Below are 138060 nucleotides of genomic sequence, written 5' to 3' on the forward strand. Positions count from 1 at the left end.
AAATATTGTCGTCTAAATTTTCATTGTGGCTTGTAATCCGCTTGTCTGGTATTCTCTGTCCTGTGGCTAATAACCTTAGAAACAGAACAAGCAAACCAATGCACTAGTCTCAAATGCATAAAAAGCTCTTTAAAGATGGAAAATGTGCTTGCTCCGCCCTGTGTCCCCTGTGAGGCGGTGACCCCTTTCCAGAGCTGTCCTTCCCCGCCTGTGACTCTACCCTCGGTCCCCCGGGTCCAGAAGCTTTGTGGTCATCACAAAACTCTTGTCTATATTGCAAAGAGTGTTAGAGAGCTTCTTAACCCTTTTTTCACACCGTAGAAGGACTGAGCTTGAGATACGGGGGGGGGGTCATGGGGGGCATATGGAAATCAGAAGGAGTCCTCAGAGGAGAGGTGAGGGGCTAGACAGCATCCTAAAATGGCCCCGTGATTCTCACCCCAGGATAGTCTCCTCTCCTTGTGTGAGTGTGGGTGCAAACTCCGACTCGCTTTTCACCAAAAATGAAAGAAGTTAGCCGATTTAATTAAGGTCCCTAATCAGATGACTTGACTTGATCGAAAGGGAGATTGATTATCCTGGGTGGGCCTGACCTAAGCAGGTGAGCCCTTTAAAGGAGAGTTGGGTCTTCCCCGAAAGAAGGGATTCAGAGCACCGGGATGCTCTCCTGTCTGCCGGCCTTATCACCCAATAGCCCTGCGGCAGACTGCCTGTGGAGGGGCGGCCCCCAGCAGCAGAGGGCGTCGGTCTTAAAACTGACTGCACAGAACAGGCTCTGCCCAATTTGAATGAGCTTGACAGGACACTGAGCTCCAGGTGCAGCCTCAGCCCAAAGGCCTCTTTGACTGCAGCTTGGTGAGACCCTGAACAGAGGACCCAGTCAGGCTGGGCCCTGACTCCTGACCTATAGAAACTGTAAGATCACAAGTGGGTGTTGTTTTAAGCTGTTACATTTGTGGCAACTTGTTACACATCATAGGAAAGACTACAGGTGGAGAAGGAGCTTGGCTGTCCACCTTGAGCTTGGCCTTCCTCTGCCCATGGCGTACCCGACAACCCCAGACCCACTACAGAGGAGACACAAAGCCTTTGCTCAAATTATTTTTCAAGCCACAGGGAGATCCTCCTGTCTTACCTCCTTTCAGGCATTCTGCACAAACTGGCAGATTTCTTGCCCTAAAACCCAGCCTTGATCTTGCCTCCCGCCGCCACCATCTAAAGCCTCCTGTGGCTCCCGAGGGCTCTCTCTCGGCAACATTCCATCATCCAGGCCAGGTGTTTGAGGCTCCACCATCTGGCCCGGCTCTCCCTGTCTAGCCTCAATCCCCCCTTACCCCCTGCCCCAGACTCTCCAGATAATCCCGCTAGACAGTCCCTTTTCCCTGCCACGCTCCTTCCTCAGGCTCTTCCCCTGTGGCCTTGAACATGCATTCCAAAAAGGGTCAAGTTTTTAAAAAAACGAAGCCAAATTCTAGATAGTCAGCAGATAGCTCTGCATGTCTGGGGGAGTTGTGTGTAGCTTGAAAGAGAATAATTCAATGTTATAATTTTATATTTGGAAATGGGAAGAAAACTCTCTTGTTTTCATAATTCACATTCTAAAAAGTGAAGTTCCTCAGAATCTTCTTGGCAGGCACAGATACCAAGAAGGGCGACCTTTCTCCCTGGGATGGCCATGTGGCAGGCATTCCAAGGAGCAGAGATGAAACACATGACCACAATCTCTTTTGGAGATAAATACATGCACACACACTGATACATAGTGTATATTTTATCTATGCATATTAAATACATATAAGTGTTATGTGCATTTAAATGCATATTATGTATCTAATATGCATAGATTCCTGAATACATTATGCCAATTACCTATCATATGCAAATGCATAATACGCATTGTTAAAAAATCTGGAAAGTAATCAACCATAACGTGAACAGTGATTTTGTCAGGGACGTGGGATTGTGGGTGCTCTCTGGTCCTTGTATATATACTTGTAAATTTCCCAACATGGGTCCTAAAACTTGACAAAACTCTTTTTAAAGTCCCATCCAAACTGGAACCATTTTTTTGGAGGACAACATATACCACAAACCTTAAACATATGCCCTTCACTCAGTAATTCTCCTCCCAGAAACGGACCTTCGAGAAATGGACGTGCACAGAGATTTCTGCTCAAAGATACCTGTGAAGGCATTGCTCATGCTGATGCAGCCTGGAAAATTAATTTCTCCAACAGTAAGGGCAGATTAAATAAATGATGAGGTTATCCAGGATGATGGAATACCAGCGAGCTGTTAAAATTCGCGTTATTGACCATCAAGAGCCCCAGGAGGAAGGGCAGAGGTGCCATTAAGGAAAATCTCGAGCGATGACAAAGGAGCCAGTCTGACCTGTTGGTGGCAAGCCCGTGAGCCACAGATGCCACTGTGAGCCATTGATGCCACCCACACCCATGATACACCGTGTCCCCAGTGCCGAGAAACCCTTCCCAAACACTTTTTGTCGTGAAATTCCACACTGGGTAAGAGCCGTCCTGAGTCTCCATCTCTGTTACATGTACACACACACACACAGACACACATTCATTTTACACACCATTCGTTCACTTCGTAGAGACCTCCTAGGAGCCAGGTGCTTTTCCCAGACCTGGGGACACGGGCAGAGCAGGAAACAGCAGGGACCCGAACCCCCGATTCCCAGAGGTGCACAGTCCGGAGGAAGAAACCAACAGTGAAGACCCGGGGCCTGGGTGTACAGCCGCGGGGACAGCTGCCAGGAGACAGCTCCCAGCCCGCGCTGCATCCTGGACTGTGTCCACCCAGGGAGCAGGACCAGAAGCAGAACAGGCTTCTGGGTGTCCTTTTCCCCTGCAAACCCCTGCAGCTCCTGCCAGCTGCCCCTTCACAGCACCCGGGCGGGCCCCTCCCTGCTCTCCACTCACACCTGCCTCGGCCCTGGGCCCTCCCGCTCCGGGTGGCGGGCAGGGTGCTGTCCATGGCACTTGGGGAGCAAGGGCCACTGCCCGTCAACTCCACTCTGCTGGCTTTCTCGGAGATCCTCTTAGGACACAGACCCACCTACACTGATCCCCCTCTAATGTCCCCAACATGGCCCCAAAGCCTCAGGTGAGCCCCACCCACAAGACCCCAAGAGACTGAGCTCTGCTCAGCTTTGCCGCCCAGTTTCTTCAGCTTGGATAACCCCCCCAAAAACAAATCCATCTAATCTCCATTCTCAGGTCAGTGGCTGCCTCCCCCTGGGAGCCCCCCGCTCATGCTCCCACTGCCCAATCTCCCCCATTAGGGTGCTGGCACTGGGGTTGTCACTGCTGTCCCTGTGTCCCCCCACACTGTTTCCGCCCCCGCGGCCACACCACAGCCAAGAGGATCCCACAGAGGTGGGTGAATGTTGGGACACGGCACGGGGGCTCCGCGGGACCACCCGCTTCACGCAGGTCCCCAGTTTACAAGGTTCCCGTGGGTGTCGGATGCCCTCCCCACCCAGCCCAGCGCTGAGCACGGTGTCCCCCCATCCCCTCCTTCTCAGGGAGGGAAAACACTACAGTATAAAAACACATACTGGGTCTCTGGCCTTAACCGTATCCCGGCTCAGGAACGCTGGGTAAGCGACTCCTCCTCCCTGTGCTGTACGTCCCTCTTCAAAAACCAGTAAAGCCTCCCTGCTTGGATCTGTTTAAGGATCAAGTGAAAAAAGACGCTCGGTACCGCCCCCGACCAAGGCTTAGCAAGCGAGCCGAGCCTCTCCATCCCGCTCCAAGCGCGCGCGGCCGCCTGAGACTAGACGCTCATCTCGCCACCAGGGGGCAGTGTTATCCACCCCAGCTCTGCGCGCGGAGCGCGGGGGGCAGGGAGAGCTGGGGATCGCTAGTGAGGCCCGGGGTCCCCTTGGGCCCCATGAGGCCCCCACCCAACAGGCCCATCAGTCCCGTAGGGCAGAAGTTCAGGGGCTGCTGGCGGCTGAGAGGGAGACGTGCCCAGGGGCTTCCCCAGATCCTGGGGAGAAGGGGCGGCAGTTGGGAAAAGGAGGCCGCCGGGGACGGTGGTCAGAGTGAGGGTTTCAGAAACTGACCCACTCTAATAAAACGATCCAGCGAAAATGGCCAACCTGGGGCGGCGGGGTGGACCCCAGGAACAGGCAGCCAAGATGTCACAAGGTGGTGGCCGAGCCGGACAGACACTGCATTTAATGACTGAAAACCACACCGATCTCAGAACGGGAGTCTAGGAGACACACACGCGGATGCCCATTTGTGGTTTTCAAACCTTGCAGATACTGAGGGAGCCAGAAGGTTCCTTTTAGCGGTTGGTCCTTTAAGCCCCATTGTTCTTGCTTGACAGCCGTTAGGAAAAGCGAATTGTCCTGGGGCGCCTCCTATGGGCACCTGCACTTAGGAGAGCCCAATTCACTAAAGCAATGGGGACGCAGCGCAGGCCGTGTGGACCGGACACAAAGGAACATAAGCCCTCCCCCACCTCACTAAACTCCCACCCTAAAAGCCATTGCAAAACCACACCCTACCCTGGGCCCTGCTTCTAGAGGGAACAGGCAGGGCCTCCCAGGCCTGGCCATCACTGGGACACAGGGGAGCTTTTTAAAGACCCAGATGTCCAGTACCCCCTCCCCCCTGGAACAAGCAGAACCGGGGTCTTTGGGGTGAATCTAAGAAATCTGCCTTTATTATAGGCCTGGATCTGGCGGGTCCTTTAGTTTAGAAACCTGGGCTGAGTCTCTGGTCACTCTTAGCGACAAAGATGAAACGTGGTTTTTAATGCTCTGGTATTAGAGTATGATGGAGTTTCTATCCATCTTGACATCTCCACATGGTCCAATCAGCTACTCCCCCCCCCCCACGAAATCCAAGAGGCACACGTGCACACACACGTACGTGCACACACTTCTGCAAACACACCCAGGCCCACGGTGCCCAGCATCCCAGGTTCAGCGGGTCGCCAAGAAGCCAGGTCCCCGGGGCCTAGCGCAATCTCGAAGAGACACCCAGTCCCCCAGGTACAGTCACTGCGGCTCGGGGCCAGCTTTCTGGTGGCCGAGGAGGCATCGGCTGCAGGTCACAGGTGGCGGGCTGCTTCCCAGATGATCTGCAGGGCCATGGAGGCGCAGGGCAGCTGGGCCACGGTGTAGGCCAGGGAGCGGGTGGGCGCCCGCAGCTTCCCCAGGTAGGCCACAGTGTGCACCACGCGGCCCAGAAAGAAGACGAGGAAGTGCATGTGGGCGATGAAGGGGTCAGGCCCCAGGACGGAGTAGACGAAGCCCAGGAACAGGAAGGGGTAGATGGTCTCCATGTCATTCCGGTGGGCTCTGGGAAGGCAAGGAGAGGCAGTCAGCCAGGGGTCTGCCGGGGCTCCCTGCCCTGGAAGGCCCCCTCCCCCACCAGTGGGGGATCGTCTCAGGATGCAAGACTCAAGTCCGTTCACGGCCAGGACGAAGAGACACCACAGAGGCAGGAGAGACAGCGGCTGAGGAGAGGGGACCCCACTCGGGGCCAGTAGCCACCACAGGCTGCAGGCTGGGGTTTTCGTGACAAGCCCTAGGGCTCCCCAGGACAGGGCCCTGGCCACGTGCCCCACCCTCTCCCCCTCTGGCCTTGGACACCAGGTGGGAAAAGTGGGGCTCCCAGGGGTTGAGAGCTGGGGCGGTCAGAGCTTAGGTCAGACTCGAACCCATGCCCTTTACCACCAGGGCAGGCTTCTCTGAGGGAACCCCCCTTCTGTGTGCAGGTGCCTGGGCCCTCCTGAGTGGCATGGGTTTGAGCCTAAGAGCATGTGTCTGGAACCCTTGCCTGCCTGTCTTAGTCTCCCCTAAACCCCAGCAAACCCTCCTTCCTCTCTCAAGGATCATGATAACAGAGCTGTAGGCGCTCTCTGGAGCCGACCAATCGCTGGGCACCGGTGAAGCTCTTCCTTTCATCCATGCTCTCCTGCTTCCTCCTCGCTGTGTTTTGTTTAAAACGATCAAGTGTGTGAGTCTGTGCGGCAGTGCGGGGTCGGGGGTAGTGGAAGGGCTGTGTATAACCCCGGCCATAAATAAATGACCAAGAAAGAAAACTCAGCTTCTGCTTCTGCTAAGAGTTGGTTCACATTTTCCATGACTCCTGCTAATGGGCAGCTTCCTTGGGGCGAGGTGGGAAGGTCAAGTCCAGTAAATTAGAGACTGAGCCAGAGACGGATGGCCTGTTCGAAGGATAAACAAGATCCCGGCACCAGGGCTGTGACCTCCCCCAAGGCCAGGCCACACATGTGGAGGCATGAGGACTCTGTTGGGACCAAAGCCCCTTCTTCAGGCTCTTCCAGCTGGAAGGCTGCTCACCGAGGCTGTGCCAGGAGGCCAGGCCCGGGCCCAGCAGCTCCTGCGTGCAGAGCCCAGCCACACTGTCCTCCGCTTCCCTCCCACTTGCAAGGGCTGACCTGGGGCGTAGGGAATGGGGTGGGCTACGCAGGGCAGCGAAGGAGGCCTTCACTGGCAGCCCCGTGCCAGAGGGGTCTCAGCCTTGTGACTGGGGCAGAGACCAGGGAGGAGACATTTGCACCAAAGCCTGAAGGATAAGGGGTCATCCACAGGCTGCCCCTGCAGCGGAAGAAATTTCCAGGGAGGGAAACTGGCAAGTGCAAAGGTGGGGATGAGCGTAGGGTGTCTGAGACACAGTTAAGTGACCCAAGTGTCCAGAGCGTGGTGGCATAAGAGGGAGCAAGGCAGGATGGGAGCAGGAGAGGGGTCTGGTGGGCTGGGCTCTGGAGCTGGGGGTTCAGTCAGAGTGGACACAAGCTTCCGTGAACCCGGGGGAGCCTGGATCTTCCTTAGGCCAAACTCAGGACACGGCAGTTAGCGTCTGTCCCCACATTTTGGAGCCAACACGAGCCCTTCTTTTCTGAATCTCCACCATGGGGGCCTGGAAAGCAAGTCTGCACCAGGCAGGTCTCCCCGGGCTGGGGGGAAGGCCGCTGCTCCCCCGTGCTCAAGAGCGGGAGGCCTGGGAAGGGACAAGAGGAGGAGACTGGGCTTGGGGGGGTCCCACTCCCTGAACAAGCAAATAACTCAGCTTACTTGTGAGGTACAAATGAGGGAGGATACTGCGGGGTTTCCTCTAAAACCACTCTACCCTATGGGAATGGGGCTTGGTATCCCAACATTCCCCCAAACATGGTTGGAGGGACACCCTTGGAAAACCTACTTTAAATGGAGTTTGTGGGGTGCTTGGGTGGCTCAGTGGGTTAAAGCCTCTGCTTTCGGCTCAGGTCATGGTCTCAGGGTCCTGGGATGGAGCCCCGCATCGGGCTCTCTGCTCAGCAGGGAGCCTGCTTCCCCCTCTCTCTGCCTGCCTCTCTGCCTGCTTGTGATCTCTGCCTGTCAAATAAATAAATGAATAAAACCTTAAAAAAAAAAATGGAGTTTGTGTGTCCCAGAATGTGGTCTGCTTACCACTGGGGACCCACCTGGATGAATATTTTTGTCACACAAAGTTTCAGGGAAAGTCTCACTACCAGATGAATCCCATTCATTTAGATGCTTTTCTTTAAAATAAAAAAACTGACCAGTGAGTCAGTTTTTGGAAGGCTGTTCACAGAGTCATCACCAAACCCCATGGAGCAGATGGAGAGGAGGGTAGGATGAGCAAGGTTCATGGCAGGTGGGGGACCCTGCTCTGTGCGGGGAGGCGCAGTCCCCCCAGAAAACCAAACAGTGGGGCTGAGCCCACCTCCTAGCTCCAGCTTGGGGGGTACGGGACAGAGGGTTCCACGGTCACCAGCGAGTGGGGAAAGGTGGCTGGACTAGGGAAGCTGTGAGGCTCTGACTCCCAGTGCCCAGCGCTGGCCCAGCTGTCGTCCCTCCTCCCTTGGGTAGGTCCCAAACCACAGTGGGGGGCCCCCACCCCCCGCGAAGCCACCAGTGGGGCCAAAGGCAGGGAGCTGTGGGGAAATCGAAGGTGAGGCAAGAGAACTCCTTCCCCTCCCTCGGGCCCGGATATGTTCTGACAGACATGGAAGGAGTCACGTACCAGAGAGATGCTTGGGCAAAACGTGTCATTCCAATAATAACTGCTTTTTCAAATAAAAGTCACCCAAAGCCAATCCCCACTGCGAGACTGGGCTTGCCGGGACTTCTGGCGGCTCCAGGCTGCCCCACCCCCTCCCCGGACATTGCAGCCACCAGCGGCACGGGTGCAGGTGGCCGGTGGGGAGAGGGAGACCCCGGCTGGCAGGGACAGCTGCAGTCCGTCCTCTTCCCTGGCTCTCCCTGCCACCCACAAGGGCCGTGTCCGTGAATTCAGGTCCACGGTTGCTCCATCTCAAAGGCAGGTAATAAAGTGAAGTAAACTCTCGTCCCTGCAGAGCCCGGGCTCAGAGGGCCTGGGAAACCAGCTCAGCCACCAGACTCAACAGCACCCTCCTGGGGAGGCGGCTTGGGGCCCTGGGGGTTGGCATCTACAAAGTGCTTGGAATACTGCTGTCCCCAAGGGGCTGTGTCTCTGATTCACCTGCCATCTTCCTTGACACCCTCACTGCCATCACCAGCCTCGTCTTGGACACGACTGGTAATGCTCATCTTACCGTCTCGGTTTTGCCAGCCATCCCGCCACCCCCCGGGGCTGGAGCCTGTGGTTCTGTCTGCCATTGACCTGCTCCTGGGCCTTGGGGCACTGTCCACAAGGTGTGAAATGAGGGACACCTGGGTGGCTCAATGGGGTAAGCCGCTGCCTTCAGCTCAGGTCGTGATCCCAGGGTCCTGGGATCAAGTCCCACATCAGGCTCCTTGCTTGGCAGGGAGCCTGCTTCTCTCTCTGCCTCTGCCTGCCACTCTGCCTGCTTGTGCACGCTCTCGCTCTCTGACAAATAAATATTTTTTTTAAAAAAAGATGCAAAATGAATGTGTTGGATGACATCTACGGGACTTCCAGACTGCAACTTGGGGACCCGTCTCCCGACAAACTGCTTCAGTGGGATCTGGGCTGCACCCCACCAGTAGTCAGAAACATAGCAAAGCGTGGGTCAAGTGTGTGTCTTCCTTCTTTGGGGCCACTCAGATACTTCCTTGCTGCAGTTTTGAGCGCAGACTCGGGATGTGGCCTGAATACGCATCACTAGGAGACTCGGATAGGTATCGCGGAAGAAGGTTTGGTTTGCCCGGAAACCTGGTTCCTGACTTCTCCCAGAGCTGAGCTCAAGAATCCACTCTGGCCGGCTACTAACCTGAGAGGAAGATTTATCCTCCAAGAACCAAGACCTGAGGGCTTTCTTATTTGTGCGGAAGGGTGATCCTCACCGTGAACTCTGGTCTAATATTTAACCAAGTCCCACTTCCAGGGCTTGTGGCCTCAGGTTCCAGCCAGTTCTCCGGTATTGGGTAATGAGATGCGTGACCGTTCGGAGCTGTGCACCCCTGAGGCGCTGCGATGTTATGTGACGTCAGGGGGGAAGGGGAGGAGGAGCCCCAGGGGACCAGGAACCCCCAGGTCTGGCATGCTTAGTGCCCAATAAATACCGTCACGTGGCAGTTTCCCCTCCCGATAAACTCTTGCCAAGTGGATATAAAACATTATTTGGTAAGACCTTCTCAAAAAGTGAATTGAATTCCAGCCCTTTGAGCATCAAGACTGTAGACAGTGGGACACTTTGATCAGAAGAAAAAATTGTATCACGTAGATGGAAACATCTCAACCCCCCCCCCCCGCCCCCGTGGGTCTGTGGTCTCTCCCTGGCTTGGTTACAGCCACTGAAAGAAACCAAGTGTTTGGAAGCTCATGTAACCACTCCAATGTCACAAGTAAGCTCTGCTACATAGAATCCCGGAATCCTGTGAGAAGCTGGGCACACCCCCTCCGTGGCAGCCAAGAACCGGCTGGGGCTACCCACTGTCGCAGCAGCCTGCTGCCTCAAGGACACTCGGGTCCTTCTCCTCTGCCCCGGAGAGTCAAGCCCACCAGGGGGAGGCTGGGGTACGGGTCACCAGGATAGATTTGTGCATGGGTAAGGCTTTAGTCCGCTAATGTACAAGCAGCGCCTTGCACACAGTAAGTGCTCATTACCTGTCAGATGGACGGACGGATGGACCTCACAGGAAGTACTAGACACTGTAGTTACATTGGAAAGGGTGGAACAGGGGCGCCTGGATGGCTCAGTCGATTGCACATCTGCCTTTGGCTCAGGTCATGATCTCAGGATCCTGGGATCAAACCCCGTATGGGGTTCCCTGCTCAGTAGGAAGTCAGCTTCTCCTTCTCCCTCTGCCCTACCCCTGCCTGCCCTCTGTCCCTCTCTAAAAAAAAAAATCTTAAAAAAAAAAGGGTGGAACGATAAAGAATTTTACTTCCTCCATTTACTTTACACATTTCTGTAATTTTTTAAAACCACAAGTATGTAATTATTTTCAATGGCTAAGACAACTAAAAGAGAAAAAAAAAAACCACTCTCCTTCAATAGAAGAATCTCTATTATTCATACCACAGAGTCCCACCCATCTCTGCCCATGATGCAGGGGAATGCACTGAGAAGTGTGTGATGTTTGTCTCCTGTCTCCCTCTTGTGCAGCTGTGCATCCTCCCACGACTCCCCCCAGCTCCACAGACAGTCCCTCTCCCCTGGAAATGCTGCCTCCTCACTCTTCAGCCCGCCGGTGTGAACTAGAGTCAACTGCCAAAAATAGACCATTCGGATGGGCGACATGAAATTAACATCGAGCCTCCTCCGATGGGATTTTTGTGCATCTGTTTCTAAAGAACCATTTCTTTTTTTTTTTTTTTTAAGATTTTATTTATTTATTTGAGAGAGAGACAGTGAGAGAGAGCATGAGCAAGGAGAAGGTCAGAGAGAGAAGCAGACTCCCCGTGGAGCTGGAAGCCCGATGCGGGACTCGATCCCGGGACGCCAGGATCATGACCTGAGCCGAAGGCAGTTGTCCAACCAACTGAGCCACCCAGGCGTCCCCTAAAGAACCATTTCTTGAGTAACATTTACTGACCTAGAAAATGCTCACCAAATAATATTAACTGAAAAAAAATCACAACCCCAAATTGGGTAAACGATGCATACCTAATTTTATGAAAAACATTGACAAAGAGAATCTGGGTGAAAATAGTGTTAGATGTCAGCAGGGATTAGAATTGGGACCGGTCTCCCTTTTTCCCTCTGGGGGTTTGCAACAGGACTCAAATTGTCTGTAATGGTCAGCAGTTCTGACTTTTATAAGGAGGAACATTGTTTTTGATCGACTGGGGTATGCTAGGCATACCAAGTGATATGTTCAACTTCATTCAAATAAAAGAAATGCAAAGGAAAAACAAAACGTGACGTGGGGACATTTTCGCCCATCGCCCTGGCAGTGTCCCCCTCCCAAGGGGAAGCTTGGAGGCAGCAGGGGGAGGGGAGACCTTTCCCACACCAGCGGTGGAAGAGGATTTGTGAACCACTCGGCAGTATTTCTTACCGCTCTAATGCATCCTGCGGTTTGGCTCACACACACACGCGAAGGCAAAGGGACAGGTTTGGACGCCCTCTGTTCATAACCAAGAAAGACGGGAGACCAGACTAAATGCCCATCGGAGGGGAACGGGTCAGACAGCTAAGGGCGATCTGCCTGAATCCTACAGCGCTGAGCCCGTGGGCTAGACCCCGCTGGAAGCAGATGGGGAACAACCCCGTGAATGGACCAGTGGGTGAAGGCTGACCCTTTGGGGGCGCTGGGAAGGTGCAGAGACTGGCGTTGGCTATCAGAGAGTAGAGCTGGGTAGGGCTGGGTAGGGCCCGGAGGTCAGAGGCAAGGGGCGGAGAGATGGAGTCCTCACTGAGCAGCCCTCTCCAGCTCTGGAATCCTGAGTCATGGACGTGTGTCACTTTTCCACAACTGATTAGAAATTTGATCCAGAACTGTCTGAGGGGCTCAGGAAGGCGGAAGACCTGGGTCCTCTGGGTATCCCCCAGGTCCTGTGGTTCAGAGCTGGGCCTGCAGGGGGCACACCATGGCCAGGCTGAGGTCTAGCAGTACTTGCCTGAGGCAGCGATCCACGTCCTGGTCACTCCGGCAGTACTGGAGACCTCCGTGTCTCAGGGCATCCTCAGGGTTGGCAAAAGCCTGGAATATATCAGCCGAGAATGACTGCTGGTGCTCCCGCTATGTGCCAAGAGCTGGCACCCGCCGCGAATAGGGTTTCTGTGGCCTGAATGTTTGTGTGCTCCGCAAACTCGTATATTGAAAGATACACTCCAAGGAGACAGCATTAGGAGGTTGGGGGGGGGGGTCTCTGTGGGGTGATGAGGTCATTGGGATGGAGCCCTCATGAATGGGATTAGTGCCCATTACTGGGATGGAGCCCTCATGAATGGGATTAGTGCCCATTAAAAGAGACGCCCCCATAAAGCTCCCTTGCCCCTTCCGACATGCGAGGACAGAGTGAGAAGATGGCTATCTGTGAACCCAGAAGTGGGCCCTCACCAGACTCAGAATCTGCTGGCACCTTGGTCTTGGGACTTCCCAGACTCCAGGACTGTGAGAAATAAATCTGTTATTTACAAGCCCCCCCCCAGTCCAAATTATGTTGTTACAGCAGCCAGAATAGACTAAGGCAAAGGCCCTCCTGCCCCTGCTCTTGGGAAATCACAGTCTGGTCAGGGAATTGCCTATGAACAAGGGAAGAAAAAAGAGAAGACAAAGTTGGCCTTGAGAATGTTCACAGGAGACCTGACCAAGTCTGGGGGTCAGAAGGCTTCTCTGAGGCAGGGACATTAAAAATGAGCTTTGAAGGATGCAACAATATTAAGCAGATGAAGGCAGGGTTGGAGAAATAGCACTGAAGGTATGCAGAACAGCATGTGCAAAGTCCCTGGGGTCAGAAAAAGACAGGCATGTTTGAAGAAAAGAGAACCAGTGTGGCTGGAGTATAGAGAACAAGGCACAGAGGCCCAAGATGAACTTGCTGGGGTCCTAGAGGCACGCTAAGAATTTGGACTTTGAACTAAGGGAAATGAAAGGGTTTGATAGTCGAGGGCAGAGAACCCCAGGTCTGTACTGACTAGCTGCACATTTCGTTTAAAGAATTATTTGAGAGAGAGCAAGCACGTGTGCATGTGTGTGTGTGTGTGTGTGGCAGGTGTGAGGGGATGGGCAGAAGGGGAGAGAGAGAATCCCAAGCAGACTCCACCAAGCATGGAACCCAAGGTGGGGCTCAATGTCACGACCCCAAGATCATGTCCTGAGCCAAAAATCAAGAGTCAGATGCTCAACCAACTGAGCCACGCAGGCGCCCCTAGCTGCTCATTTCTGAACTTCCCTGAGCCTCAGCTACTCCTCTGGGAACTCTGAATCAAAGGGAGCTTGTCTCGACCTGCGCGACAAATCGACCACGAACGTGAGGGTAAGAGGATGGTGAAAAGAACTTAAGAGACAAAGAGATGGGGGCAGGAGGAGCACTGAGGAGGATGTCCAACAGCGCTAAGTTTATTCAAAGCACTAAGGCCATATATATAGTGATAATAGAAGCAATACACCTGTGTCTAGTTAAACAACCACGAGTTCCCATAATAAGTTTCACGTTTAACTATAAGCAGACCTCGTGACGCCAAATGGCTGATGCCAGTACAATTGTTCTGTATTGATACAGCAAACCTGAAGGTCATTTATGGGCTGTACTAGGGCAGCAAGGACCAGCAACGAACTTTTGACCCCAACCGAATTGGTCTCATCTGTTTAGCAGGCGTGTGGGAAGTCACGTAGGCGAGCACACAACGCACAGCACAGACCCTTTCTCAGTGCTACTCAACTTTTCCGTCCTAAACCTTCTGTTAGGTTATTTGGACTTTAAAGGAGGCACAAGTCAGGGCCTGGTTTGGTCCTCATCTCAAGCCTTATTGCGGCCTCCCACAGGAGCTCATTTCCTATGTAGAGAGTGAAGGAGAGAACTGGAGAGGCCTTTGCACGATGCTTTTGCACGATGCCCGGCACCAGGAGGGCACCTAAATGGTCTGTGGACGGCAGAGACTTAAGTTCACACTTCAGTCACCAGAGGCAGGCCCACGCCCCGCTCTCATGCGCCTCTGACCACAAGCCTGGATCTCAGCAGCAGGCTTTCTGCCGTGCTAGTCTGATGGCCACTCCTGCCGTCTCTGACTCATGAGACCTGGGGCCCTCGGCCCCTGAGTGCTGCTTTGTCCCTCCCCACCCCCCACTGGGGCTGCCCCTGCCCCAACCCAGAAGTGAATGAGAATCAGAGCCCCGTGCCCAGAATTCCTCTCCAAGGGCCCTTCAGTCCTGGAATCACCGATCTGGATGGCTCAGCACTGGTTCCCTTCGATGGGGGTCCTAGCATTCCGCAGGGAGCTTTCTTGGAGTTCAGGGTCCATGGTGGGGGGGGTGGGGCAGGGCTCTGGACGCTCTCCCACGAAGGAGCATGCGGCTTCTACCCCCAACTATTAATAAGTAATGAGAACTAACATTGCTGATCTGTCCTACAGCCAGGCCCCGCCTTCCCCCGGCACTACCCTGACGTCCCTGGTGACAGATGAGGAAACTGAGCTCCCAGACTTCCCAAGGCCCAAAGCCGGTGGGCGGAGGAGCCCGGGGGCCCCCACCCAAGCCCTTCCAAGGTGTGACTCCCTGGCTCTCTCCTGGTTGACAATACAAAAGCAGAAACCAGAGGGAAACTGGCTTCCTCCGCTCCTCCCCAGCCACCAGGGAGAAAGGGCTCCTGTGGTCTCTCTCTCTCTCTGAAGTTACATTAAAAAGGAAGCTCTGGGCGCCTATTCCCAGCTGTGGAGAACTCTATCCACTTCCCCACCCCGGGGCAGGTTGTGGAGCAGGTCCCCCCCCCCCACCCCCCCCGCTTCAAACCCTGCTTTGTAGCCTTCACAGGGAAGGTCTCTCAACCCAGAGTCCTGGCCTGGAAAACAAGGTGAATGTCATTCCTGCCTCCTCCCCCAGAGTCACGGTGGGGATTGAGCTCTCAGCTCTAAGGAGGGACTTGGGGACTCAATGGGTGAACGCAGCTGTCCCCGTGGGGTGCCTGAACTCCAACATCCAGGATGGACCTAGGCAGGGGGAAGGCAGGGGCCATCTGTGGGCCTGTGCCTCCGGACGTCATCTCCCCCCATAGCTGCTTGGCTGCAGCCCGCCTGCACCTGTGGCAGGGGCTGGGTCTGAGTCCCCAGCAGGATCCCGGCGCCTGGGTGTCCAACCCACCCCCCACGCAATGCCAGAGCCAGCCTTGCCTTGCCTTGGAACTGAACAAAGGGGGACAAAGGGACACAGTTTCTGGAAACGAGTCTTCTACTGAGTAACAGGACAGAGGCCAGCTTGGCCTGAAACTTCTCGGGCTCTGGCTGTCCAATGTGAGAGCGGAGTTGATCTCTGAATGGGCCATCCCGCCCAGCGGCCCCCCAGGGCTCAAACCTCAGCCTCTGTATTGTTGTTCTGGCTCTGGGATTTGGATCCCTGCGGGGGAAACTCCTCCTTGAAAATTCCAATGGAGGAGCCTCTGGGTGGCTCAGTTGGTTGAGCATGGGACTGGCTCGGGTTGTGATCTCAGGGTCCTGGGACCCAAGAACCCTGGGCTGGCTCAGCGGGGGATGGGCCTCGCCTACTCCCTCTGCCCCTTCCCCACTCATTCTCATTGTCATTCTCTCTCTCTCTCTCTCTCCCCCTCCCTCTCTCTCAGATAAATAGATAAAATCTTTTAAAAAAGAAAATTCCAGTGGAGTCTGGCCGAAACCCGGCCCCTGGAGGCTGTAGAGGATTTGGAAGCGCCCTTGCCCCTGGAGGCTGTAAGAGGATTTGGAAGCGCCCTTGCCAGTGAATTGGGAATTTCCACTTGAGGGTTTCTCGGACTCCTTTGTCGCTAGTTCCCACTCCACCCAAATACCCAAATATCAGATCTCCTGTGCTGGGAAACTGCCAGCTCGGAGAGAGGCTTTACGCTGTCAGGCTCCGCCCTCCCGGACCGGCTTCTCTCTAAGACCCGGTAGACATGGCGCACTCACAGCCAGAACCCACCTGGAGGCCCAGAAAGTGAGTAAATGCTCGTAAAAAAGGACAGGAAGGTGCAGGACCTGCCATCCCAAAGGACTGGGAGAGGTCCCTAGGTAGCTCCCCCCGCCCCCGCACCCCTCCCCCGTCCCTCACACTCCGGCTGGGGAAACACCCCGGCCAAGCTCCCCAGCCGCACACCTCTCCAGCAGGGCAGTGAGAAGCGCACGTGGGGATGTGGGGATCACGTGGGGATGTGGGGATCGGGGGTCCCAGGCAGCATACCTTTTTCCGAAGTCTCACTTGGCCCGTGATGACAGCCACCACGTACATCTTGATGACCAGCAGCGTGCCGCAGAGCAGGAAAGCTGGGAGCGCCTGGCCACTCACCAGCGCCAGGACAGGGGGAGGCATCCTGGAGGGCCGGCGGGATCGCTGGGGAAGACGGCAGAGCAGGCGTGCGGCTGTGGGTCCCGCAGCGGAGGAGGGGGAGAGAGCGGCCGGGAGGCCTGTCTGCGCTCACAGCACCCGCCCACTCCCGGCAAGCCCGCGGCTTCCCCCACCCCGACGCTGGAGAAGCGAAGCGAAAAGGGCGCTGCGAGGTGTCCCTGGTCCAGCCTCGCGCTCCAGATGCTCGTCTCCGGCAAACTTTTAAATGCGTTCTAATCTGTTTCCTCATCTCTGAAGTGGGGGGTTATGGCTGTGCCCGCCTTCTGGGGGTGTGACAAAGCTCGGCGCCTGGCCGCAGGCGGTCGATGTTGCTGATTTATGCCCATTTCCTAGGTCAGGGCGGGTGGTCGGCATGAGCACTGTGCCATCTGTCCCCACTCAGCCTGGACATAGGAACCGCAGCCATACCTCCCTTGACGTGACTTTGCTTTTTTGTAGTAGGTTGAATACTGGCCCCCCAAAGATGTCCACTCCCCGATCCTCAGGACCTGGGATGATGTTACCATACCCGACAAAAGGGACTTGCAGACGGAATTAAGATCTTGAGGGGCATCTGGGTGGCTCAGTGGGTGAAGCGTCTGCCTTTGGCTCCAGTTGTGATCCGGGAGTCCTAGGTTCGAGTCCCGCATTGGCTCCCTGCTCAGCAGGGAGTCTGCCTCTCCCTCTGTCCCTCACTCCGCCTTCGTGCTCTCTCTCTCTCAAATAAATAAATAGAATCTTAAAAAAATAAGAATCTTGAGATGGGGAGATCATCCTAGATTATCTGGGTGAATCCAGTTCAATCACAAGGGTCCTCCTAAGACAGAGGCAGTAGGGAGAAAAGAAAGACAGGAATAGAGGTCAGAAAGGAGAGGAGATGTTATACTGCTGGCTTCGAAGGGGAGGAGGGCCAGGACCCAAAGGATGCAGGGGACCTCTAGAAGCTGGAAAAGAAATTCTCCCCTAAAACTTCCAGAAGGAAGAAGCCTTGGGGTACCTTGACTTTTCATCCACTGACATTGATTTTGGACTGCTGGCCCGCAGAACTCCCAGATAATAAATTGGTCTTGTTTTAAGCCTTGGAAGGTGAGGTGAATGGTTACAGCCAGCACGGGAAGCTAGAGAGCACCCTTCTGTTGTGTTCTGCAGCCTCTCTGGGCAGGCATGCCTTGGAGATGTTGCGGGTTCGGTTCCCAACCACGGCAAGAAAGTGAGCGTCGCAACGAAGTGGCTCCAGTGGATTTTTTTCACTTCCCAGGCCAGGTGGAAGTTAGGTTTACACTGTACCGCCGTCTGGTAAGTGCGCAAGAGTGCTGTGTCTAAAGAAGAGGATATGTACCTTAATTTAAAAAATATTTTTAAATATTGAATTTAATTAATTTATTTGATAGAGAATGAGAGAGAGCACGAGAGCGGGGCGAGGGACAGAGGGAGAACCAGACTCCCTGCTGAGCAGGGAGCCAGATTTGGGATTCCATCCCAGGACTCCAGGACGATGACCTGAGCCGAAGGCGGACACTTAACCGACTGAGCCAGACAGGCGCCCTTAAAAAATGCTTTATTTTTTTTAAGATTTATTTATGTATTCATTCATTCATCTGAGAGAGATACAGAGAGAGCACAAGGAGGGGGAGAGGCAGAGGGAGAGGGAGAAGCAGACTCCCCTCTGAGCAGGAAGTCTGACATGGGGCTCGATCCCAGGGCTTGGGGATCACGATCCCAGCCGAAGGCAGAAGCCTGACCATCTGAGCCACCCAGGCACCCCTAAAAACATTTTATTGCTACGAAATGCGAACCATCATCCTAGCTCTCCCTGAGTCATCCTCACTGACCTGAGATCACCATACCAGACATGAGAATAATGAAAAGTTTTGAAATATCATGAGAATGACCAAAATGTGACACAGAGACGCCAAAGCAAGCAAACGCTGTTGGTAAAGTGGGGCCGACAGACTTGCTCAACAAAAGGTTGCCACAAACCTTCAATTTGTTAAAAAATAAAATAAAACAAAAAACCGTAAAACCCCATAGTATCTGCAAAGTGCAGTAAGGCAGAGCACAATGAAACGGAGAATGCCTGTCCTTTTCTGGGAGACTCCCAGGCACATGGTTTTATTATGTACAGAACTTCCCAAAAGGTCCATCAACTTTTCAACAAAAAACATAACCAGTTTGTGCTCTCAGATTCTTTGACTCTCTTGCTTCCGGATCCTCACCTGGCTGTGCCTCCTCCCCACCCCCTTTCCTGGGTTTGGGGCAGGACCTCTACAAAGGCATGAAATCTTGTCCCTTTTGTTTTGCCAGCACTTCTTGCTTTGCAAGGAGGTGCCCTGGGGTGGCGGACGGGTGGGAGGGAGAAATCAGTCTTCCGTGTCTTCTCCACCCTTGGGCCTGCCCGGAGGGACAGGAGTATCAGTCTGGGTGAGTCCTAAAGCAGCAGAGACCCAGGACTGGCGGGGGGGTTGGTTAGAGACACTGGCCAGGGGCTCTGGAACCAGACTCAGCTGACGCTGATTCCTAGAGCCAGCCCTTGGTGACGCCCGCTGTGTGATCTCGGGCAAGCAGGTTCCTTCTCTGAACGCTTTTGGTCACACCGCTGATAAGTCACTCAGAACAGCAATTGAAAGAACTGGAGGGAGTCGGGTCTAATTATTAAGCACCAGGCATAGAGTAAGCCCTCTTCTGTATGAGCCTCGGAGCCTCAGTTTCCTCCTCAAAATGGGGATAATGTTTGTGTTGCCAAGAGGGAGGCTTTTGGAAACTCCTGTCCTTGCAGCTGGGGCAGTGGGTTGGGGGTGTGGAGTGGGGTGGGGAAGGATTGCTTATCCATTGGCTATGTGCTAAGCCTTCCATTATCTGGACAAAAAAATGTGCTTGTAAACCTACCCTCATGTTTCTGAAACTTGGGGCCTCCGGCCCGGGTTGTCCCAGCCCAATAAGATAAATGAGAGGTCAGGATCAGGGACGGGTCATCGAAAGTATGAGATGTCCTAAATTATGTTTTATCTCTGCCTGTGTGTTTGAATATGGGCTACACCACTCCCAAAATTGTGGACCACGGCAGCCTAAGAGGGGACCGTGGGGACCCACCCTTCCTTGGACAGGCAGCGTGCTCTGTCCTGCTTGTTCTCCTGAAACCGGCCAGACACCTCACAGGCAGAGGCTGGGAAAACCAGTGTGGGCAAAGAGTGGATTACTATCCTCCCTTACCTGGAGCCAAAAATAAGAGGGACTTTGTGGGGAAACCCTTCCGAGTGACGTGCATGACTTCATGGTAGGAATCTTTTCCTCATCGTCTGCTGAAATGAACCAGCTATGCCAGGACCTGGCAGGGAGGACAGGCCCTTCTCTGATCTCTGGCCAAGAATTTCCCTAAAGCCTCCCACAGCCAGTGGAAGCTGCCGCTGTTGTTTTGGTGCTGCTGCTGCTGGGGGTGATCCTTCTCTCAGAGCTTTGCCTGTAAGAGAAGTGCCCCTACCCTTGCAGGGGGTGGGCCCTACTGGAGATGGTGTGTGCAACACACTGGGTGGGGATGGGGGGTGCTTGTCTGGGCCTGGCCAGGAAGCTCTAGGGAAATATGACAGGGAAGGCGAGAGAAACCCAGAGGCCGCCCTGGAGGAGGCCTCCCGGGGGGTCAGAAATGTGTTTATATCACCCCTGGGTGACGGTCATGCAGGTGAATATAGACGTAAAAATTCGGCATGATGGACCTTCAGAATTTGTGACTTTACTGTGTTACAACAAGAACAATAATCCAAAACCCACCCCAAAACCCCACAGGAGTTCTCTGGTCACAGTGTACAATTCCAGAGCCAAGAGGAGCGGCTTCGTGAGAGCCGCCAAGTGGCTCCTTCCAGCTCACCCTCCTCGGCATTTCCTGAGGATCAGAGACCAGCTCTGGGGGCTGTTTAATTGTCTGTGACTTCAGAGGAGCTTAAGAGAGAGGAGGAAGCGGCCCCACCTCGGCCACTGGCTCCTGACCTCGGTGGCTGCTGCTGGGGCTTTCTCCAGCTGGGCGTCCCCGGGCAAGGGCTGTGATAAAGTTACTGTGGCTCCAGCGACCTCTGAAGTCAGATCCCTATGGCAGGCGTCAGGGCGGCCTCGGACACGTCTCTTCACCCTGGACAAGCGGTGCTTGTGCAACGCGGCCTGCGGCCTGCGTCTGCGTCTGCGTCTGCGGAAGGGGTGCGGTGCAAACAGAGACTACTGCGGGCTTCCCGTGGGGCATACATCCCCCCCGACCCCCCAGGCCGGACCCCCTGAGGAATCCAGGAAGAGCAACTCAACGACGGACCGTTGTTCTCCTCCACCAGCCTCTTCTCCTTCCCACCTTCTACCGGGAAATCCGCAACTTTCTTTTCGGGAACTGGACCCCAGCTCGAGTGGCCAGTCCCAGAGCTCCTCTTCTCGGGATGGGGTGGCCACGTGGTCCAGGGAAGCCAATCACAATGTCCCTGGCATCGGGCCACTGGGATTGGTCCAAGCAGAGCCAATCAGAGACCTTCCCTGGGAGTTTCTATTACGCCCTGGCTGGAAAGACCCCGCTGGCTGTAGGGCCCAGTGCCGGGACTGCAGTGGCCTGAAACCACGTGCCACTGTTTCCGTTCCCTGCGCGGTGCGGGGAGCCTGCAGCAAGGCCCCAAGGCCCCAACCTCTGAGTCACCCCGGGGCCTGGGAGTTTAGGAGTTTACTACTTTGCTTAAACAAAACATCAGTCAAATCATGCTTGTCCTTGCCTCCACACTGCAGTGGCTCCCATCTCGCTCAGAGTAAAAGCCAGAGTTTGGACAATGGCCCGTGGCCCCATCCCATCTGGTCTCCATCTGGTTCTCTCCGGATTCCTTCTCCGCTCACTCAGTCAGCCTAGCCACACTGTCCTTGCTGGCCCTCATGCACACCACGCACTGTCCTTTCTCTGGGCCTTCCTGCTGGCTGGTGCCTCTGCCTGGAATTCCTGCCCCCTCCCCATCGACGCTCACCTTCAAGTCTTGGTTCTGATATGAGCTCCTCTAAGCCCCTCGACTACCTTCATCCATTCCACAGCCTGTCCCCACTCGTGGCCCTTCTGATGCCACTTCCCTGCCTCTGCTTTGTCTTTTCTTTCCATCGCTTATTTCACTCGATGACACACCATACAATTTATTTATTATCCTTACTGTCTAACATCTGGATTCCTAGCGCCAGGGTCTTGGTTTTGCTTGCTGATAAGCCACAAGCCGTTGGTCCCGTGCCTGACCTATAGATCCAACTGTCATGTATTGACTTGAATGAAGCTCCTTTGGTAGGAATTCCTTTCTCTATAACCACAAGAATCTAGACCAAGAGAAGTAAAAAGCTCCCGAGTTGGGTTCTGCGTCCCGACTCCTGCATGCCTGCTCCCTGGAATGCCCCGGGGGAGCCTGGCTGCCTCTCCTGACAGACACAGAGCGAGGGAAGAGGCCTATGTGTGTCTGAGTGCCACAGGCTGCCGGGCAGGCTGTGACCAGAACACTATAACCTGCCTCTGGTGCCCAGTCGGTTAGGTCTAGAAAGATGATGTGATTCTAAATTTAGTTACGTTACACATTGGCAGCGCAAAAACGTTCATCCGGCAGGGCAGAAACACAGCCGCTAACATTTATTGACAAGGATAAATGGTGAACACGAGAAGCTGCCCATCAGCGAGCCGGGCTGATTTGGGGTTTCATGCCAGGCTGCTTCCCAGGGCTCTCAAGCCCACTCTGGCCCCTAAGCCCATTCCTGTGTTGGCCAAGATGGCCTTCAGGGATGGTGACATCCCGCCTAAGAACACAGTCGGACAGGGTGATTTGGCCGCAGAATTGCTGGTCAGTGTTCGCATACCCAACGCTTGCCTAATCACATGCTAGTGGGTTTAAACCTCCCGAAGGAGATAAGACTCTTAGACCCATTTTAGAGGTATGAGGCCCGAGGCCCAGGTGGGTGATTGCACTGGCCCCGGGTCCCGCAACTGTGCGTGGACCCAGAGGCTGTGCTGTTCTAGCTGGGGGGCTGTATGGGGTAAGCACGCGGCAGCAAACTTTAATGGGTAACGTAGGGTTCTTCTGTTCTCAGTCTGCCTCCCGGAGGCAGGAAACTCCCAGGGAGCTCTTCCCTTCCCAGGAGTGAGGAATCGCAAGGTTGCTCAGCTGGAAAGCCCAGGGGTGAAGAAAGACGGGGAGTCACCCAGGAGAACATTGTTCTGCTGCCTCAGAAGGACGGGTGTACGAAGCATGCCAGGACACGGATGATGCTAAGAAGCCAAGCCACAAAAGGCCACACAGCATTTGATTCTATTTATAAGAAATGTCCAGAATGGGCAAATCCATGCGAATCGGTGCTTGCCAGGCTGTAGGCGGAGGGTGGAACGTGAGGGACCGTTTAAGGCCCATGGGGCTGGGGCTTTCTTTCAGGAAGAAGAGAAAGTTCTGGACATGATGCTGATGGTCACACGGCAGTGTAAATGGACGCAGTGCCACGGAACTCAGACACTTTAAAATGCTTACTTTTATGTGGAAAAGAAAAAGAGAAAAGAGAAACTGGGCGGCTAGCTTCCTCACCCCTGTGTGCCCAGCGAGCACCCGGTGGGGTGTCCGCACAGAGACGTGCTTCCTAAATATTTGTTAAAAGATGGGCCGCCTGAATGTGGGCCCGAAATGCTGTGAATTCCTGGGCCATCCTCTTCTCCAGGCTCAGTGGAGAGAAACACCTTCGGGGCTCTTCCACACTCTGGCCCCGCGCTGGCCCTTGACGGAGCCCAGCTGCTGCTCCCCGACCCCCAGGCGCGCAGAGCTGCGGTCAGGCAGGAGCATTTCCTGGATGCTTTTTGGGAACAGCACGCAGCTGACAGAAGAGGTGCACGGGGGACGAGGAAAAGGACAAATGTGTCTAAGCACAAACCCTGCCAAGACATTTCCAGAGAAGCTGCGGGCCTCCCAGGGGGGCTCTCCACAGAGGCTCGGGGCCGGGGAGCGCCAAGAGCCGCCCAGGCCCAGGCTGTGGGAGCATCCAGCCCCACCCCCACACACGTGCCCTTGCCGACCCCAGATGCTGATGCTGCCTTTCCCCTGGGCATTCCTGGTGTCCGGCTGTCAGACACAGCAGGATCCCATTTCCTAGGAGGCCTGGAGGGAAGCTCTGCATTCCCGGGACCAGGGTTCAGCCAGCGGTGGCTCAGGGGACAGCTGACCAGGGGCTTTCCCATGCAGGAAAGATGGGAACCCTCCCCACTCTTCAGCGGCTTCCCAGACCCCAAAGTTCCTCAGTTTCACAAGAAGCGCCACCCTCTATCCATGGGGCCTTCATCCCAAAGACAGTGCTTTATGACTATGGGTTTTTCAACAAATCATCCAAATGTGCCAGAGGCCGAAACGGTTAAGGAGGCAAAGTGTGCCCTTCCTCCATTAGTTCTGATGCCGGGGACATCTCTGCAACTCCGTGATGGCCCGTCTCAACTTGAGCCCTGCCAATCGGGGGACTCACTACTTTCCGATACTACTACTACTACTACTACTACTATGAATAATAATAAAACAGTAACAACAAGGACAACAGCAGGCACCTATCACAGAGGTAGGCACATTTAGGTGCTTTCTGTATAAACCTGCCTTGTTTTATCTCTAGTGTCCTCACCTGCATCCTGGAGAAATGGGCTCGGGGCTACGAATGACTTCACCCAAGGACACAGATCTGGGCAGAGGTGAAACTCTCTGCAGCCAGAGCCTGGGCTCCTCACCCGCCAGGCAGAGCCAAGTTTTGAAGTCAAGCCAGCTGTTTCCTTCTTGCACAACTCTTGTGCAGAACTCCTTCCTGGTGCTGAGCTGGATCTGTCCTTTGGGGTCACAGGGGACACGCATGTTCCTTTCTCCTCCCCACGGCCCTTAGAAATTGGAAAACACCCCCAGCCGACCCTAAATCTCCTCTTCCAGGGAAAATCCCAATCAGCTTATTCTCGGATCCCATGTTTTCCCAGCCCCTCATGACCGCGTTTGTAAAGGTCCCTCTAGGAGGGACCCCGTGTGTGCCATGGACCGAGCGCAGATCCGAGGGGGACACCCCTCCTTACTGGAGAGCCCTCATTGCCACAAGCACAGGATGGGCTGTGACACCAAGCAGGTCTGGCTACATAATTTGTGGGGCCCCGTGTGACATGAAAATGCAAAGCCCCTTGTTCAAAAGTTATTGAGAGTTTCAAGCTGCTGACCGTGGGTGCCTTAAATGGAGCACATGGGACCCGGTGTGACTCCACGGGCTGGCCCTGATTCTGAGCTCAGGGTGGCTCAACATGAGCTGAGTAAGAAAGGCATGTCTGATTCAAAGCCAGAGGAAGGATAACATCAGAGCTTGATAGGACTTTTCGTCACCTCTATCTGATATAATAGATGACAGTATTTATCATATAACAACAGGGACAACAGCAGCTTCCCCTGACCCAGACATCATGCAGTACTGTTGGTTTTTTTGTTTTTGTTTTTAAGATTCATTTATTTAGGGGCGCCTGGGTGGCTCAGTGGGTTAAAGCCTCTGCCTTCGGCTCGGGTCATGATTCCAGGGTCCTGGGATCAAGCCCCGCATCAGGCTTTCTGCTCAGCAGGGACCCTGCTTCCTCCTCTCTCTCTGCCTGCCTCTCTGCCTACTTGTGATCTTTATCTGTCAAATAAATAAAATCTTAAAAAAAAAAGATTCATTTATTTATTTGACAGAAAGAGTGAGAGAGGAAACACCAGTGGGGGAGTGGGAGAGGGAGAAGCAAGCTTCCCGCTGAGCAGGGAGCCCGATGCAGGGCTCGATCCCAGGACCCTGGGATCCTGACCTGAGCCGAAGGCAGACGCCCAATGACTGAACCACCCAGGCACCCTGTTTGTTCGTTTTTTTTTAAAGCAACACTAGTACAGGGGTGCCTGGCTGGCTCGTTGGTGGAGCATATAACTCTCTGTCTCAGGGTTATGGGTTCAAGCCGCACACTGGGTAGAGATGACTTACAAAAGAAAGAGGGGCGCCTGGGTGGCTCACTCAGCCAAGCATCTGCTTTCAGCTCAGGTCAGGATCCCAGGGTCCTGGGCTTCTCCCTTTGCTTCTGCCCCTACCCCCTGCTTGTGTTTTCCTCTCTTTCAAATAAATAAATAAAATCTTTTAAAAAGAGAGAGAGAAATACTTAAAGAAAAGAAAGAAGGAAGGAAAACACTTGTGTAATTTTCTCTAAGTTCCTGGGAAATGATAACAATCTTCAACATCTGGTTGAGAAAGGTAATATGATTCTTCCCACCTCCCAGATGAGAAAACTGAGATACGGAGTAGTTGCGTAACCACCCAGTCACATAGCTGGTGAGTGGTCTCATGCCAACACTTCAGGCTAAGTCCCTTACCTCCGGTTTTCAGAGCGGATTCCTGAGTTTCGTGGGAGAGGAAGCAACCATAGTAAAGATGTCACGGCGGGTGGGTGGGGATTGAACCCAGGACCACATGGTTGTGAGACAGAGACCCTCTGCAGTCCAGTCTCAACCAAAGACCCAGGTGTACCAGATAGTGCCCCCCAGAGAGATATGTCCAAGTCGTCACCCACGGTGTCTGTGAATGTGGCCTTACTTGGAAATAGGGCCCATATTAGTCAGGGTTCTTTAGAAAAACAAAACACATATCACGGCAATACGTATAATTGTGTGATTATAGAGGCTGAGAAGGCCCCCGCACGCTCTGCCATCAGCAAACTGAAGAGGCAGGAAAGCCAGTGGTGTCATTCAGTCTGAGTCCAAGTCCCAAGAACCTGGGGATGCTGATGCCGTGAACCCCAGTCCAAGGGCGGGAGAAAATGGGAAGAGACGTTCCAGCAGCACAGAGAGGCGGTCTGCTCTGGGTTCTGTTTTCTCTGGGCAACTGATCGGCTGATGCCCACCCACCCTGAAGGGCAGTCTCCTTCAAACTGGGTCTGCTGATTCAAATGCTAAACTCTTCTGGAAACACCCACCCGGACACACCCAGAAATAATGTTTCATCCGGGCACCCCACGGCCTGTCAGGCTGACAGCTGAAATGAAGCACCTTTTCCGAGCTACTCAAGTTGAGGGCCTTGAGATGAGACCATCGCTGAAAGTGAACTCTGAATCCAGCGACCCGCGTCTCTAGAAGAGGAAGGGGAGGGAGACTCAGACACACCGAGGAAAACGCCATGTGGCCACACGCCCGCAGCCACCAGAAGGGAGCCACGAAGACCATTGGCCACCAAGAGGATCTCGCCCTGGGAGCTTCCAGAAGGAACCAACCCAGCCGGCACCTTACTTGCAGATCTCTGGCCTCCCGGACTGCCAGAGGATACAATTTCGTTGTTCGCAGTCACCCAGTCTGTGGTCATTTGTGACAGCAGCCCGAGGACACACACATGTGCCTTCTTGTGTTTCTAGGCGGATTTCTGTCTCCACAGAACACGTAGCTCCTGGTGGGATCTCCAGAGAGGGCTTCCAGATCTTCACAGAATTCAGCCAAACACTGAAGATTGATTCAGCTGATACTGCCAATTTGGAAGTAAATCTGCGGGGGCGCCTGGGTGGCTCAGTCGGTAAAGCATCTGCCTTCAGCTCGGGGTCACGATCTCAGGCTCCTGGAATGAGCCCCGCCTTGGGCTCCCTGCTCAGCAGGGAATCTGCTTCTCTCTCTCTCTCCCCGACCCTCCTCCCCACATATGTTCGCTCTCTCTCTCTCTCTCAAATAAGTAAAAAAATAGAATCTTTTCTTTAAAAAGTTATAAGAAACTCAGTGACTTAAAAGAACAGAAATGCAGTCTTTCACAATTCGGGAGGTCGCAAGTCCAAAACCAAGGAGCTGGCAGAGAGGCACTCCACGTCACAGAGCTCAGGGAGAGACTGTTCCTTGTCCCCTCGGCTCCTGGTGAGGCCAGCATTCTTTGGCTTGCGGCCACACGGCTCCCACCTCTGCCTTGTCCCTGCTTCCTCCTCTTCTCCAGGTGCCTGTAAATCTCCGTCGGCCTCTTATAAAGATACATGTCATCTCATTTAGGGTTTACCTGGATAATCCCAGATAATCTCCCCACCTCAGGATCAGCAACCACATCACAGTGGCAAAGAAGGGCCCCTTTTCCCTATAAGCTAATGCTCAGAACTCCCAGGTATTGGGAGTTGGTATCTGTGGGATATTACTCAGCTTACGCTAATAATCTGTTTTATTTAACCCAAGTATGATTTTAACATGTAGCTAATATTTTAAAATTATGAATAAGAGGTTTTATTTTTTTTTCATATTTAGTCTTCTTTTTTCTTTTTTTAAAGATCTTATTTATTTATTTGACACAGAGAGACACAGTGAGAGAGGGGACATAAGCAGGAGGAGTGGGAGAGGCAGAAGCAGTCTTCCCACCAAGCAGGGAGCCTGATGTGGGGCTCGATCCCAGAACCCTGGGATCATGACCTGAGCCAAAGGCAGATGCCCAAGGACTGAGCTACCCAGGCAGTCCTCATATTAAGTCTTTAAAAATCAGTGTCAGTGGGGTGCCTGGGTGGCTCAGTGGGTTAGGCCTCTGCCTTCGGCTCAGGTCATGATCTCAGGGTCCTGAGGTCGAGCCCCGTGTTGGGCTCTCTGCTCAGCGGGGAGCCTGCTTCCCCCTCTCTCTCTCCACCTGCCTCTCTGCCTACTTGTGATCTCTCTCTGTCCAATAAATAAATCTTAAAAAATATATATATTAAAAAAAAATCAGTGTGAGTTTTGCAGGCCTGGAGCTTCTCAGTTTGGACTGAGCACGTTGGGGGAGCTCAAGGCCCACATCTGGCGATGGCTGCCACCGTGGCCTGTGCCGCTTCCCATAAAGAGATGGACTAATGTCATTTACCTCTTGCTGTGCGATAGTCTTCTGGAAACTTATGGGTTTTTTATCTCTTTAAGACACATGACGCAAAGGTCACAGATGCGATTAGAACCTCAGATGAAAGGCATACACCTTTCAGTTCCGATCCCATGGCCTGTGAATCAAGATGTCGGAGCTGTCCTTCAGGTATGTGCCCAAATCGTGGACTGATTTTGAGCAAGCTGGACTTAAAGGTCAAGTCGGCAAAGTCCAATTTATTGCTGAAAGAACAGGAAAACTCCTCTTCCAATCTGTGATAGTAATGCCGACCTCGGGGTTGAGTTTTACAGTTTGAAAAGCACTGATTTTTTTTCTATGACCGGCTCATAGGATTAATCTCCTCATCCCACTTTTGCAGAAGGGGGAACAGTAACCAAGGCCTGGAGAGACCAAGTAACCTGCCCCCCACCCCCCATGGCTGGGCAGCTGGGCAGCAGGGAGGAGCACAAGCCCCAAACCAGTGCCTGCTCACTGTCGGGTACCACTGCCTCCTAACTGAGCACCACACTTGGCCTCTCTGAGCCTCGCTTATCTCCATCTCTAAAATGGGCGTGATGACCTTCCTTCGAGGATTCCTGAGATAAACCAGGTGACGGGTGGATTTGAGCTGGGCGTTCAGTGTAAGTTATGACTGCCGCTGTTGTTTGTTTTTTTTTTTTTAATTATTTATTTATTTATTTGAAAGAGAGAGAGAGAGAGATCACAAGTAGGCAGAGAGGCAGGCAGAGGTGGGGGGGGGGGAGCAGGCTCCCTGCTGAGCAGAGAGCCCGATGCGGGGCTCGATCCCAGGACCCTAGGATCATGACCTGAGCTGAAGGTAGAGGCTTTAACCCACTGAGCCACCCAGGCGCCCCTGCCGCTGTTGTTTTAACAACTGAAGTCAGCCACGCCTGTTTTGAGCCCAGCGGCTGGAGATGCATATGCGAAGGTCCATCCCCACCCCTGCTCCGTGGACTCTCAGTCCAGGACGGGTGGAGACAGGTAAAAATCTAATTACCCCACAGCAGGATAAGGATCATAATGATGTATGTGTATCAGGTGAGAAAGTACTGAGGACAAAGTGGGGGGGGGGGGGGGGGTTGTTGGATTCCCCCGGGAACCCGATGAGCTGGTTGGAAGCCAGAGGAGTGTTGTAGGGGGACAAGGCCTGGAATGGGAGCCCTGCCTGAGCCCCCGTAAGGGGTGCCCCTGTACCCCCGCCCAAACACCCCGCCCCACAGCAGACACACCTCCTCCAAGGAAGCAGGCCCCCGGCAATTCCTGGGTCTGACCACTGCGGGCTCAGCCGATTGGACCATGGCGAGCACCCGACTACAGGCAGCCAATGGGAGGCGAGGCAGCTGCCAATGAATGCAACAGCAGGAGAGCTACGCCCGAGCAGGTGCTCCTCAGGTGTGAACAGAAGATACCCAGAGGGCGCTGGAAAGGTGGGCAGGCCGGAGGCTGAGCTCAGCGCCCGAGGGCGGGGGCTGCGGGCGGGGCTTTGAGTCGCAGGAGCACTGCAGAGAACCTTGACAAATAAACCCATCCGCGAATCCGCTTCCGGTCCTGGCCAGTGCTGGGGTCCTCACCTGTGTTCCCGCAACCCGCTCAAGAGGTTCCCCTTGTACCACGAGCATCCTCGCCGTAAGCTCCTCCATGCCAGAGTCCTCAGAGCGGCTCTGCCCTGCTGACAGCGAAAGGAGCCAGCTACCCTTAGCTGGAGCTGGTTGGCGCAGGTCCATCTCCTGCTCTTTGGGCGCTGGGGTCCGCCCAAAGCCAGGCCCTGCCGAAGGTCATTTGGGATCCCGCTTGTTTTTTGGGTACAGGAGGGTAGGAAGACATTTTCTGTGCAAGCCTCTGCTTCCCTGTCCAGTGCCTCCAGCCCTAACTCCACCCCCATGATGGCCTCCCTGCCTTGTCCTAAGAGCAAGGTCCTCCCTGGCACGGAGGACCCACACAATATTGACCCAGATGAGCCCCCTTGCAGCCAGCAAGCCCCTCCGCACTGCGCGTTTCCTGTCAGACTCTTCTTTGGGCACAACTCCGACTACAAGGACCCATCAGAGGCCTCTGGGGTGGGGGTCGGGTGGGGGTCGGGTGGGGGTTGTCCCTTCAGAGTATGTCCGAGGCAGGAGCTCAGGGAAGCCGGGAGGGGGCCGGTCGGCCAGGGTTGAGCAGACACAAACTTGTCTAAGACCAATATAGGACCTGGCGAAAGAGAACAGGTTTTTCCCTCCTGGACTGGACAGCTGCAAGATAGAGCTTCAACTGGGCAGTGGTAAAATAACATCACGTGGGGCGCCTGGGTGGCTCAGTGGGTTAAAGCCTCTGCCTTCGGCTCAGGCCATGATCCCAGGGTCCGGAGATCAAGCCCCACATCGGGCTCTCTGCTCTGCAGGGAGCCTGCTTCCTCCTCTCTCTTTCTGCCTGCCTCTCTGCCTACTTGGGATCTCTCTGTCAAATAAATAAATCTTTTTTTTTTTTTTTTTAAAGATTTTTTTATTTATTTATTTGACAGAGAGATCCCAAGCAGGCAGAGAGGCAGGCAGAGAGAGAGAGGAGGAAGCAGGATCCCTGCTGAGCAGAGAGCCCGATGCGGGGCTCGATCCCAGGACTCCGAGATCATGACCTGAGCCGAAGGCAGCGGCTTAACCCACTGAGCCACCCAGGCGCCCCTAAATAAATCTTAAAAAAATAAAATAAAATAACAATTATCACGTAACCAAATTAACGACACTACGGGAATTGATCCCTGCCAGACCCTGTGCCTCGTGCTTTGTACGTGTTAGCTCAGCGTCTTCTTGTAGCCCGCCTAGCGGGGGTGGGTCTGTTATTATCCCCATCTTCAAGATGAGGACACTGAGGTTCAGAGGGATGAATCCACTTCTGTGTTCAACCGAAGAACCAGAGACACATACATGGTGGGTGCATGTGAGGAAGACCCCTTGGGGAGTCCAGACGAGGAGGACTTGCCTGGGAGGGGGCTGCTGCCCAGAGCAGGCGTGGAGAGCCCTTGGGCTGATCTCCCCTGGGCCAGGCTGGATGCTCCGACCTCCCCCAGGTCCGCCCGGTTTCAGTCTGGACTGTCCATCTTGAGCCCTGTAATCGAGGGCTGTGCCCAGAGCACTGGGCTGGAGTGGAGGGGGGTGCCCCTGAATTGTCCTGAAATTGGAGCCTGGAAAGGACCCAATAGGTCCCTTGCTGTCTCCACTGCCTCCAGCACAAGCTGCAGCCAGGAACCGGGGTGACCAAGTTTGGCGATCCTGGGAGGCCCTGACTCTCCTATCCCATCCTGGGCACAGTGGATTTGGGCCTCCGAATTGCACTTGCACAACATTATCCTGGAGGGGACAAAAAAAAAAAAAAAAAAAAAGCTTCTTCCTCCTGGCTGGACGCCAAATTTGCACCTAGCTTTCAGTCACTCTCCAGCTCTGCATGGACTGAACCACACACCTGAGCCCGTGAAAAGGGCAGGCTTGGGACCACTATGCCAAGGGTGAGTCCTCGTGGGAACAAGAGACGTGTGAGGTCCCAGCACGTCCATTTCTGAAGGTTCTAGAATGAAAGTGGGAGACTGGAGTGCCCAGCAGAGGTGCTTTCCTGGCTCCTTCATCCCTTCAACCCCTGAACCCCAAGCACGCTAGTGTGCCAGGCCCAGGGCTGGGTGCCAGGGACACGAGACTCAGGTCGGAGACACCCTGACCTTGGCAGTGTTCTGGAGCTGTCTTCTCTGTGACCACTCTCCAACCCCGTCTCCACCCCATGCCCTCTCTCCAACCCAGGCCTGGGGTTCTGCTGGGCCAGCCTCAGCCCTCCTCCCTCCTGCCTCTTACCCTGTTCCCGGGCGCTGCCGCCTGAGCTCATCGGTGATGACTTCAGAGACGTCACACCCTAGGCCTTGGCCAGCTTGAGATCCGAGGGACTTCAGGCTCTTGCCTTCCCCTCCCTCTCTCTCTAGCATGACTCAGGCAGGGACAGGGCCCAGGCTGTGTGGTCAGACTTTCTTTTTTGATGCAACCGCTTTCTTCACTCAGACCACAGTCCCCCACCCCGGGCGGTCCCCCTCACCTCCCTCTCAGCCCTCTGACGTCTGTCTTCCCACATGCCGGGCAGACAGAGATCCTCACCTCTGCTGAGGTCAAGGCCAGTCTTCTGTCCTGGCTCCGGCTGCTCAAGGGGAGAGGATCAGTGAAGAGGCCGGTGCCATTGTCCAGAGGAGAGGGGCCGGGGACCGAGAACTGGAACAGAGCTGGCAGGCCTCGGGGGCAGCCTGGCTGTCGGTTTGGAGACGGAGGAAGTGTGAAAACAAGAATGCCAGGGGCAGTTGGACTAGTGGTTTCCTCTGGGCAGAGGGCGGTACTGACTGGGACGGACACGAGGGAACTTCTTGGATGCTGAGAAATTTCTGTCTCCATCTGGGTGGATTTCGTTAAAAAGAGAAAGAAGGAATGAAGGAGAAAAAAGGAAGGAAGGGAGGGAGGGAGGAAAGAAAGAAAGGAAGGAAGGAAGGGAGGAAGGAAGGAAATCCCAATGGCCTAGATCTGCCTCAAGTAACTGAGTAGGTTGGGACTCTGTTTACTGTGGTGGGAAGCCTGAAAGAAATGCTGACTTGGAAGAAAAAATCAAGTGCCTGTTCTGTGTTTAACCAATGCCTGGACATCTAAATTGTTCCCAGTGCATTCCCCAAGATACACAATGCCAAGACGAGCATCTGTGTGCATTCAGATGAATTCCTACAAGTAGTTTTTCTGGATCGGAGTGTGTCCCAAAGACTTTGACTTCCCATTGCCAAAAAGATTGTCTCCATTGGCATTCCTACCAGTGTTCATTCACGGGTTCATCGGTTCCTTCTGTGAGTGCCAACTCTGCGCCAGACCCTGTCCTGGGTCCTGGAGACATGGTGGCAAAGGAAACAGGGAGATTGCCACCACCCCCTCCCTGGAACACTCAGTGTGGGATGGGGATCCATTCAACCTTGAAGGGGTTCACACACTGAAAATGCTTGCCCACGACCTTGGCCTGAAACCAGTGACCAGCTGTTTATAGTGGCTTTTCTTCTATAGCTGGAAAAAGATATATTAGAGGGCCAGAACTGGAGGAGCTGGGCAGAGCAGGTTGGCGGGGGAAGGGTGCACTGAAGGAAAGAGCGCAGAATGTGCAAAGGTCCTGCACTGAGGGGTATGGGGGCAGGGAAACACGGCCAGGCAAGACATTGAGCTTTATCCCCAGAGTAATGGGAACCAGGAAGGGATTATCAGCAGCCAAGGGACTTGGATTTTTATAAAAGATCATCTGACTGCATTAGAGGGAGGGCTGGAAGGGATGGGGGTGGGGAGGAGTTGAAAGTCTGTTGAGTAAGTTAGTTGCTATCTGGTCCACAGAATTTGCATTTAGGTCCCCACACTAATGAATGGCAGCTCATGCACAAAAGATACATGGCTTTTAGGCAGCAAAATTAATGTGATCCTAGGTTATACTGACAGAGGTTCACTTTCAAGACATGGAGATATGGGGGCGCCTGTGTGGCTCAGTGAGTCAAAGCCTCTGCCTTTGGCTCAGGTCATGATCTCAGGGTCCTGGGATTGAGCCCCGCATCGGGCTCTCTGCTCAGCAGGGAGCCTGCTTCTCCCTCTCTCTCTGCCTGCCTCTCTGCCTACTTGTGATCTCTGTCAAATAAATAAATAAAATCTTAAAAAAAAAAAAAAGACATGGAGATATGGCCAAAACAGGGAGAAATGGTCACATTTTTTTAAAAGTTCTAGAACAATAGCTATAGTATCAATCCCCCTGCTTTTTTGTACAAACAACAGCAAATATCCACACATAGAAACAGCCATCCATTTGTAGAAGCAGAGAAAAAGTTCTAGAAGTAGGAACAGCCGGCCAGTCACCGGGCAACTCTGGAGAGAAGGACCAGAAGTCAGGGGGCTGACCATCTCTCTTTAGTTACACACTTCTGTATTGTGGGAGATTTTATTTATGTATATAGTTTTCAAAGATTTATTTATCTATTTGAGAGAGAGAGAGAGAGCGAGAGCTCGTGAGCATGGTGGGGCACGGGCAGAGGGAGAGGGAGTCTCTAGCAGACTCCTCGCTGAGCGCAGAGCCTGACCTGGGGCTCCATACCAGGGCCTGGAGATTAAAACCCAAGCAGAAACCAGCTCAACCAACTAAGCCCAGCCCCTTCCGCCCCCCAACCCTCGACACTCCCGGACTTTGGGAGATTTTAATCATAGGCTCATATTCCACACCTTCCAACCTTGCTTTAACTTCAGTTTAGAGGAAATAGGGGGGATGGAGGAATGTTTTCCATCACACGGAGAGACACACCTGGGGGTGGGTCTTTCCCTGGAGCCCCCAGCCCCATCTCTCCAACAGGTCACTGTCACAAAAGGTACACTAGCTTAGAACCCTGAAGACATACAATCAGAGGACTTGAACAAAACAGGGTGGGCTTAACTGGGAAATCTTCAATAAAATCTTGCTTTGGGTAAGGCGAGAATTGTCTGAAACGGAAACATGGAAGTCACTGGCGGATTAAAGCAGGTCTTCAAACAGTCTGTTTGGTTTGGTCCCCCAAATGAAATCCCACCAAGATCATTAAATCAGCCCCTCCGGACACAACGGACATTCTCCTAGAAAAGCCACAGGACGTTCTCATCCGGTGATCCTGCCGCGTGGGGTCTTCGTTGTCGAGGAAAACAAAGCCCTAGGCTGGGTAAGCTCCTGCCCGGTGAAGGATCTGGAAGGCTGGTATTTGAACAGCTCTGATGTCTGGGTGGAGGGGATGTGACACTCCTGTTTATTTTTGCTTGTTCATATTTTCTCATTTTCTTCACGCACGTGTCCTGTTTCTGTGATTTAAAACACATATTTTAAAGTATACGCATACATGATGGGGCTTCTGATTTTATTTTGTAAAGCTCTCAAGTCCAAGGAAGCGAGGAGTGGCAGCCTGTTTCCTCGCCTCCGCGGGTAGACCCTTCGCTCCGTTGTTCCGCGTCTTTCAAAACACCTATGTGCGGTCTCAGGTGGAGGAGCGATGCCTTCCCCAACCCCCAGGAAACCGCGCGGGGAGGCGGGGACCCAAGCCCTGCGCTCTGGAACCTCGCCCCTTGGAACCGCGCGCCCGGAACCGTGCGCCCTGGGGCCCTGAGTCTTGGCTTCGCCCCAACGGTGCCACCGGATTGTGCATTTGGTTTGATCAGAGACGACCAGAGAGGGTTCGAATCCCGGCTCCCCCACTCTCAAGCAGGAGGACTTGGCGCAAGGCTTTGCGGCCTTTTTTTCATCTACCACACCAAGGGGATGGCAGTTCAGCCTTCTGATAAGGACATTACCTCCCACCTCTCCTCTATAAACGTAGGCGGCAGCCCCCACCAGGCTGTTCTCAAGAGTTCCCCGAGAAGCCCTGTGCGCCGACCTTCCCTCAGGCGCCTGACCGCCTCGAGTTCTCACACAGGCTAGCAATTTTCATTAATTTTGGTTCAATTCCAAATCTGGCTTCCATGACAACCAAATGCAAGGCTTAGTCCTTCATTAGATCTTTAAAAAAAAAAAAAAAAAAAAAAAAAAACCCCAAAGCCTCTCTCAAGGACAGTATTGGGGGTAATTGGGGGAATTTGAATGTGGGCTGTATAATTAATAATACTGTTATATTGAAATTAAATTGTGTAGGGTAGCGGTTTGTGGTTTACAGGCATTGCCCTTACCCGTAGGAAATACGCCATGAAGGGTTTACGGTTCAAGTTTACTGATGTCCGCAAAGGGCTTTCAAATGGATCAGCAAAAGGGAAAGAGAGGTGGCCCAGTGAGAGTGCACTCACGTCGCGTGGATCCGTGGGAGAGACATGTAAGCGTTTGTCCTAGTAATCTTTCCATTTTTCTGTAGGTTCAGTTTTTGTTTGTTTTTAGAGAGAGACAAAGAGACAGAGAGAGAGAGAGCATGCACACGAAAGGGGAGAAGGTCAGATGGACAACCAGACGCCCCGCAGAGCAGAGAGCCCTATGTGGGACTCGATCCTAGGACTCTGGGATCATGACCTGAGCCCAAAGGCAATTGCTTAACCAACTGAGCCACCAGGCATCCGGTTCAGATCCGCCCCCCCCCCAAATAAAATGCTACCAATTTTCTAAGCAGGAGGCTCGTGTTTTCTTGTTGCATTAGGGACAGGGCTGGGAACTGTTCTCCCCCTTCCCTCTCTTTCCCCTATATCGCCCCCCACCTGGGCCACACAGTTGGGTGTTAACACATGTGGTGGGCTAGCCTGGGAACCTTGGCATTCTTCTTAATGCTGTCTCCAGGGAGAACTGCCAGGAGCACACTTCTAGAACCACCTAACCCCACCAACCTTGCCGAGCCAGGGCAGCCTGGACGTTGGTTCAAGATCACGTCTATTTGGTCATTGCTGGCCACTGCCCTCCAGCCTTTACCAGGAGACATTCTGAGCAACGTTACCATGCAAAGGCCCTCATTCTTTGACCAGAATGATAAAAAACTCCACCTAATTTAGATGGATCTCACTGAACCAACCTCAGTTAGTCCTGAGTCATGTTTCCATATATGAAAGGATGGTCACAGTACCCTTGGAGAGTCCGTGAAAATGACAGAGCTTCTCCCATAAAAACCACACACACTCATTGCGCACGTCATGTCAAGACGCTGACAGGACGTGTAAAGTCCACTCCCCAGCCCTAGGTTAAAATGTGACGGGCAAGACAGAAATGGGACACAAACTAAATCTTCTTATAATGGAATACAAGTCAGCAATAAAGGGGAGTAGTCATGACCGTGAAAATACAGTGCTCAGGAAAAGAAGCCGGATGCAAGAGACCATATGTTACTGACCTATTTACGCGAAATACCCAGAAAAGGCAAAGCTGCAGAGAAAGAAAGTGTATTTGTGGTTGCCTGGGGTGGGGACAGGAAATAATGGTAAATATGCGGGAGGGAGCATACGGAGAGGACGAGTTGGTTTAAAGCTGATGAGTGGTGATGGTTGCATAACTTGGTATACGTATCAAAAAATCACTGAGTTGCACATCTGAAAGGAGTGAGCTACATGGTTTGCGAATATGGTCGATTACGTTATTTGAAAATGTCTCTGGGCCAGAACAGATTGACTAATAGTGTTCTGTTTTGTTTCAGAGACTTATTTTGGACAGGCCTGCCCACCTCTGGTGGACTCACGGGGCCTCCTGATTCGGACTCATGATCTTATCCCTGACCTCACACCCTTTGTCCCCAAACCCTCACATATTTGTTCTGCCCCGACTGGGCTGTGCATCCCTGCGGGGGCAGAACATCCCTGTGGGGGTGTCTGTCTTACCACCGTGTCCTGGGGCCTACACAGGAAGCTGGCCTCTTAACACTTGTCTAAGGAGGGAAAGAAGCAAATAATAGTGTCCCCCCCCCACCTTGGGGTTTCCAGCTGCTCCTTTTACACAGTCATCACAAATCCAACGACTCTCCTTCCCCATGGCTGGGTGCTTGGGACTATCTTCCTCCCTCGGGAGAGCATTAAACTTTGTTCTCTGTGTTGCTGGCTTGATTTCTCATCTTCCCTCCCTGGAATTACTCACTTTATTATTATTTTTAAAGATTTTATTTATTTATTTGACAGAGAGAGATCACAAGTAGGCAGAGAGAGAGAGGGGGAAACAGGTTTTCCGCTGAGCAGAGAGCCTGATGCGGGGCTCGATCCCAGGACCCTAGGATCATGACCCAAGCCGAAGGCAGTGGCTCAACCCACTGAGCCACCCAGGCGCCCCTGGAATTACTCACTTTAGATGGTTTGGGTTTTAGCACCTAATGTTTCTTCCATTTGGCAAAGGTCTGTGTGCCAGGGGCTCCGTGTGCGTAATCGCATTTAACCTTTGTAACAGTCCAGAGTAGGTACTATTACTATCCCAGTTGGCAGATCAGAAAAGTGAGGCCCAGAGAGGTTGAGATAATCCCCCGTGATCACACAGCTGGTCAGAAGCAGGGTCTTTATGCCCAAGTCCAGACGCTTGAGACGAAAAACAGATTATTCCACCTTCCAGAGGGTAATACACCTCTGGGTCATTCAATGGACAGGAGTGAAATGCGATCAGTCAGACGTGGGGGTAGGACCTGGACCCCTGTTAATGCCCAAGAAATGCGTCTTAGATAATTTCGAGGATTAAGAAATAGAGGATTCATCAACACCAGTGAATGGGATTGCTCCGTCAGCGAGGGGTCCTTTTGTTTTCCCTGGCCTTGCTTTCTACCTCTACCCGCCTCTCTGGCTCTCAGATACATTCTCCGCCTCTGCTTCTGACATGCAAAAACAAACAAACAAACAAACAAACAAACAAACAAACCATGCTTCTCCCTTGGGTCAAGTTACTGGCTCCATCTAGTGGTCAAACTTGGGAACTACATCAGCCTCCTTCTGAAGAGCCTCCCGGTGAGGCAAGGTTTGGGGAAACCAATGCCTTGGAGCCCCTCCCTCGTGGACGAAAATACAACATTCTTCAGGCTACCAGATTCTCCAGCTGTGTTCAAGCTACCTCCTGGAGGCCACTCTAACTCTCATATTTAATTGTAAACTATTTCATCGAAGGAAATAACATTTTACTATAGTAGTCCCTTTAGCTCTCTGTGTCTTTAATAAAACCAAAGCTCCAAGCCCCATCCCTTTGGCCTTCCGACCCGAAAGTCATCTCCATGCTGAAACCGGAATGCATCAATTCCTTGCCATGTTTTGTTTTTAACTTTAAACGTGTATGTATCCATAAACAACGTGTAGCACATACTTTTTTTTTTTAAGATTTTTATTTATTTGACAGATCACAAGTAGGCAGAGAGGCAAGCAGAGAGAGAGAGGAGGAGGAGGCAGGCTCCCTGCTGAGCAGAGAGCCCGATGTGAGGCTCGATCCCAGAACCCTGGGATCATGACCTGAGCCGAAGGCAGAGGCTTTAACCACTGAGCCACCCAGGCGCCCCAGCACATACGTATTTTTAATTACAATTTTTATTTTAATTTCACTTAGTTAACACACAGCATTATGTTAGTTTCAGGTGTCTAACACAGTAACTCAACAATTCTATATGTTACTCTGTGCTCATCATGATAAATATACTCTTTGATCCCCACCAGCTGTTTCACCCACCCCCACCCACCCCTCCTCTGGTGACCAGCAGTTTTCTCTATAGTTAAGAGTCTCTTTCTCGGTTTGTCCCTCTCTTTTTTTCCTTTGCTTGTTCCATTTTGTTTTGTTTCTTAAATCCCACATATGAGTGAAATCATATGGTATTTGTCTTTCTCTGACTTATTTCGCTTAACATAATACTCTCTAGATCCATCCACGTTGTTGTAAATGGCAAGATTTCATTCTTTTTTATGGCTGCATAACACTCCACCGTGTGTGTGTGTGTGTGTGTGTGTGTGTGTGAGACATCTTCCTATCTGTTCATCTATTGGGCTGCTTCCATAATTTCACTATTTAAAATAATGCCGCAACAAACATGGGGTGCCTGTATCCCTCTGAATTAGTGTTTTTATATTTCTGGGGTAAATACCCAGTAGTGTGATTATACGATTGTAGGGATAGTTCTTTTTTTTAACTCTTTGAGGACCCTTCATACTGTCTTCTGCAGTGGCTGCCCTGGTTTACGTTCCCACCAGCACTGCACGAGGTTTCCTTTTTCTCCATTATCTTTGCCAACACTTGTCATTTCTTGTGTTGTTGATTTTAGCCATTCTGACAGGTGTGAGGTCATCGCTCACTGTTTTTTTGATTTGCATTCCCCTGGTGATGAGTGATGTTGAGCATCTTTTCATGTGTCTGTTGGCCACCTGGATGTCTTCTTTGGAGAAATGTCTGTTCATGTCTTCCGCCTATTTCTAAATTTGGGGTTTGGGTGTTGAGTTGTATCAGTTCTTTATATATTTTGGACACTGACCTTTATCAGATATGCCATTTGCAAATATCTTCTACCATTCTGTAGGTTGCCTTTTAGTTGTATTGATTGTTTCCTTCACTGTGCAGACGCTTTTTATTTTGATGTAGTCCCAGAAGTTTATTTATTTATTTTTTAAACAGATTTTATTTATTTATTTGACAGAGAGATCACAAGTAGGCAGAGAGGCAGGCAGAGAGAGAGAGAGAGGAAGCAGGCTCCCCGCTGAGCAGAGAGCCCGATGTGGGGCTCGATCCCAGGACCCTGAGATCATGACCTGAGCCGAAGGCAGAGGCTTAACCCACTGAGCCACCCAGGCACCCCCAGAAGTTTATTTTTGTTCTTATTTCCCTTCCTCAGGAGACATATCTAGAAAAATGTTGCTATAGCCGATGTTAGAGAAATTGTTGCCTGTGCTCTCTTCTAAGATTTATGGTTCAGGGCTCACAGGTAGGTGCACAACCCATTTTGGATTTATTTTTGTGTACGGTGTAAGAAACTGGGCCAGGCTCATTCTTTTGCATGTAGCTGTCGAGTTTTCCCAACACCATCTGTCGAACAGACTTTTTCCCGTTGCATCTTCTTTCCTCCTTTGTTGAAGATTAATTGACCACATAATTGTGGTTTTCTACTCTGCTTTATTGATCTATGTGTCTATTTTTGTGCCAGTACCACACTGTCTTGATTACAGCTTTGTACTATAACTTGAAGTTGGAGCACATGTACGTTTTAATAGATAAATAAATGGTGTTCTGTGCCATATCCTGTTGCCACTTTCCATTCAACTCTGGTTGCTGAAACATGTAGACATTCATACACATAGTATAAGGTCATCCATTTTTACCTGCCACATAATATTCCACTATAGGACTCTACAGTGGTTTGCTTACCCATTCCCCTAGTGGTGGGAAATTAGGCTTGATTCCAACGTTTAATATTACAAACAGAGCCTCAACAAACATCCTCAAATGTGTCTCCTGTGCACAAGTGTGAGTCCTTCTAGGGCTGGGCTTTGTACCATGTATGCTATGAATGGGCTGTAGGCGGGCAGTGGGGAAGAGCCCAGGGAAGCCAGAGCCCTGAACGCAGTCACCTCACCCAGCAGCCCCTCCACTGAACCCAGTAGGATGGACTCATACGTTCATTTCCTTCATGCGCCATAATGTGAGAAAGGCTTGAAGAGTAGAATTTTGGGGTCATAGGGCACACACATCTTCAACTTTGCCAGCTATAGCCAAATTGGTCGTGTTTTCGACCTTATCTCTTGAACTGACTTTGGGGGGGCTTTTGCTCCCCCAAAGGATCTAGGTGACTGCCGTTTCCTGGGTATGTAGCTTAGGATTGCAGACCATCCAACCATCCATTCATTTCACAAAAACTTATTGACATCTGTGCCGGAAGTAACAAAGTCCCTATCTTTGACCTGGGAAGCTCATGTCCTTGACAGCCTCTATGAACCTGGAAAGCCAGCATGTGAATTTGCAAGCAGAGTGAAATTTGAGCCCCTCTGCCATTCTTGACAAGACACCCCCCTCTTCCCCACCAGGGGTAAAGCACTGTCACCAGCCTGAAGGTGCAAAGAAAACGGTCACCCTTGGTCTCTTTTGAAGAGTGTGATGGTTAATTTTATGTGTTAGCTGGATTAGGTCATGAGGTGCCCCTATAGTTGGTTAAACGTTATTTCTGGGTGTGTTTTTGAGGGAGTTCCTGGATGAGATTAACATTTGAATCAGTAAAGGGAGGAAAGCAGATGGCGCTCCCCCAGGTATGTGAACCTTATCCAACCTATTGAAGGTCTGAGAGGAACAAAAGGCTGAGTAAGAAAGAATTCTCAGGTTGAGTAAATGAATGAAAGGACCTAGGTTTGGAATGGGGCTGAGCAGGGCTGCTGGGCAGAGGGAGAATGGCGGGCAGACATGGGGGCCATGCTAGGGGAGACTGGGAGATCCATACTAGAGGTGGATCTCTTTTGGGGAGTGGTCTTTTCCTCATTGTTCCATACCAGGGGATGCTGTCCTGGTCTCACCCCAGGTCACCCCAGGTTGCAGCTGGCTGGGTCAGGGGCCCCCTGAGCCAGGCCGGGGCAATCGAATCCCTTCCCTGGGAATCTGGAATTGGAGTTGAGAGTGGGGAGAGGAGAAGAAGCCGTGAGTGTGTGGTCTGTGGGTGTCTGGAGCAGCGCACACAAAGCGGGGTGCTGGGCAGAGAATGGGACAGATCCCACAAAGGAAAGGTGATGGAAGAGAAGGAGGGGGAGAAGCGGGCACTCCAGGCCTGACTCATGTCCCTCCCTTGATGCCCAGCTCCTATGCACGTTCTGTGAGGTACTGTGTGTCTCCCACCGCCTGAGGATCCACTTCCTTTTGCTGCTTAATCCAGTGCCAGTGTTTTCTTTAGCTTGAAACCCACAGTCTCTGTGGATGCCATCCATTAGCCATCTTCTCCAGCACTGGGTTTGGACCTCAGCAATGTGATCCCTCTGGGCAGTGGATTTCCTTTGCCCACAGCGTTCTGCTATCAAGGGGGTTGGCGGCCCTTGGGCACATACCCTTTCGGGAGGTCAAAGAGGGTGGCTGGGTCCCAGGGGGAGAAGAAGCCAGCTTTTAGTTAAACACTCTGAATTCTCTCTAGAGAATTCATGAGTGAACATCTGAGACTCAAGTGGAAATAAGCGATTGCTAAGGACCCATGGCCTGCAGTGGTGTGGCTGGGTTTGCAAGCCAGGCCAGTCATTCCAGAGCCCGCCCTTGGTCCATCCTTCTGTGGTTGACTGGGGGACTGGCGGCGGTCAGGGAACAATAGTGAGGGACTAGAGCAGTACGTATAAGCACGAGGAGGAGAAAGCTTCTTCAGAAATCTTTCAGAAGCGTTTCAACAGTAGCAGTAGCAACACCTTGGGACGCTTTTCAATAATATTGTATTTATAAAGAACTGTCCATGCAGCAGCTGGTCAGTCTTAGGTGACGCTGGTAGAACTTGGATGAAAAACTTTCACGGGAGGGGCCTCCGGGTGCTCAGTCAGGTAAGTGTCCGCCTTCAGCTCAGGTCATGATCTCAGGGTCCTGGGATCGAGCCCTGTATTGGGCTCCCTGCTCAGCGAAGAGTCTGCTTCCCGCTCTCCCTCTGCCCCTCCCCTGATTGTTCTTTCTCACTCGCTCTCTCTCTCTTAAATAAATAAATAAAGTCTAAAAAGAGTTTCAAGGGATTATAAGTGCGCAATGGCAATTGTTTACCCTGCCATGGCACTGAGGACACTGAACTCTAATTGCGGGGATGTGCCCCACTCCCACAACCAGAGGGGAGTCCTGCTGGGCGGCATCGACTCTTTCTTGCTTACTGGAATCCCTAGGGGGACAGGCACAGTCGCCAACACACAGGAAGACTTTGGGTCCTAGAAGATGGATGAGAACTTTCCAATGTGAACAGAACAGACAGTAGTGGTCCGGGAGTTCAAGGTATCAAGGAGGTACATTTCCAGAAGCCTTGATTCCCACACCAACACTCCCTTTACTGGCTCCCCGGTTCCCATCGTGCACTGCACATCTGTCCGGTTGCATTTACATCCCCCACCATGACCACATGTTTAGTCGTCCCGCCAGAGCTCCCTGCTCAGTTAGTTGCACTGACACTCATCATCTCAAGTGACCCTCAGGGCAACCCCGTAAGAAAGAGACTATTGTTACAAACATTCTACAAATGAGGAACCTGGGTCTAGAGAGGTTCAGTAACCTGTCCAGGGTCATACACACGGTCATAGCAGAAGCAGGATTTGAACCTGGGCAGCTTGTCTCCTGTAGTAGGCATATCAGGCACATTAGCTAACCCCTCTGGATCTCAACTCTTTCATCTGTAAAATGGAGATTTTCACTGCTGCTTCACAGGGTGCTTTAGAATTAACTGAGATAATGACTTCATGCACCCAGAACTTGGCATTTAGTAGAAAGCACTTAACACACACACACACAAATACATAATGTTATTTCTAAAACGTGCAACATTATATGTGATTAAAAATCTACAGTGATTGGGCGCCTGGGTGACTCAGTGGGTTAGGCCTCTGCCTTCGGCTCAGGTCATGATCTCAGGGTCCTGGGATCGAGTCCCACATCGGGCTATCTGCTCAGCGGTGAGCCTGCTTCCCTCTCTCTCTCTCTCTCTGCCTGCTTCTCTGCCTACTTGTGATCTCTCTCTGTCATAAAATAAATAAAATCTTTAAAAAAAAAATCTACAGTGGTTAAAAGCCAATCTATGGCTGGCAGAAGAGGGGGCATGAGGGAAAATGAGAGAGAAGGATGACAAAATGAGAGAGGAATCTTCTGGGGGTGATGGTCCCCATGGTGATGGTTTCACAGGTATACACTGATGTTAAAATTTACCTAACTGTACACATTAAATATGCACAGTTTGTTGCATGTCAACTCTAGCTCAGCAAAGCTGTTTAAACACATATGTAATATTCTATAGCTGTAAGATTTCCTAGAAACAAACTGGGTATCATTGTGTGCGAAGTTACAAATGAGAGAAGGAAAACACCAACCATCGTGCACCCCCAGGAGAACCCCTCTGGGTAATATAGACACTGATAGGACTTGGATGAGAACAGGGCTTAATGTAAACAATCGGCATTTTAAGTAATCTAGCTTTTGAACTTTTTTTTGTTGTCAATATTTTTTGTGACCTTGTGAAGGTCGCAGAAGTAGTAAGTGATAGAGTCAGGATTCGAATGGACCTCTCTGAGTGCTGAGACCAGCAGCTCACGAGCACCCTCTAGTGCTTCCCTCCCCAGGTCTCCCCAGTTTCGGGTAGGTTCACAAGCTAACAGGTAGGCTCACCTCCTCTGACAGATTCAAAGCTCCCCAGGAAACAGGTGCAGGGCAGGGCGGGGGGGGGGGGGGGGGGGGCTGTCTCTGGTCCTGAAAATCTCAGCCTGCAGGGAAACCAGAGAGCCGAGCCCTGTCTCCAGCAGGATCACACCCTTCCAAGACTTTTCTGGTCGCTCTTTCATCTTATGACAGCCTTGAGGAGTCAAGCTGGTGGTTTTGAATATTTTCAATCAACAATTTAAACACTGAAAGCAATGCTGCAACAGAGCGATGACAGAAAGAGTAAAGGGAGTGGTAGAACACGAGGGCCAGGGGTTGAGTGGAGGGTGAAGAAGTCGCCAGGCTTCCAGTGACCGTGACACAGGACGGCAGCCAGCACAGGCTTGGACAATTTACGAAAACCGAACAGACAGCCTTAAGACAGAATGTGGATCTAAATGCCCAGAATCACTCCCCTTTGTAAGATTTGTAACAAAAATTAATATGAATGGAGTAGTAGTTCTAATGAGGTGGTCACCCAAGAGCCTCATCAGTGCCAGGAAAATGGCAGAGTCACATAGCATCAAAGTTGTCCTACGAGACTTTTGGTGCCTAACAATGTCTAAAGAAAATATGAAACTCCCTCAGCCACTGAAGGACGGTATTATAGCAATTAATAAAAAAGAGCCATTGGCTGTCACTACCTTCTCCCTCATCTGACTTACACAGTCTTCATTTTTCTAAAGAAACCAGGTTTCTAGATCTATCTTGCAGACCTCAGAGTACTGGAGGTTCCCATTCTAAGGCAATGTATCCTAAGATACAGTAAATGGTAGTAATTTTTTTGTCCATTTGAAATACATATTCTTTTTAAAATTTTTAAAATTTTTTTAAAAGAGCAGGAATGGAGCACAAAGCAGTGTCAGAATGATTATGTAGTTGGAGAGCAACTGTTGGGCTCAGCTATGTCCACCACTGGGGCTCCAATGTGTCTTTGTCCCCCAGAGAGCTCTTTATGAGGGGGCCTGGAGGTCCTCTACTCTTGTGGCTGTGTTCCAACCCTCTATGGATTCCAGTGGCCAGCTTCATAATAAATGATCAAATGGCAAGTCAGGAAATACATTTTAGGGGAACAAAATGCCATAGAAATGTGTAGAACAGTCCAAACTGGGGGCTACTTTGGCACAACACCCCTGCCCATGGTTAGTTGATCCAAGGTCAAGATATCTGATCTAGGTTGGGCCAATCAGATTCTCTCTCTACAAGGACAGTGCCAGAGCATGAAGGGTCCAGAGCTCCTGCTACTGTGTCCTACACAGCCCACCCCTCATTCCTTTTCACAGATATAAGATAGACAATTTACCCGTTTCACATATGCTTCATTCTGTCTTTCGAGCATTTCTGTCCATCAAGTGCAATTTACACACTTGCACAAACCAACTTCAGTTTAGAAGAATTAAAGCTCATGTGATTATGATTTTTACAGTATCACTGATTGTCAGAGAGTAGCACAGACAAAATTGCTTTTTTTTTAAACAAAAGAAACCTTTTATTTTAGATTTACAGAAAATCTGCAGATAGTACAGTGAATTTCCATATAGCCTTCACCCAGTTTCCCCAATTATCAACATCTTAATGTTAAGGGCTCCATTCTCATGACCCAGCTACTTCCCAAAGGCCCCTCCTCCTAAAACCGTCAGAGTCAGAATATGAATTTTGGGGGATGGGAACATTTAGTCTATCGTGGCATATCTGGCCCTCAAATCAGTTTGTATGCTATTCTTGGATGTTAAACATGTTTACTGAGCACCTACTGTATATGTTGCACAGTTCTGAGAGTTAGAGAAACAGAACACAACAGATAAAGTCCCTCTTGAAGACCTCAGTCCAGTGCAAGAGATGGACAATAGGTCCAATAGGAAAGGACACAAACAGGGTGATAGGGACAGTGGGCCACGAGGGGTGGAAGTGAGGTTACTTTAGGTAGAGCAGGTGGGCCTCAAGTTGAGGCCTGAAAGATCTTAGCCAGGTGACACTCCGAAGCAAGAGTCCAGGCAGAAAGAACGGCATGCTCAGGAGAGAGACAAGGCTGTGGGTTTGAGAACAAGGAAGTATGTGGGATGTGAAGGTCTGAGAGGAAGTCAGGGGCACATCAGGTAGAGCTTTGAGGTCAGAATAAAAAGGGTGTATTTTTTCTTAAGGGATTTTGGAAGCCATGGACAGGTTGAGCGCAGGAGTTACATGATCCCATTTGTCGTGAAAATGTTGGGTCCCCAATGTTGGGTCCCCCAATAATGGGTCCATGGTCAAAGGAGCAAGACTGATACAAAGTGAAGGTCAAGCAAAGCTTTGTTTCGCGCCAAGCATCAAGAATCAAACCGACCGGGGCACCTGGGTGGCTCAGTGGGTTAAACCGCTGCCTTTGGCTCAGGTCATGATCTCAGGGTCCTGGGATCGAGTCCCACATCGAGCTCTCTGCTCAGCCGGGAGCCTGTATCTCTCTCTCTCTGTCTGCCTCTCCATCTGCTTGTGATTTCTCTCTGTCAAATAAATAAATAAAATCTTTAAAAAAAAAAAAAAAAAAAGAATCAAACCGACCGTCAAACACACCGGTCGGGGCCGCCCTTACAGAGAGGATGACCCCTCCCTGCCTCACAGACTAACTTTTATAGAACAAAGGCCATGTGGTTGGGCCTGGCCACACACAGGTGGCCAATGAGATTGCAATACACAGAGAAAGCTGCACAGCCATGCTAGGTCACACACGGGTGGTCAACTGACAATTCACCCCATAGTAGACATTTGCACTAGCCTATCACCTTGGTGAGAATTGCCCCCCGCAAAAGGCGGGCCCACACTCCTTGGTAGCTACGGAGACAGTATGCGCGCTTTACTGATTGGATGTCTCCACCTTACCCGACTCATCCCTGCGTTCCGCCTGTTATTTCCACCTGACCTGACCCACCCTTGTATTTGGGCTTTGTTACCTGGGACTGGTTTCCCGGACTTGATTTTAAATAAGTTCCCCTGGGGGAGGGCAGGGTCAATTTAAGTTTTACTGCATAAACAACAAAATGGCTGTTCAACCAAGGTGGGGCCACTCTGGCTAAAGAGGCCCTTACAAAAACACCACCTGTCTCTGTCCTGGACAGTACAGATCAGGGAGAATGCAGAGGCAGGGGACCCCCTACAGGGCTACCGTGGCCATCCATGATGGAGGCTTGGACTGGGGGTGGCCAAGGAGATTGAGATGATGCCTGAAGAGCTTTGGAGAGGTTTTGAACATGGGGTCAGCAACCTGCCGATGGATTAGTAGTGGAGGACTCGGGGAGAAAAGAATCCGGGACAACCACTAGCTTTGGGTCTATGCAGCTGGTGGAAGACGGGTCCACTTCCTGAGATAAGGACCACGGGGGGAGGGACATTTGCAGAAAACAGTCAAGTTTTCTGTTTGACTGTCTGGGTACTGAGCTGTCTGGAGAATAGCCAAATGGAGATGTCCAGTGTGCAGCCAGATGTAGGGTCTTGAGGGAGAAAGTTGGGTCCTCTCACCCAGGGAGAGAGCAGGGAGACAGAAGGGGTCTAGAAGAGAGCCTCAGGGCAGGTCAGGACTGTAGGGTGGGAGACAGGGAAGGTGTGGCAACAAAGAGGCTGACCGTGGAGAGGAAGGAGGCCATCTTGCCAGAGAACAAAGCTCTGGGTCCCTATGTGTGTCCTTTCCTAGGAGCTACTAATCCAGAAGGGAGGCACCAACTATTTAAAGTAAATGCAGAGTTAACATGGGGGTGAAGAGTCCATGCCTTTGGGGCACCTGGGTAGCTCAACTGGTTAGGCGTCTGCCTTCAGCTCGGGTCATAATCCCAGGGTTCTGGGATCAAACCCCACATCAGGCTCCCTGCTCAGTGGAGAGCCTGCTTCTCTGCCTGCCACTCTGCCTACTTGTGCTCTCACACTGCCAAATAAATAAATGAAAAAAAAAAAAAAAGAGTCAATGCCTTCTAAGCAGGGTATGATTTCCAGGGAGGGGTCCTCACATGGTGTTTGCTCATACATACATGCATAGATCGACATTGAACATTTTCATCATAAGTTTATATGGTTACAAAAGACCCAGTTTCCTGTCTAGTGCATCAACATTTTAAGATGATACTTTGCTCTTCTTGCACACCCAATGGAATCTAAGCCCACAGCAATTTTACTCATTGTTCGGGTCTCAACTGAGATAGGGAGGACAGCCTTCCCCAGCCCGCAGACTGAGTAAGGTGCCTCCTCTGGGCGTCCCACGTCACACCACGGACCGCACTGGCGGTAACCCACCTGCCGCCCGTCTGTCTCCCTCGCCCCAGACCGAGAGCTCTGCGAGGCCTGGGCCTCTGCCCTGCTCCCGCTGTATCCCCAGCATGTGGCACCGAATCTGACACTGAGCCAGTGTTCATCAAACATCTGTCCAGCGGCTGGCTGATGGGTAACTCAACCCGTTTCAGGAAAGCCTGGGCCAAGATCCCCTGGACCAGTCTCCTCACTGAACCCAACAGCCAGGGTGGTCTCTGTTCTGCCCCCGCCGCTCCCCGTGTGCAATCTTCCGTGGCTCCCCATGGCCTCCCGCACAGAGCGCGGACTCCCTCCGGCGCCTGCAGGGTTTCCCTTTCCAGCCTCGTCCTCGTTCTCGCCGGCCTCCAGCGTGGGAAATACTCCCCCACACCGCACTGTCTGTTCTCTGGGCAAGCGTTCCACTCCTCCCTTCTTGCTCGAGAAGCTCCTCGAGTTCTCAGCTTAGACGGAGGCCGTCCCTGCTCCCCGGGCCCCGGGCTGCTCCCACCGCTCAGCGCGGGGCCCTTGCCCACCGTCTGCCTGGGGGCCGCGCACCGCCAGGACCGACTCCCGCTGCTTCCCTGCGGTCCTCCCAGCACCCGCCGCAGGGCCGGCCTCGCAGCCTGCGCAAGGCCACGACGGGCTGCGGCTCTGACCGTGCGCCGGAGCCCAGCACTCCTCGTGCCTTCCCCGGGTGGGCCCGCAGAGCGCAGACCGGCCGTCTCAGGAAGGCAGGCAGGTGGGCAGACATGGGAAGGCTCCCCGCAGCTCCAGGGGGAGGGATGACAAAGCCACGTGTGGGGGCTCGGAAAACGTCTAGGACACAGAACCGTGAGAAGCAGGCACCGGGTTCGTGACAGCCGAAGCCCCGGACAGCTCTGGCGCCCCGCACAAAGATGGCGGCACAAAAGCCCCGCCTCCGCCAGTATGGTCATCCCGGGGTAGGAGGAGGGGCGGGGCGGAAGTGACGCAGCCGGAAGTCCGGTCTGGCTGCGGGCTGGCGGGCAGTACGGCGCGGAGGCTGGCGGGCCACGAGTGGGGCGATGTGGCGGGCTGCTAGCCTGGGACGTGGGGTGACCCTGGGGCTGCTGCTGACGGTCCACGCGGTGGCGGCGTTCGAGCCCATCACCGTGGGCATCGCCATCGGGGCCGCGTCGGCGCTCACCGGCTACCTGTCCTACAAGGACCTTTACTGCCGCTTCGCCGAGTGCTGCCGCGAGGAGCAGCGGCTCAACGCGTCGGGTAGGGCGGGTCTGCCCGCGAGGGGCGAGGCGCTCACCCTGAGCTGGGGCGGGGGCGGGGGCGGGGGGCACCGACGGGGTCTCGGTCCGAAATCCAGCCCTGGAAGCCCTGCTCTCTGAGGCCCACGCTCCAGATCGTGGAGATCTGCGTAAGCTCCTTCTTAAACGCCCCGGACTCCCTGCGAGTACAGTAAGAAGAAGCGAAAGGCCCGCGCCCAGCGCTTTGCACCGTCAGTCCTATTAAGTAGTTTTCATACGTGCGGCGGCTACCCTGAAAGCCCACACTCGGCTCTTGGTTTTCTTACAAGCCAGCAGGGGCGGCTGGGGCATACCCTGTAGCTCAGTCAAGAGAAGGCTAATCCTTGGATGAACGAACACGTTAGCTTCCTTATCAGACACCGGAGTATTGAGGACATCTGTCTAATGCATAGCCTTGGAAGTGGCATCGTGTGACTTTCAACCCGAGGTTCTGCCTCCGGGCCAGCCCTGGGGTTTGGCAGACGCCCTGCTGGACCGCTTGCTAATACGTGCTTCTCGCTTTGGCCTGCTGGGGAAAGTGCTGCTTTTCTGGTGTCTGTCTAATGTGTATTTTTCTCTCTGTTCTCCGGCTGGCTCCTGCAGCCCTCAAGCTGGAATTAGAGGAGAAGCTGTTTGGGCAGCATCTGGCCACAGAGGTGATTCTCAAGGCGCTGACGGGCTTCAAGAACAACAAGAATCCCAAGAAACCGCTGACTCTTTCCTTACATGGCTGGGCCGGCACAGGCAAGAATTTTGTCAGCCAAATTGTGGCAGAAAATCTTCACTCAAAAGGCCTGAAGAGTAACTTTGTCCACCTGTTTGTCTCCACCCTGCACTTTCCTCACGAGCAGCAGATAAAACTGTACCAGGCAAGAGAATCCCTTTATCTCGCCCACTGGCCACTCATACTGGTCTGGGCGACCTGCTAACTCTGGCCTCTGCTGCTTTCCTTTGCACTGCAGTAGCCCTGGGCCCCCACTGAGTTAAGGCACCTTGTCCCCAGTAGCGCTTTGCTGTTGCAGAGCTCTCCTACAACGTTTTTCTCATTTGATTCCAAAATGATAAAGTGGGGCAGGAAACGTTACTTCCATTAAAAGACAGCCATGAGGGGATTGGCGCCTTACAATCTCTGTGTCCTTGTGGCAAGTCAGAAACTTGGGCCCAAATCTCCAGATTCGAGGTTTCTGGGGCAGCCACGTTCTGCATTGAATGAGCATTCGGTGTTTCCGTCCCAGCCCCTGGTGCAGCGGAACGCTCTTAAATGATTGGTTCTGATGTGGTTTCATCGAGGTCTCCCACCAATGGCGCAGCATCTGCAGTTAGCACGTGGCAGTTAGGGCTGTAGACCAGAGGATCCCACCCCCACCCAGTCGCTTTTATTTTCTTTCTTTACATTCAAATCCTTGGCATTGCTTTCATTCTTCAAATGCAAGCCTCAAAGAACTGATTCTTAAGCCCGTTCCTCCTTTGGAGATACTGTCTACATTTAATTTATATTAAGTTGTCTAGGGTCGTCCTTGTAAAGGTTAATAGTCCTGCTGTTGGGGGAGGACCTGAATGAGAAACAGAAACTGAACTGAAAGGGAAGTGAAAGTGGCTCTTTGCCGCACAGACTGAGCCCAAAGATTGCTGAAATGAAGGAATTGTTCTTGTTTTTCCAAATCCTTTCGTGAACCTCTAGAAATACAGTAATTAGATGAGGGGGCCTCTAGAGCCTTTCACATTTTGGGGTAGAGGACTTGTTGCTTGGGTGTCTTTGTCTTGGGAAAGCATAGGGCAAAATGCTTTCCATGAAGTACCAGCTCTTTTGTTCACTGCATCAGTCCAGGCGCTGGTTTGGGGCACTGTGCAAGGCTCTTTCAGTTTCCAGTTGCTTATCCGTCTGTCTGCTAAAATTAACGTGAGCTTTCAGGCCAGGGTAAGCTGACATGATGGGCTGCTTAACCGTGACCGATGAATATTCATGTTTCTTGCTCCTCTTATACCTTTAAAGAGTCACGCTCTGCACATTACTTGAGTTAGGTGCTAAGGTGCAAAGAGGTGTTTTTCCTGTCAGCTTCCACTTTTTACAGATACAGTTACAGAAAAGCTGTTACCCAGTGCATGGAGGTTAGGATGCAGTTTCCGAGAGCTCTTCGTGAAGGCCCAGAGAGCCCCAATTTGCCATCTTGCGGAGTGGGGGAACCGTGCTGTGCTTCTCCTCCCCTCAGCACCTCCTTTGAGCCTCTGCACCCTCTTTCTTTTATGGTTGGTCTAGGACCAGTTACAAGGATGGATTCGGGGTAACGTGAGTGCGTGTGCGAGCTCCGTGTTCATATTTGATGAGATGGACAAATTGCACCCCGGGGTCATCGACGCAATCAAGCCATTTCTAGACTACTACGAGCAGGTCGATGGCGTGTCTTACCGGAAGGCCATCTTCATCTTTCTCAGGTCAGCGTGAGGTGGTTTCTTGGGGGCACACAAGGCCCTCATTCTCCCGGTGCTAGAAGGAGGTCCTGGCAACCGTCAGCATCCTGTTGCCCAGGGACAGAGGTGCCTGGCGAAAGGAAATTGTTGATTTCTTTTACTTCGCGGTTGCTACCATCGGCGTGGCAAGGAGTGGGAGGGCCTGAGAAAATGAATTAGAAACTGCTGGTAACTGGCAGTTTCGTTACCTGCCCATGCCTCCGAGGCTCGTCAAAAGTCAGCGTTGTGCGGCAAGTTCTCGAAAAGCAGATTTCCAGCTCCGTGAAGGCAGGCGCTCGTTGTGTCCTTGTCCAGGAGCACTTAGTAAATCCTCCTCCAGGTGAGAAGAAACCACAGAGCAGGTATGATTCTTGATTGGACACAGAATCTTACCATGTAATTTTTATTCTGCTTCTTTGGCAAATTCAGCAATGCCGGTGGGGACCTCATAACTAAGATTGCCCTTGACTTTTGGCGGGCGGGAAGAAAGAGGGAAGACATTCAGCTGAAGGACTTGGAACCCGTGCTGTCTGTCGGAGTCTTCAACAATAAGCACAGTGAGTCTCCCAGGCCGAGGAACCCCCGACCCTGCCAGCGGAGCCCCCTCCTCCTTTACACCTTCTACAGAGCCTCAGAATCCTTGTGCCTCTCTGGCTTCGCTGAAGTAGGGACGTCCCATAACAGAAGCAAGGTAGTGAGGGTAACCTTTTTTTTTTTTTAATTAAAGATTTTATTTATTTATTTGACAGAGATCACAAGTTGGCAGGGAGGCAGGCAGGGGTGGGGGGAAGCAGGCCCCTGCTGAGTAGAGAGCCCGATGTGGGGCCCGATCCTAGGACCTTGAGGTCATGATCTCAAGGCAGAGGCTTAACCCACTGAGCCACCCAGGCACCCGTAGTGGGGGTAACCTTAACAGACTTGTTGCACGCTTGATAAAAGGAGAATCTCGAGGGGGTAGAGACAGGAAGAACGTACTGTGAGCTGGGATCAGAATGGGCCCTATAAGAGCAGTGAGCTTGGCCAGGTGACAGGGACAGTGATGGGAAGACCCAGCTGTGTCTTGCTTTGCAGGTGGCCTGTGGCACAGCGGACTGATAGACCGGAACCTCATCGATTACTTTATCCCCTTCCTCCCTCTGGAGTACAGACACGTGAAGATGTGTATACGGGCAGAGATGAGGGCCCGCGGCTCTGTCATAGATGAGGACATTGTCACCAGAGTGGCAGAGGAAATGACTTTTTTCCCCAAAAGCGAGAAAATCTACTCAGACAAGGGCTGCAAGACTGTGCAGTCACGGTTGGATTTTCACTGACCTCTGACTCAAGCGGGGTAAGAGGCCACTGGGAGCTCAGCAAGTGAGGGTCTTGCCTTCCGGAAGCACTTTGAAGCCCTGTGTGGGGTTTGCACTTTGCACCTGTGGATTTTCGGGACGTGGAAGTTTCTGAGAGTTGAGTTTTGAACAGACACTAATCTATTGAGTGTACTTGTCATCTTGGACTGGACAGCCATCCATCTGTGAACTGTGGTGGACGATGAACTTCTAAAATCCTGCCCCCTCCCCCCTTGCTGACCTTGACACAAGTGCCTTGCAAACAGCTGTGTGAGATCTGGGACCCTTTCTGACCCCACGGCACCCACACCTCAGAAGCTGCAGCTCTAACTCAGGGAGTGCAAGGGCCCTGTGGCAACCTGGGGAGCATTCAGTTTGCACCTGCTGAAAACCTCCGAGAGTGTTCACTGGCTTTTCACTTGAAATCAGTGGCACCTTCAGGCACAGGCAGTGTCCAGGGAGATGCAGGTCTGCATACTAGGAGCATCCTCGACCAGGCGACCTCGCTGCCTGTGGCGTGGGGTCTCCAACCGAGGCTTCTGCAGCAGCCCAGGACCGGCTGGGCTGGAATTCCTTTGCCTTCTCTTACTTGGTGTTGATCTCCGTCTTCCTGGTACCACTTCTGCTCCTGAACTTCAGTCGCTGCTAGATTTGCCCCCAGTCGCATGTCATCACGAGAGTCAAATCAGAATGAGGCCCTCGGTTTTGCATTTGAGTCCTCTGTTCCCGCGGCGAGATGTCAGTTAAAGTTTATGCGTGGGTCGATCCCTCACTTTACTCCAGAGAATCATCTGAAATCCACAGGACAAGCTCGGTCTCCGTGGATGCTACGTGCCAGAGCGGTCAGCCGGCGGGTTCTGCGTTGCCAAAGAAGTGTAGGCACTGGGCACCAGAAATGCTAGAATTCTCAAGGATATGTAGGTTTTTATGATGTTTTTACTTGTGAATCTTGTATAACAGAAAAATATAGGACGTGGCTTATTTTAAAATATGGGAAGGATACCAAAAAATGGAGTAACTGCCTATCCTTTTATCAGAAACTTTTTACAAAAACTACGCATTTTTATCCTTCAGTGTGTGGCAATAGCTGGTCGCAGTTGGAGGTCAGATGAAGTCCGCGTGACGCGGCTGGTCCCGGGTGTCCCGAGGACGAGCGCCCTCTCTGGCTGGACCGTGCTGGCGACCGGGAAATAAGATGATTCCAGCCCGTGTGAATTGGTTTGTGTGTGTGTGTGTGTGTGTGTGTCAGTGTCACAGCTGTGACGTGACCAGAGACCCTTGAGAAGAACAGCGTGCAGTGTGTTTATATGTGAGATGCGGAAGGGACATCTTCATGACACAGGAGTGCCTTACAGAGGGTCACCTTTAGTCTTTTAAAAATGCCAAGTTAAGGGACGTCTGTGTGGCTCAGTCAGTTAAGCGTCTCTGCCTTTGGCTCAGATCATGATCCCAGGGTCCTGGGATCAAGCCCTGTGTTGGGCTCCCTGCTCAGCGGGGAGCCTGCATTTCCGTTTCCCTCCGCCTGCTGCTTCCCCTTCTTGTGTGCTCGCTCTCTCTCAGATTTAAAAACAAAAAAAAAGCCCAGTTAAGGCTTAAAATTTTTTGTACCTGTTCTTGCCCTGAAGCCTAGTTCCAGCTCTTTCTAACCCCTCAAGTGTCTGGTCAGGGAGAGACAAGCTTTTCCCGGTTCATGGTGATGCAATTCACTCACCACGTGTGAGCCACCTTTGCACTTGTACCCGGAAGAGGCCACGACTGGCCACATCCTCTCTCACCCTGTGTAAGAGATAGACAGGAACTTGAACTGACCTACTGAAAATGAAATAAAGCCTACATTTTATCCTGTGACGTGTCACTTAACGTTTTTGTTTTCCCTAGTTTATTCGGTAACTCTGAACAGTTCAAGCTTGGGAGAAAGGCTGTCCAGCAGCTCGGGGTGTCAGGCACACCACACCCCGGACCAGCTGGCGGGGAGTCTGCGTCACTTGGCCAGTATTTACCTTCAGGTCTGGTCCCCCCTGACCCCCACGCACACAGTAACACTGGAATGGGTGATGGGTTCTGTGCCACAGTTTCACGGATGAAAACTCCAGGGAGAGCTGGGCTTCTTTCTAGCAAGCGTTTGCTCCCGAAGATGACATAGGAAGGGAACTGAGGCAGTGGGAAAACAGGGCTTCCTGCTGACCTTCTGCACCTGAGCAAGGCCGGGCTCCGAGCCAGAAGCCCGCACCATCCGGTGAGGTCCTTGCTGGAGCGCAGTCCACAGGGCTTCTCTGTCAGTGGATCGTTAACACCAACCCCCTTTCAGGACTGAGGACAAGCCAGCTACTTTCTAGAAAGTTCAAACCCAGCATCCCACCCGCTCCCACCATTTCTTAACTGAAGGTGCTCAAGTCCCAAGACAGAACTTTCCAGGTCTGTTCCCAGCTCGTGCAGTTTCCGCTCCGCCCTCATCTACAAAGACTGAACTTGCCAGATGGAAGTCAGGGGACTCCCATGTTCCCTACGGAGGGGTGCCCAGGTGCTGGGGCTGACATCTGAGTCATTAGCCCAATCTGTGACCCCTGGCGACAGGACCACAGGTCAGCTTCTGCTCCACATCAAGAACCTTCCAACATGGGGCACCTGGGTGGCTCAGCCGGTTAAGCCTCTACCTTCCACTCCCGTCATGATCCCAAGGTCCTGGGATCCAGCCCTGCATCAGCCTCCCTGCTCAGGGAGGTCTGCTTCTCCCTCTCCCTATGACCCTCACCCCTACTTATGCTCCTGCTCTCTCTCAAATGAATGAATAAATCTTAAAGCAAAACTTCCAACACTTGCAGCCATCCAAGCTTGGGAGGCCTGGATGCCCTTAAAGAGCCTCTCTGGGGGCCAGGCCCCACAAGACAAAGGGGTCCTGTGGCGGCGGGTGCCAGCTGGTCCTCTGGGCCTGCAAAAAATGGGTCTGTGAGGGGCGCCTGGGTGGCTCAGTGGGTTAAAGCCTCTGCCTTCAGCTCAGGTCATGATCCCAGGGTACTGGGATCGAGCCCCGCATCGGGCTCTCTGCTCGGCAGGGAGCCTGCTTCCTCCTCTCTCTCTGCCTGCCTCTATGCCTACTTATGATCTCTGTCTGTCAAATAAATAAATAAAATCTTAAAAAAAAAAAAATGGGTCTGTGAGCACTTCGGTGCCACAGCCCACAGGCGCTCCCCCCACCCCTGCTGGAGGTGCCACGTACACCAAGGTATGCCTAGTCCCCTGTAGCGCTCTGTGCACCCGGCTGGCACCTCCGCTGAGGCTGTGTCTCTGGACTTGAACTCCAAGGCTGGGTGTCAGGAGCTCCGTGAAGCCCAGTGCTGCTAGGCAGAGAGCAAGAGCCATCGGGAGGCTCAGAGGCCCCGGGTTCGGCTGTGCACCGCATCAGCTGGGTCTTCATTCACAGCTGAAGCGCCTACGACCTACTATGGAGGGTTTTTTCCTCCTTTAAAGAGGTATTCACAAGTGACACACAACATCATTGTAAAATGGTAGCTCTTCTGTAGTTATAAGTAAAAACACTGTTCTTGGCATCCACAGGGTAGACCGGGAGGAGGGCGGCCAGTTTAACTTTTCTAAGTTTCGGGAGTTCTCATTAACAAGAACTGGCAACAAATATAGTTTTTAAAAATATGGCCGAACTTGCCAGACAAGTTCGTCAGGCCCGTTCGGGAATGGCAAGCAGAGGAGGGTCCGTCCGCCTTTGCAAGGCTGGAGGCCTGGCAAGTGAGAAGCTGGAAATACTTCTCTCCTGAGGAAACTCTGTTTCTAACAAATGTCCACAATGTTGCTATTCCCACAGGTCACAATGTTACTGAGATCAAAACCCTTGGGGATTTAAGGCTTATCTGTGACTCGCCTCAGTGTGTCCCCTTTTACACACTCGAGCTTTTATCTAAACACTTCAGTGCCCCTCGCGATGGTCAGCCCATGACAGGTCTGATCACTGCTCCTGCCTCGGTCCCCAGTTATGCCATCTTAGGGACTACGTGCTGAGGACCCGGGCCCGGACTTCTTTGCAGTAAAGACCTCACAGTATATGATATGGTGACCCGGAACTTTAAAAAACAAAAAACACAAAGCCAGCAATGTAGAGTCTGAAAAGTTTCTCATGTTAAAAACCATTTTAAATAAAGTTACTACATTTTCAGTAAAACTTAAGACGTCCTTCCTTGAAACAGAAACACTTGAAATTAAAACATGATTTTTTAAAAAATCATGAGCCCTGGGCCGAGCAGACTGGGAGCTGCCTGCTTCCTCCGCTGAAGGCTCCGGGGGCTGTTCCGAAGTCCACGATCTGTAGGGTCTGATGCCATCAAGCTTCACTGGATGAAAATGGCCCAGGAAAATTCCCGTCCTGTCCCACAGGAAGCGTTTCCTTCAGTCCTCTTCTAGAGGACAGAGCCGGGGGAGGTCCGGGAAGAGAGCTGTGTGCGGAGTTCCGCCTTCTCCGACTGGAAGCAATGACTCCAGGGCGCCATCAGTCATCGTAGTAGTAATCTAACTTGGTGAACACGGTTTTGCAGCCTTTGTCAGAGAAAACTCTCTCCTCTTTGGGGAAAAACGTCATCTCGTCAGCCACTTTGGTTACAATGTCCTCGTCAATTTCAAAGCCTCGGGACTGCATTTCGACTCTGATGCACATTTTTAGATGTTTATATTCCAGGGGGAGGAAGGGAACAAAATAATCAATGAGGTTTCGGTCAATTAGGCTGCTATGCCAGAAGCCACCTGGGAAAAAGAGAAAGGCAGTGTTCGTCACTGTCCACCTCACCCCCCATCCATCCGACACACGTCCACCGGGCGTCTGTTGGGGGCCAGACCTGGAGGCGGAGCCCGCCATCTAGTGAGTCCGGTGTAACCCGGGAGCTCAATGCCTCCACGGAAGCCAAGCACAGGAGCCACGGGCTCGGGCTCAGGGGCGGCCTCTCAGACGCACCTACAGATCCGAAGCAGGAGAGAGGCGCACCAGCCCAGAGTGCCAGGAACACGCAGAGAGGCGGGGCGGTGCGCAGGGAGCGAGGACCAACTTCCCAGGCTGGCAGAGTTTCAGAGAAAGTGCCAGGAGAGATGCTTCCCCAAAGGCCCCTTATCAAGACAAACTCAGGTGTGATTAGCGGCTCTGTTAGGAATATCAAAACACCTTTATGGCTCTTGTCCCTTCAGAAATTCTGAGCGCTTTAGATCTGCGCCCGAAGACAGAGAGCAAATACTATTTCTCATTACAAATCGTAACTGGAGCATCTGCTCTCCTTTCCCAGCAGTGCTTTGCACACAACTGGTGCTCAATAAAGATCTCACTGCCTGGCTGGGGTGAAGTTGGCCGTGGGAGGAAACAAAATGAATGGCCGAGCAGTAACAAGGGGGGCAGCTCCTTTCCTGAAGGCCTGCTCTGCGTCGGGCGAGCCCTGGGCCCTGGGCAGACATGGACGCTGCCCTCAGGGGTTCACAACCCGACAAGGCAGTGCACAGATGATTTCAGATAGTGCCAGGGGCTCTGAGCACCGAGATGGGGCGAGCGGGCAAGGAGGACAGGCTACTTGGCCAGAGTGGGCAGACATGGCCCGGTTGAGGAGGTGACCTCTGGCAGGAACCAGCATGACAAGAAACCGACTATCGGGAGAGTGTTCTGGCAGACAATGATCTCAGATGGGGTCTCCTGAAAAACCATCTACGAACCGCTCCCCAGTTTATACCCTCGGCCTGACTGCCCCACTGGCGCCCCCCACCAGCACCCCACTGGAACGGCCAGCCATCTGCCCCGCATCTCTACAGGGGTGCCTCGCTCACAGTCCACACCTGTCTCCAGCTCGTACCCGGCCCCACACACTTGCAACTCTGCACTCTGTCCCCTGAAGTGGCAGCGCCACCCTTCCACAGCTCAAGCGGGATCCCTGAGTCGGTGCTCTCGCATTCCCACACCAGCCCTTTAGGAAATCTTGTTCTACCTTCTGTAGGTTTGTCCCTTCAAAACACATTCTCACCACGGTGTCTCCCGATTCTACTGGTGGCATGAGGGGCCGGGCCACCAGCATCTGTCCCCCAAGCAGCTGCACAGCTCCCACCCAGGGTCCCTGCCCCGGCTGCCTTCAGTCTACTCTCCCCCCCCCGGCACCCAGCGTGGTCTGGTTAAAACCAAGTCCGGTCATGACACTGTTGCTCAAAACAACCCAGGGGCTCCCTCCTCCTTTGGGAGTCAGACCCAAAGCCTCCCTAGGGCCCTCCAGGTCTTAGATGATCAGCACCCCCAATGCAAGCCTTGCCTCTTATCCAACCCCCTAACCTATTGTTTTTCCAGGACGGCCATAGTCCACACGGTGACCCTGGGCATACCCCCACCTCAATAACCCTGCATGTGCTGTTCCCTCTGATGGAATGCTGTTCCCTCTGATGGAATGCTGTTCCCTGTGGTAGCCACATGGCTCACTCCCTCAGTCCTTGGCTCAGCGCAAGTGTTACCCTCACGGTGAGCCATCCCTGAGCGCGTCACTGAAACCTGCAGCCCATCCTCACTCCGGCACCCCAAACCTCCATCACGGACTTACTTTTTACCTACTGGAGAGGAAGAGATATCTCCACCTTTATATAGATACAGAAATCCATCATCTGACGCCTTTCCTTCCTTATTATTGGGATAAGAATTTGCTTTTGTTCATTGCTAGGAGAATAAGGATTTGCTTTTGTTCATTGTTATGTCCCCTGTTTCTGGACCAGTACCTGCCACCGAGTAGGTGCTCAATGAACACCTGTGCAATGAATGAATGAGTTCAGCCATCTGCCTGGGGCCGCGGTCAGTAAATAGCTGAGCCAAGTCTGCCTGATTCTGAAGCTTATACTCAGGAACTCTTTCTAACTTCCCAGAACGTGGGTCCCAAGCTACCGGCCTCAACTGCTAAAGCATTCAGGCTTAAGGTTTCTAGTGCATGTGTTCGTACTGTTTGGCATGCCAACGAACCACCTAACAGATTACAAAATACCCCGGCTTTCATCAGTAATATTCCACCTACAAACGGACACACAACACCCCATACTGTTCCTGTATTTCTACAGTAGAAGAATTTTCTTGTTTCAAAGGAGAACTTTTGTTTTCTAAGCTCAAAAGGAACCTGAATGGAGCAGACCTAAATGGTAACAGCCCGAGGCTCCCAGGTTACCGGGTGAGTCATTTTGCATCATGGGGAGTTCTCACCGCCAAGGGTTGAAGGTCAAAGGTGTGTGTGTTCCCCGGAAAAATCATGAGCTGGGCAGTGAAAAGCTCAGGCTCTGGGGACCAGAGACACCAAACAGGCTGGGTGGCCTTGGGCAAGCAGCTCCCTCTAGGCCTCCGTTTCCTTGGGGACGATGACAGGTTTTACCCCAAGAGTTAATGTGGAGATCAAAGGAAATCTGCAGGTAGAGAGTTCAACACGGCGCCCAGTGCAGAACACCGGCCCACTGCTGCTTGGCTCTTGATCTCGTGCACAGAATCTCAGAGCTCCAGGACAACACGCAGGGAGGAAGGGACCCGACAGATCCTCTCCTCTGGAGGCACCCCAACAGCCTTCCTTGCTTACCTGCTGCTTTTCTTCCATAAAGGAAAAGGATTTAGCTAAAGAAAACAAAGAACTAATTTGTAAGTCCTTGATGATCAGGACTGTCCCTCTTTGTTTAAAACAGCACTTTCCAAACTTCAGGGGTTAGGAGAGTCACCTAGAGTTTAACACAGAGTCTTCTGAGAAATTCTGCCTCAGTAGATCGGGGAAGGGACTGAGAATCGGCGCTGCTAGCCAGCTCCCAGGCCATGGCCAGGCCGAGGACCTACAGCTCAGGGACGCAGGATCGCGAATGTGACGGGTTAGGAGCGCCGGCACTTACTATTCTTGTTATTGAAGGCCGACACGGACAAGGCTGGCTCCATGTCTTTGAGCTTGATCTCCTCCCTCTGCTTCCCACTTCTCCAGAAATCTAAAGCCACATCTGTGATCCTTTCAGCTCCAGCATTGCTACAACAGAATTCCGGGGAGTGAGGACTGGATTTTGTGCCGAAGCCCACGACGTGGGCTCAAAGAGTTCTTCAAGCAGGTCCCGGCCCCGACCTTACCTGAGAAATATGAATATGGCTTTCTGGTAAGAGACCCCGTCCAAGTGGTCATAATAGTCTAGGAAAGGCTTGATGGCATCTATGAGGCCAGCATGCATCTTGTCCATCTCATCGAAGATGAAGATGGACCTCGCGCAGGCACTCACGTTGCCGCGGATCCACAACTGTAACTGGTCCTGAATGACAAGGGGCAAAAGCCACTCAAAGTTCTCAGTAAGTGCAGCACACACGTGGTGCAAGCATCAGCGCTACAACTGTTTGCACGATGGCCCGGTTCACGGAGTGTTTGCTGGGTGTATGGCACCGTGCGAAGAACTTAACACACACAAGCTTCTTGGTTCCTCACAACTCCCCACAGTGTGCTTTACCATACCCATTTTACAGATAAAGAGGCTGAGGCACAGAGCTTCCTCATCTTGCCCAAGATTACAAAATTAGTATGCGGTAGAGCCGGGATGTGAACCCGGCTCTGCCAGGTTCCAGAGCCCCACGTTGATTGTTGTGTGGATATCCTAGTGGTGCTGTGTCACTCAGTTGCTAGTCCTTGTCATTAAAATGGCGACATTAATAGGTATCCTGTGTACACCGGCCTTCTTCAATCCCAAGACTACACAGCTCCCAGGTGGGAGAGTTAGGACTCACAAACAGGTGTGTCTGCCGCCAAAGCCCAGGCTGTTACTAATCAGTGAGTTAAACTGTACAAGCAGTTTGCAACACTTCGGCCAAACAACCTCAGGCATTTCTAGAAATGTCTCCTCTTTTACAAAATGAGTTACAGGTCATGATCTTTAGGTTGGATGTGATGACATCCACGTCTAACCCCACTTACTAAAAAGAGTATTCCTGTAGAGTCCGTTTTCAGCAACCACCACGGAGCTCGGAAGGTGTAACCACTCCACACAACCTCAAACCCTCCCTAACTTCCACACCTTTCAAAGGGAACCTACGTGTGTAGAAGAGAGACTCAGGGCTCACTCACTCCAACACGGAATTCCCAAAACCCCCCCCCCCCCCCAAAGACACCACCACCCCAGCATCATCCAGGAAGGATTCCAAAATTCTGCTCTTGCCTTATACAGCGTGATGTTGGAGACGTGTGGAAAGTGCAGCGTGGCCACAAACAGGTGGACATAGTCACTGTTCAGACCACCCTCGTAAATATTCTCCGCGATGATCTTGCTGACAAAATTTTTGCCCGTGCCCGTCCACCCGTGCAGAGAGAGGGTGAGGGGTTTCTTCGGCTTCGGGTTGCTTATGAAGCCGGACACAGCATTTAAGATGACTTTCTTTGCAAGATGCTGTCCGAAGAGCTTGCTGTCCAGATCCTTCTGCAGCGCTGGGAGAAACAAAGCTAGTCAGGGAGGGAGTGTCTGCGCGTCTGCCAAAGCCCAGCCGAGTGTACAGGCCGTGAGAGCCCGCAGAACCTGCTAAGCTCGCCGAGCGCGGGGTGAAACGCTGACGTAGGTCCGCACTGGGCCCGCAGGTGGCGGTGGGTCTGGAGGCCTCCCCCGGCCCGCCCTGCCGCTTCTCCGCCCCCCGCTCCGCAGGGCTGCGGTTCGGCCGCCGCCCAGGGCGCGGGAAGACTTCCCACCGCCCCTCCTGCCTCTGGCTGGGAAGAAGCGAAACTCTCGGCGGAGGAAGCGGCCCGGCCCACAGCCCCCCTGCTCGGGTCTCCGGCCAAATCCGGTCCGTCCATGATCGTGGCCTTGAGCCGGGCACCACCCGGCCCGGGCCGCTCCGGCTGCGGCTCCGACCCCCGGCCCCGGCCCCCGCCGGCCGCCCGACCCCCGCCTCCGACGCTCGCCCCGCCCGTCCTACCTTCCCGGCTGAGGCTCCGCTTCTGGCCGCAGCACTCCGTGAAGAGGCAGTAGAGACGCGGGTAGATGTAGCCGGTGAGGACGCCGGCCAGGGCCAGTCCCAGGCTGATGGGCTCCACCGCCCGCACCGCCAACGGCGCCAGCAGCAGCAGGCCCAGCGCGGCCCGGCCCAGCTTCATGCCCGGACCCGCGCCTCCCTGCGCGTTCTCGCGCTGCCCCGGGCCGCGGCTACGGCCAGAATGCACTTCCGGTTCCTCCCTGCCGTGGCCGCCATCTTTGTGCGGGGCGGGTCTCTTTACGCCGTCGCGGCCGCCATCTTTGTGTCGGGCGGAGCCCCTTCCGGCTTCGGGTAGGTGAGCGCGGGAGGCCGCTGTGGGCGTGTTTTTGTTTTTGTTTTTTTCAAAGACTGTTTTCCGGGAACGAATTTAGATATACAGAAAAATGAAGACTGTATAACTCTGTACCTTCCCACGCAATTCCCCGTATTAACATATTAGTGTGTTACATTTGTTAAAATTAATGAACCTGTATTGATACCACGAATGTTTGTTCATTTTTCCTTAGTTTTTACCTGATGTCGCATGTCTGATCTAGGTCCCATCCAAGATACATTCTATTTCGTTCTCATGTCTCCTCAGGCTCCTCCTTGGCTAAGACTGTTTCTCACGCTCTCCTTGGTTTTGATGGCCTTGACAGTTTCGGGGAGGCTAGTCAAATCTTTAGTTGGCTTCCCCACTATCCGGATGTGATGTTCTTATGCTTGGACTGGGGATAGGAGTGTTGGGGCGGAACATGCTCTACACAGGCAGAGTGCTATCACGACATATGAAGGATACATACCAGCAACGTGATTTATGACTGTTGCTGACCTTCACCACCTGGATGAGGCAGTGTTCCTCCGATTTTGCCACGGAAAGTTACTTGCCCTCACTCAGCCATTCATCCATGGTTTTGAGGACTGCCGGTGTGTTGGGTTATGGACTAGACCCTGAGGATTAGAGGAGAAAAAAAAGACATCCCTGATTCCTGCCTTCACTGATCATGCATTCTAATGGCGAAAGGAATACAAAAATAAAAACTATCTCCATTTTACAGATGAGAAAACAGGCTCAGAGAAAGAGAGATTTGTCTGAGGGTATAGTGGGGGGTGAGCAGAGCTCAGCTCTGACTCTAAAGCCAAAGTCCTCTAACCACAACACCCACTCTAAAAATCAGCCCAGAGGTCAACCAACCTGCTCATCCTTTCTCCTCTTGACCTGTGTTAAGTGCCTCAGGAAAATGACAGCCCAGGGGGCACCGCCCCCCCCCCCCCCGGCCCACGGGTTGGAGCCTGTGCACATCTCTTAAACTCAATGAGAAAAATCTCTTCAGTAACTGGGTTCTGCATTTGAGCTGCCCATGCCCCAGGCTCCCAACACATTACCTAGTGCTGGTAGAAGGAGACGCAGTTCAAACAGGAAGGTTGGATTTGTTTCATATTTAATACTTGTGCTGAAAATGATACAAATTTTTTCTTTCTTATTGAAAAGGAATAGGTAACTTTGTAAAAGTCAGAAAATGCCAGTGTCCCTTTGATCCCATCCTAGGTTTTTCTGCTGTCAGCTGGATCCAGCATAAACAGTGAAGGATGCATTTCTGAACTCCAGATATTGGAAAGTAGAAGACACGATTGCATATATAATAATGAACAGCACAATCTAAAGGGTTTTATCTCACTTTGAACACAGCCGTTTCCTCCTGACCGGGGGCCAATATTAAGAGAAAGTCAACATATTTACAAACGAGACTTAATAATGCTCACAAGAATAGAGTTTGCCCACAAATAGGGAAACTACACATTGTTTTGTTTCAAAAGGTTATAAATGTGGTGCCTGAAAAATCCAGCAGGTAAGCAGCGGGCTAAGAGGGTCTGTTTTGGGAACGGTCGGCTAGCAAATGAGCAAACTTCTGTCCAGGAAGCCTTTTTGTCGGCGGGGTGGGGTGTGGTGGGGGCGTGGGTAATGGAAGGGACGGCGCTATTTATATCCCATTCTGCACTTTTCCCTTTCGCCGACCTTAGTACCGTCTGTTCATCTTCTTGAACTTCTCATAGTGATAGTCGTCGGTGGCCTTCTCAGTAGCGGGCCGCTTGCGGTTAGGAGGGGATCCTGCAAAGGAAAAGAGGAAAAGCCATGGGCCATGCTGGAAACTGCTGAGAGGTTCTGCTTAGGCTGGAACCACGCTGGTCTCATTACCCACAGGAGCCCCAGGTGCTACCACGGTGAACAGGAACATAGTAGGGCCTCAGTGAATACTTGTTACTGAGTGAATGAAAATAAACAGAGGTTGGAGTCAGGTGACCGTATGGTGGCCTAGGCTGACATAGCAACAGACAAGGTGACCAGTCGGAGGGTGTTTTCAACTGCAGTGAGAGTGTGATTGTGCACGAAGCCTGGTGCCTGACACTTTCAGATACAACTTCTTTTCCCCATTCACCACAATTCTAACGGGGGCCTGTTGCCATCACTGTCCAGAGAGCTTAGGTGACTTCCTCACTGCTGCTCGGGAAGGGAAGGGACGTTGAGATTGGAACCCGAGTCTGGTGACTCCAAAGTCCTTGCTTACCATGTGTGAATGACACAAAGCTCTAGGAATTGAAGACTATGCAACTGGGAAGTTACAGAAAATAATTTCTCAAGAGGGAGGGAAGGGAAAACAGTCTGGATTTTCCAGAAGCCTCAGCAACTTCTGCATGTTACCAGGATCGTCCCGTTGTTGATAAAAAAGGAGACACCCCCCGGTGCTGGCGAGCATGAGGGAAAGGGGCGCAGGTGGACGCTGCCAGCGGAGGAACAAATCACCACACGCCTAGAGGAGCGTTTGGCAACTTCGTGGCATGGAGCAAAGGACATGATACAGGCAAAACAGCCTTTAAATCGGGAAAAATGAGAAACAACCTAAGTGTCCAACCAGAGGGAACCACAGTAAATCCACACAACAGAACATGAGGTGGCCACTGAACGGGCAACTATGTATTTACTGTCACGGAGAGACATGCAGGGCACACTACCGAGTAAAACACTGTGAGATCTTATTAAATATGTATCCACTGTATATTTCTATATACGTACTTTTTTTTAAGTCTGGAAGGTTATCCATAAAAACGTCAACAGCGCTCATCTTTGGGTGATGTTGTGAGTAACATTCAATGTATTTTGATTATTGAAGTCAATAATTTTTGATAACTGAAATTTCTAAGTCTCTATTGTAATTTGATAGCCCAGAGAATCTTCAGAGCGACCCCAAATGGTTGGTTTTATGATGGTCCCCATTAGCAGGTGAGTAAATGGAGGCTTGGAAAAGGGAAGGCAATGGCCACGGTCCGCAGCATGGAGTAGAATCGGCTGCCTTGGCCCCAAAGCCCACCTTTTACCCCTGCAGAGGCCACCCTGCCTCCACCGGCCCTGATGACTGCTCCAGGCGGCCCCTGCTGTACTCACGTTCGGGCTCTGGCTTCTCCGTGTCCCCCACTCTCAAGGGTCGGGCTTTGGGCTCTTCTTTGTTTCTCCGTATGGGGGCATTGAGCTCCTCGTGATAAACTGGATCAAAAAGAGCCCAGGAGACACTTGAGACAAAATACAGGAGCCAGGGGACCTCCCCAGTGGGGCAGGGCTACTTCCCCAGAAAAGCTTACATCGGTTGTGCTGCACGTAATTCACGGCCATGTTCGTGGGCACGAAAGATGTCTCGCTGTCTTTCTTCTTGTTCTGCTGCTCTGCCAGCAGACGGGCCTTGGCATCCTCCGTGGAAATGATGTTTTTTATTTTAGCACTGTGGGGAGAAAGGGGCCGTGCTGTGTATTAGACCTTCTTACCTCTGGTCCTCAGACAGAATTCACGGTCAGACTGGAAGCCACCACCGTGTAAGGAGATCTGCTCTTGGAGCACAGTGCTCTACAGCTGACCTACCACTCTCCTACACACGTGTTCTCATGTGTTCTCACAGCTGTCGGAGATGCAGGACGTACTGTCCTCTTCTGATCAAGAGGAAACTAAGCCTCAGAGAAGAAAAAAGAATTGTCTAGGGTTCAGAGCTAGTAAGGCTGGAAAAGAGGTGAGAACCCAGAAGTCTCCTCACTTCCTACTACACCCAAGGAGGATTCTGACCATCCCATTTCTTCCATGACGATCCCATGGTAGAACAGATGTTTTGCAAAAAATAAAAAGGAGGATCATGGGGTGGGTAAACCTTTAACATTGCTCCTGCTAGAATAAAAGAGAGGAAGATAAAGGTCTGATAAGAACAGCTAAAGGACTGTGAAAAGAGATTAAATAAAAATAAACACCTGTATACAAATATCGAGTCACTATGCTGTGTACATGAAACCAATATAATGTTACACGTTAATTATATCTCAATAAACAAAACATCTCACTTTTGCGTTCAGGAGACTTTCCTTTAAGTCTGACAACACTGACCAAATCCTTCAGAGACACTGTGGGCACACGTATCTCAGCTTGCCGGAGAAATAGAGTTATTATTTGTGGCTTTCCAAGGAGACAGGCAAGACACAGTCCCCTTCACTGGAAACCAGAGCGCTCTTCGGGGGGCTAGGGCAGGAGAGGGACCAGACCAGGGGTCTGAAACATACTCGATGCCAAGGTCCACCTCGGGGATGCCACTGAGCATCTGGTTGGAAAGCATCTCTTCGGTCTTCTTTGCTGAGGAAACGCGGATGTTTTCTGGAAGTTCGTAAAGACAGTCCTCTGCATTCTTCGGCTTGACTTTCTGTTCCTCGTGTTCCACAATCCCCTTCCTCTTCTTCAGCTCTGTCTCAATGTACTTCATCCTGAAACGAGAAAGTCACAGACCTCAGGGAGAGGCAGGAGACTCACAAAACTTGTCTTGAAAATTAGTCATTCCTGGGGCGCCTGGGTGGCTTCGTTGGTTAAGCCTCTGCCTTCAGCTCAAGTCATGATCTCAGGGTCCTGGGATCAAGCCCTGCATCGAGCTCCCCGCTGCCTTTGGATAATTCTAGAAATGTCATCTAAAACTAAATATCTTACACTCTAGTTGCAGCCAACTCCGAATCGCTAATACCCAGACTGATACCTACATGTCAGCATCCTCATCCCTTCGGTTGGTTTCTGCAGAAAATGATGTTCCCAGGTGGAGATCTTCCTCCTCACTGATCCTAAGGGGAGAAGCAATGAAGCGAAGTCTTAAAGTTACAACTCAGTGAGGCTGCGATCGATATTATACAAATAAAACACATACAGACAGTACGTCCCACTTATGGTTGGGAAAAAATATATAAGTGATATGGAAATAGAAGAAATAGAAGCAAGCAAATTTGTCCTCTGGAGATTTCTCTGGGGAATGAGTAGATACTTTTATTTCTTGCTTTTCTATTATTTTGTAATTGCATTTTTGCGTTTCTTAAGAAAGAAAAACGTTTAAAAAAAAAAAAGAAAAACAAAACTTCCACATAGGTTTGAAACACACTAAACAATTCACCTTTATGAAAGGAGAATGGCCACAGCGCACTAAACTAACTTTTCAAGCGTTTTTGCTTTTGGGGTGCTTGGGTGGCTCAGTTGATTGAACATCTTTTTCTTTTTTTTTTTAAGATTTATTTGAGAGAGAGAGCGAGCGAGCAGGGGGAGGGGCAAAGGGAGAGGCAGACCCCCCGCTGAGCAGGGAGCCCGATGCGGGACTGGATCCCAGGACCCTGGGATTATTACCTGAGCTGAAGGCAGCCGCTTCACTGATGCAGCCACCCAGGCACCATGAGCATCTGACTCTTGATTCCAGCTCAGGTCCTGATCTCGGGGTCGTGGGTTCCAGCCCCACACTGGGATCCACGCTTAGAAGGGAATCCGCTTGAGATCCTCTCTCTCCCTCTCCCTCCACCCTTCCCCCAGCGCATGCGTGGGCGTACACTTTCTCTCTCAAATAAAGAAATAAAATTTAAAGAAAGAGTTTTGCTTTCACTTGGTTTTAAGCTAGCTTTTTATAAAGCACGAAGTATACTTCAGGATGTCCCACTAAAGCTGCTGTTACAGGCCCCCACTATCTGGGGTCACATAGACCCAGGCAGAGGCTACAGGTCAGTGTGTGTCTCCATGAGGTCTGCGCTTACTTATCTTTGCCTCTTTCCTTCAGTTTCTTCATGTCCACCATACCGCCTGTCTTCATCTGAAAGGGATCATCCTGCAGAAAGTCAGATGAGCAGAACACACAGCTGAGAGGAAGCATCTATATTATTGGGAATGGACTTTTTTTTGTTTTAACATAGTCACCCACTGGAGAGTAGCGACAGCTCCCCATTACCCAGGGAGGCCCCCACAACTCACCACTAGGGTGGTCTCTTCTTGTACCTTTTCTCCCACCAGCAGGGCCACAGCACTGAGCAAAAACAAAAAGGAAGAGTGACAGAGAGGAAGAGTGAGTGAGTGAGAGATAGAGATAGAAATTGCATAACTGAGATAGGAGGAAATACACTTAGAAAGTTTGTATGTCGCAACATTAGAGCAAAGGCAGGATCTGAGGAGTGGGCACCAAAGACAATTGGAAAAGCCTACAAGCATAAAACAGAGTTCAGCAAGCACTTCAGACGGTGAATGGGGGGGGGTGCAGTGAAGCTGTATACTCTCCTTCAAGGCCATTGATATTATTTGGGCTTGGCAATCTCATTAAGATTTTGCCTTTGGGGGGCGCCTGGGTGGCTCAGTGGGTTAAAGCCTCTGCCTTCGGCTCAGGTCATGATCCCAGAGTCCGGCGATCGAGCCCCGCATCGGGCTCTCTGCTCAGCAGGGAGCCTGCTTCCTCCTCTCTCTCTCTGCCTGCCTCTCTGCCTACTTGCCTACTACTGTCTGTCAAATAAATAAATAAAATCTTTAAAAAAAAAAGATTTTGCCTTTGGGGAACACGAAGCTGAAGACAAATGTAGAAAAAAGTACCTATTGCACTCCTGTTTGGTGAACATTTACAAATGACTTACTGTCCCCTACAAATGACCCCTAAGTAGGAGATTAGTTAAAAAATTATGGCACATGTACGTGGTGGGCTAATATGCAGCCACTAAAAAAGATTTTGGAAAAATAAACCACATAATGCCCGAAATGTGAAAGTGAGTTGAAAAACAGCATAGAAGTACTCACAACCTTTACAAGAGAAAGAAAACAGATCAGCCAGAACATTAAGTGTTAATACTGGTTACCTGTGGATGGGAGAATTATGGGTGCTGCTTATTTTCTTGATTACACTTTTCTAAATTTTCCAAACTCTTAACAACCAACGGGCATTTCACAATCAGGGGCAATAAAAATAGGAGTTAATCACTCGCTTCTGCTCCTCTGGGGTAAAACTCAAGACCACACAGCTCAGGCCATCTCCTGGTTAAACGTCTTTAAACAACGGTGGCATAAATAAAAAATAAAATAAAACAAAATAAAGAGGGGTGGACTCCTTTGAGGGCAGTGGAAGGTGTACAGAGTGTTAAGAGAAGGAGCTATGCCTGAGTTGTGATGGCGACTGAGGCAGGGGCGTGTCTCTGTCATCTCCACCTCCTCCTCCTCCCGGTCCCCCGGCGCGATACCCACCTCACCCCGTTGGGCCTCTTCCTCAAGTTCTGCACCTCGCGGGTCTCTTCTAGTTTTAATCTGAAAAAAAGGCAACGCACAGACTGAGAGACCCTCCACGGAACTCAGACTCAAAAGGCAGGCTCTATTGGCACCCCTGCCCAGACGCTAAGCCGCCAGCACAATGGTCCGGAAGGCGACCTTGAGCTTAGACCCACTGGGTGTCAGAGCCACCGTGCATCGTGGGGACACCGCTCCCAACTGCGCGGCCTTGAGGCGGCGGCGTCATCCCCTAGGAGCTTCAGTTTTTGTCTGCAGAGAGGGACAACAATCTCGGCTCACAAAGAGGAGCCTGGCGGGTGGTAAGTCCCACAGCCGGCTCTCTCTTCCTGCCCCTTGCACGTCCCACCCCAAACGCACCGAACCTCCTCTGAGTCCTGCTCATCTTCCTCCGACTCTGAGTCTGCCCGGCGCCGGCGGAAACTCTTGCCGGTGACCGGCATGGTGGCGCCGGCCCCGCCGTCCCGCCGCCGAGCCCCAGTACCGTGGCCGGGATTACTTCCGGCGCGCAGCAGTGACGTCAGAGCGCACCCCGCCTGGCCCCGCCCCTTTCTCGCCTGGCCCCGCCCCCGGCCCTCACTGCCCGCCTGGCCCCGCCCCCATCCGTGGCGTCCCCCTCTCCTGATTGGGCTTCTGCGGGGGAGGAGGCGGGGCGCGGCCTGCTGGCCCCACGGCCCTGCGCTGTGCAGCTGTGAGTGCGCTTGACTGACAAGCGGTGGCGGCGCGGTTGCGACTGCAGGTGAGTTCCGGGCCGCCGCCGGCTGCTTCGGGGGGCCGGGCCTCTCCGAGCAGGGGCTACCCCAGCCTGGCTCCGGGCCGGCTGGGGCCTGGCTCTGCCAGGTGCGCAGAACGCCGCTGCCAGGTGAGCGGAGCCCGGGACCCCCGGCCGCCGCCGCCCTCTCCCCTCCTCCGGCCGGCGCTCAGGGGTGTCCTCTGGGGCCCTGATGCCCCACTTGGAGCCCTGGGGGGGCTCGCTGCTTCTCCGGAACAGGGACCGCCATCTCTTTTATTTCTGCGGAGCCTGACCCAGCGTTGAAAGCACGAGTGTGGCGTCTCGGGGCTCTGACTTATTCCCCCAGGGTCTGGGCCCTGACGTGCATTTTTTTCTTTAGGGATAAAAGATGACCACTTCTTAGCAGTGGTGAATTAACGTGCTGGCGCCGGCTGCCCCGCTAATGATGGCCTCCAGCCACTTCGTCCCCGCGTCCGATGTTTTGAACCCGCTCCGGAGGGTTTGAGGGGAGAGGGCCCCTCCTCGTGTGCTTGCCGGCCGCCTCCCCGGACCTTCGGGGGCCTTGTTTTTCGTCCTCTGTCACGAGGACTGTCGCTCTGCCTTCTGCCTTTTCCACCCCGAGGATGCTGTGAGGATTAAGTTTATTTGAAAACAAACAGGCAGCAACGAACGCTTAGGAGAGAACTAAATGTATCAATGATGGTTTACAGGACTTTTAGGAACCTCTTACATAGTTTTCCTTTTCTCTGTATAGGCCGGTCCTTTTCTTTGAAAGCACAGCCTCTCATTAAGCGCTACTATGTGGCAGGCACTGGGCTAAGCATTATCTCCTTGAACTCCCACCGCAAGCCTATGAAGTAGATCGAGTTATCGTTCATTCTGCAAGTGAGGAGACTTTGGTTCACAGAGGCCATAGGAGCCTAAGGTTAAACAGCTGGAAGGTGGGGCAGGGGTCCGTGGCAGGCCCGCCTCTGCTACAGGTTGTGCAGGATACCTAGACAGGAGAAGCTCAGTAAACGTTTGCTGCAGCTGCGGGTATTACAGCCCATTGGCTGGGGGGAAGGGCTGACGGAGACTGTGTTGATTTCCTCTTCTGGAAGACCATGCAGACGCAGGGCAGCACTTTCTGGAATACCTTCCTTTTCTCTGGAACAGTCCCTCCTGAGATTGCTGTTCTATCCCTTGGACCGAGACAAATGAACTCAGGACTTCTTGGAACAGCTTTTTGGCCTTGGTCAAAAGCCATAAATTCAGATCTCCAAGTCTTGCCTTCTGCAGTCTGGTTCAGCCAACCCCAGATGCACCTGGGAATCCCTGAACGCCCTGTCCCTGCTGGCTGAAGGGGAGGCTCCCCGGGATTGCTGCAGGAACCCAAGGGGTCCGTGTCTGCAGATGTCACCCTTCCAGAGGTGACTCTGATTTTGCCCACCCAGCAACCCTCCCACTAGGAGGTACTGGACAGCACCAGGGAGAGGGCCAGAAGGCCAAGGACATTTCTGGACCCTTCTTCTCCTCTGCCATCCCAGGGAAGAGCGTCTGGTACAAATGAGCGGGGGGCCAGAGTGCCCAGTGCTCCTCACCCCTTGGGTTGTGGCTGGTCTCACTGAGACCTGTTTAGCAAAAGCAGTGTTGGAAAAGTAGCAGCTGTGAATGGGTTAAGGGGTAAGGGGCTTCAGACTCTCCAAGTCTCGCTGGGCCTTTTTCGGGGGTTGGGGGTGGGTTAGATGAAACGGCTTCTCAGAGGGAGCCGCCGGGAAATGTGGGTTCTCTTCAGTTCAGAGATGTGTCATGCTGTAGTTTGGAGAGTTTGGTTGTTTAAGGAAATGTACGCATTTGGCTTGAATTTGGGTTGGTTTGCGAGCTCCTTCCTGGAGCCTGGCTTGTTTCAGGGTTCAGTGAACGTTAATGTCTAAGTAGACTTGGGACAGAGCAAAGCAATTGCAGTTTGCAGCCTGGCTTAGTTAAGTGTTCAGTAAAAGTTTGTTGGACTAATTTACTTACTCAGATATTCACTGAGCTTTTGCTATATGGAGCAGGCACTGTTCTAGGTGCTTGAAGTATGACAGGGAGCAAAAGAGATTAAAGATCCTTGATCTAGTGGACTTTCTTTCTTTCTTTTTAAATTTTATTTATTTATTTGAGAGAAAGAGAGAGAAAATGAGAGCATGAGTGGCGGGGTTGGGGGAAGCAGAGGGAGAGGGATAAGCAGACTCCCCGCTGAGCACAGGGCTCGATCCCCCCACCCTGAGGTCATAACCTGAGCTGAAATCCAGAGTCTCGAGCTCTAGGAACTGAGCCACCCAGATGCCCCTGTTTCAGCTTCTAATAACATTAAGTATGTGAAGTATATTAGAAGGTGATGAGTGGTATGGAAATAGAGCGAGGCAAGAGAATCATGAATGGGAGGGGGGATTGAGTTGCAAATTTAAATTGGTGTATTCTCATTTGGGGTTAGGTTGGTAACATTATAAAGCAGTGGACAGAGTTATAGGTCCTGACCCTCAGTTCAGGCCCGCATTCTGCCACCTAACCTGGTGACTCTGGGTAGGAGCCTTCCCTTCTTGGAGTCTCTTTCCCCACCGGGTCCCTATTCTGTCATTTACTGGCTATGTGACCTTTGGTGTGAACCTGTCTGACCCTTTCCTGCTTTGCGGTTTTAGGGGTCTTAGTCTGAGTTTCCGCTTATACTTATGCACTCCAGGGTTTGTGGCTTCTCAGTGACTGGGGCCAGTCGCTGCTTGCAGCCTGCTAGCCCCCAATGACCGCCAGCCTGGGGTGGCCCCAAAACCATGCCCTCTCCAATTAACTGACTCTTCCAGAGCCTGCAGCAAATTGCAGTGCCAGGCTTCAGGGGTGTTATCGTAGACTTCAGGAGTTTAAGCTGAGCAGAAAAATGCTCTGAAGCCTGACTCAGAAGTGGCTCTTGTGAAGGAGGCCAGAGGGAGCTACCCTCCGAATGTGGGTGTTTGGCTTGGAGGAGTAGAGATGATCCCCACTCCAGGCTGGCTGGGGCTGCTAGGAAGACTGTGGCGCTGAGAGTTCAGAGCACTTTCTGGGTGGGCAGCCACAATTTCAAATTCTGGATCAGGGGCTCAGTAGCTGTGTGACCTCTAGCCAGTTACTCTACTTCTCTGAGTCTCAGCCTCTCCTCCTTTAGTGATGGAAGTGGAGATGGGTTTAGCTCCCAGTTGTTGCCGGTCCTCCAGGAGGGTGGTAAGGATTCAGTGAGGTCGGTTAGAACTGGAGATGTGGGAGAACGGAGGTGTGGGGCAAGCAAGACATGTCAAGGCAGGAGGAAGCTGAGGGTTCTGCTTGGGAGTCAGTAGGTTGTTGGATTCTTGGGGAATTAAGATGGGGTTGATGGGCGGGATATATTTGGGCTTTAGGGGAAATGGAGTTGCTTGGAAGTCGGACAGAGAGAAGAGGGCAGGAGGGAGGGCAAGGGATCGTGCTCTGAGAGTCAGAGGATTATGGAGGGGTGTGGGCAGGTGTGTGGGGTGTGGGATGGCTGGTGTAATAAGGATCACGGCAGGTCTCTGTGTTGGTGGGGGCTTGGCAGCTTCCCGTCTCCCATCTAAGGAACTGGCCTCCTAGCTGGGAGGAGTAGGTGGCCAGAACTGCCAGGAAAATGATGAGTAATGGGCGTCCTAGGCCTGGTCTGAGCCGCTGATGCCAGGCCCAGAGGGGCTGCCTGCCTGGGGGTACTTTCCCCCTTCCTTGCCGCAGGTCCCAGTGCCTGCCCTCCTGCAGGCTGAACCCTCTCGGAAGCCTCGCCTGGGGTCTGCAGTGGGTGGGCTCTGGGCCAGACCTGCCAGGGCCTCCCTCCCCCAGCTTTCTCTGCCCCAGGAGAGGAGGCTGGCCCGGCCAGTCGGGAGGGGGAGATGACTTGCTGATTCCCAGCAGCACAGCGGCTCCCAGAGGGCCTGTTCCCGGGAGCCAGCTCCCTCGGCAGCATAGGTTTCTTCCCTTTCAGTCTTTATTAAGTGCCTGCTGTGTGCATTCCAACTATTTGCACAGAGGCAAGGGTGGGAAGCGCTGTGAAGGCAGACGCAGCCTGGCTCCTTCCTCGCTGTGTTGCCTCCTCGCTGTATGGTCTTGGGCAAATGGCTTCCTGTGTCTGGACCTCCGTTCTTCCTCCCTAAGATGAGAAACAGCTTTCCTGACGTGAAGAGTGTAGGAGAAGCCCTGGGCATATCACCTGATCAGAGTCAGCGCTGTCCTGGGCCCCGGAGCCCCGCCGAGAAGCTGATAGAGGGCACCCTTGGGCGTATGACTCACATTCCTACCCGTCTCAGTCCCCTGATCTATAAAACATGGCCAGTAACACAAATTATAGCCTAGAACATTTCTGAGCGTCCTTGCTTTGCCCGGAAATGCAGACTCTGAGCCACCCTGGAAGTCCACATGATCAGAATGCTAAATCCTCCTTATGCATTGTCTCCCTGCACCCTCCTGTAATACTGGTTGCCTTCTTTGTCCCCATTTCATGGATGCAGAAACTGAGGGGCAACTGATTTATCTAAAGACACACAGCTTGCAAGGGACCAGCAAGGGGCTGAACACAGGGCTCACTGTCTCGTTTCCTTCCAGAATTAGGGTCAGGCCCAGAGCTAACGTTATGTGAAGCAGTTGACCCCGGGTAAGAGCAGAAGGCGGCTGCTGCTAGTAATGATCCCATCCCTGGTGGCTACATATAGCTACCCTGGGGTTGAAATGCAGGCCTCTGTGCCCCATGAGGGCAGGCCGCAAACCTAGCTTGTGTTCCATTACCCCCAAGTCAGGCCAGTTGGGTACCAAGATAAAGTGAAAGCTTGTAGGCAGTGGAGATAAGCGGAGTACCGATCTCGTAGACCAGGCACTTCTGACGTCTCAGGTCCTGCGTGCAGAAGAGTAAACACCCAAAGTTTACCGTGCTCCCGCTCAACTTTGCCCTTCCTACAAACTGATGTTTTTAAACATCAACTTTGGGAAAAAAGTGTTAGTAAACCTCAAACTTTCTATGTTGGGCATGCTTATACACTGCTGGTAGGCAGATACATTTATGTAGTGGATCTAGAGGGAAATCGGTCAATGTGTATCCAGAGCCTCGAGCACATACATTTTGACCTAGTAATTTTTCCTGGGTCAAAGATGCAGTCAAAGATTTCTATTTCAGAATATTTCTCACTGCCTTATTGATAATGGCCACACACACGCATAAACAGCCTGAGCGTCCAAGAGTAGGAAAGTGGTGAAGTAAGGTGTAGCTTAAATTGTATGTGGGAGATTAACCATTAGACATGAAGTTGTGGCAAAGAAGTTTAGTGACAGGAGAAATGTACATGATATAAACAGAAAAACCTTGTATGCAAACTCTATCTGTTATATTCTAGTTTCATTTTGTAAATTAGACCTCCTACACGGGAGCAGGACTTACTAACACAGTAACCATCTTCCCCCGCCCCAAAATCATCGCCCGTGATCATTATGCCATTTTGTGTTTGTCCATGTTCTCCGGCTTCTATAGACGTATGTATTAATTGTATTGAAACCACACAAAAAGCCTTTTTCTATTTACAGGGTTGGTGGAAGGAGATGAAAATTTTAACCCAGCACAGAATTTGGTGAAACGAAAGCAAAAGCCTTAAGAGCAGATCTTCAAGTGAGTGAGTCACGTGCTGGAAGGTCAGCCGTCCAAGCCACTCAGCTGCAGAGGCACTTCCTCTCTCGGAGCTTCTGGGACCACTCACGTGCTACCCCCTCTCTAACAGGGACCTCAGGTGTCCTATTCACACCCTGAGGGTCTGGGGATCCCCCGGGGTGGAGGTCGTGCTCTCTCAGTGCACTCTCAGGGATCTGGGGAAAAACAAGGGCCCAGGAGGGACACCTTAAGTACCAAAGAGGCCAAACATACGTTCTTTTTATTTTGGAAACTTTAAAGATAATATCCGTAACCTATCAGGACGTGTATTACGAAAGCAACACCAGTTCATTGTTGAAATGCAAACAAGCAACAGAGGGAACACAAATCACTTGATCCCATCCTCCCAGGAATGATGATAACATGTTGTTGTAGGCGCAAAGCAAGATTAGTTTACCAGAATGGAATTTTCCTGTGATAGTGTTTTATAGCTTTGTGTATTTTTTTTTAAAGATTTTATTTATTTATTTGACAGACAGAGATCACAAGGAGGCAGAGAGTCAGGCAGAGAGAGTGGAGGAAGCAGGCTCTCTGCTCAGCAGGGAGCCTGATGCCGGGCTGGAACCCAGGACCTTGAGATCATGACCTAACCGAAGGCAGAGGCTTTAACCCACTGAGCCACCCAGGCACCCTACAGCTTTATGTACTGGAAGTCACTGTTCCAGTTGCCATTCTGGGTTTTTGGGATAGAGCAGTGAACAAAACAGAATGGGGCTTATATTCTCGAGAGGGAATAGACCTTAGCCAAAAAAAACCAGGTAAATGACCCACATGATTACAGACCATGCCTAGTATGGGCCAGGATGGACAGAGGGCCTTCCCTCGGAGAGAGGATGGTAGGGTGGGGTGGTTCTGCACTCAGCAGGGTGATGACAGATGCCTTTCCCAGTCAGGGACCGTGAAGTGGAGAGAGGACAGTGACAGTGGATAGCATGTAGGGCCCAAGGGGGACCAGTATCTTTCTTCATTATAGATTTCAGTTCTTCGTCATTCCCTGCCCCTCCCTCCACTTTGTTTGTTTGTTTATTTAAGGTAGGATCCACACCCAGCATAGAGCCCAAGGGACTTGAACCTCAAGATTAAGACCTGAGCTGAGATCAAGGGTTGGATGGTTAACCAACTGAGCCACCTAGGTGTCCCCTACCCCCATTTTTTTAAAATTAACATATAATGTATTATTAGCTCCAGGAGTACAGGTCTGTGAATCATCAGTCTTACACATTTACAGCACTCACCACAGCACATACCCTCCCCAATGTCCATAACCCAGCCACCCTGTTACCCACCGCCCGCCCCCCAAACCTTAGTTTGTTGTTTCCTGGATTAAGAGTTTCTTATGGTTTGTCTCCCTCCTGATCCCATCTTGTTCCATTTTTTCCCTCCCTACACGCCCTCCTCTCATTCCCCGTATCAGAGAGATCATGTGATAATGATCTTCCTCTGATTGACTTATTTCTCTCAGCCCCCTACCCCCACTTTAAATTTTCTTTTTAACAGTGTCATCCTCTCTTTCTGCAACTTCTGAAATTTTTATTTATTTTTGAAAATCTTATTTTGAAATTTCATCAAAATACATATAAAATGAAGCACCTTAATCATCTTCAGTGTGGGGTTCAGGGGCACTAAGCATATTTACACTGTTGTGCAGTCATCACCTCCCTCCATCTCCAGAACTTTCCCTTCTTCCCAAACTGAAACTTTGTCCCCATTAACAAATGACTCCTCCCTTTCCCTGGGAACCACCATTCTACTTTCTGTCTCTATGGATTTGATTACGTTAGGTAGCTCATAGAAGTGGAAACATACAGTATTTATCTTCTTTGTGTCTGGCTTATTTTTACCTAGTGTAATGTCCTCCAGGTTCATCTTTGTTGTAGCATGAGTCAGAATTTTCTTCCTTTTTTAAGGCTGAATAATATTCTGTTGTATGGATAGAGAACATTTTGTCTATTCATATGTCTTTTGATGGACCCTTGGGGTGCTTCCTCCTTTGGTTCTTATGAATAGTGCTGCTGTGAACACGGGTGTAGGAATATCTATTCAAGTCCCTGCTTTCAATGCTTTGGGGTGTATTGTTTATTGTGGGGGGCACCTGGGTGGTTCAATTGAGTGTCCGGCTCTTGGTCTCAGCTCAGGTTTTGATCTCAGGGTTGTGCGTTCAAGCCCCACATGGCGTAGAGATTGCTTTAAAATAAAATCTTTTAGGGGCACCTGGCTGGCTCTTTTGGTAGAATATGTGGGTCTTAATCTCAGGGTCGTGAGTTCAAGCCCCACGTTGGGCATGGAGTCTACTTAAAAATAAGATAGAATCTTTAAAATAATAAAGGGCTTTTAGTTAACTCTTTTGAGCTATAATTTACACACAGTAAAATGCAAGCGCTTTAAGGAAGTAGTTCCTGAAATTTGACAGGTACAGAGCCACGGCTAAATCCCATCTCAGTCAAGATCTAGAACATTACAACACCATGGACTGTTCCCTCTGGGCGTCTTAACAGTGTAGCCTCAGCCTCCGCCCCAGGCAACCACTGACCCAATTTCTAACACCTTCGGTTAGTTTTGTCTGTTTCAAAGAGAATCCTAGAATATGGACTCTTTTGTATCTGACTTCTTTGCTCAACTTAATGTGTCTGGAATTGACCCACATTGCTGTGCATATCCGGGGTTCTTTTTAATTTCGAGTAGTGTCCCCTTATACAAATATAATGTCAGTTAGCTTCAGTCTCCTGCGGTTGGACACTGGGAGGTCTTTGCAATTTGGGCCTGTTCCGTCTAAAGCTGCTACGAATGTTTGCGTACAAGTCTTGGTGTGGAGGTGCGTTTTCATGTCTCCTGGGCAAATAGCCAATGGTGGAATTGCAGGGTCATGGGATAAGTGTAAGCTTGACTTTGTAGGAAGCTGCCTGGGTCTTTTCCAGCTTTTGATACTGTTTTCCACTCCTATAAGTCTGCCTGTCCTATCAATACGGGCAGATTCCTTCACATCCTCAGCAACACCTGGTGTTGAGGATTTTATTATTTCTGAAAGTCCTTGGTGCTGTGAGGTGTTCTCTGCCGAGGACGCTGGGCACGCTTTTGTGTGCCTGTTGGCCGTTCTTACTTGGTATAGTACCTGCTCGGTCCTTCTCCTGTTTCACAAAACTGGGCAGTTTACTCTTCTCTGGGTTGTAAGAGTTTTTCATATATCGTGGATGTTTGTTAGATACACGTATAGTGAACATTTTCTCCCAGACTGCAGCTTGCTTTTTCATTCCCCTAACAGCATCTTTTGAAAAGAAAAGTATTTAATTTTGAAAAAAGTTCAGTTTTTCCATGTCTCTTTGTATAACGAACACCTTCCATGTCTTAAGACCTTTGCAGATGCCAGAGTGGCAGAGCTTCTCTCCTAGGATTTCCCCTAGAAGTTTTAGAGTTTTAATATTTGCTGCTGTTAAGTCTGAGGTCAGGAGAACTGGCCGCCGGGGCGTGTCGGGGCTGCTAGGGGAGGGGAGAGGGATGTGGGGTGGCGTGTGTCTGCCCCCGCTGGGGGAGGCATGTCTGCGGCAGCACGTGGTGGCTCCACAGACGGGCCTCGAAGGCTCTGCCGGCTTTGCAAAGCTCCCAAACCACGTGTACAGAAAATCGGTGGGCAGGGGGCTTGAACTCACATTATGGCAGTAGGTGAATCTGGATTGGGAACATGGATGTTAATCAAGTCCTGTGCCTCACAGATTTGTCGTCTCCACAACATCCAGGCGCTTCCCCCACAATAGATGAGACTGTGTAGCCAGAACAGTTCAGAGTTTTAATGAAAGGAGGTGGTGTTGGGGCACCTGGGTGGCTCAGTCTTAGTTAAGCACCTGATTTCGACTCAGATCATGATCCTGGGGTCATGGGATTGACCCCCATAGCAGGTGACCCCCTCAGTGGGGACTGCGCTTGTCCGTCTCCCTCTCATCCTCCCCCCACTCATTCCCTCTCTCTCACTCACTCACTGAAATAAATAAAATCTTAAAAAAAAATAAAAAGAAACATGAATTTCTGGAAACAGAAGATGAGGAAGAGAGAAAGCTTGTTAAAAACACGAAGGACTGTTTACCTCTCGCTGTGGCAGGCAGTAGTCGCAGAATGAATTGAAGGGCAGAAGAGTCGGAGGCCGGGGGGGGGGCTGCTGGGCTTGAGAACAGTGGACTTTGGGGTTTTACCATCCTAAGAAGTGGGTTGCTAAGAACACACGTGCAGGTCTTGGGCGATGTCCCTGGTCACCTAGGTGCTGAGATGTGCGGCAGCAGGACGGAGCCGCCAGGAACCAGGGCGGCTGCCCAGAGCCCTCCGGTGCACATGGAAGGAGGGAGCCCGTGGCTCGGCTGGAGGAGCTGTAGATGCAGCAGGTGGTTGGTGTGAAGGCCAGAGGAAAAGGTGGAAAACCGAAGGGCTCTGAAGCTGAGCTCTGGCGGCGCCACGAGCAAATGAAGAACTAGAGGAAAAAGAACTGGGGGAAGGTGTCGGCAGTTTGAAAATGAGAAAGCATCTCAAGGATGTATTTTAGAATGACCTGACTCTGCCAGAACCTTGGAGAAGAACAAGAAGGGAAGATCTTTTAAACCCTCTGTTGACCACCAATTACATAAAGTCTGTGATCCATTTCTAAATAAGTTTTGTGTATGGTGTGAGGTAGGGGTTAAAGGTTATTTTTTTCCCCATATACAGAGCTTCTGTTGAAAGGAGTGTCTTTTGCCCATTGAATTATATCAGTACCTTTAAAAAAAAAACCCAATTTTTATTTATTTGAGGGAAAGGGAGAGAATGAGTGGGGGGGGGGGGACAGAGAATGAGTGGGGGGACAGAGAGAGGAAGAAGCAGATGCCTCTGCTGAGCATGGGGTCCAGTGCGGGGCTCAATCCCAGGACCCTGAGATCATGGGCCCAAGCTGAGGCAGATGCTTAACTGACTGAGCCACCCAGGCACCCCTATCAGTACCTTTTTTGAAATCATTCAACCACATATGTTCAGGTCTAACTCCAGACTCTTGCTTCTGTTCCCTGGAGCCATGTGTCTGTGTTCGAGCCAATGCCACCCTGACTTGATTACTAAACCTTTATAGAGAGTCTTCAGTCAGATGATATAAGTCTACAGATTTTGTGCTTTTGCCAAATTGTTTGGGCTCCTTTAGGTCTTTTTTTTTCTGTATACATTTTAGAATTAGCGTGACAATTTCTGCAAGAAAGCTTGCTTGGATTTTCACTGAGATTGCATCGAATCTGTAGACCAATTTGGGGCAGAATGGATATATATATATATATTTTTAAGATTATTTATTTCTTTATTTGACAGAGAGAGAGATCACACGTAGGCAGCGAGGCAGGCAGACAGAGGGGAAGCAGGCTCCCCGCCGAGCAAGGAGGCCAATGCGGGGCTCGATCCCAGGACCCTGAGATCATGACCTGAGCCAAAGGTAGAGGCTTAACCCACTGAGCCACCCAGGCGCCCCCAGAAGGGATATCTGAATATTGGGTACGCCAATCCATGAACATGGTTTGTCTTTCCTATATATTTAATCTAATTTCGTGAAGAGGAAGATTCAATATATACATTTTTAGTGGTTGCAGTGTACAACAGAGTCTGGTTGTGTCATTATTTGTCCAATGGCTATTGCTGTTTCCTTAGGTTCCCCCCATTATAAACAGCACATACCTTTGTCATTCTGTCTTTGCACATACCCTGATTACTTACCTAAAAAAAGTCTGGAGCCCCGTTAACCCTCTGGACTCTTCTTTGCTATCTGCCTCATTTAAACTGGTGATTTGTGTGCAGTGAGGTGGGGAATGTCAGTGGTCTGGGCCTATTTTGGTGAGGCCCCAGCAGCACACTGGTTTAGAAAAGGAGGCAGCAAAACTCTGGCAGTAGGCCTGGGTTATTTTGCTGAGCCCTGGAGCTAAGAATTTTTTTTTGAAAAAGAGTTTTAGTACATTGTAAGAAAAAAAAAGAAAAAAATACAAAGAATATGTGATCCGGATAGACACGGCCCACAAAGCCTAAGTCACTTACTGCCTAGTACTTTATAGACAAGGTTCACCAAGCCCTGATTCAGAGCTTGGCTCTGTACCAGTCTGATCAAGGACCCACCCAAGGACTGACTAGCTGAGGGTTGACCTTGGCTCAGTCCTGGAGGTACTAAACTCCAGCTCTGTATCTTCTATAAAACAGGGGCAGTGAGGGTACATGGAGGGTTGTTAGCCACAGGGCTCTTTTTTTTTTTCTTTCCCCTATCTCAAGTTGGAGGAACTTAAGTGGTCTGATTGATGTGTGCATCCGGATGGGCCCATCGCTGTCATCCTTGTCCTGGGCACCACTCGTGGTATTGGGCGTCAGGCTCATAAGCCGGCTCTGCCATCCAGCTGGAGAGATGGGCCCCACACCAAAGACACTTCCTCCCCGCTCTCCCCAGTGTCCTCACCGTATTGTAGCTTGTCAGCCCGGTGCACTTAACCTTGGTGGAAATGAAAAAAACTAACAAACAACAAAAAACCTAAAAATCTGTCTTTGAGTGAAGAGGCTTGGAATTTAGAACCTTGAGCTCGTCATTGTCATGTGACCATTTTAAATGTTAGCTTCTAACTGCCTCTCCCTCTTCAAACTGCCCGCATCTGGGAGACTGTGGCCCGGCAGGGCAAGGGGGGCAGTGGCGACACTTGGATGGACTTAGTTGTGCCTCTCGCCTGGGGTTGCTCAAGACTTGGGGGTTGGGGGTTCTGAGCAGCACAGGATCCTCGGGAGGCACCAAGGATGATCTGAGGGTCCTAGGGGCATTCGTGGAAGGGGCTGAGCCTTCCGTCCAGAGGGTTAATGGGCAGTGGCAGCCAGAGGGAGCATTAGTTGGGGAGGCCCGTGGCCCTCTCTTACAGACCCTTGAAGGTCTCTGCTCTTGGGGATCACAGAGATGATGCCCAGCAGTGGCTAGTAAAGGGTCCAACACCCCCAAAGAGGGGCGGGGCCTATTTGCCAGCTCTGCACAAGCCTTCTCGAGCTACCCTGGGACTGGTGTGTTTTTTCTGTCCCTGTGAATGGACTGAGGAGCCTGTCCAGCCCGTGGATGCCTCAGATGTTCAAAAATTCACTTGCCCCCCTCCGGAGGAATTCGGGCCTATTTTCAGCCTCTGGTCAGTGCAAAGAGTGATTTTGAAATAACAGAGCTGCATGAAGTCCACTGGTTTGTTCCCCACTCCAGGTTCCCTGCTGGAGGCCCACGCTCACCCCAGCAGGCACGGCCCACCACTGCCGGCTGTCCACGGAGAATGCGGATGTCAGCTGCTTCCTGGGGGTGGCGCTCTACACAGAGGTAGGCCCGCAGCCTCCCTGTCTGGGGGAGGGGGGTGGGCCTGAAACCCGGACCCAGGAGGGAAGTCTTTTAGGTGAAATAAGGGAATTGTGGTTATGTCTTTTTTTCTTTTTTCAAGTCCTTATCTTCTAGAAGAACATGCTGAGATGAAATGATATGGTATGTGGGCTCTGCTGCCAAAAGGAAGAGGGAGGTTGGGTGAAGCTAGGAGATGGTCTGTGGGAGTGAGCCACGCAGTTCTGTCTGCTTCTGCGTGTGTTTGCACTTTCCCAAGGTGGAAAGAGAGTGACCACAGGTGGGGCCTCGCGGGTCCGACCAGCTTGGGCATCAGCCTTGGCTCTCTCACTCCTTTCTGTGAGACCCAAGAGAAGGAGGAACCTCTGTTTCCTAATCTGTAAAATGGGGCTTAATCACAGCTGCCTGGGAGATGGCTGGGGCAGTTTGCAGTGAAGTAATAATGCCCGGAGACCACTTCGGGTGTTACCTGGAACCTTAGCAGCCGCCCGGAACAGCAGCTGTGGCTGGGAGCCTGGGCTCATCCAGCCCTGGCTGGGGCTTCTGGGAGAGCTGGGGGTCTGCCTCCCTTGGCAGGACACGCAACCTCTGCTGTTGATCCAGCCACCCGGGCCCCACGTCATCTCTGGTTGGTTTGGACTTTTTTGGCAATAGTTTGGAGCTAGAATCAATAGTTGGGATTCCTGGTGCTGTCTCTGCTACAGTTTTGGGTGGCTGAGGCAAATCCAGGTATTTCTTTTTTGACATTTTCTTTGGAAATATTGTAACTCACAGGACGTTGCCACAAATGTCACGCAGCTTCCCCCAGCGGTATCACATCTTTGGCATATCTGCCGGACGGTGTCCCAGCCGGTAGAGCTGAGGGCGGCACACCCCACAGGGCTTACTCACGATTTACCAGTTTTACACCCGCCCATTTGTGAGTCCTTGAGCAACCCACTGGGGTCGATACTACCGTCATGCCCAGTTCTCAGAGAAGGCCAGTGAGGCTCAGAGCAGTTAAGTAGCTTCCCCGAGTCACCAGCTGATTTGTGGCAGAGCCAGGGCCCAAGACCAAAGTTGTGCGCTGAGCCAGTAGCCCATGCTTCCCTCCCGCAGCGGCTGCTGTTAACCCACTCTCCCTGTGTTTTCTCATAGGTGAGCCCAGGCCAGAATGGGGGACTCCAGGGACCTTTGCCCTCACCTTGACTCCATAGGGGAGGTGACCAAGGAGGACTTGGTGTTCAAATCTAAGGTAAAGCATCAGACCTTCCAGGGCTGGCAGCCACTCCCAGGGGCCCCGCGTTCCTGAGATGCAGATATTTCCGAAGGCAGTGGAAGAACCGGCTTCCCGACAGTCTCTGCTTAGGCTTTCGTGTAAATGGAGGGGCTGGCGTCTGTTCGGGAGGCCTTCCAGGGGGTGCATCCTAATGGCCATTAATTAGTACTTAGCTCACTCCATCTGGGAGCTGCTAATGCTCTGCGCATTAGAGGCTGGCACAGGTGCCCAGAGCCTTCCCAGGGCAGGGCGTGGATCATGCTTTGGGAGCCCACAGAGATTTTGACACATGTGACCCGAGGAGGGCCCTGGGGAGGCCCACAGTGAGAGATGTTGGGCCTCTCTGAGTGGGGAGGATGTGTCTTTGGAAAAATGTTTTGAATCGGTGTAGTACTTTCCTGTGGTTCAAAATCAAACAATATGAAAATACCAACCTCAAGAAGTCCCCCTCCCACCCTCTGTGCTCACCCTCCCCTTCCCCCCTTTAGGGCGCCACTTACAGGAGTTTTTTCTGGACCTTTTCAGAGTTTCTTTATGCAAATATGCTTATTTTTCATTTTCCTCTGCGTTCCCTAAAAGGTAGCATTACTGCAGATGCTGTTGTAACTTGCTCTGTTCACCAGACAGCCTGTCCCAGAGCTCTTTCAGCCCTGGTACCTAGACAGTTTTCTCGCTCTTGGCCCTGGCCTTGCATGGTGTCTCGTTGTATGGACTGCAGGATTCAGCGTCTGTGGGTGGCGGCGCGGCTCTTTGATGTGGCAAATGTGATGCTGGGATGAGTGGCCCCATGGGAGTGCTGCTGGGTGCGGGGGGCAAAGCGTGCGGAGGGCGCACTCCTGGGAGTGGGGTCTGGGGTCAGATTCCCAGACTCGCATCCGGCTCTTCATTTTTTTTTATCCTTTTTTTTTTTTTTAAGATTTTATTTATTTATTTGACACACAGAGAGAGATCACAAGTAGAGAGGCAGGCAGAGAGAGAGAGGAGGAAGCTCCCCGCTGAGCAGAGAGCCCGATGCGGGGCTTGATCCCAGGACCCTGAGATCATGACCTGAGCCAAAGGCAGAGGCTTAACCCACTGAGCCACTCAGGGGCCCCCCGGCTCTTCTTTCCGGGCACCTGATGCTGGTCCCTCAGCCTCCCCATTAGCAGCAGTCCTGGTTGGCCTTTGGCCTGAGCTTAGCCGGGGCCATGGGAGGGATCCGGCGCTCTCAGTACCTGCGGCTTCTTCTGAAGTAGTTTTGCTTCTCTGTGGTCTGGAGGAGGGGCCGAGCGAGGCTGCGGTGCATTTGCACTAACCCCGGGCTCTGCACGGAGGAATAAACGAGGCCGACTGACGGGAGTTTCCTCCAGAGGAGGCAGGAAGAGGGGCATCTCGCTCAAACTGGTGAGCGGGGAGGGCAGATCCGGGCTGGGGCACAGCAGCCTTTTGGAGGTGCATCTGTCTCGGCCGTGTTTCGGGGAGCATGTCGTCCACCCTGCCCTGAGCATCCCGGGCCCTACAAACTGAAGCGATTGTTTTAGAGCACCAGAAGGGGGAGGGCTATGAACAGGTCAGGCGGGTTGTAGGAGATGTGGTTGGCCGAGAAACTCCTCAAAGAAGATGCTTAACCTCACGAGCGGTGGGGCGATTGCTGAGGGGGGCGGGATGATAGCGTTTTCGTCTGCCAGGCAAACGGCAGGCGGGAGGGCTCAGAGCTGACAGTGATGGAGGGAAGGAGACTGGGTTGGCATTCCTGTCCCTTCAGGGCCGCCACTCCCCTTGGGGGAATTTGTCCAGCAGCGATGTAAGTACCAGTTAAGGAGACACAAGCCGGCGCTCTGCGCATTCATCAGGAGGGGGCGGGGTCAGTTGTGCTGCGCCCGCGGGCGCGGGCCCATGTGATCATTGCAGGGGACGCGGTGTGATGTCCGTGTCCAGACTCCAGATGATGACCTTAAAAAGGTGGCAGAAGCGTGTGTCGGAGAAACACGTACAGTATGATCTGATCTTTCCTAAAGCCACACCCCCCCAAGTGTATGCGTATGCTTCTGTATCAGCAGAAAATGTGCAGGGACGTGTTTCCGATTATTCTGGCACATAGACTTACTATACGGTAATCCTCTGCTTCAGACTGTGTGTAACATGTACGCGTCGTCTGCACTGTTACAACAAGCGTCCTGGGCGCCCGTCCGGCTCAGTCGGGAGAGCACGTGACTCGGGATCACCTGACTGGGGGCGGCAGAGCTGTGTGTTCCAGACCCACGTGGGCTCAGAGCCTACTTAAAAGCAGGGGACACTTCTGTCATCCCAATGACTGAAAGCAAGAGGAAGCCCCAGAAGATGGAAGTGAATTGTGAAATCAGGAAAACACAAAAGAGATGACAAATTCAGGAAGGTCCGGAGCTGCTGGTGGCTCCCCCGGCTGGCCGCCGGAGCACCCCCAGCGGGAGTCCCTGTCGGGCCGCGGACCCCAGTTCCAGCCTGCTTAACCTCAGCCTGACGTGGAGCTCTGAGTTTAGACACGGCCACAAAGTGGGCTTCGTGAGAATGAGACATTCCTGAGGGAGCGTGGGAGGGGGAGGCCTGCTTTCCAGCCCCAGCTCCCTGGCTTCCCTGTCCCAAGCCTGCTCCGTAGCACGGCGGGACCTCTGAGCCTCAGTTGCTCATCTGTCCGAGGGAGGCGCTGCACGAACTGGTGGGGTGACGTGAGCCATGTGTGACAAACTTAGCCCAGTCCTCCTCAGCAGGTAGCCCTTTTGCTCTGACTGAGCCCCATGTTGTAACTGCTGTCAGATCTGGCCCTCAGAATCCACCTCAGCTGACGGAGGTCCCTTGGGCATTGTGGAGGCTTGGCTGGGAGCTGCTGTTCTAGACACGTGCACACAGGCTTATGTAGGGCACATTTTAAGTTGTAACGAAGAGACCCTGAAATAACAGTATCTTAAATGAGGTAGACATTTCCTTTTCTCTCACAGAATCGTTCAGAGCTAGGTAGGATGGTAGGGTGGCCCTGCCTTTCCTAACACATGACTTTCATCTCTGAGTCCACGGTGCTTGCCTGCACTCCGACCCTCACATCTACCTTCCAGCCAAGGGGAAGGAGAAGGAGCTAGGGGGGTGCACAGCCCGAAAGCGGCACGTATCACTTTCGTTGTCATCTCTTTGATGAGAACTGAGCCCCGTAACCACAGTGGGGGCTGAGAAACAGTCTGCAGCTGGCTGGCCATGTGCTCAGCCCAAATCCGTGTGTTTTGTTACTAAAGCAAGAAGGGGAGATACTGGTGGACAAGCTCTGTCACCCGGAAGACCAGAAACCTCGGTGTTTTCTGGGGACCTCAGACGTAGCCATGTCGTAGTTTGTGCTAGGCACTGGGAAGTCACAGGGGTAGACAGAGCAGACCATGCCTCTTTCATGGAGCCCAGGGTCTGGGTGGGGAGGAAGGCTTACATAGGCTTCAAAGGAAGAGAGGAGGGTAGGATTGAAGAGCACATTAACGGGTCCACTGATTTAAGTTTTAAGTGATTTTACGGAATATGTGTTTGCAGCACATAACGAAACAAAATTCAGACAGTGAAGTGTAAAGTGCCCTGAGAGGAGGGACATGTCAATTGGCAGGCTGGTGAAAGCCTTTCTGAGGCAAAAAAGTCTTTCAGTGGAGAGCTTTGGGGTCCGGCCATCGGCGCCTCTGGCTGGAGCGGCCCCCTGGGCTGCTAACGCTCAGCTCTTCCCCTCGCACAGGGAGTCTGTCAGTCGTGTGGTGTTGCTGGACCGAACCTGTGGGCCTGTCTCCAGGTAAGCCATCCTCGTCACTGTTGGGGGCAGGGAGCTTGGTCTAGACCCTAGGCTGGGAGCGTCTGTCTCTGGTGGGTGCTGCTGGAAACGTCAGGTGGGGACACGGGGTCTGGTTGTCTCAGGACCCAGGCCCAAGTCAAGAAGGCACTAGAGTGAGGGGATGGGTCTGGGCGCCACACAGCCAGGCCTCAGTTTGGCTCCCATCTCGCTGTGACCCTCTCTGGGCTTCGTGCAGGAGGCCAGTAGCCCAGGGCACCCTGCCCCCCCCCTTACTCAGAGGCCAGGGCAGCTGTCACGGTAGCTGTCCCATTCAGCTGGAACCACAGGGTGTATAAAGCTGTTGTCCTGCGGGGTGACGGGACCTCAGTCGCTTGTGGGTCCTGGTGGTGGAAAGGGCCAGCCCCCATCCTTGTTCCTTCCCTCCCTCTCTCCGCAGATCTCCTGCCCTTACGTTGGCTGTGGGGAATCCTTTGCCGACCACAGTACCATTCATGCTCAGGTGAGCGCTGTGGCCGGGAGCATGGGCCCCGCGGGCAGACGGCCCCGCATTCGAGCCCCTGCTTCTGCAGCCTCTCAGCTTCGTCTGCCCCCTCTGGGCCTCGACGGCCGTGTCTGTAAGATGGGCTAAGGGCAGCAGGAAGTGCGAGCTGATCTGCCAGTGCGAGCCTCCAGCCCTTGTGGATGTCTGGTCAGCGGCAGCCCTGGGTGTCCCTGGCTGCGGGGCGAGCAGATTCTGAGCTCCCAGGCCTCTGTCCTGACCTAGGTCACCCTGAGCTGCTGCGGGGCCCCTGTTGGGCCAGTGTATCCTCAACCTCGTTTTGGATCTTGCCCTCTAGGCAAAAAATCATAACCTGACGGTGAACCTGACCACATTCCGGGTGTGGTGTTACGCCTGCGAGAAGGAGGTGTTCCTGGAGCAGAGGCCGGCAGTGCAGCCGGCAGGCCCCTCACCCAGGTTCTCGGAGCAGGTAAGGGGTGCCGTGGAGTCCATGCTGGAAGCAGTGACATACGTCGAGGGCAGGGCCCTGTTACCCAGGCGTTGGTGGAGCTGGGATGGGTGGTTCCCAGATGGCACCTGTCCCCGAGCAGTGTTCTCAAGTGCCTGCAAATGCTTGCTGAGCCCCGGCTCTGGGCCAAGGTTCACGTGGAGGGTTGAGGACACAGAGGCCCTCATGGGAAGGGCCTCCCTTTGGGAATCCGCAGGCTGTGGGGAGGCTGTATGCAAGGACCTGTGGGAGCCTGGCCTGGGGCCTGTGGAGGGCCCCTGCCGCCCCAGCTCTAAGATGTATCCCCAGTAGTCACCGCAGTGTCGTGCTCTCTGGGAAAGGCCTGGAAACCCCCCTAACGAGGTGCTGACCGGTCCCTGTGCCCCACCGAAAGGCAGTGGGCCCCTGTATGGAGGGCAGCCTCGGGCTGGGGTCAGTGCGCTGCTTGGGGCCGGCCAGCTGCAGTGAGAGCCCAGGGGACCCTGTGTGTCTGTGTGTGTGTCTGTGTGTGCCCACCTCCCCCACACTGACACAGTCACTGTCACGTAGGCGCTCCCTGCGTGTTTGTGAAAGATGTTTGCAAACGTGGAAGATGTTTATGATTTTTACCCAAAAAGACTATCGTACGGCATATGGACAGTAGCTTGTTTTGGGGGCCTGTGCATAGCAACAGTTAAAAATCTGTAAGCTATGCGTGGACATCTCGAATTGTCTCAGGAAAGTTACATTGTCTGTCATTATTCTTTGTTTCTTTTTTCCAGATCTGTTACAAATAAGATAATTTTTCATTATTGTAACTAAAATACAAGTTCCCGGGCTGGGGCCTCCAGTGCCGGCTCTGGGGTGTCCTCTGCTCAGACGGGCTGACTCGGTGTGGACTCGCGGCTGGGGGCTGGGCTTCCTTTCCCCCCGGGGGGCCGCATGGGCCTCTGACCCCCACCCCTCCTGCCTCACCTCCCCGTGCTCCTCACGTGGAGTCTTCCTCGCAGGACTCTCCCCTGACCTCCCATCTTCTGAAAGCCGTCCCTATTGCTGTGGCCGATGAAGGAGACTCCGAGTCCGAGGATGATGACCTGAAGCCTCGAGGTAGCCCAACCCCAGGACGGGGGGTGCTGTGGGGCGGGGCATGGGGGGGTTCAGCTGTGGGCCAGGAGGGCAGCCCGACCGACGGCCCGATGGCTGACGGCGCAGTGGCTCCCCTTGGAGCGCCGGCTGTCCGGCTGAGTCCCAGCGGCCTGCCAGCCCGCACCCCCCTCCTCAGCCCCGTGACCCCGCGCAGGCCGGCCCTTCCGCCCCCCGCCTCCTCACCTGTGCAGGGCGGACGCTGGGCCGGGTTGGGCAGAGGGCAGAAGGGTCCGTCTGTCTGAAACTCTCAGGGACCCACAGCTCTCGTGAGCAGAAACACAGGAACGTACTTGGCAGATTCCTGGGGCGGGACACCAGCCCCCCATGTCCCGCCCCGGTTGGACGATGCCGCAACCCATCTGGGAGGGGCAGGGCCCTCACCTTCCCTCCCCTGTGTGACTGGTTCCTAGGCCTCACGGGCATGAAGAACCTCGGGAACTCGTGCTACATGAGTGCCGCCTTGCAGGCCTTGTCCAACTGGTAGGTGGTGCCCTCGCCTGGGGGCTGGGGGGCCTGGAGCTGTCGCTGGGTGCCCTGAAGGTGGCCGCAGCCCCTGGGCTGTGTCGTGTATGTTACCCCCAGATGTGTGTATACGGATCCACGTCAAAAATCGTAAAAACACACATGGCCTTCGGCCCAGCAGTCCCTCCTGTCCGAATTAGTTCTAGGAAGGTCGGCTGAGGTGTGGAGCACGTTGCCTGGGGGGGTGTCCCTATCCTGTGTTCACGGGATGGTTGGATGGTCCACGTGTTTGTAAAGATTTTATTTATTTATTTATTTATGTGCGAGGGTGGGGGGAGGATGTGAGCAGTGGGGAGAGGCACAGGGAGAGGGAGAAACAGCCTCCCTGCAGAGCAGGGAGCCCAATGTGGGGCTCCATTCCAGGACCCCAGGATCATGACCTGAACCTTAATGCAGATGCTTAGCCTACTGAGCCCCCCAGGTGCCCCAGTGGTCCCCATTTACAGGCCAGCTTTACAATGGGTACAGGACAGTATTTACTGAGCGTAAGGGTTCAGAATGTGGCCATGGGGAAAAAAGAGGTTATGAAGCTTTGTGTGGTGCAATCCCATTTGGGGGAGATATCCCTAATTTTTTTTAAGATTTTATTTATTTGGTTAAGAGAGACAGTGAGAAAAGGAACACAAGCAGGGGGAGTGGGAGTGGGAGAAGCAGGCTTCCCACTAAGCAGGGAGCCCAATGTGGGGCTCGAACCCTGGACCCTGGGATCATGACCTGAGCCAAAGGCAGGTGCCCCGAACTTCCTAATTTCTGCCTAGGATAGGCTGTTAACTCTGTGAGGCCAGGGCATTTCCTGTGTCTGGTACACAGGTGTCCCGCCTGGGAGGGATTTGGTGCCTGCCTGTGTGAGGGAGGGAGGGGATGTGTGCATAGGAACGTCCACAAGGATACACGCCTAGAATCTTCCCGAGTAGCTGTCGTCACAAGGTAGGATTAAAGTCCCTTACTGTTTGCCCGTCTCTAGACGTTCTAGTGTTTTTACAATGAATATGTATTTCTCAAGTAATGAGATAAGTTGACTTGAGGAAAAGGAAAGATGCCTTCAGGTTGGGGAAGGTTTCCATGGAGTGGGCTAGGGTCAGGGACAGGCGCTGGACCCTCTCTCTCTGTCAGGCAGCAGCTGGCCCCTGAGTGCACAGCCCCTGAAGCCGGTGCCTCTGCAAGCCCTGGGAGAGGGATGGGGGCTGTTTTGGCATCTCGGGGTGGCCGAAACAAAGCATGGCCGGCAGGGTGCTCGAAACAACAGAAACTTATTCTCTCTCAGTTCTGGAGGCTACAAGTCTGAGGTCAAGGTGCGGGCGGGGGCAGGGGGAGAGGGCGCGTTGATTTTGAGGCTTCTCCTTGACTGCTAGGTGGCTGCCTTCTCCCTCTGTCTTCACGTCATCCTCCCTCTGGGCGTGTTTGTGTCCACATCTCCTCCTGGTAGAAGGACGCAGTCATATCGGACCAGAGCCCACCCTGAGGACCTCCTCTGAACCTAATTATGAGTCCAAATACAGTCACCTTTTGAGGTCTCCAACATGGGAATTTGGGGAGACCCAATTCACCCTGTGACGGGTTATCTGCAGGCCTTTCTGGCTCAAGGGCAGCAGCATGCCATCCCGTCCCACCGTCTCCCCCACCATAGGCTCTTGCTTCTCTCACCGGCTCTTTCTAACCAATGCCACACACCCTGCCTCTCTCCCTGCCCCTAGCCCTCCACTGACCCAGTTCTTCTTGGAGTGTGGAGGCCTGGTGCGCACAGACAAGAAGCCAGCGCTGTGCAAAAGTTACCAGAAGCTGGTCTCTGAGGTCTGGCACAGGAGACGGTGAGTGACTGAGCCCCTGACCTTGGGCAGGCACCCGGGGCCAGGGATTTTTCTCTCTGTCCCTCAACCAAGCTCTCCCAGTGCCTTCAGCCCCTCACTGCGTGCTTGTCACACTTCACCTGGGTGACCCGTGCGGCAACCTCGTTTTACAAATTGGGGAAACTGAGGCTTGGAGAGAGTTTATGTGTCTTGCTCAAGGAGCTTGAATTTGAAAGTGGCAATGCCCGGAGCCTGTAGCCACTTCCCTGATGTGTGCGCCGAGGCCCAGACACGTGCCATGACTATTCCCAGTCCCACCTGCCACCATGCGTGCGGGAGAGACTCTCACAGGCGGTGGCTGGTGACGACCGCGAAGGGGCTTAGCTCAGTGTGAAATGAATTTGCAGACTGGAAGTTTGGGTTAGACCTGTTCCCTCAGGAAAACTGGGAATAACTTAAAATGAGTTCATAGAAATATGCCGAATGTAAAAGCAGATTATAAAACAGTGTGATGCAGTATAACTCGCGTTCTGTCAGAATTCTGCCAGGTTTGTTTTCTGTGTGTGTCTGTTTTCCTGGAAAAGTCTGGAAATGTTGATGGCAGTTATCTCTGGCTGGTGCTATTAGTGGTGATGTTTCCCTGCTGGGCTTTTCTGAAGTTTTAGACTTTTCAGTAATGAACACGTAATGCTTTTGAAATTAGGAAAAAACCACAAGAAGTATTTCAGAAAGGAAACAGTTTTCAAGCAGGCTTGTCCCAGACCCATAGGAAATGAGGCCAAACCAATCTAGAGTCTTTGCCTGGTAGCTGGCACTTTGTGACTCCGGGATGTGCGAACCCGCAGGGCCTCCGGGCTTAGTCAGCGCCTCCCCTCACTGGGTCTGATCCGTCACCCCAGGCCACCTGTCTTAGCAACCCTGATGGGATTAGGACGCTCCGATCGGGCCACCTGCGCTAACAGGTCTGGTCTTCCTACAGCCCAAGCTACGTGGTTCCCACCGGCCTGTCTCACGGGATCAAGTTAGTCAACCCGATGTTCCGAGGCTATGCCCAGCAGGTAGGCCATCGCAGCTGCGCGGGGGACACCTGGGGCTGTTAGCAGGCCTGGCTCCGAAGCCCACACCGGCATGGGAAATAGTGCAGCTCGGGGTGACGGGGTGGGTCCCCTCACTGCCTGAGCCCTTCGTGTGTGTGAGGACACAGTAGCCTCCCGCTTAAGAAGTCATTTGCCCGGCCACGTGGCTGGAGATTTGACCTCGGGCAGTCTGACTGCAGAGTCAGGCAGAATTTCACTTTTATTAAAGGAAACATTTGATTACAAGTTTTTGTAAGTCTAGGGAACCCTTTGGAAATCAGTGATACTTTCTGTTGTCTAAACTCATGGGGCCAAAACGAAGCGGAGTAGAACCCCATGTATGCCCCAGTCCCAGGCCGAGCGGCTTGTTCACGGGGCCCAGTCCCCTGCCTCAGCCTGCCACACAACCTGGGGTTTCACTGCTGGGCTTGTGGGAAGAGCTGGACCTGTCTGGGCGGCCGTTCCTGTGTCCCGAACATGGGGGCCAGGAACAGAGCCGTGGTCAGGTGAGGGATGCCTTCCACCCTCTCCCTCGGCCCCCAGCACCCTCCCTGCCGTCCCTTACCGGGCCGAGGGTTGCTGGGTGTTCCTGGGCTCACACCGTCGATTAGATAAACGCCTGAGTGAGAAGTCCAGTGCTGCCCGAACGCCGCTTTTTCCAGGCAGTGATAATGCCCCCCATGATCACGGTTCACCATCCACTGTTTATTAAGTTGTCCCTCCCCGCCCCACAAGGACAGCTCTGTTTATCCTCACAGAGCCCTCTGAGGCGGGCTTTGTCTTCACCCCCATGTTAGAGGTAAGGGGCTAAGGCTCAAAGAGGTTCTACAGCTCACTTGGGTCACACAGCACAGAGCGGCAGGGCAGGACTCAGGCAGAGCTGAACCATTGCCCAGGCTCTCTGTGAGGGCCCTATGGAGCAGGGCTGCTGCCGAACACCCAGCTGGACTCCAGAAGCATCCTTGTCTCTGGTTCTTAGATGTAACACAGGGAACATTCCTGAGTCTGAAACATGGGCGCAGCTGTGGGCCTCTGTTAACGACCGCGGACTGACCACAGATTTTAGCAATGAACACATTACCTGTGGTAAAAGGAAGAACCAGAGAGAAAAGTAAATGGTGTATTGGGGCCTGTTTCTTTTTTTTTTTTTTTTTTTTTAAAGATTTTATTTATTTATTTGAAAGAGAGGCAGTGAGAGAGAGCATGAGCGAGGAGAAGGTCAGAGGGAGAAGCAGACTCCCCGTGGAGCTGGGAGCCCGATGCGGGACTCGATCCTGGGACTCCGAGATCATGACCTGAGCTGAAAGCAGTCGTCCAACCAACTGAGCCACCCAGGCGTCCCTGGGGCCTGTTTCTTAAAAGAAACTTCTAGGCCTCTGACACAGGACCCACGAATCCTCTCTGCTCCCTCCTGCAGGATAAGTTAGTGGTTAATTACTCTGATCTTCAAGTTCAACACTTTGCTGAGGAAATCCACCCAGAGCCCTCCCTTCCCTCTCCCAGAACTGAGAGGAAGAGGCCCTTCTCTCCATGCCCATGACGGAGGGCTGGGGAGGCTTGGCACCGCGTTGGCCAGGTGGGGGTCGGGGGCAGTGCTGCTGATGCCGGGCACCATGAGGGGCATGTCGTTGAACCCCGTGGCCCAGCATGGCACCCGGCCCCCCCGGCTGTTGGAGACCAGCCGCCACCACTGTGTTCTGGCCTTCTGCAGCACCTGGGGGTACGGCGCTCGGCTGGGCCCCGTGGCCAGGTGTTGGAAGCCTCGCTGCCCAGGCTCTCTGATCAGTTTGGTGACCTGGTCAGAGGCCAGAATCAAAGCTGTGACTCGACGCCCAGCCAGCCTGAAGTGGCGGCTTAGACACGTCGTGCCCACATCTCTGGGAGGGTGCCATCCTGCCTCCGGAGCCTGTGCCCGTACCACAGGCCGCAGTGGCAAGGGAAGGGGTGGGCCTGCGGGGACTGGTGGGAGGATGGGGAGGGCAGGGAGGCCCCGAGGAAGGCTGGAGGGTGCAGGCGGCTGGCATCAGCCCCATAAAACTCAGCTGAGCTCTCACGCGCACCTGCGTCTTAGGGGGCCCCTTCCTGCTTCCACAGGCTCCCTGCCCATCCCCGGAGGCCCCTCCGTAGGGAGAGAGGTGACTTTCGAGGCTGAACGCGACCCCTCCGCTCTCCCGCACTGAGCTGGCAGCAGGGTGCTTAGGAGCAGGAGCTGGGGCATCACACGGACCTGGTGGGGGGTGGGGGTCGCGGCTCTGCCACCTCGCAGCTGTGTGGCGGGCGGGGAGGCTCAGGGGCTGCCGTTTCCACCTTAGGACGGGGACGGGATGGAACCACCACAGAGGCTGTTAGGGCTGCTCGACAGGTCTCTAGGGGGCGTTGTGAGGGCCTGCGAGATGGATCCGCTGCTGTCTCCACCCCCAGAAGCAGCGGGGCGCTGGCAGCAAGGTCCTCCGCCCTGGAAAGCCCTGTTGACGCAGCCGCTGCTTCCAGGACACCCAGGAGTTCCTGCGCTGCCTGATGGACCAGCTCCATGAGGAGCTCAAGGAACCAGAGGTGGCGGCCGCAGCGGTGCTGGCCGAGGCACAGGACTCAGACTCGAGCGATACGGATGAGAAGCGGGAGGGTGACCGAAGCCCGTCAGAGGACGAGTTCCTGTCCTGCGACTCGAGCAGTGACCGGGGTGAGGGCGACGGGCAGGTTCGCGGCGGGGCCAGCTCGCAGGCCGAGGCGGAGCTGCTGATCCCCGACGAGGCAGGCCGGGCCATCTCCGAGAAGGAGCGCATGAAGGACCGCAAGTTCTCCTGGGGCCAGCAGCGCACCAGCTCCGAGCAGGTGGACGAGGACGCCGATGTGGACACGGCCATGGCCGCCCTTGAGGACCAGCCCTCAGAGGCCCAGCCGCTGTCGCCGGGCTCCTCCAGCCCCTTCCGGACCCCAGGTGCCAGACAGACCCCGCACGCCTGTAGCAGACTGGACCCGCTCCGAACCGGGGTGTGGCTCAGCCTGTCCGGCCACCCCACACCCCCATGACACTGGAGGACATGTGTCCTGCAGGTTGGGTTGGGGGCCAGGGTGGGCAGAGGGCAGAGGACACACAGTGGGCCTTGGGCCCTGGAAGGTCCCAGTGGGTCGTCTTCCTGGCCGGGTTGTGGAGCCGACGTGCCTCCCCCCGCAACCCAGCAGCAGTCCCCTCTCTGCCCTCAGAGCCAGACAACGAGGCCCACATGCGCAGCTCGTCCCGCCCCTGCAGCCCCGTGCACCACCATGAGGGCCACACCAAGCTGGCCGGCAGCCCTCCCCGCTCAAGCCCCGTGAGGATGGGGCCCTCATACGTGCTCAAGAAAGGTTGGCAGGACTGGGCAGGGAGGGGGTCTGCGGGGCACCCACACGTGCAGCTGGGGCTGGGAATGCGGGTCGTCTGAGCAGCGGCGCCTCCCAGCCCTCCTCTAACACCATAGGGGTGCAGGGGTTGCCCCTCTTACTGACATGACCGAGGCCCTGGGAGGGAACTGCATACCCCACCACGTGACGCACATAGGACCCCAAGTCCCGGCCCAGCAAGCCCCAGTGCCACCCCTTGCCCCAGACAGGCCGGTGGGGCTGGGCCTAGTCCCGTGCTGTGCCCCCAGCCCAGGTGCTGAGCGCCGGCAGCCGCAGGCGGAAGGAGCAGCCCTACCGCAGCGTCATCTCCGACATCTTCAACGGCTCCATCCTCAGCCTCGTGCAGTGTCTCACCTGTGACCGGGTGAGCCCTGGCAGTGGGGAGCCAGGGCCCAGCCTTCAGGGGCCTGGTGGTCCCCCCTCGGGGTGAGGGTGGGGGAGTGGCTTCTCCACCTGATGGCCTCTGCCTTTCTGGAAGGGGGAGGGCTCTGGTTGCCTGGTGCCGGGGTCCAGGGGACGGGGAGCAGACCCTCTGTCCTCCACCTGCCATCAGGTGGCTGGGGTTCAGGCTGCAGATTCTGCTTGGTCTGGGCAGGGCGGAGCCCTGGAAGGTGGAAACCCAGGCTGACCTTCAACCCCACAGGTCTCCACCACAGTGGAGACATTCCAGGACCTGTCATTGCCCATTCCTGGCAAGGAGGACCTGGCCAAGCTGCACTCGGCCATCTACCAGAACGTGCCGGCCAAGCCGGGTGCCTGCGGGGACAGCTATGCTGCCCAGGGCTGGCTCGCCTTCATCGTGGAGTATATCCGGAGGTAGACCTGTCTTCCTGCCTTCCCACCTTCGGCAGACCCGAGACTGCCCTGGACCTGGCAGGCAACAGACCGTGAACAGCAAAGTTCGGGCATTTGCAGGGCCAAGTTCAGGCATTTGGAAGGGCACCCACAGCTGGATGTGCAGATGTTTCCTGAGGGGGTGGTGGGGACTTCCTCAGCCACCCTGGGATTGCCTGGATTGGGTCTGAAGGCAGGAAACCATAGGGGAGTCACCAGGCAGCAGCTAGAGAGCAGTCCTGGCCTGGTGGGGAGAGCAGTGGGCAGCTTTCCGGAGCCCTCATTGCATGCCACGATGTCAGAATCCCATCTACCTGGAGGACGGGCCAGTGTGATCGGGGTCCCTTCACAGATGGGAAGACGAGGCTTGGGGAGAGGTGGGGTCACTCTCCCGGGGACACCAGGCTGCTGGTCCCAGGTGTCCATCCCACCTACCTGGCCAAGATGCCTCCCTGGGCCCGAAGTGACCAGGTCTTAGTCTTGCCTGGGCCCTGGCATCACCCCACCACCCCCCTTCTGTCTCCCTAGGTTTGTGGTATCCTGTACCCCAAGCTGGTTTTGGGGGCCAGTCATTACCCTGGAAGACTGCCTTGCTGCTTTCTTTGCTGCTGATGAGCTGAAGGGTGAGTGGAGTGGGCTTGGCTGGGGAGGGGGTTGCTGGGTGAGCTTGCAGCTGGTTTTTGGAACTCACTGTCAGTGTCACCCGTCTCTGCCTTTCCACATACCTCCACCCCTCCCCACATCCTCCATCAGTCAGGCTGGGTCTGGGCCTGCGTGTCCTCCCAGCCCCACTGCCTGGAGCGCTCTTAGGGCTTTGCCCTTCTTGCTTCTGCTTACCAGTTTGTTGGACAGAAATCATACGTGCTTTAATTTTGCATTTCCTCGGTTACCAATAGTTGGGGGCAGTTTTCGTAAGTGTTTTGACTATTTTTTATTTCCTATTTTGAAATTTCCCAATCCTGTCCTTTTCCCATTTTTCTGTCGTGTGGTTGGCATCTTAACAAACCTTTGGGAAAGCTCTTCTAAAAATTAAAATTAATTGTGGTAAAACATACAAGACCTAAAATGCACCATCTTAACCATTTTGAGGTGTAAAGTTCAGTAGCATCGACTATGTTCACGCTGTAGTACAGTCCCTCTCCAGAACTTTCTCATTCTGCAGAATGGAAACTCTCTACCCCAAGACAGCAACTCTCTGTTCTCCCCTCCCCCAGCCGCTGGCGCCCATCCTTGTACTTCCTGTCTCTGAACTTGACAGCTCTAAGGACCTCATCTAAGTCAGCTCATATGGTGTTTGGCTTTTTGTGACTGGCCTATTTCACTCAACGTGACATCCTCTGGGTTCATCCGTGTTGTAGCAGGTGTCAGGATCTCCTTCCTTTTTTAAAAGATTTTATTTATTTATTTGACAGAAAGAGTGAATGAGCAAGAGAGAGAGAGCACAAGTGGGGGGAGGAGCAAAGGGAGAGGGACAAGCAGACTCCCCTCTGAGCAGGGAGCCCAATGTGGGGCTTGATCCTGGGCCTCTGGGATCATGACCTGAGTCGAAGGTAGATGCTTAACCGACTGAGCCACCCAGGCGTCCCACTCTCCTTCTTTTTTAAAGCTGTGTCGTATTCCACTGATAGACCACGTGTTATCTATCCGTTCATCTCTCAGTGGACACATGGGTTGCGTCTGCCTTTTGGCTATTGTGAATATTGCTGCAACCAGCATGGCTGTGCACCTGTCTCTTCTAGACTGATTTCATCTCCTTGGGATACATACCCAGCAGTGGGATTGCTGGAGCCTGCGGCCGTCCTATTTTTCTTTTTCTTTTTTTTTTTAGATTTTATTTATTTATTTGACAGAGAGAAAGAGTGAGTGAAGGAACTCAAGCAGTGGGAGTGGGAGAGGGAGAAGGAGAAACAGGCTTCTTGCTGGGCAGCGAGCCCAATGCGGGGCTGGATCTCAGGACCTTGGGATCATGACCTGAGCCGAAGGCAGATGCTTAACCAACTGAGCCACCCAGGCGCCCCCTATTTTTAATTTTTTGAGGAACCTCCACACTGTGTTCCATGATGGCTGTGCCAGTTTCCATTCCCACTAGTAGTGCACATGTTCCCTGTTCTCCACATCCTTGCCAACACCTGTTATCTCATTTTTTAAAAAATCTTTTTGATTATAGCTATTCTAAAACAGGTGTGGGCTAGTATTTCATCGGTTTCGATTTGCATTTCCCTGATGATGAGTTACGTTGAGCATCTTTTCATGTACCTGTTGGCCATCTGTTTGTCTTTGGGAAAATGTCTCTCCAGGTCCTCTGCCACTTTTTGAATGGATTATCTGGGGGTTTTTTGTTTGTTTTGCTCTTGATTTGAATGAATTCATTACGTATTCTGAATATTAACCCTTTATCTGACACATGGTTTCTCAATATTTTCTCCTGTTTTGTAGGTTGCTGCTTTATTTTGCAAATTGTTTCTTTTGTTTAGAACTTTTTAGCTTAATGTGGTCCCACTGGTTTATTTTTGGTCTTGTTGCTTTTAGTGTTCTATCCACAACTCCATTGCCAAGACCAATGTCAAAGAGCATTTTCCTATGTTTTCTTCTAGACTAGTATGGTTTCGGGTCTTCTATTTAAGCCTTTAATCCATTTCAGGGTAATGGTTGTGAGTGTGTGAGACAAGGGTCCGGTTTCATTCCTCTGCATGTGGATATCTGGTGTTCTCAATACCGTTTACTGAATGACTCTCTTTTCCCCCCGTTGAATATTCTCGGCTCCCTTGTCAGTTAGCGGTTACCCGTAGAGACTCCTGGGTGTACTTCTGGGCTCTCAATTCTGTTCCTTGGTCTGTGTGTCTGTTGCTTTGCCAGTACCATACTGTGCTGATGACTGTCGTTTTGTAGCGTAGTTTGCAGCCAGGAAATGTGATGCCTCCAGCTCTGTTCTTGCTCAGTGTTGTTTTGGCTATTTGGGATCTTTTGTAGTTCATATGAATTTTAGGGTTGTTTTCTACTTCTGTGGACAGTGTCACTGGACTTCTGGCAGGGATTACATTGACTCTATAGATGGCTTTGGTGGACAGTATTTGTTGTTCTCACCCATGAATGCGGGGTATCTTCTCACTTAATTTGGTCTTTGTGTAGGAACAGCTCTGTCCTTGTCCCATCACCCTGACTCCTGACACCAGATGCATGGTGGTTTTCCCATACCAAGCAGTTACGTGACACCCGCTGGGTACTGAGAATTCAACTCAGTTGTGGTACTGCTACCTGGAGACAGCATTAGATCCCACAGGTCAAGGACTCAGTCCTACAAGACTTCCCCTCCCCAAGAGCCTGTCACAAGTCCCGCTTGTCATCTGTGCTTCTGACTGACCGGCTATAGATCAAAGGTTCCAACCCCTCCTTCTTGGGTTGGATAAATTTGCTAGAGCCCTTGCTTACTAGGTTACTGGTTTATTGTAAAAGGCTGTAGCTCAGGAACAGCCAGGTGGAAGAGATACACAGGGCAGGGTATGTGGGAAGTGGCGTGGGGTTTCCACAACCTCTGAACTCCTACTTTCCCTTGGTCTCCCTGCATCCACCAGCTCCGCAGGTCTCCCAACCCCATGCCATTGGGATTTTATGGAGGCTTCATTGCGTACACGTGATCAGTTATGAATTCCTCTCTGTAGAACACCAGTGTGGCTGAAAATTCCCAACTTCTAATCATGGCTTGGTCTTTCTGGTGACCAGCCCTGATTCTGGAACCATCCAGAGTCATCTTGTTATTTATTTTCTTAAAGATTTTATTTATTTTTTTTTATGTTAGAGGGAGAGAGAGTGAGTATACGTGTGAGCAGGGGGACAGACAGAGGGAGAGGAAGAGAATCTCAAGCAGACTCCATGCTAAGCACAGAGCCTGATGCAGGGCTCAATCTCACGACCCTAAGATCACGACCTGAGCCGAAAGCAAGGGTCAGAGGCTTAACTGACTGAGCCACCCAGGTGCCCCAGAGTCACCTCATTAGAACAAAAGTCGCCATCATCACCTAGGAAATTCCAAGGGACTTAGGAATCCTGTGGCAGGAAGCAGGGTCAGAGAGCAAATGCCAGAACAAATGATGCTCCCAGTGCTCTTAATACTTAGGAAAGTACAGGGACTTTAGGAGCTCTGAGCCAGGAACCTTGGGCTGTATTTTCTGTCACGGATTCGTCCTAACAGTTTTTTTGTGGAATCTTTAGGTTTCCTACCTTCTCTTTTCCTATTCGGATGTCTTTTATTTCTTTTTCTTGCCTAATTGCTCTGGCTAAGACTTCTAATACTGGGTTGAGTAGGCGTGGCAAGAGGCAGCACCCTTCTGTTGTGCCCGATTTCAGGGGAAAAACTTATAGCTTTTCACCATTGAGGATGATATTAGCTGTGGACTTGTCTTAGATGGCCTCTGTTATGTTGAGGTATGTTCCCTCTACACCCAATTTGTTGAGAGCTCTTACTGTGAAAGGGTGTTGAAATCTGTCAAGTGATTTTTCTGTCTCTGTTGAGAGGATCATTTGATTTTTATCCTTTATTCAATGAATGTAGAGAATCTGTGTATTGATTTGTGTATGATAAACCATACCTACCTTCCATATTCAAATTCCATTTAAACACGGTGTGTGATCCTTTTAATACAATGTTGAATTTGGTTTGCTAGAATATTACTGAGAAGTTTTCCGTCTATATTCATCAGGGATATCAGCCGGTAGTTTTCTTCTCTTATCATGTGCTTATCTCACTATGATATCAGAGTGCTGCTGGCCTCCTAAAGTGAGTTTGAGAGTGCCCCCCCCCCCAGTTTTTTGGAAATATTTGAGGATTAGTGTTAATTCTTTTTTAAATGTTTGATAAAATTCACCAGCAAAACCATCTGGTCCTGGACTTTTGTTTATTGGGAGGTTTTATGTTTGTTTTTTATTACTGTTTCCATCTCCTTCCTCATGATTGGTCGATTCAGATCTTTTCTGTCTTCATGATTCAGCCTTGGCAGGTTGTATGTTTCTAGGGATGTCCCCATTTCTTCTAGGATGTCTAGCTTGTTTGTGTACAGTTCACTCTGTCGTGCCTTTTATGATCCTTTGTGTTTCTGTGGCATCAGTTCCAAGAGTCCTCTTCCATTTACAATTTACTTGTCTTCTCTCTTTCTCTCTCTGCTAACCTAGCTAAGAGTTTTTTCAACTTTATCTTTTCTGAAAATCAACTCTTAGTTTCACTGATTTTTTTTTCCTGTTCTTTTCTTCATCTCGCTTTCATTTATGTCTGCTCTAATCTCTCTTATTTCCTGCCTCCTGCCACGTTGGTGCTGAGTTTGTCTTTCATTTTCTAATTCAGTGAGGTGTAGTCTGGTTGTTCATTTGAGATCTTTTTTCTTAATGTAATTTATTGCTATGAAATTCCCTCTTACAACTGCTTTTGCTGCATCCCGTATATGCTAGTACATTGTGGTTTCATTGTCATTTGTCTTGAGATACTTCCTGAGTTCCCTTTTGATTTTTTTCTTCGACTTGTCGGTTGTTGATGTGTGTGTTGTTTGTGAATTTTTTAGTTCTCTTCCTGCTCGTTGTTTCTAGTTTTATACCGCTGCGGTTGGAAATACACTCGTCTTCCCAAATTCATTAAGGCTTGCTTTGTGGCCTAGCTCCTGGAGCTGTCCTGGAGAATGTTCTGTGGGCACTTGAGAATGTGTATTCTGGGGCTGTTGGATGGAATGTTCTGTATATGTCTGTTAGGTCTTTTTGGCCTGTAGTCATTCAGGTCTAGTTCCCTTACTCATTTTCTGCCTGGATGATCTGCCCGGTGTTGAAAGTGGGGTATTAAAGTGTCAAGTATTATTGTCCTGCTGACTCTTTCTCCCTTCAGTTGGGTTAATGTTCTTTTGAAATATCTAGGTGCTGTGGCGTTGGCTGCATATCACCCTTTGCCACTGTACAGTGACCCTCTTTGTCTCTTTGACCGATTTTGATGGAAAATCTGTTGTATGTGATGTCGGTAGACCCACCTCTGCTCTGTTGGTTTCCGTCTGCTGGGAATGTCTCCTTCCTTCCCTCTTTCTCAGCCCATGTGCCCTTAGAGCTGAAGCGAGTCTCTTGCAGGCGGCATATCAGGTTGTGTCTCGTAAGTATAGATTGTTATGTCTACTTCGGCTCCCATGTCCTGTCCCCGCTCACTGTTGTCTGCATTTCTGCCCTAGGTGACAACATGTACAGCTGTGAACGGTGTAAAAAGTAAGTGTGTGTGCTCTGGGCTTTCTCCCTAAATTCCCATTCTGACCCCTGGGTCTATCTGTGTCCCACGTGCTTCCCCGGTTCCTTCTGAGAGTTTGATCCAGACCTCACAGAGGTGACCGTGGGGGGAGGGTGCTCGCTGGGCCCCTCTGTCCCCACACCGGGACACTCACCGCTTCTCCCCGTTTCTCCCTGCCAGGTTGCGGAACGGGGTGAAGTACTGTAAAGTCTTGCGGCTGCCTGAGGTGAGTCGAGAAGCCTCCCGCCTGCTCTCTCTGCTGCTGACTGACGTGCGGTGGCATGGTGGGTCACCCTGTATCCCAGGGAGCCTGAGCTGAGGAGGCCCGGGACAGGGGGGTGTCTGCTGCTTTGTCCTAGAGACCTGCTGGGACCCTCTGTCAGCTCCCTCATGCTCTGCAGGTGTGGGGCAGAGGGTGCCACCTGGAGGAAGGCAGGTGTGTGGGGAGGGACATGGCCACCACGCTGTCTGCGCTGGGGAAGGCCTTTCTGAGGAAGAGGGTCTGCGTGAGCCCTGAGCATGGGGGCTGGCGTCAGCTTCGTGGAGGGAGAGCCGGGAAGAAGCAGGTGGGCAGAGCGTGGAGGCAGGAACGGGCTTGGCCAAACCCAGGAAGTGCCGTGTGGCCAGAGCACAGAGGAGTATGGCCCGGGAGGCAGGTTCTGGAAGCCCGCGTGGAAAAGAACTGTGGTCGGGGTTCTGACGGTCAGCTTCGTGCACAGACCAGCGCCGCCCTTGGGGACTGCCTGTGTCGGCTGCCCGCACTGTCCCCATGGCCCTGCCGTCTTGTGTGCCTCGGTCAGGGGACAGGCCGCGGGCCAATTCGGCTCCCACGTGGAGCTCTTCCGTGTGTCCTGGTGCTCAGTGGGCGGGAGCCCTCAGCCAGCCTGGGCCTCTGGAAGGCTCTTGGCGTTCGGTTTCTTGTGTTCGCCTGGAGGGCGAGCCCTAAGTGGGTCAAACAGTGGCCAGTGGGTGTCCCAGAGCCCAGCCCCAAGCCCCCACCTGGTCACAGGGCCCCGGGCATCCTTGCTCAGAATGACCGCCACCTCCTCCCCGCCCCCCAGATCCTGTGCATCCACCTGAAGCGCTTTCGGCATGAGGTCATGTACTCGTTCAAAATCAGCAGTCACGTCGCCTTCCCCCTTGAGGGACTTGACCTGCGTCCATTCCTTGCTAAGGAGTGCAAGTCCCAGATCACAACCTACGACCTCCTCTCGGTCATCTGCCACCATGGCACAGCAGGCAGTGAGTCGGCCCCCCTCCCCTCCCCGTGTCACCCCTGTCCCCGTCCCCCGGGGTGTCTGTGACCAGCCTGCCCCTCCCGCCACAGGTGGCCACTACATCGCCTACTGCCAGAACGTGATCAACGGGCAGTGGTACGAATTCGATGACCAGTATGTCACCGAGGTCCATGAGACGGTGGTGCAGAACGCTGAGGCCTACGTGCTCTTCTACCGGTGGGGCCCCTGGCAGCTGTCACAGTGGGGCGGGGTCTGGCTCAAGGACAGATGGGTGGTGTGTGAGCCTGGGATGGCCAGCCCCTGTGCTCTGGGGCTTTACTCCGGGTGCCTTTGGAGGGAGGTGGAACCTGGAAGGTTCTAGGCTCCAGGCAGTAAGGGTGTCAAGTTGTAAGAAAGAGCCTTCTGGCCATGAGGAAAGCGGGGAACCCAAGAAGTTGAGTTTGGGCCTTCCGTGGTGCTCCCATGGAGCCATCGTGGCCAGCACTTGGGCCAGGGCAGTGGGGCCTCTGAGAGGCTGCCGGGTTGCTGAGGGGTTCAGGGGGTGGGGAGGGCAGTGGTAGGTGGCTGCGGACACACCCCTGGCAGGGAGCCCAGACACAGCTGCTCCTAATTCCCCTGCCCCACCCCCGTCCACCCCTGCCCCACACCTGCTCCACACCTGCTCCACCCCTGCCCTAACCCTGCCCTAACCCTGCCCCACCTCTGCTTTGTCCCTGCCCCGCCCCTGCACCATCCCTGCTCTACCTTTATCCACCCCTGCTCTGCCCACCCTGCCCCACCCCTGCCCCGGCCCTGCGGCAGGAAGAGCAGCGAGGAGGCTGTGCGGGAACGGCAGCAGGTAGTGTCCCTGGCTGCCATGCGGGAGCCCAGCCTGCTGCGGTTCTACGTGTCTCGGGAATGGCTCAACAAGTTCAACACGTTTGCCGAGCCTGGGCCCATCACCAATCACACGTTCCTCTGCTCCCACGGAGGTGAGGGGGCCTCCTCCAGGATCGGGGTGTGGGGGCGGCCGGCCGAGCCCCCAGCGCTCCCTCCCTGTGCCTTCCTCCACAGGCATCCCGCCCCACAAGTACCACTACATCGACGACCTGGTGGTGATCCTGCCCCAGAACGTGTGGGAGCACCTGTACAACAGGTAGGGCGCTGTCAGTGCGGCGGGGGAGCCCAGGGAGCAAAGGCCACCATGGGCCCACGCTGCCCAGAAGCAGCCGCCAGCCTCCCTTGCGCATGCCCGCAAAGACGACGCTTGAGGGCGCCTGTCAGACCCTGACTGCCGGGAGGGATGGAGACCGGCTCCAGCGTGGCCAGCGGGTCCTTCTCATGGAGAGTCCTCGGTGCACTGGCTCCAGCCGCCCAGCTCGGGTGGCCTGGGCTTCCAGGTTCAAGTCCCTCAGGACCAGAACTGGGGCTCTCACATTGAGGACGCCTAGGCCCGGGTCGCTGTGCTGATGGGCAGGCAGGATGTGAGCCCCTGAGAGAGTGTTCAGATAGGCCAGGAGGCCTCTCCCCAGACAGGCTTTGCCATCCGCTGGCAGGTCAGGTTCAAAAACTCGGCCTGGAGGTAGGCAGGTGGGTCAGGGCCCTACAGGGGAATGTGTCCCCATATCCTGTGGGAATCTGCTCTCCTGCCTGCAGAGGGACAAGCTTCTGCCTCCCTTTGACATTGTCCCCAGGGTCTGGCCAGGTGGGCCGCGGGCCTCAGCAGCTCCTGCCGGGTAGCCAAGAGGGAAAGCAAGATTGTTAGTCCGCCCTTCAGCCTGTAAACCTAGCTTTGTGACACGCCTGCCCTGGGGCAGGTGGCCAGCCGGGCTCCGTGGGCCTGCTAGCACTCAGGTCCCCCTGCCAGTCCGAGGGCGACAGAAAAGTCAACAGGCCATGCACAGGGCACTCAGGGTTGCTCCGCGGCTGGGCCAGGGGGACATCAGGGAGCCTCCCGGGAGGAGGAGGAGAAAGCCGCCAAGTGGAGGGCAGTCCTGGTTCTCTGGCACGTTCTGAAACTCTCCCTTCAGGGTGTGCTCACACGCTCTCTCTCTCTCTCTCTCTGCCCTTCCTCCGGGTGCAGATTCGGGGGTGGCCCTGCCGTGAACCATCTGTACGTGTGCTCCATCTGCCAGGTGGAGATCGAGGCGCTGGCCAAGCGCAGGCGGATCGAGATCGACACCTTCATTAAGGTGCGTGGGGTCGGGGCATTGGGGAGGGACGGGGGCCTCTGTGGGGGACAGGTGGGGAGCTGGGGACTGAGGAGCCCTGCGGGGTTGGGCTCCTCGTGGAACACCTGTCCCGTGGGAGCACAGAGCGGCCGGACACTGAAGGCTTTGCTGGCAGGAGGGTCAGGTTCCGGAGGCTCGGGTCCATCTGCTGGGTGAGCTGCTGAGCCACCGTGGAAAGGACAGAGCCCTGCCGCTTGGGGCTGGGTGACTGCTGCGGGGACTGTCCTGTGTGTGAAAGGACAGTTAGCGTCCCTGGCCCCCGCATGCCAGTGACGGCAAAAATCACGTCCACACATTGGCCGTGTCCCTTGGGGGGCAGATCTCCCCGCTCGTGAGAACTGTGGGGCTGTACAGAGTGACATGGAAAGGTGCATTCAGTGAAAACAAGTGGCGAAATGGCCAGTGGCAGCAGGTGTGCATGCGTGGCCTGGGGCTGCTGGGAACAGGGTGCCTGGGGACCACCACCCCTCAGGAGTGGAGCGTGGGTAAAAGACAGTAAGGGACTCTGAGCTTTGTGCCCAGGAGAAGACGACATGTCAGGAGAGTTAATGGAACAAGTCAGTGCCTTCCGTTAAATGGGGGGGGGGGGGCTCGGCCTGGGACCTCAGCTGAAGAAATTCATTGTCCCCTGCAGACGTTGGAGGGTGGGACTGCGGCAGAGGGCTCTCCGAGCTTATCTGGGAGTCCCCTAGTTTTCTACCTAGAGTGTCCAGGGTTTTCTAAGAGGTGGGGAGGGCAGGATGACAGGGAGGGTGGGCAGGGTGCTGGGTCCGTGGTGCTGACCCTCCCCTCTGCTGCCCCTCCCTCGGCCCAGCTGAACAAAGCCTTCCAGGCTGAGGAGGCCCCTGGTGTCATCTACTGCATCAGCATGCAGTGGTTCCGGGAGTGGGAGGCCTTTGTCAAGGGCAAGGGCAAGGACAACGGTGAGTGTAGCATGGGCCTGGCCCTCCCCCCAGTGCAGGTGTTCTCCCTGCCCCAGGGCTGTGACGGTGGGGGGTTGGGGGGGGTGCCCATGGCCGGGCCTTCTTGCTGTGGCAGGACTGGAGTGGTCTTACTTGTCCCTTCCCTCGCGTCCTGTCCCCACTGGTGCTTTTCCCTCCTGCCGGGCACTTTTCTTTGGGGGTTTGCTTGCCTTAAAGAAAGATTTTAGTGGCTAGATGGCTTCAGACTCTTGGGAAAGAAGAACGTGGATACAGTGTCCTCTGACAGCTCACTTTCCAGAGCTGGAACTGGGCAGCCTCCCAGAACCCTCCACAGGCCCCAGCGAGAAATGGCTGAGCCCAAGCTCTGGCCTGCCCACGGCCCACCCTCCCACCCTCGAGCCCCCCACATGGGCTCCCAGACTAGGGCTTGGGGCCTGGCCAGGCCAGCAGCAGGCCAACATGGGCCTTTCGGGACCTAAGCACCGGCCAGGCCTCAGGGCAAGGGGAGGGGCCTGGGGGCTCCCTGGTGTTGGTGTAGGGCTGGGGCTTTGCTTCGGAGTTGCAGCCCGCCCTCGGGCCCCAGCTTTGCCTTCTGCTGACTCTTCCTGGGGCACTTCCTCCCCGGCCTCTGGAAATAGCTCTCAAGTCATGTGGTTGCCGAGGATACCGTGTGATTTGGGGAATGGTGCTCAGCGAGGGTCTGAAGTCCCAGAAATCCCCTCTGCGGGCTGCTGGGATGCCCCGGGTCCCTTCCGGCTCTCCTGCTTTGGTGGCCGAGCATTCAGTGCCTGGCACCTGCCCCCGTGAGCACATCACCTGGCCCCTGTGGGCCCTGGACAGCCTCTCCCGGGTCATGGGGTCGGAGTCACGCTTTGGGAATGGCTTCTGCCTGCGGAGAGGTGGAGGGCCATGGCGGGGGCAGGTGGGTTTCCCGCTGCCGCAGAGCCTCTGAGGCGCTGAGCCTGAGCCGGGTCTGTTCCAGAGCCCCCCGGGCCCATCGACAACAGCAGGATCGCACAGGTCAAAGGAAGTGGCCACATCCAGCTGAAGCAGGGTGAGTCTCGCCGGCTCCAGCCCTGGCGTCCCTGGCCAGCTGGCCTCCCCACGGTCCCTCCTGGCTGCTGGTCACAGTCCCACTTGAAGCCCCCGCCTGTCCTACCCAGGCCCTGTGTCGGCCTCTGTCTGCCCTTTGCGGGCACCCCACACCCTGGGAAACGGGCGGCAGCCAGAGATGTGCCTTCCGGGGTCCTTGGAGAAGCGACGTCCCTTGGAGCGTCCCAAGGTTGCTCTGGAACAGCTTTGCGCGGGAGCACACGGAGCTCCCGGAGTCCCCCTGCCAAGACATGGCCTCTTGGGGCGGGAGTTGGGGTCAGGGGAAGTGAGTGGGCAGTGCAGGCGCAGCCCCGACCGCCTGGCCTCTGGGGCCCTGCAGGAGCTGACTACGGGCAGATTTCAGAGGAGACCTGGGTCTACCTGAACAACCTGTACGGCGGCGGCCCCGAGATCGCCATCCGACAGAGCGTGGCCCAGCTCCAGGACCCAGAGAGCCTGCACGGGGAGCAGAAGATTGAAGCCGAGACCCGGGCCGTTTGACCTGCTGGGCCAGCCTGTAAGTCCCCTCCCTCTGCAGAGAACCTCTCCCGTCCCCTGTGTGTTGGAAGAACACAGCCCTGAACGCACCTTCCGGGAGACTGTTTGGAAAAACCCTCTCGTGAGCCCCGCTGGGCCGAGTGACCCAAGTGTCCCCACAGGCCCCCGCCTTGGCCCTCCTCCCTGCGGAGGGCGTGTGTGTGTCCCGAAGAGAGGCCGGCGGCTGGGGAGACCCAAGCAGCAAGTTATCTGGGTCCCAGTGAGCGATGTCGCGGTCAGGAAATACACCTGCTGTGGGCTCTTCAAACAACCAGGGCTCTACGACGTTCCTTAACTTGGGTCTTTGTGTCCACTTGTCACGGCCATTGTGTCCCCCACCTGTCCTCTTGCTCGTTCAGGCCCAGCTTGGGTCCCTGAAGCTCTAAGTCAGGGGCTGTGACCAAGGGACCACAGGGCAGGAGGAGCTCTAGGTACTGTGCAGCACCCAGCACGCACAGCGGGAAGCTGGGGCACAGAGGACCGAGCTGGAGCAGCGGGGGGTGCCGGAGCCAGCTCTGCCCTAGGCCCCGCTTTGGCCCGATCCCCCGGTGTCACAGAAAGGCTCCGGAACCCTGGGCTGCTCTCAGCGTTTCTCCTGCAGACTGACGATTCTGGACTCTGTTGCGATGGGGACCCAGGGTGGGGGTTGGATCTGCTGGGCGAGATTGTTTCTGGAGGCAGCTGGTCCCTGGCTCCCCGTGCTGCTGAGCTGGCTCCCCGGACTGGCTGTCGCTCGTCCCCAGCAGGGAACCAGATGATGAGACCGAAGTACCCCACGTCACTGTCCTTTGCTGCGGACGTGGCTTCCCTGGGGTGGGGGGGCTCCCTGTTTCTCACCACACTGTCACGGGGAGCCCAGGGAGCTGTGGCGCCAGGGCAGCTCTCACATCGGCCGTGGAAGCCCATTCTGGATGCTGAAACGGGCCACGCTGGGGCCCTGGGATGAGTGCAAGGGGCCCGGGCTTGCCTCTGGGGACACCCACGCCCCTGGACGAAGCAGCTGGGGCGAGATGCCCACCTCGTCGGGACTGGAGGGAAGGGGGGGTGGGAAAGGGGCCTCAGGACCTGGGCCCCCACACACCGTGGCCTTCAGTCTCTAGAAGCAGATGCGGCTGGAATTCCGGCAGAGCCCGGGAAGCTGGCGCGCCGGTAGCTCACTCTGCAGCCCTTCTACCCGGGTCCTCCCCAGCCGAGGCAGCACAAGCCGCTCTGGAACCCCCTGACGTTTGCTACAGTCTTGAAAGTTCCCGCTGCGGCCAGCGGGCAACCCCCGCGGCGGGGCTGGGTGGCCAGTCATTGCCCTGCTGGTGACAGAGTCTGCGCCAGGTCGTAAACTTGTCCCCGCCGTCTGCGCGGCCTTGTTGGTGTTCAGAATGTCCTAATAAATACATATGCATCCCCCGCAGCCCTGGCTGTCGTCTGTACCCGCGGCAGGTCACTCTGTCAGTGGGGGGCCTGCGCTGGGGGGTGGGGCGGGGTGGGGAGATGAGCGGCCCGCACCACTGCACGCAGGAGAGGGCTTGGGGGGCTCCGAAACCAGCCAGACTCTGGAGGCCGCGGGAGCGGACAAGGAAGAGAGGCTGCGAACGCACGTGTGCCGCCTTTTCCTGGAACCAGCCCTGGCCCAGAGAAGTGGGGCCAGCTGTGGGGGTGGGGGTAAGGCCAGCACATCCCATGGGCTGGTCCCGTACTGGTGCCGCGCCTGGGCCACTCGGGATAACCCCTCTGGGCTGGGGTCATCCTCCCAGGGCCGGGCAAGGGCTCCACGGCTGGAGGAGCCCTTCCCTCCTCAGTGGACAGTGGACAGCGGACATTGGCTCCTTGAATCCCAGCATCGTGGGATTGCTGACCTCATTGCTGAGGTCCTACCTGGGGAGCTCCCGGCATTTAATTTTCCCTGTGGTTTTGGTTGGTTTTTGTTTACACTCCTTGGGGTTTGGTGGGGAGAGACAAATGGGAGATTTTTGTGTGTTATTTGAAACATGCTTGTGAAATCCCATCAGATGTGAGCATGAGTTGATGGTGCTCGACTTCAGGAATGGTTCCCCCCGCTGTGACCATCCCAGGGCCCCATGAACCCCTGTGGCTCCCTCCCGAGCACAGCGGCCACCTCGCCCCGCCCCAGAAGTAGCTCCAGGCCTGTCCTTCATCCCTCACTTTTCTTTCTAGCTTTCCCGCATCTGCCACGCGGCTTTGCTCACACTGGGACGTCGTACACACGGAATTCCGTGGTACGGATTTTGTGATTGGCCTTTCTTGTCTTCCGTGGAAGATGAGAAAGAAGAAGTTCTGTCTGGGGCATTGGCTGATATTGGAGGTTTGGAGACACTCGCTTCTTGTACTGCAGGAAGGTTGGGGAGAAAGAGGGACGTACCAGTTGACCTCAAAGTCTTTCCTTCCTATTTTCCCTTGATACATCAGGCTTTAAGGGGCTCCAGAGCCTGGAATGGGCAGACAAAACAGGAGACTGTGGGTGTTCACTTCTCAGCCTGAGTGGGGCCGCGAAGCAGTGGGCAGTGGGGGAGGCCACCTCCCGTCTTCCCTCCGCAGGCGTCCCCCACCCCCGATCGGGCCGGGTCTCACTCCAGCAGCCCCGTTTAGAGGAGCCAGAGTCTGCCTCCTCCACAGAGGGGGGCGCCCACACGCTCCCAGCTGCTGCCTGGGCACACGCTTCTGCTCACAAACCTGCATCAGAAAATGCATTTGCAAGGTGCAGCCCTCCCCCCACCTCCCCGGAGTACGGCTTCCTACCTTTGTTCTTGCCGGAGTTCAGTGCAAAACACAAATGATCCTGCCAGTCTGACACCGCCTCGCTTGGAGTCCCCAGAGCCTTGGGGGAAGCGAGTGGGGTTTTGGAATCACACCTCCCTCTGGCTCTTTTCTCTGCAGCGGAGAGGAGCCGCCAGGGAGCCGGTGTGGAAGAGATTAACGCCCTCAGGAGCTGTGAAGAGGGCGGCCCACGGTGTAGGACACTGTTCTGGAGAGCTGGCCCAGGGACGCGTTAGGACGCCGTCTCCAGCCCGTCCTTGGATCTGAGACCAGCGAGTGGCCTTGCCCAGGTGGGGTCTGGGGAGCCAGGAGTGGGGACAGGGCTCGGCCTGGTGCAGTGGGAGGATGGGCACACCGAGGGGCAGAATGCTGCCTGGGATCCTTCCCACCTGCCGACCCCCGTCTCCTCCTGGGGCCCAGCAGCTACGAATGAGGAGATCCCCACTTTTCCCCTCACAGCTTTTGGCCCCTTAGCTCTGAGGACAAGGGCACGCTGGGGCCTTTCTCAGATTTTGCTCCACCTTGCGGGGCCCAGCAATGCCCCCAGCGGACGGGAGGTCATTTCAGTACGGGTCCCTCACTGCACCATCTGGACAGGTAGTGTTTAAAGCGGGGCCTCACGGATGCACCTCCGGGAAGCAGCTCCTGGTGTTCACAAAGTGGCTGCTGAGCGCCGGGTTTGCACTTCAGTCCTGGGTCCGAGAAGGTGCTGGCCACAGGCTTACTGCCTCATCTTCTCAGAACAGCACAGCAGAGGCCAGGGAGGGAAGAGGAGGCCTCCTCTAGCCAGGGACGGGGGTTCCTCACCGCCCAGGACACGGGGACGTTAGCCCCACTGGGCTAGGCCGGCTGTCGGGCCAACCCCTCCCTCCCAGCGCCCCCCTCCCGCAGGCCCCCAGCGCCTCACTTCGGCTGCAGATTCAGAGTTGGATGTCCGGGCTGTCCTGTGGGGCCGGCAACTCCAGAGATCTCTTCTCCTTTAACTAAAAGAGGGGCCCCTGAACACACCCCACGCACTCCTGGTGTTTCCGGACACCGGGTCCTGCCCTGGGGCGTCCTTCCCCTCTCGTGCTGGCCCCTCTCCCGCTAGGGGTCGCCACCGCCTGTGCGGCCGCGTGGCTCGGCCTGGGTGCGGCGGGCTCCATGAGGCCAGGGGAGGCCGGGGAGGCCTGGCCCTGCCCCCGGGTGGGCTGCGGAGTAGGCCAGGCCCCTGCAGCGCTGCTGCTTTCGGAGTCAGGAGCCCCTGCTTTTTTGAAGGCCACCCACATCCATTTGTGGGGGGAGGCTGGGGCCAAGGTGAAGCCCAGCCTCTTGGTGGCCTCCCGCCTTTTGGCACCTCTGCAGCGGCCTCACTCCTTCCCGACTGTTCTAAAAACGGCTCTGAGGGGCTTTAGGACCGAAAGAGGTGTGGGCACAAATCACTGTGCCTTCCCCGCAAAGCCTGGGGTGGGATTCTCCGCGCCTGCCGGAATCCCCCATCACAGGGTCCCAGGCAGCTTGTCCTCCGGCAGGCGGGGCGGTGGGTACAACTGGGAGGTCGCAAGCCCGGCCGGAGTGGATGGCTACAGGACTTGTCGCGGGTTCACACGGTAAATCAGTGAGGGGCACACGGGCCCAGCCCTGGGGCCCTGCCTGCTTCCAGGCCTGGGGTCCCCTCTTCGTGCCAGAAACAATCCCGTGACAACATAACAGAGGTTATACTTTTATTTAACGTTTAGAGGATTAACATATAGTTACAAGGTCAATATAAGCCTTCCAATGGAAGCACTTTATTTGGTTTAATTCCATCTCCAGAGACAAACGGGCAACTCCAGAACCTTCACGATGGCAGGGGGCCGTTACAACACTGAAATGCCTCCAAAGTTTAGAATTAGTGCCACACACACAAATAAACCAAAACGTTTAAAGGTGCTCAACATCAGGTTAAAATAGATTTTGGATCGCTCTTTTAAAGAAGTGTTTTGATGGCACAAGCGCAGGGAGGCAGAGGCATGAGGAAGTATGAAACTAAGATTTCTGGAAAAATACTCAGCATCCATGTCACTTTTCCACGTTCAGTGAACTCTCTCCTGTAATTACAAATGTCACCGGAACGCCTAAGCAGGGGTCCTGGGCTACTGCCCTCGAGATAAGCTACAGCTTATCTGGGCTGAGCCTTACAGCCTGGAAGCTTCCGAGGGGAGCGCGCGAAAGACCCAAAGGAAAATCCCATGACAGCTTTCCATGCCTTTTTATCTTGCAAAGGAAAAACAGGGTAAATGACAAGTTCCTCCCTTTCACGTTGTTTTTAGGTCACGTTCAGGGCAGGTGTCTTAAAACTTAGTCATTCTTACAATAACACTATTCTAGCATTGGGGAGAAGTGACAGGCCAAGGGGGGAGGGAGGGGGATCCCCCCGAGCAGATGGGGAAGCTCCCCTACTCTACGGGAACTGGTCCATAGTCCTCTAGACGAATTTCCCAGGAGGATCCCCAGAGCAGAGAAGACACCTCAACTACCCTCTAACAACTCATCTCCTTGAACGAGCTCGGGTTTGCAGTGCCCCCCTTCCCACACGGCCACACGGACCTGCCGGAAGGAGAACACCAAGGCTAACACGGAGAAGCACCTATGACCCGTTCCTTGGTGGACGCAGGCGGTACAGAAGGAAAAACAAAACAAAACAAAAAGGCGCAGGGGTTACAAGATACGAGCATAGTCTATACTGGGCTTAGCAGACACTAAAAGAACAAATCACTGTAGCTTATACCATTTTCCCTATGCTGCGAGAAATTCATCTATCCTGACCCCAGAGTATGAAAGATGCAATGCACATGCATTCCCGAGGCCTGAAAATCAATTTAAAAAACCATTTAGCATCCTTGCGGAGTGGAGAGCGGTCCACTTGGCCTGGGGAGATTCGGGAGTTCGTGGAGATACCTACTCCCTGCCCACCACCCCGGCTGGCGGAGAAGCCCTCCGTGGAGCCGCTGGGCCGGCCCGTCCTAACCACACACCTGCAGGTTTGCAGGGACACAGGGGTGTCTGCCAAGCAGCCCTCTCACGAGGCGCTAGACCTCGCTGCAGGGGAGGTGGGCAGCCGCCGTGGGCGGCTGGTCTTCCGCTGAAGGGTTTACCCCCTTCAGGGCGAGAGACAGAGACGAAGACAGAAAGACAGAAGAGGGGAGCGAGCTCATGCTCGCTCGCTCGCCTTTAAAACCGAAGCCACTTCCTCGTCACCTGCTTACCCCAGACATCTGCCTGCTGGAGGCTTCTTCTCGTCACCGAGCTGCTCTCGGAAGCAGGTGTGCAGTCGTGGTCAACCCTGGTTTGCTGAGAGGAACCCTTTTGTGGCCGCTGAACACAGGCCCATCCCTTAGCACCTGTCCTTTCTGTCCCTGTCCCTTCGGCTCCCGTAAGACATCCTTGTCTTAGATTCACAAATGTCGAGGAGAATTAAGGATGTTCGAGGTGACCACCCAGGTACCAATAGCCACACGAGACAAGACAGAGGCCCGATTTCCTTCTTGGGCTTCGGATGGTTCTCATTCACAGAAACTTCTGAAACCGACCGTGTCGGCACCAGAGACAGGAAGCTACGGCATGCCTGGGCACGGGCCACGTGGTCTCACATTTTCCTCAAGGATCCATAAGAGGAAGGGACTTCGCTCAAAAAGCCAGCTCAATCCAGTCTCCGTGTCCCACGAAGCACGTGAGAACATGGAGAAGCCGCAGGGTCACCTGAAGGACCGCCAGCAGCACGGGGTCTTTGGTGAGGAAAGTGCTAGAATCCTACGATGGGAATCTTGGGAATTCTCACTTTGCAACGAGCTAGCGCCCAGGTGAGCCTCTGGCTCCGCCAAGTGCCTCGCCCGGCGGCCCCCGCTCCCAGGGCAATGGCGGGGAGACGTGGGCTGGGACCTTCCCTCACTCCATGGCAGGTGGATACAAGCCTCTGCGTGTGGCCCTCAAGAGATGGAATTTGACTTCTAGTGTGGACCTTTCCAGGCCATGGAGCACAGGCCCCAAATCAAAACGTGTGTGTGTGTGTGTGTGTGTGTGTGTGTGTAAGCGTGCACACCACAGAGGGCGCTGTGTGCCTGCGTGTGAGCACCTGCGTGTCCCCCACGGACACTCTCAGGCCAGGAAATGTTGCAAGAGCTGATGGTTAGTATGAGGCGAGGACCCCTAGCCAGAAAAGGACCACCGAAGGGACTCGGGACCCGGGAACCCACCTGTGACATTCGGGGGCTCAGTCTGCCCGGCGCACGCCTGACCCTCCTTGTCCAGATTCTGTTAGTCTCCCCGGGCGGGGGGGGAGGGGGAGACCGGTGGCGAAGTTTTCACGAAAGGCACAGTGTGAACCATGGACGGGCCAGGATGCGCCAGGTAGACTGAGGGCCAAGGCAGGGGCCCGGGAAGGAGGGAACACGTGTCTAGCTGCCTTCTGGGGCCCCATGTGGGGTGGAGGGGGATGGGGACGGGGACAGGGACAGACCTGTCCCCAGAGAGGTGGCCAGGTGGGGCCATGGGGGGAGACGGGCCACGAGAAGCATGCTGTCGGGAGTAAAGAAAGGAAAAGGCAAAGCAGCCGCGTGGCAGGTGGGGAGAGGATGTGGCTTCAGGCCGCGACGACAGAGGGGACCGCGGGCCGGCCAGCCCGGGAGCCGTCTACGCGCGCGGGCGCCCAGGCCTGTGGAGACAAGCAGACCGAAGGGTTGCTCCGGGGAAGGCTCACCGAGGCTCCGGCTCCTGCAACCGCCTCTAGGGATCTACAACACAAAAAGACAGAAAGAGAAAGAGTGTTTAGAGGGAGGCTGGCGGCCTGGGGCGGGCATCTGGTCTGCACCGCCCGGGAGGGGGACAGCTCTAGAGCGTGGAGTGTTACCATGGGGCACGTCAGGGATAAGGAACTTTCACGGTCTCTGGTCGCCTCAGGGGCCAGCCTCCCCTTCAGGGGGAAGAGAGGCCCACGCGGCAGACCCGCACCCATCCACCCCCGGCCCCTCTTTCTGGGTCCGCTGAGTTTCGGAAGAAAGAAATGCAACCCGCTTTCCAGGCGGATGCAAGGGATTTCGAGGCCTGATTCTCTCCCCCGACCGACACTGTCGGCGCTTTACCAAAAAAAAAAACAAAACAAAACAAAAACAAAAACAAAAACAAACCAGTAAAATCTTGGTGAAAAGGAAAAACCTGTTACTCAGCAATCAACAGTGAAAGTTCTTCATCCAGAGTGGGGAGGAGAGGAAGGAGACAGAGACTCGGAAAGCCCTCAGGTGCACACAGGGCGAGAGACAGAGCAGGTGTCATCATTTAAAAGGGTGGGGGGAAGGGCAGAATTTTAAAAAAGCATTTGGCTGGCAAAGGTCCCCATGACTGAAGACAACAGAGTTAAATGCCCAGATTACACAGAATCATTTTCTCGGAAAAGGTGAAAAATCATTTAAAATACACAACACTGAGAAAAATATGTTTATTAGAGAGGCAGATACGAGGGTACAACCAGGAGGAGCCAGACAGATTCGTTTCTTTCAGGGTGAGAAGAGAGAGAGACAATCATTTTGGCCGTGTTGGAGCAAAACTTACTCAGAACACAAGTGTCTACAATAAAGTCAAGGCTGAGCAGCCAGCGGGGGACCTAGTCCTTCCGGCCTCCCCAGCGGTTACAAAACAAAAACGGTCATTAGGCAGCAGAATCACCAATAAAACAAACAGACAAGAGAGTCAAACGTTAAAACAAGGAATTCAAGTCATCCTTTTAGTTTTTAAACGGCAGTATATACAAAAATATGGGGGGCAGGCGGGCAGGGGGATTTCGGACATATTTAACAGAAAGCAATTTAAAAAACCAAACTGAACCATGAAAGAAGAGAGTCACGATCCAACTGACCACCAAACGTTCCTCTAGTCTAAATATTTTGGCAATTATTAAATAGTTACATCGTAGACCACACACACACACACACACACACACACACACACACACACAAGTGCACGGCGCAAAAACTGCTGCTTTGAGTTCTGGGCATGAGGAAGCAGAGCCCCTCGGCCTGGGAGGGGTTGGCGGGAGGCAGTGTTCTTGGGGGTGCCCGCAAGTTTAGAAACCCGTGGGGAAGACAGGCTTCTATGCATACACGAGGAACCTCGAAATGCGTCTCTAAAATAAAAGGAGAAAACTTTACCCACAAGCTGAGACTTGGCTTCTTTCATTTTAGCAGATAACCAGGGGTGGTGGGAGGGGGTCGAAAAATACCAAAGTTTATTCTAGGCAGAAATGGGAATTCTGATTCTTTGGGAGTGGTTTCAGGACTTCTAATAGTGGGTGCGTTGACCGGTTGGCACCGAGGCACTGTTCCATCCCTCGTCTGCAGCTGCCTGTGCTAAGGGCCTGGGGCACAAAACTTAACATCACAAGCATTCAATTATGTGCCCCAAATCAACACGTGCCCCCACCCCACCCCCACCCTCCAGCCCCACAAACCAACTGAGCCGTTTTCTGAATCAAATTTGCACAACTGTTAAGAAAAAAAAAAAAACCAATAAATAAACCCACAACAACGTCATGGAATGCCACACTTTCCAAGGGAGGCTTCCAAAGGCTCTCGTCCTCTTGGCCATTTTAAGACTTTGTCAGTGTTTGGTTCACTTCCTGTAGCAGTTCACAGGCTGGCCATGGGTCCCATCATTAGACAGAAAGCTCTGGTTCTAATAGCTGAGGTCCCCTGTTCGCCTGGGTCCATGCCCAGCGCTGTCACCTCCCCCAGCTCGTGAAGAGGAGGAACCCTGCGGCCTCAGGATCAGCAGAGTTCCTTGTGGGGAATGTTCACAAAGGGGAACAGAAATGATTTTCCTGAGAGGTCTGGGGTCCAGGGTGAATGGCTTTATCGATATTACGTCAGCAAAGGCAGAACAAGGCAAAAGAAACCAGAATCACAAAATGGTATTTTAAAAAAGCGGGCTGACCAATGTCCGTTTCCTGCTTTGGGCATTTGTATTACAATTCCATCAGAAGCCACCCCTGGGGGGGGGGGGGCACCTGCTGAAGGGTACATGGGACGGCTCTGTACGGTCTTTGCAACTTCCTGGCAACCAATCATTATTTAACAACAGACCGTGTATTAAAAACCAGGCTGTCATTAACGTTCATGAGGTTCCATTCTGGTGGTCCTGGGGAAATGAGAACTTTCTGAGAGAATCCACAAGAACCTGTAAGAGTGGGGCCCCCTGCTGTTGTTTTTTAAATCAGCTTTTTTTTTTTTTTTTTTGGTAGAATCAACTTTAAATCGATTTGAGCTTATAAAAGGAGCTCACAGTGTAAAAGCAAGGAGCTAATTTCCTATTTAAAAGTAGGAAGGACATGAATAAGTAATTCTCAAAGCCAAATAAAAAATCACAACCTGACCCCTCGGCCGTGGGCCCTTCATAGCTGGTTCTCTGGGACCACAGGGTAGATTCTCCAAACGGGCGCACAGCTGGGGCGACGCACGCCTGTGCTCGATTTCACCCCCTACGCTGCCGATTTAATAAAAAACGCAAATCCCCACGCGACCCAGATCCCTTTCAAGACGGTGAAATACTTTAGTCTGGTTATGGTTCATTATGTAAAATAAAACGAGCTAGCAATTTGAAAATGATTTTTCAGTAAATCCATATTTTGGGTCTTAAAGATGCCAAGGATTAAAAAAACCAAACCAACCGACCCAAAACACCTCTGCGAAAGCAAAGAGCTTCGGGGGGTTGTGTGTGTAGAAGCAGCTGCTGCTCCTTACAAGCCCCACCTGGGCACCTGTGAGCTGAAGGCCGCTCCTCCGGCCACAAAAGCTCCAGCAGAAGCATGCGGGGTTTTTGGTCAGTTACGGAAATGGCACTAGGGCATCTGATCGTCTCTGTCAAGGGCAGTGGGGAGCTCAGGGCCTCATGTAAAAGTCTACTGGTTAACCGTTGACCAAGCTTTTCCAGTTTTCAGCTGGTTGTCTGGGATCATGCAGACGGGAGAGGAAAACACGACGATATACCAATGATCTTATACACGTTGAAGGAAAAATACACACATTTAGTACCAATATAGGACTCGTCTTATTCTTTCCTTGAGGAGGGGGAGGTTTTATCGATGACTTCCTCCAAAGCAAATGACTGTAAGATCAAACGATCGAGCGTGGTTCAAGTTACGAGGTTTCAAAACGTAACATCCTAAGGGGGTTGCGTTCACGGCAGTTGCGAGAGAGAAACAGAACACAAGCCTTACCCACCCTGCTGATGTGTGTGAACTTTTAAAATTCAAAAATAGCAATTAGAAGCTAGAAGGCAATTTTTTTTTTGGGGGGGGGGATACCTACAGATACGGCCAGAGGAAGAACTGTTTATCTGAGCTCAAATGACAAAACTGTAAATTGGCAGTTGGCAGCTTTCCTTGTCCTATTCCATGAGCAAGTGAAACGTTTTATAGTCAAAACCAGCCAAGGAAATCCGGGTGTCGAGCGCCCACCAGCCCACCACGTGGCCACGGGACAGCACGCACTCCGGGGTCCTCCGGCTTTGGAAGAACCGCCCGGAACAGTCATAGTTGTGGGAACAGACAACTCCAATTTTTTTTTTTTACATTTTTTTTTTTTAAGTTGTATTAAATATAAGTCTTAGCACCTTTGGCATTTTTGTCCAAATAGACTTCGACGTACGAAGTGGGGACATAACCCTCTTCGTCTTCGTTTCTCCGAATGCGGGTCCACCCGTCGCCTTTGTCTTCCTCAATCACGTACAGCGTTTCTCCTTCAACCACGGAGATGGTCCCTTCATTCTGACCTGGAGAAGCAACATCAGAAGGGGTCAGGCTTCTCGCCGAAGCCAGGCGGAGCGCGAACGGGGAGCCTAGCAAGGGAAGAGGGGCAGTGAGGGAGGGACAGACGCGTGGACGTTGCAAGGGCTCGTCCCACGCAGAAGCTTCCAGACCCACCCCCCCAACAATGCTTCTCCAGCCCTCCAGGGAGCCCCCTCTCTCTCCCAGGAAGCCAGGTGCTCCCCAGGGGACATCTTGGGTCTGCTCTTCATCTCTTCTGGGGAGCGTGCGCTTATGGCTTTAATGACACCCTTTCAGACACTGTCCCCACTCGTTAACGGGGTCCCCAAGACCACTTGCTGACGTTACTGCCCCAGAACAGCGCCCACTGCTCACACAGCGTCCTCAAGCTCAGACTGGCCAGGGAGCTGCTTACAGGGGTGCCGTCGGGGTGGGGCCGAGGCGTGGGAATGAGATTAAGATGGCGACCTTGAACCTGGAGCTTTCTTGTCCCACCACACAGGTGGCCTGTCGTGAGAAGATCTGGAAGATCCCTCTGTCCCAGAGCTTCCCAAACCTACCTGAGCTCAGCCTGCGTCTCTCACGGCTTCCTTCGCATCTTTCTCCGTGGACATCATTCTGGCAACTCCAGGCTAATCTTTCAAACCCTTCATCCCTGTTCTCCCACTGGTCCCCCACACGTGACAAGACATATCCGTAGGCGCAGCTCGAACGGTGCCAACGCCCCGCTCAAACGTCTTCAACAGCTCAACTGTTGCCAGACAAAATCCAGACGACTCTCTTACCCCCGCCACGACATCATTCCTAGTCTCAGATTCTATCCCTCCCACCTCAGATGTCTAAGCTCCAGCCCAACAAGCCCACGCTTCCCTCACCTTCCTCCCTCCGATGCACAGAGGCCTGGAGAGTTCCCTGAATTAATTCTCTGAAGGAAGTGAGCGCCCTGTCCCGTGAGCGCCCAGCACTCCGTACCCCACCTCTGGTACGTGCCACCAGCGGACCTCTCCCAAATATGTGTCTGTCCTCGCTCCCCAGGGGCGGACACCACACCAACCCATCCCGTACCCCATCCCTCTGGGGGCTTTACAAGACAGGATCTCCTGGAAATACTGGATGAACAGATAAAATCATCATGGGGCGCCTGGGTGGCTCAGTGGGTTAAGCCTCTGCCTTCAGCTCGGGTCATGGTCTCAGGGTCCTGGGATCGAGCCCCGCTTCGGGCTCAGCGGATAGCCTGCTTCCTGCCCCCCTCTTTCTGCCTGCTTGTCTGCCTACTTGTGATCTCTCTCTCTCTCTGTCAAATAAATAAAATCTTTTAAAAAAAAATCATCAGTATTCCACACCAACTGCTGCAAGTAAGCTGCATGAACGCTGTTCCATTGGGCAGAGTAACAGGCAAAACATGCAACCTTGAACCAAATACTGATGATGATGACGGTGAGCGGAACACAGGGTAAAACGAGTGAGAAAGATCTGGAAGGCTTCGGAAGAAGCTCCAGTCATAGCAGACGGGACAGCATGCACAAGCGGGGAACCGGGCGGACGTGGGTCACCTTCGAACGTGTAGAGGGCTTTGCAGGTCCCGATGGCAGGCAGGGGCTCCTCCTCGTCAAACTCGTCGTCGAAGTCCGTGGCCAGCACCTTCCCCTCACCCTCCTGACTCTGCTCCTCCGTGTAACTGCCATCCGGGCTGCTCAAGAGAGGAAACCACGCAGCAACTATAGCGACTGCCCAGCGAAGCGCTCGCCCCCTGCCCCCCGACCGCTGCCACCAATGCCACCTCAGGTCACCCTGCGTGCTCCATCGCCGCCCCGCGCGGCCCGAGGGACCTACGCTGTGGGGAAAGGGCAGGTCAGGCATCTCGGGCTCCTCTGTATACAGAGCAAGTGCCTCCGCTTGTTTCTAGACTCCAGAACTGCACCACGGACACAAAGCAAAGCTGCCCCCACTGGACGGCAGGCGCGGCACAGATACTGTACCTCTCGCGGTCCTGGGCGCAGCTGTTGACCGTGGCCGGGTTCTGGGCGTCGAACATTCCACTCTGCCGGCGGGCCTGCTCGCTGCGTGCCGGCAGCCTGCCCTCCACCTCCGCCAGCCAGGCCTGCAAGCAAAAGCCACCAGAGACAGCTCAGCTGAGGGCCCGACGCGGGAGTCTTGAAGGCCCCGGATTCAGGGGGGCTCGATGGTCCCTGAGGCTGAGATTCAAGAAGGGCCACACGCTTGGGGGGAGGGGGGTGTCTCCTGTGTCTCTGCATGCAGCTGTACCAAGTACCCACACGCAACGGCTCCCAGCCCATCTCACGCTGGAGAAGTAGAAACAAGCGGGCTTAGGCCACTGTCACAATGTGGCATAAAGAGCTCTGGACTGTATTATCATCTTGGGCTTTTTTTTTTTTTTTTTAAAGTAGGCTCCATGCCCAGCGTGGGGCTCAGTGCAGAGCCTGAGTCTCCAACCGTAAGATCAAGACCTGAGCTGAGATCAAGCGGGAGCTTAACGACGGAGCCACGCAGGTGCCCCGCTACTCTTGGGCTTTTGAAAACAGCTGTGTGAGATAAGGTAAGTCGCTTCTGGTTCCTTCTGGCTCCAAAATTCTGTGACCGTGAGCTCCCGCTGGAGAAGGGGCTCCTGTCCCCCAGGAGCAGAGACTCCGTGTGAAAGCTACGTGCACCTTTTGTTTTGAGGAGTGAGTCACTCTTTTTAAGGGTAAAGAAATGCGTTTTCCAGGAAATCAAATTAAGATAAAAGATAAACTTATCTTGGGCAACATTTAAAATAGTGTGGAAAAGGCCAGAGGAAAAAAATGACCAGGAAAGAACACTTCGAGGTTCTAAACCCTCTAACTGATTGGCAGAGTCTGGGAAGAGTCTTAAAAAGCTGTATCTGACCCTTCATGGCTAGAAGTAACCGATTCTGCCCATAGCTCTTGAGTGCTCTCTCTCCCTCCTTAAAAACTATAGTATTTATCTTTCCTACTCATTTCTAATTGGTGTCTCTCAGTGGTTGTCACCTCTATAACCTTTGGATAATGGGTCCTTTGTAAGAACCGTAATGTATCTGACTTGATTTTTTTAACTTCTGGATTCACGACAGCCCACGCACAGCTGTCCCCTTCATCGGCAGGGGCTGGAACAGGACCAACCAAGCCAAGCACAAAGGACAAGGTGTACAAATACATTGATCAGTGCTGGGTTTAGGGGAGTCCTGGGCCGAAGGCATGCCAAGGGGCAGAACAGCCAGGGGTCTGACCACTTTTCCTTTTATTATGACTCGCCAACCTCCCCCCTCCCGACACCCTCCAGCCACATGTCTTGCACGAATCGCTGGTGTGCTACGGCATGAACCCAGCACGACTCCCAGCCTTTCCTCGGTTTCTTTTTCTTCCAACAGGGCTTTTCACGCACAGCGTTTTCATACCTCAAATTTCTGGGCTTCTAGTCGCAGTTTTTCTATATTTTGGCTCACTTCGGTTAATTTATGATCCAAACTGCCTGGGTCTCCCATCTGAGGATTCTTTAGGTAAACATCTTTCATTTTTGTGATGGCATCTCTGGAAAGAAAGAGGGAGCAGGACACAGTAAAGGTCAATGTCATCCATCAAGTGTCCTCTCCTACCGCCCCGCACGCCGCACGGACCGGCACATGGCATGATGGCATCACAGCGCGGGCTGGAGGGGAGTATTGGGAGCTGCTTTCATCCTAAAACTCCGTAAGAATTCTGTTCCCGAGGTCTGTATAATCCAGAGACGGATATTAAAATTTCGGTTGCCTTTTCTGAATGGTATCTGGAACCTCCCACTGCCCTCCGAGACTGAGAAACAAATCAGTCACGTCCCTCCCTTTGCCCCCCACGATGAAAACAGAACTCCAGCTGGCACTCTGGGTCCCACGGGCTCCCATGCGTTCCCCTCGTGGAGGAGCACAGTTAACGGCTTTGGAAATTTTATGACACACTCTTTTAACTATTAAGAAACCAAACCCACAGTTGGTGTCCATGACAGGTGGGCAACCGAGCTTCAAGGCGACCCATCGCCAGGCCCCACGCCCTTCCTGAAGCCGGGAGGGCAGCCGCCCGCAGCGGCCTGAGCAGATAATCCCTCCAGGAGTGTGGCAGCCATGCCTGGGGCTATCTCTGGGACCAAAGGGCTCTATTCATTTTGAATTCTGGCTCTGAGGGACTGAGGGACTTTCTGTATAGGGTTCCGTAGGGTTCGGAGATGTTCAAAGTTTAGAGCAAATGACTCTGCAGGTGGTAAGGGGCCAACTTTAATGAGCTTCAGTAAAAGGCAGCCTTGACCTGTTATACAACATAGGACCAATGAAGCAAACCCAGTTAGAGTTATGGGAAATAGTTTAACTGAAACTATAGAAATAATAGGAGGAGAATTTCCCAAAGTCCCCATCCGGCCTGGGCCCGCCCCCTTGCATCTGAGCCCGCCCAGCCCGCTGCTCCTTTGTGGGTACCCACCATCCGCTTCCCCTGAGGTCACATCTCCCCTGCAGCCCTCCCTCCCCCTGCACTCCCTGCCCCCTGACTTTGCTCCCCTTCCTTCTTTCCCACCCGGTGAGTTTGTTATTATGCTTATTACTGTTCATCCTCAGTTTTTTCCTACTTCAGTAGAAGCTCTGGAAGGAAGCTCTATGGGCTCAAGCTCTTTTGTTAACTTGGTATCTCCCCGGGGCGGGACACTACGTGGCACACAGCAGATGCTCAGTAAGTATCTGAGATGAATAAATGCTCTTACAACAAACAAACTATAATGTCTGCCTTTACCAAATTCCTTTCTAAAAAAAATTATTTATTTATTTGACAGAGATCACAAGTAGGCAGAGAGGCAGGCAGAGAGAGGGGGGAAGCAGGCTCCCCGCTGAGCAGAGAGCCCGATGTGGGGTTCGATCCCAGGACCCTGGGACATGACCTGAGCGGAAGGCAGAGGCTTTAACCCACTGAGCCACCCAGGCGCCCCACCAAATTCCTTTCTTGACCTTATGGCTACACCTCCAGCTACTGCCCCATCTCTCGGCAAAGATTTGTCGAGATTCATTACCTCCAATTCTCTAACTCCTGTCTCTCCTCATAGGTCTCCCCAGACGTTTAACTTTATTCGTCTTTTCAAGGAACCAGCTTTTGGATTTGCTGATCCTTTTTGTTGAGTGCGTATGTTTTTCTGTGTCATTAATTTACCCTCTTTTCTTGCTTCTGTTTTCTTGGGTTCAATCTGCTGTGCTTTTTCTAACTTCTTGCGATAGACACTCAGCTCACTGATGTTTAGTGTTTTTTGTTTTTGATACATACGGAAAGCTATAAGTTCCCTTTGTGAGTGTTGCCTCAGTGACAGCCCAGTGATGTGTGGAATGTGGGTTCAGGTTCAGCTCTGCTCCGATATCTTCCAATGTCTTTTTTTTTTTTTTTTTGTGCTTTCAGTGTATTTCTTTTTCTTTCTTTTTTTTTTAAACATATAACGTATTATTTGTTTCAGGGTACAAGTCTGTGTTTCCAATGTGTCTCTTGATTTCTTCTTTAGTCTCTGAGATACCTAGAGCTACATTTCTTAATTTCTAAATGTTTGTTATTGGTACCCAACTTTACTGCAGGCTTTGGAGAACACACCTTGAATGGTGTCTAGCCTTGGATTTTGTTGAGATCTGTTTTGTGAAAACAGGATATGCTCAGGTTGTTGGAAATGTTCTATGTGTGCTTGAAAAGAATGTGCACCATTAAATTATTGGATAGACATGTCTGAGGTCAATTCTGTCAATTATATTATTTAAGTATTCTGTCCTAAAAACGACAGATGTTGGCGAGGATGAGGAGAAAGGGGAACCCTCCTTATTGTTGGTGGAAATGCAAACTGGTGCAGCCACTCTGGAAAACAGCATGGAGGTTCCTCGCTGAGGAGGAGGAGGAGGTTGAAAATAGAGCTACCTTACAACCCAGCAATGGTACTATTGGGTATTTACCCCAAAGATGCAAATGTAGTGATTCGAGGGGACACATGCACCCAAATGTTCACGGCAGCAATGTCCACAATAGCCAAACTATGGAAAGAACCTAGATGTCCACCAACAGATGAATGGATAAAGAAGATGTGGTGTATATATACAATGGAATACCATGCAGCCATCAAAAGAAATGCAATCTTGCCATTTGTAACGACGTGGATGGAACTAGAGGGTATTATGCTGAGTGAAATAAGTCAACAGAGAAAGAAAATTATCATATGATCTCTCTGATATGATGAATTTGAGAGGCAACATGTGAGGTTTGGGGGTAGGGAAGGAAAAAAATGAAACAAGATGGGATCGGGAGGGGGACAAACCATAAGAGACTTAATCTCACAAAACAAACTGAGGGTTGCCAGGGTGGGTATAGAGAGGGTGGTTGGGTTATGGACAATAGGGAGGGTGTGTGCTATGGTGAGTGCTGTGAAGTGTGTAAACCTGGCGATTCACAGACCTGTACCCCTGGGGCTAATAATACATTATATGTTAATAAAAAAATTTTAAATTAAAAAAAAAATTCTATCCTGAATCTGTTAATCTGTTCTACCTGTCACTCAGAGAACTGCATTAAAAATCTCTTCCAACAATGACGTGTTTGTATTTCTTGTACATACTCATGTCAAAGGGTTAACAGTATAACCTTTTCTATGTTTTAAGATCGACAGTTCTACAGCTTTAAACTGAGCTGTTTGTTCCTTGAAACATTTAATGTTATGAAGTTGACCTTCCTGAGCTGAATAGTTTGAGGGGTTTTTTTTGGCCTGAAAGTCAGTCATCTTCTGGCTGGCACTGGCCAACCAGTATCTTTTTCTAGTCTCTTATTTTCAACCTTTCTATACCTATATGTTGTTGTTGTTGTTTTTAATACCTTATGAGTTAGCTGTGCGTTTTATAGGCTGTGGATTTGGGGTTGTTGTAGTTTTGTCTAGTCTGAAAATCTAATCGGGACATGTAGTCTGTTGACACTGAACATACTCATTTTATTTTACAGATTCTATGTGCCAGGCATTGGTCCAAGTACCTCCCATACACCGACACATTTAATTCTATTAACTTCCTTTTCAAGATGAGGAAACAGAGGTAAGGTTAAGAGGTTAAGAAGCTTGTCCAGGGGCTCCGGGTGGCTCAGTGGGTTAAGCCTCTGTCTTAGGCTCAGATCATGATCTCAGGGTTCTGGGATCGAGTCCTGCATTGGGCTCTCTGCTCATCAGGGAGCCTGTTTCCCACCCACCCTGCCTACTTGTGATCTCTGTCTGTCAAATAAATAAATAAAATCTTAAAAAAAGAAAAGAAAAGAAAAAGAAATAGGTGGAACCAGGTTTGAACCCAGGGTATTAAAAAAATTTTTTTTTTTATTTTATTTATTTAAGTAATCTCTACACCCCACGTGGGGCTCGAACCCACGACCCCGAGATCAAGAGTCGCACACTCCTCTGAATCAGTCGGGTGCCCCTGAACCCCAGGGTATTTCAAATCTACCCTCACGCTTTGTGCTTTGATGAGTCCTGCCTTGTTCCTCTTGGACAAGACGTGAGTTGCATGAGAGCAGAGGTTTTCATGTGTTCTGTTCACCGTTTTATTCCCAGGGTCTAGGATATTTCCTTGCACACAGTAAATGCTCAATAAATAATCATCTAGTAAACTGTTAAATGGCACTGGCCTTATCAGTAGGGCCGCTGTGAGCGTTAAAAGGTTAACCAGCTTCTACGGCCACAACCCAAGTGGCAGAGAAAGTTTTCTACCTAATTCTTGGACAACAGTGTCCATGACCTTCTACAATGTCGTTTCAAATACCTGAGTCAGAACTTGTCACTCCCGTACGGAATATAACTGCTCAGTTATTCCACAGGCCGAGGGGTAATGGGCTGATACATGCAGGACCCTTTTTATATTTGGTTCCGCATGTAATAAAAAGGATAAAGAACACTTTCATCTCATGAGGTGTGTTTCTAACACAGAACAAAGTTAATTATCTATGTTGTTATTTGTTATGCACAGTAACAGTGTCCATAAAACCACCCATCTGGGGCGCCGGGGGGGCTCAGTCGGTTGAGCGTCCCACTTGATTTCGGCTCAGGCCAGGATCTCAGGGCCGTGGAAGCCATGTCAGGGCTCTGAGCTGGTGGGGAGTCTGCTTGAGATTCTCTTCTTCTGCCCCTCCATGCCCCTGACCCTCTACCCCGTGATCTCTCTTACTCTGTCTAAAAAACATTAAAAATATAAATAAAATAAACAAATACATAAAACCACCCACTTTTCAGAAGTTGTTCTATCAGCAGTAAACAACTACTTTTTTGTACTAAAACTACCACTTTCATGGGGCATCTGGGTGGCTCAGTGGGTTAAGCCTCTGCCTTCGGCTCCGGTCATGATCTCAGGGTCCTGGGATCGAGCCCCACATCGGGCTCTCTTCTCAGCGGGGAGCCTGCTTCCCCGCCCCCCCGCCTGCCTCTCTGCCTCCTTGTGATCTCTGTCAAATAAATAAATAAAATCTTAAAAAAAAATAAAATAAAACTACCACTTTCATACTAAACTGTACTACTGCCTAATCGATTTTGTTTTTTGGCTTTTTGCAAGACCAAATTTTATTTTATTTATTTTATTTTACTTTTTCGCATTACCAAATTTTAACTCCAGGTTTGCCACAACGAAATTTATGTAGAATCCCTCTTTGGCCTGTTTACAGGCCACAAAACCTCAAGTTATCTTTTAGAAAATCTCAAATAGATGAATGATTCCCCGATTCACTCAGTGAGAATTTATAAGGCGAGAGACAATAAATAAAGTGATTTTTCCATCAGGATCACTAGCAAGTAGCCCCTAAGTGACAGCAAAGACCTACGGGCTACAAATATGGGGAGGGAAGCACAAATGAAGAGATTATCAACTCTTTTCGTCTTATTTTTCGCATATACACCATCCTGGGATCAAACTCACAGAACGGCTCAGAAAACGGGGAACCCCAGTTGTGGGATCCTGACATAGGAGCTTCTCAAGAGTGGGAAAACATCACCCCGCTGGCGGCTGGTGGTGTGTGTAATAAGACATAATGCGATTTGTTTTCTACACACTATCAGTACGCTCTACAACAAGGTACAGAGACGTGAGAATCTCTGGGAAGGCTGACTATTACTTACCCTCAAATAGGAAGACAAGGTTATTTTAGACCCAAAACTAGAATGTGGGGCAAGGGAGGGAGGTGGGACTCACGCCACACTCCTCTTCCTCATTTTTACATACTTATAAGAAAAGAGGGTGGGGGATGGGCAGAACAGGTGACTGGGATGAAGGGGACACTTATCATGATGAGCCCCGAGTCACGCACAGAAATGCTGGGTCACCGTAGCGTCCACCTGAAACTAACAGAGCACTGGATGTTAACTGTCCTGGAAATAAAGTTTAAAACTTAAAAAGAAATAAAAATTAAAAAAAAAAAAAAAGAAGTATGGAAATACAGAGGAAGAAAAAAACAGATAACCAAATGTATTTTGTTCCCCAAACTCAGAGTAAAACCTATTAAAAGAATTCTCCCGCTCTGCAATGAAGCCATCTAGTAGACCCTCCATGAAAAAAACAAACAGCAAGACCCCACACAGCTGAAATCAATACTCTTCTTGAAGCTAATTTGGGATTTCCCATCGTCCACACTAAACCTGAATCTTGTAATAAGTCGCGTCGCTCCACTCTACCTCTGATCCATCTCCTTCTGAATTTCTTTATTTAATTCATCGACTTTCTGCTGCAGCTTCTTCCTTCTCTGCTCGGGCGGGAGGTTGCTGAAATCCTCAGGCGTGGCACCCTGCGGACACAAACAGGCATGAGCCCGCGCTCGTCCCTGAGGACAGACACTGCACGACGCCTGCACGATGCAGGCCCCAGACACCGGGGGTGCCGAGGTCCGCGTGTGTTTTCATGACCAAAAGGGAAGCTCTTTCCCAGGACACCCAGCTGAGATGTAAGATCGATGCATGCAAACTGCAGAGAAGTCCCATACACCGGCTCGGGGTCCAGGTCTGCCCGCCAAACCACCTCGGCCAAGGCAAGGAGCAAGGCTGCAGAAGGGGAGGGGGAGAAAAAAATTCCGGCCCCCACAAGATTCGGTGAAGACCACATTCTGAGGCAGATCCTTCCCTTGACCGTCAGTGTTGGCGGCAACACTGGAGTGTGAAGGATGTCTGAGGTGTCTGTTCCCTTCGTACCACACAGGGACAAGTGCCCCCATCAACGGTCTCATGTTGAACGCACCGCTTTACTCCCTACTCTGGGTCTTTCTTCCCACTTCTCCACACAGGCTGAGGCCCAAAGTTTCCATCCTCACCAAGTGACAGATGGGACGTCTGGTTCCTCAGAGAATGTGGGGGAAAAGGCCATTAAAACATCTATCCTCCCCCTCTCCCCCCCACCCCACCCCCTGCACTCTCCCCTCCACTGCCTCTAAAAGTCAGGTCACTCCTTTCTGACATCTGTAGGGTGACCTCAGAAAATCCACATAGAATGGGCCCCCAGACCTCCACACCAACTCCCCAGCATCCGAAAGCCATGCCAGCTGTTTCCAATCCAGCAGAAAGAGCCTATTTTGATATCTGGAACCCCTTTCAGAAACAATTAGGATCTTTCCTCGGTGCGTACGGTCTCAGTAGAAAACCCCAACAGCGAGCTTCCAGACTCTTCCAGACTCTTCCAGGTGCTTACGAGTCAGGAGCTTCGGCTAAAGCTGCTGGGGGATCAAGTGCCTTTGATTCCACGAAGTGATTTTCATAAACAAAGAGAAATGGATTCAATCGCCAGGGATAAGCCAAGGAATTTAAAAAGAGATTTTACTTTAGAGCCAATGAAACAGGCTGGCTGGGGCACGGGGGTGGAAAGGAGAGGACCTGGGGAAGGTAATTCCAAAATCGAGCTGAATTGGCCAAGCAGCTGACATGGTGCTGGTGACCCCGGCTCCCTGGCTGCTTGGGACCGAGCACCAGGGCTGCTGTGCCGGGAGGTGTGATGCAACCGCGCTTACCGCAAGGCCACGCACACACCTTCCAGCTGATGTTTAGACTCATGTGTGTGCGCGTGCCCGCGTGTGTTAGAGAGAGAGAGAGAGAGAGAGAGAGAGAGAGGAGTGAAACCAGAACACAAGTGGCTAGTCCGTCATGGCAAGCCAAGCAAGTTCAGTTGCCTAGAGCGAAAATGACCCAAACTCAATTTCAGCACAGAAATCAATCAGGCTGCTTGTTTCCGTCCCCGGGCGATTCTCGGGTTGGAACACGTGCAACCTGAATCGTGTGCTTTTCACTTTGCTCCGCTCCAGCACCGAGCCCGAAAGCACAACACCTTGTCTTCCTGCTGAGGTTACTTAGATCACATCAGCATGTTTTCTAAAATTGAGGTGATTGTTTTGTTTTGTTTCTTCGGGGCTGGAATGCCATAAAACGAAAGGCACGCTGCTTCGGAAGCCAGGAAAGGCAGGGAGGGCGCCAATGTTAATTCATTAATAGTTACGAAGCCGAACTGCAGGCTAAGAGTCCCAAAGAATTTTTCCTACAAAGAATGGAAAAGTTCTCATCTCTGCGCTCGTGAATACGGCGGCCACACACGGCTACTGAGCCTTTGAAATGCAGCCAGGGCGACCGTGGAACTGAATTCTACATTTTTATTGGATTTTAATTAACAAACATTTGAATAGGCTTGCGTGATGGATGGCCAGTGTATGGGATTCAGGGGTAGACTGTGAGCAGGTGAATTAACTTCAATTACTTATGAGAACTAAATAAATAAATAAAGGAACAAATTAGGTCCCTTTCGATAGGTACTCTATGTTTCTGTATTGTTATTTAGAAACTAATCTCATGAACCGTGCCTCAGACAAACTTTACATTGCCCTTGGAGGCTGAGCTCACGGCTTCTAGATCCGAAGGAGTGTTAGGTGTCTGGAAGTACCTTGAAAGGCCATTAAGACTTGGGTGACTTTAAGCAATACTCTGACCCAGGATTCGTTTTGCAACAAAGGAATTTTATTTCCAGCTTTGAGTCAGAGTAGACTTTCTGAAATCTTTGTTGTGGTCCAGTTTGGAAACAGACTGGCCCCACGGGTGGCACTGGTTTTGCAAGACGGGGTCAGTGTGTGTAGGGATATTTTAAGTGGCTGCGGCTCTGGGAGGCCCTTGTTTTACATACTTCTGGAATCAAAGACTTGCTCTGAGCCTCTCCCCGCAGGAGCACAAGCTACAAGCACAAGAAGCGTAAGCGGCTTCTTTGGAGTTCACACCTTTTCTACTCCAGGCATCTTTGGGCAACACTTCCCTTCTTTACTGGCTTCCAAGTAATGGTATAAAGCAACAGTTCCATACCAGCTTGGTCAAATGATTTCTATCTCAGGCAGAAAGACTGCCTAATTTTATTAATACTGTTATCTTTTGCTTCTAGTGCCTCAGCAAAAGAAGAAATACAGACAGGGCAAGGAAGAAACCCCAGTACCTGAGAGACTCCTACTTAATTGACCCAGTTCCTCCCAAATCCATGCTGTTGCCCAACTCAGTTCATTGAAACATTTAGAGTGTTTTCCTTCTCGTAGAAACCTTAATTAAGGACTCGTCTGGGGATTTTATTTCATAGTCTAAGAAATGTTCCATTTAATGAGATACTCGTTTTCTCTGGGGTTGGGTTAGTTGCCAAATACTGAGTCAGGCTGAAAAAATTCTGGAAATCCAAATGTATATGTATCCATGTACACACATACAAATGTGTAGATAAGGACCACCAGAAACTCTTATCCTGCATCATCAACAGCAATGCATAAAGTAGCTGACCTTATTCCTGGGTGAATTGTTACAGTGTATCATTGTCCATAATTTTAAGACATTTTCAGCTGTGGTGTTTAGAATACTATGTAACTTACAGATTTCTAAAGTATAGTTAGGAGTTACAGAGTTAAAAAGTTTCTTTTAATAAATTTAATGATTAGTCTGTTTACTAGGGCTATGCGATTAGGTAGGAACAACACAGGACACTAAGTAAATTATTTTAGAAAGGCTTAGGAGGCTCTTTTCACTGTCCATAAAGTCATCTTGTGATTTCTTAAATCGGCTATGCATAAGGCACCCACATATTTATGTAGCGACTTAAAGATCGCATGGGTTGCAATTCTCCCAGGCTGCCTTGGACCTGAGTTTGAGACTGGCACCATTCCTGCCCATCTCCTTCAGGCTCACTGCGTTTTTCACCTGCTTCTGTGGCTCCCAGGGAGAATATCTTTAGCTGTTAAATTTACTTTTACTCCAAATGATCCATAAATAAACTCCCCAATATCAAATATGTATATTTCTGATCACATTTAAATAAAGTTTATTAATATCTGCCATCCTCTTAAGGCCCCAGTAAGAAAGGAAACCAAATCATGAGTTAAGCGTTAATTTTCTTAGCAACTTGAAAAGATTAAGATCGCCCCTAGTGGATTTTGGACCTTTGGATTGCACAAGTCTAATGAAGAAACACCAACGAAAGCATACGCAAGGGAAACATACACCCAAAAAACCTGATTAGATTTGGGACATGCATAGAAGAATTGTGCTTACCAGCTTGAGAGAAAGCTTCATGTAAAAATTGAAGAGGTAACAGGGGAAAAAAAGAGAGAGAGAGAGACAACACATCAGAAGAAGAGGAATTCGGTCAGTTGCACCGTATTAACATAACACATAAATTCACCTGTCGCTTGTGAAAATGACTTGCAGTGGATCTGTGCAAACGTTCACAAGAGGGTCTGGCCCCTGCCAAAACCTTCCTTTCGCTGCCATGTTGCCAGAGCAAAAAAATAAAGAAAGAAAAGGAGAGTTTCTGTTCACAGTTCTGTGTGGGTCACATCGGCCTGGTTATAAGCTAAAATAAGTTTGCAGTTGGTGACACATGCTGATAATAAAAGACAAAAATAATCACATAGGCTTTTGT

At 52.6% G+C, this 138060-nt stretch overlaps 6 protein-coding genes and 2 pseudogenes across 23 annotated transcripts in view; 4 read left to right on the plus strand and 4 right to left on the minus strand.

Moving 5' to 3' along the window:
* Positions 1-4882: 4882 nt before the first annotated feature.
* PTGES (prostaglandin E synthase) lies at positions 4883-16504 on the minus strand. The gene is made up of 3 exons (XM_032866064.1): positions 16271-16504; positions 12021-12103; positions 4883-5338 (listed from the first exon to the last, which is right to left on the minus strand). Exons 1-3 carry the CDS (start codon positions 16397-16399, stop codon positions 5089-5091), a joined length of 462 nt encoding a protein of 153 aa, XP_032721955.1. The 5' UTR covers positions 16400-16504; the 3' UTR covers positions 4883-5088.
* Positions 16505-45246: 28742 nt separating this feature from the next.
* LOC116872880 lies at positions 45247-45648 on the plus strand (annotated as a pseudogene).
* A 4639-nt stretch (positions 45649-50287) lies between these two features.
* TOR1B (torsin family 1 member B) lies at positions 50288-55330 on the plus strand. Of its 2 annotated transcripts, XM_032866065.1 has the most exons (5): positions 50288-50524; positions 51145-51410; positions 52799-52974; positions 53419-53546; positions 54061-55330. In XM_032866065.1, the coding sequence occupies exons 1-5, from the start codon at positions 50326-50328 to the stop codon at positions 54300-54302; spliced, it is 1011 nt and encodes a 336-aa protein (XP_032721956.1). In that variant the 5' UTR covers positions 50288-50325; the 3' UTR covers positions 54303-55330. The 2 variants fall into 2 exon arrangements, with proteins under 2 accessions (XP_032721956.1, XP_032721957.1); XM_032866066.1 differs by lacking the exon at positions 53419-53546.
* Positions 55331-58426: 3096 nt separating this feature from the next.
* TOR1A (torsin family 1 member A) lies at positions 58427-64461 on the minus strand. Its single transcript, XM_032866067.1, has 5 exons — positions 64234-64461; positions 63486-63751; positions 62416-62591; positions 62190-62317; positions 58427-59066 (listed from the first exon to the last, which is right to left on the minus strand). The coding sequence occupies exons 1-5, from the start codon at positions 64409-64411 to the stop codon at positions 58816-58818; spliced, it is 999 nt and encodes a 332-aa protein (XP_032721958.1). The 5' UTR covers positions 64412-64461; the 3' UTR covers positions 58427-58815.
* Positions 64462-65694: 1233 nt separating this feature from the next.
* Positions 65695-72344, minus strand: CUNH9orf78 (chromosome unknown C9orf78 homolog). The gene is made up of 9 exons (XM_032866068.1): positions 72215-72344; positions 71816-71875; positions 70568-70619; positions 70354-70424; positions 69328-69405; positions 68863-69060; positions 67906-68042; positions 67712-67810; positions 65695-66379 (listed from the first exon to the last, which is right to left on the minus strand). Exons 1-9 carry the CDS (start codon positions 72295-72297, stop codon positions 66288-66290), a joined length of 870 nt encoding a protein of 289 aa, XP_032721959.1. The 5' UTR covers positions 72298-72344; the 3' UTR covers positions 65695-66287.
* A 186-nt stretch (positions 72345-72530) lies between these two features.
* On the plus strand, positions 72531-113787 carry USP20 (ubiquitin specific peptidase 20). 5 transcript variants are annotated; one of them, XM_032866070.1, is made up of 26 exons: positions 72531-72593; positions 85472-85582; positions 86735-86831; positions 90574-90627; positions 91064-91126; positions 91464-91595; positions 92603-92699; positions 93149-93218; positions 94955-95068; positions 96027-96105; positions 98614-99061; positions 99328-99468; positions 99753-99868; positions 100148-100320; positions 100867-100961; positions 106533-106566; positions 106766-106811; positions 107647-107827; positions 107913-108039; positions 108625-108794; positions 108877-108958; positions 109886-109994; positions 110848-110956; positions 111939-112010; positions 112389-112565; positions 113679-113787. In XM_032866070.1, the coding sequence occupies exons 3-25, from the start codon at positions 86751-86753 to the stop codon at positions 112547-112549; spliced, it is 2754 nt and encodes a 917-aa protein (XP_032721961.1). In that variant the 5' UTR covers positions 72531-72593; positions 85472-85582; positions 86735-86750; the 3' UTR covers positions 112550-112565; positions 113679-113787. The 5 variants fall into 5 exon arrangements, with proteins under 5 accessions (XP_032721961.1, XP_032721960.1, XP_032721964.1 ...); XM_032866069.1 differs by lacking the exon at positions 113679-113787 and having other exon boundaries at positions 112389-112792; XM_032866071.1 differs by lacking the exons at positions 72531-72593; positions 113679-113787 and adding an exon at positions 72600-72716 and having other exon boundaries at positions 112389-112792.
* Positions 113788-114259: 472 nt separating this feature from the next.
* Positions 114260-115787, plus strand: LOC116872861 (annotated as a pseudogene).
* Positions 115788-119846: 4059 nt separating this feature from the next.
* FNBP1 (formin binding protein 1) overlaps positions 119847-138060 on the minus strand; it is a 140805-nt gene continuing 122591 nt past the window's right edge. For 4 of the 13 annotated variants that reach the window (XM_032866086.1, XM_032866082.1, XM_032866077.1 and 1 more), the window contains 6 exons: positions 137691-137705; positions 133818-133927; positions 127543-127675; positions 126107-126228; positions 125681-125820; positions 123919-124132 (listed from right to left, as the gene is read on the minus strand). In XM_032866086.1, the coding sequence (XP_032721977.1) occupies positions 123954-124132; positions 125681-125820; positions 126107-126228; positions 127543-127675; positions 133818-133927; positions 137691-137705 (699 nt within the window). In that variant the 3' untranslated portion in view covers positions 123919-123953. Of the gene's footprint in view, positions 120106-123918; positions 124133-125680; positions 125821-126106; positions 126229-127542; positions 127676-133817; positions 133928-137690; positions 137706-138060 lie in introns of those variants that run through there. The other 9 variants (XM_032866083.1, XM_032866080.1, XM_032866074.1 and 6 more) reach the window with 4 other exon arrangements.

This window comes from Lontra canadensis, unplaced genomic scaffold, assembly GCF_010015895.1.
Source record: "Lontra canadensis isolate GAN:19392208 unplaced genomic scaffold, GSC_riverotter_1.0 scaffold30, whole genome shotgun sequence".
NCBI classification, from domain to species: Eukaryota; Metazoa; Chordata; class Mammalia; order Carnivora; family Mustelidae; genus Lontra; species Lontra canadensis.

What these genes read in the sequence shown, in the direction of transcription:
- PTGES (XM_032866064.1), bottom strand. Translation starts at nt 16,399, where the DNA reads ATGCCTCCCCCTGTCCTGGCGCTGGTGAGTGGCCAGGCGCTCCCAGCT. An exon ending in AAGTGAGACTTCGGAAAAAG is followed by an intron (nt 12,104 to 16,270) that starts GTATGCTGCCTG and finishes GATATATTCCAG; the next exon opens with GCTTTTGCCAACCCTGAGGA. An exon ending in GACGTGGATCGCTGCCTCAG is followed by an intron (nt 5,339 to 12,020) that starts GCAAGTACTGCT and finishes TTGCCTTCCCAG; the next exon opens with AGCCCACCGGAATGACATGG.
- TOR1B (XM_032866065.1), top strand. Translation starts at nt 50,326, where the DNA reads ATGTGGCGGGCTGCTAGCCTGGGACGTGGGGTGACCCTGGGGCTGCTG. An exon ending in GCAGCGGCTCAACGCGTCGG is followed by an intron (nt 50,525 to 51,144) that starts GTAGGGCGGGTC and finishes TGGCTCCTGCAG; the next exon opens with CCCTCAAGCTGGAATTAGAG. An exon ending in AGTCTTCAACAATAAGCACA is followed by an intron (nt 53,547 to 54,060) that starts GTGAGTCTCCCA and finishes CTTGCTTTGCAG; the next exon opens with GTGGCCTGTGGCACAGCGGA.
- TOR1A (XM_032866067.1), bottom strand. Translation starts at nt 64,411, where the DNA reads ATGAAGCTGGGCCGGGCCGCGCTGGGCCTGCTGCTGCTGGCGCCGTTG. An exon ending in GCGGAGCCTCAGCCGGGAAG is followed by an intron (nt 63,752 to 64,233) that starts GTAGGACGGGCG and finishes TGTTTCTCCCAG; the next exon opens with CGCTGCAGAAGGATCTGGAC. An exon ending in GGCCTTCAATAACAAGAATA is followed by an intron (nt 59,067 to 62,189) that starts GTAAGTGCCGGC and finishes TCTTTTTCCCAG; the next exon opens with GTGGCTTCTGGCATAGCAGC.
- CUNH9orf78 (XM_032866068.1), bottom strand. Translation starts at nt 72,297, where the DNA reads ATGCCGGTCACCGGCAAGAGTTTCCGCCGGCGCCGGGCAGACTCAGAG. An exon ending in AAGGAAAGAGGCAAAGATAA is followed by an intron (nt 69,406 to 70,353) that starts GTAAGCGCAGAC and finishes TTCTCCCCTTAG; the next exon opens with GATCAGTGAGGAGGAAGATC. An exon ending in TTACGTGCAGCACAACCGAT is followed by an intron (nt 67,811 to 67,905) that starts GTAAGCTTTTCT and finishes TTTTTGATCCAG; the next exon opens with TTTATCACGAGGAGCTCAAT.
- USP20 (XM_032866070.1), top strand. Translation starts at nt 86,751, where the DNA reads ATGGGGGACTCCAGGGACCTTTGCCCTCACCTTGACTCCATAGGGGAG. An exon ending in TGATGACCTGAAGCCTCGAG is followed by an intron (nt 92,700 to 93,148) that starts GTAGCCCAACCC and finishes ACTGGTTCCTAG; the next exon opens with GCCTCACGGGCATGAAGAAC. An exon ending in ATCGTGGAGTATATCCGGAG is followed by an intron (nt 100,321 to 100,866) that starts GTAGACCTGTCT and finishes CTGTCTCCCTAG; the next exon opens with GTTTGTGGTATCCTGTACCC.